The sequence below is a fragment of the Rhipicephalus microplus genome, chromosome 3 (assembly GCF_043290135.1).
Source record: "Rhipicephalus microplus isolate Deutch F79 chromosome 3, USDA_Rmic, whole genome shotgun sequence".
NCBI lineage: Eukaryota > Metazoa > Arthropoda > Arachnida > Ixodida > Ixodidae > Rhipicephalus > Rhipicephalus microplus.
In genome coordinates, this window is record NC_134702.1 from 142,370,004 (window position 1) to 142,514,182 (window position 144,179).

General features: G+C 44.7%; 3 protein-coding genes and 1 long non-coding RNA gene across 4 annotated transcripts; 3 read left to right on the forward strand and 1 right to left on the reverse strand.

The window, feature by feature from the left end:
• Nucleotides 1-32,446: 32,446 nt before the first annotated feature.
• LOC142803377 (uncharacterized) lies at nucleotides 32,447-60,880 on the reverse strand. The gene is made up of 4 exons (XM_075888495.1): nucleotides 60,809-60,880; nucleotides 55,581-55,785; nucleotides 33,992-34,149; nucleotides 32,447-32,822 (listed from the first exon to the last, which is right to left on the reverse strand). Exons 2-4 carry the CDS (start codon nucleotides 55,701-55,703, stop codon nucleotides 32,651-32,653), a joined length of 453 nt encoding a protein of 150 aa, XP_075744610.1. The 5' UTR covers nucleotides 55,704-55,785; nucleotides 60,809-60,880; the 3' UTR covers nucleotides 32,447-32,650.
• A 24,367-nt stretch (nucleotides 60,881-85,247) lies between these two features.
• LOC142803378 (uncharacterized) lies at nucleotides 85,248-115,451 on the forward strand. Its single transcript, XM_075888496.1, has 6 exons — nucleotides 85,248-85,368; nucleotides 89,677-89,777; nucleotides 91,973-92,035; nucleotides 92,118-92,192; nucleotides 114,513-114,566; nucleotides 115,254-115,451. Exons 1-6 carry the CDS (start codon nucleotides 85,272-85,274, stop codon nucleotides 115,335-115,337), a joined length of 474 nt encoding a protein of 157 aa, XP_075744611.1. The 5' UTR covers nucleotides 85,248-85,271; the 3' UTR covers nucleotides 115,338-115,451.
• Nucleotides 115,452-124,711: 9,260 nt separating this feature from the next.
• On the forward strand, nucleotides 124,712-134,040 carry LOC119186241 (chymotrypsinogen B-like). Its single transcript, XM_075890352.1, has 6 exons — nucleotides 124,712-124,941; nucleotides 127,226-127,421; nucleotides 128,451-128,571; nucleotides 131,009-131,147; nucleotides 131,750-131,892; nucleotides 133,488-134,040. The coding sequence occupies exons 1-6, from the start codon at nucleotides 124,830-124,832 to the stop codon at nucleotides 133,689-133,691; spliced, it is 915 nt and encodes a 304-aa protein (XP_075746467.1). The 5' UTR covers nucleotides 124,712-124,829; the 3' UTR covers nucleotides 133,692-134,040.
• Nucleotides 134,041-134,173: 133 nt separating this feature from the next.
• LOC142803958 (uncharacterized) lies at nucleotides 134,174-134,470 on the forward strand. Its single transcript, XR_012894390.1, has 2 exons — nucleotides 134,174-134,302; nucleotides 134,359-134,470. It is a non-coding gene; the product is annotated as an uncharacterized LOC142803958 (long non-coding RNA).
• The last annotated feature ends 9,709 nt before the right edge of the window (nucleotides 134,471-144,179 follow it).

Consider the following 144,179-nt stretch of genomic DNA (forward strand, 5'->3'; position numbering starts at 1 on the left):
CTCCACCGTTGCCTATCGAGCTTATCGAGGTGTCGCAATACATGTCGTTGTGCTTGGCGTGCTGTAGATAGGTCAGATGGTGACTCTCTGCCCGGCGACAGATTGCACGAAGGTATTAATATTGTGCGTCAAGTTGTGATCTTGGTAGCGGCACATTCACAAGTTTCGTATGCGTTGTTAAGGCTGATGCAATTAGGCTTTCTATTTCAGATATGTATTGAATGTTCCCGCACTGAGCATTAACAGAAGCTTGGAATCCTGGCCAGTCTACGCTTTTCACAGGCCGCGGAGTCGAACGATGGAATCCTTTTAGCTGTATATATTGCCGCGACAGGTTGGCCACGTCCAAGTAGCCCACCGCAATCATCATGGCAAGAGCACCAGCAAGACCCGGCTGGCATGCGCCACGCGTTGGTGTGCTCCAACAACGAGGAAGAGGAAGTTAGCTGAATCTGTGCCTCTCGGCTACTCGAACTCGACGACGATAGTCATTAAACTTGTGCCCACAAGTCTAATGACTATGGTCGTCGAGTTCGAGTAGCCGAGAGGCACAGATACAGCTAGCTTCCTCTTCCTCGTTGTTGGAGCACACCAACGCGTGGCGCATGCCAGCCGGGTCTTGCTGGTGCTCTTGCCATGATGATTGTGGCGGGCTACTTGGACGTGGCCAACCTGTCGCGGCAATATGTAGGGAGATGGTCACTTCCATGTGTTTCAACGTCTACGAACCAGCAGGTGGTAGGCAAGAGACTTCTGCTCAAAAACATACGTCTAGACCGCTGCTGTACAATGCGCCACGGAGGTAAGTAGGTGACCCATCATTAATGGACATCAGGCCCTGATTGAGCACAAAATCAACAATGTCACTACCGCGGGTGTTCATTGAGGCAGAACCCCACATGGGATGATGTGCATTAAAATCCCCAACTAATACATGTGGTCCAGGGCAAGCTTGGAGCACAGACAAGAGATGGGACCAGTCCACGTGGCTTCTAGGAGGAATGTATCCACTAATGATGGATATTGAACGTCGCGTGTGCTTTATAGATAGGCAAATAATGTCGTTAGAAGCATGAGGAGCCACGGCATGTCTCACGTACGTTAAATCTTGACGTACGCATATAATTACTTTGCTCGCATTTCGATCATCACGTGACTACAAAGTAACGTATCCGGAAATACGAAACGACGACATCATATTCGGCTCACATATTACAACCAAAGAAAATTTGTATTTAAACATCCGTTGCCGAAAGTCAGACAATCGGCTTCGCAAACCTCGTGCGTTCCACTGCATTATAGCAGAGGTGCGCACACGTTCATCGAAGAAATTTGCCATATTGTTTATGGAAGGGTCAGCAGTAGCGGTACGTTGAGGATCTGCACTGCTGTTTTCGCTCCTGGTGTGTGTAGCTCGTCGAGAATCGCACGAATACATTTTAGTAGATGCTTCAGCATAGTTTGGCTCTTCTCAGTGTCTTGCCAATCATTTTCCGGCCTCTTTGAAGTTGCCGCCCATGATGTGGTCTTTTTTACTGCTCCGGTCGGTAGCGAAGGCCAGTCAGTATCTGAAGCATTGGCGTGCAACGTGGGCGTTGGTCCACTTTCTGCATCCCTGGAACGTGGTGCGTACAACATGGGTGTAGCAGCCTGATAATGCACAGGTGTATGTTCATCTGTTGCTGATGGTGATGCATCACTCCTATGTTCACTATGCTTTCGCTGGTGCCTACGTTTTGGACGACGTCTGTGTCGGCGGATGGACGTTACTGCCTCTCTGTGTCGAGTTGTCTCTGACCATCTTCCGCAGGACGCGAATTTCTTCTTTGATATTCGGGCACTCTTTCGACGTTGCTTCATGTGCACCAGAGCAGTTTGGGCATTTCAATGGAACAGCAGTATCGCAGTTTTCCACCTTATGAGACCCGCCGCACCGCTGGCAAGTTGTTTCACTTTTGCACACTGCGCTGACGTGACCCAACTTGCAAAAGTTGTGACACTGCAAAGGCCGTGGCACGTAAGGGCGCACGGGATGTCTCACGTATCCAACCTTCACGCTAGGGGGCAGAGTCTCAGAGTCGAATACTACTTTGATGCAGCGAGACTCCCCGAAGCGGCGTATGGTCACGATTCTGACTGTCGACGTCACAAGATTCTGCAGGTCAGCGTCTGTGATGTCAGCGTCGACGTCATTTATCACGCCAGTCGTTGTTCCTTTCCCGTGAGCGAGAAACGCGTGAACTGAAATACTTCCGAGCTGCGTGACGGCCTTCAGTCTGCCAAGAATGGTTTTGTTTGTCACATCAACTGATAATATGTTTTTCCTACTATTTATGCGAATTTCATTCACTTGAGCAGGTGCTACTCGCTTGAAATATTTAGTCAATGACTGCCCGTTTAGTGAGTTCAGGTCGTCTGATGTAGACATGGGTACATACGAGATGGTGAAACATCGCTTGCCTTTGTCTAGCGCCGGTTGTGGCTCCGCCGTTGATGACGTCTTGCGAAGCTTCCTTTTCAACCGGCGGGTATGGAATGTCCTGAAGTCGGCTTCCGATTCCATCTCTTCCAGTGATGAGGTCTCGGTAGAATCATCACAAGGAGCAGATGCGCCAACGCGGTCACCCACATTCGGTCCATCTTTATGCAAACGGCTAGGGCCCGCTTTCTCGTTGGATGGATGGTCCCCCATCCCGGGGCGTGACGTCTTCCGTTCCGCTTGTTCAGAGAAAGTCAGGAATTCTGACAGTTTAAGAAAAAACGGTAGTTGTTCAAGGCAGAATTATGCCCGAACGCACTTCTTCCTCGTCGTCGGCACAGCAAGGCTCACAACAACCCGTATTGCATTAACAGACACAATTATTCATTGCTACGTGCTTGAAATAAATAGTCTAAATGAGCATTACATTGAAATCCCCCCAAATATGTTATGACTTTCTCTGTATTCTACAAAAATAGCCCTCAAGTACAACTGGAAATACGAGAGATGGCCCAGCGTTATATAACAAAAACAGCCTAATTTAGTTGAAGTCACACAGTAGCACTATGGAGCTATTCGCAAAGGTTACAATAGTTTTGCGTGCACTAATCGTATGGCGAAGTATTATAACTGAGCAGTGGAGCCAACTCAACTTTATGGCGTCAATACCAAATAAAAGCAACAATTAAACACTCGTTTTAAAGTTATACGTCGAGGCGCTGACGTAGAAAAGGACATTATTGAGCTGTTTAGTTTGACCCACCACTCTGGTGTAAGCGTTGATACTGGATTCCATAATTCAGATTTCAAACTGTTTTAACGTTTTGAGGATCGCTATTCAAATTTTTGTTTAAATATATCCATTAGTTACCACAGCACATATGCAGTTCGTTTGCGTTGTGATTAACAAAGCAATTCAGTGATTTTTCGACTTTGTGTTGACAGCTTGGAAAATTTTTTTAGAGATTGAAGAAGCGCTAACATGCCTAACAGATGATCGGCCTTTCATTTCTTTAAGCCCATAAGATAACTTATTAAGTTAGCTACATCATTGGAGGTAGCTTTAATAAAAACCTTACCCCAAACCGATACAAAGAGTACAAACCACACTTTCCAAATCTGCTGTGACTCCTCCTTCAAGACGTGTTTTTCATTTGTTCGCTTGTTTACGGAAGAAAACATTTCGACCACCAGGTGGAATGCAGCTTCGCTCTAAACATAAGCAGAGACGACGGCGCATAAGAGCAACGCTTCTGTGCGAAGCGATACAACTTTCAGCCAGGGAAGAAGGATATGCCCTTGGTGACAGCACAGGCGTGAACACTTGCATAGACGTCTGGCCTCTCCGGGAGAAAATCTCGCTATATTGGTCATTGCTAAGCACTTCGCTGAACCGACTTCCTGACAAACACAGAACAGCACTATGTCGAAGGAGTGCCTCACAACACCGGCTTCACGCATAATCTATGCGTCAAGTCAGAATGAAGCCATTTTGTTAGGTTCAGAAAATATTGAAACACTTCAACCCAGCAATGGAGGCACTTTGCGCAGTGCAGCCCTAGCGTTTTCGCCGGAGCTTCGTCTGGAGCTTCCAGCTATTGTGAAACACTACATGCGCACGTTCCTCGATTGTTAACAACGAAAATCACCACCGTTGAAACCAGCTGGACTATTACAACCAATTGAAGTGCCCACGGTACTTTTTGCCCAAATTGCAATAAATATCTTCTGACCCTCCGACTTCCCGTGCTGGCAACAAGTGGGTAATAGTCGCTACTGATTATCTTACGTGCTACGCGAAAACAAAGGGTTTGTCAAGTGGCACCGCCGTTGAAACCGCACGATTCTCCATAGAAAATATTGTCCTGAGGCACGGTGCTCCGACAATCATAATAACGGATCGAGGTGCCACTTTCACGGCCGCGCTCCTGAAAACGGCGCTTGAGCTCAGTGGAACAGCGCATCTGAAAACCACTTTCTATTTTCATTTATACATTTTTCGGACAGTAGAAAAAGCATTGCCCGTGGTCAGGACAAAAGGATGTGGTTAGCCCCCTGACATTGTCCTGCTCGCGCTGGGCGTAACAATAGCAATAAAAACAATATAAATTATTGCAATGCGCACACATAAACATATATACATACATAAAATATATACATACAAAGAAAAAAAGGAACAAAAGAAATCACTATTGTAACAATAGAAATCATTGCTGAGCACACATAGCATATAGACATACACAAAAATATATACATACAAATAAAAAGAGCAATAGAAATAACCATTGTAACAATAGTATTCATTGCTGAGCACACATAAACATATACATATATATATATATATATATATATATATATATATATATATATATATATATATATATATATATAGTCGAAAAAAGGAAGACGACAAACGTACGAAACGCAGTTTTTACTAACGTTTCGGCAGGTGGGCCTGCCTTCGTCGGAGTAAATGATGAGAGGCCGCGCAGGGCCTATTTGGGCGGCTGGCTCCAGTATCACGAGCATGCGTAATTTTTCGATTTTCATGCTAAGTTGCAGATCAAGAATACAAGTGAATCGATAGATGTGATTGTATGAAATACACGTGACATTTCACAATAGTCATATGGCATATCTTACATACATGGTAAATTGTGTGCATCGAAGCAGGTTTATAAGACAGCACTAAAAAATAAAAAATAAAATAAAATTGGATGAACAGAAACACGCGCTGCGCAGATTCATACAGGGTACCAAAGGACACATAATTCTTGCATGAGAACACAAATCTCTAAGGATAATCTATGAAATGAGCAAAATAAGAAGTGAATAAACAGAAAATTGAAAAGGCAAAGTTGATAAAAAATATATATAATAACTCAATACAAGAATTTTCAAAGGTATGCATGACATAGAAAGGAGACAATGTGTACGCAATAATACGAAAATAGCTGAACAAGCACGGCAGACATCCACCAGTCATTGTTAAGTGTATTAACGAACTAAGGCAACATGCTAGTAAGTGTTCCCGGGCTTTCGTTCATTCCGTTTGAGAGAGTTTGGAATTTATGAATAAGGAATGACTCTCTAATTTCGCGATCATGGTGTGTCTTGAAACCAGATTCAATTATTGTGGCTTGGATGTTACTGAAGGAATGACCTGTGTCGGTGACATGTCTTGAAATTGGTAAGTGAGGAAGGGCATGTACATGAGCTCTATGATTGTTGAATCGGTACCTAAAAGCAGTTTCAGTCTGACCGAGATACTGTAGATGACAAATTGAGCACTCCAGCAGATAAATGGCGTTCTGTGTGTCACAATCGAAATTGCCTCTGATATTTATTTTGAAATCAGTCGCTGTGCTGGTGACACAGGTTGTCGTAGTCATGTGAGCGCACACTTTGCAGCGAGGTTTTTTACAAGGATGGCAACCAACCAGTTGAGTGTTGTCATCACATTTGGTTTTAGACGAAGTTAACAAATCGCGTAGATTTTTGCCTCGTCTGTATACAACTCGTGGTGGTTGTGGAAAGGCTCTTGTAAGGCGTTCACTCTGCTGAAGGATGTTGTGGTGTTTTCGGAGAATACTTGTGACATTAGGCGCCGATGCATTGTGTGTTAAAACTAGGTTTACTTCTGAATGACTATTAAGATTTTTCTTGGTTTTGCAGAGCGCTGTGCGTTCTAATGCGTCGGCCCGCCTCACCGCATCATCGATTAACATAGCTGGATATTTCTGTTTAAGTAGAGCACTGCGTAGTTCTGTACAGTTGGCGTTAAAGTCGGACTGTTCGGAGCAAATTCGCTTAAAGCGTAACGCCTGGCTATATGGTATGCTCAATTTGCAATCCCTCTTGTGGCTACTTTCAAAATGTAAGTACCGGTGCCTGTCAGTGGGCTTGCGGTACAGTTTTGTGGTCAATTGCGTACCATGGATACATACTGTAACATCGAGGAAGTCAATGGTGCTTGGTGAGTATGAGTGTGAAAAGGATATGGAGGGATGAACATTGTTAAAAGCGGAAATAAAAGACAAAAGTGTCGCTTCTCCGTGTGGCCAAATTATGAAAATGTCGTCAATGAATCTCTTGTAGTAAAAGGGCTTCAACGAACGACTCGACAGGAAGTTGTTCTCGAGGATTCCCATGAAATTATTTGCGTAATTGGGCCCTATTTTTGTACCCATAGACGTACCGCTGACTTGGACATAATGCACTCCATTAAACTCAAAGTTATTGTATTGTAAAATCATTTGCAACAGTATAGCCAAAGTGGAGCTATCAATTGGCTTATCAAGAGTGGAGTGATCATAAGCCTCAGTCACGGCGCGTATCCCATCCAGGTGAGGTATGTTCGTGTAAAGAGATGCAACATCAAGAGTAACAAGAAGAGCGTTGATAGGTACAGTAAGGTTGTTGATGTCTGACAGAAAGTGGGTCGTATCACGTAAAAATGACTGGAACGTGGGAGGTATCTGGCTGATCAGGCTATCAACGTAACGCGATAAGCTTTCTGTTACGGTGCCTATGCCGGAAACAATTGGGCGACCAGGGTTATTTTGTTTATGAATTTTTGGTAACAGGTAGAATCTACCCGCGACTGGATCAAGAGGAATCAGGGAAGTTGCCTTATCACTTATTTTTTTATCCTTTATCAGTGCTTTGATTGTGCTACCTAACGTTTCTTTATATTGCGCAGTCGGATCAGCATCGAGTCGTTTGTAAAACGAACTGTTATTTAACTGGTTGTCAGCTTCAGCGATATATTTAATTGTGTCCATAACCACGACGGCGCCACCCTTGTCCGCAGGTTTGATTGTGATATCAATCCGTTCACATAGATCTGCCATAGCTTTCAGTTCTAGATTCGATAGGTTTTTCCGAAAAGAACGTCGCTTGTTATAAGCTTCAATGATATCTCGCGTGACCGCTTTAATAAATATGTCAAGGTGTTTGTCTCGTTGAGACGCAGGTGTCCAGCGTTTAAGCGACGGTAAAGTTGTTGGATCATCGGCCGGAGTCACTTGATCGAAGAAGTATTCATGCAATCTCATATTCCGTGCGAAGTTATCTAAATCTTTATACAACTGGAATTCATTGTAGCTGCCACTTGCAGGACAGAAACTTAAACCACGAGATAAAAGGCTTACTTGTTCTTTGGATAAAGTGGCGCTTGAAATATTGACAATGTTATCGGGAACAGGGGTGCGCGTGATTTCCCGGATTGGAAATCACGCGCATATATATATATATATGCGCGTGATTTCCATATCCATATTCCATATGCGCGTGATTTCCATTTCCATATATATATATATATATATATATATACATATAGTATGAGAGACTGTAGCTCACCCTACCGTGCTGAGAGTGCATTTATCCTAAGTGTTAAAGAGGGACCGAATTTTCATTTTGAATTTTTTTGAGTTGGTGCACGATCGTGCTAGTTCAACTGTTGCAGGATACGTATTACATAACTTCATAATTTGGAAGTCTATTGTTTGCATTCCATAGTTTGTGCGTGTTCTTTCCACAACTATGTGTGTTTTACGAAGGTCGTGGCCGGTGTGCGACGGCTAAATGAACCCCAGTCTCCCGATACTTCGCAATATATGTACATCGACAATTTTATTTTGTAAACAAGGGAGTATTGTGGAATTCTGTACTTTAACATGACAGCTGACGCATCTACATTATACCCCGAATTAAGTAGTCTAACTGCTTTCCTCTGTAAAGAAGAAATCTTTTCATTATCAGTCTTAATTCCTGTTCCCCACACTAACGAGCAGTAACTAAAATGAGAATGTGCTATAGAAAAATACAATTCCTTCTTTAAGTTAGTTGTTAAAAAGTTACGTAAACGGTTCAACATGCCTATAGACTTCGCTACCTTCATCCTTACATTGTTCACGTGTATTGACCAACTTAAATTTGATTGAAAAGAAACGCCTAGAAACGAATGATTGTGTACTAGATCTAGTTGCGAATCGCCGTAGTATAATTTCATAATGTAATCTACTTCTTTATTTTTAGGATAGAAAAGTAGAACTTTGTCTTTTTAACATTTATTTTTAGTTTATTAGAAGATACCCAGAGATTAAGCTCTTTCAACCAGTTGTTTGACATCGCCTCTAGCTCCTTCAAATCATTCCCAGAAAAGAAAACACTCGTATCGTCAGCATACATTAATACCTCCCCAGTAAAAGGGATATTAACAATATCATTCACATATGTTATAAATAGTAGAGGGCCCAGTACAGAGCCTTGGGGCACACCATATTTGATTACAGTTTCTTCAGATTGAGCATCCTGGAGACAAATGTACTGTAATCGATTGTGCAAATAACTACGGATAAGATTTTGTGCTTTACCTCTAAAGCCGTATGCTTCAAGTTTACGGAATAAAATTTCGTGTTTGATGGAGTCGAATGCTTCTTGAAAATCCAGATATATAGCGACTGTAAATAACCTGTTTTCAATATTTTGGATGATATTATCTTTTATTAGTACAAGTGCCTTTTCTGTAGACTTTCCCTTTTGAAATCCGAACTGTTGCTCTACAATAACATTTTTCGCTGACAAAAATTTATTAAATCGCGTGCATAAGACTTTCTCTGCAACTTTAGCAAATATTGATACTACAGATATTGGTCTATAATTACCCAACTCATTACACTTGCCGCCTTTATGAAGTAAAGTCACACGAGCAATTTTCAGCCTATCAGGATAGATACCAGATGATATCATTTCATTAAAAACGTGCGTTAATGGCTTTGCAATGTCATGTGCCACGGCCTTAACTGGTGAAGCTTTTATGCCGTCTTCTCCGGCAGCTGATTTGTTATATAGAGCACCTAGAATAGACACGATTTCATCTTCTGAAGTAGGACAAATAAATAAAGTGTCTTTCACAGCACAATGCACGTACGTCATATAACCGTTCTGGGTGCACAGTATGGAGGGGTTCAGCAGCTCCAACATTGATAAAATCATTGTTTAACAAGTTTGCTAAAGAATCCCCAGAATATCTCACGCCATCGACTTCTAATTCCGCTGGTACTCCTGATGAAGGGGTACTTGTCAATTCACGAAAGACCTTCCATGTTTTATGACTGTTTTGGGCGACGCTTTCAAACTTGCGTTCAAAAAAGGCAAGTTTGGCCTTCCTTAGGTCGACATTTAACCTATTTCTAAACTTCTTAAATTCCTGTATTATTTGAAGCTCGCGTGTTTTTAGAAAGTTAGCAAATAATTTTTCTTTTTGTTTAATACGGTAATAAAGGTCGCTCGTGATCCATGCCTTCCGGGCCTTTCTGTGCTTCACTATACTGTTGTTAAAGGAAAAGCAGTATTATAACTGTGCTGTAATTTTGACACAAATATTTCATATGATCTAGATGGATTTTGCTCGGAGTACACGTCTTCCTAGTTTGTGCTGACGACTAGAGACTGAAATAAAGTGATGCTGCGCTGATTTATGCGTCTCGTAGTGAACTTTACTGCACTGGAATAATTATGCGTTGGAAAAATTGCAAATATGAATAAAATGCCACTAATATCTGAACCCAGGACAACAGAGCAAGTTTCAGCCTTTGGTACATTTGTAAAGCATAAGTCAATGAGCGTATCACAATGTGAAGTAACCCTGGTGGCCTGGTGAATTAGGTTATCGCAGTTATTCGCAAGCATAACTTCGAGTAACTGAAATTTTGCTTGATTATCGGTAAACTGATTTACATTAAAATCGCTGACCAAAATGACGTTCGATGTATTAGCATCGGCATAATGTAGTAGCATCTCGACATAGTCAACAAAGTTTGAGAGTGCCGCCTGAGGCGGGCGGTAAACAACAGCTATAAGAAAGTTGCGGCACACAATAGCAACTGTTTCAAAATCATCGCACATGCAAGTAAACTCCCTCAGAGTGTAGAAGTGATTACGTTGGTGAACATAAAGGGACACGCCCCCACCACGCCTCCCGGAACGGTAAACAGAAACATGCTTATAATTGACAAAATTGTGCACTTTTGCGTCATCTGAGTACCAAGTTTCAGAGAAAGCTAAAAAATCAAAGCAACAATTTAACTGAGATAAATATGCCTCGGTTTCTACATGTTTATTTCTGAGGCTTCTTGCGTTCATGTGAAAAAGTGAAGCGTGTTTCTTACGGAAGCAATCCTCAACTTGTACTAAGCTATTGAAATGCTCAGAAGTTAAATGAGTAGCCATTGTTTACTAGAATCAAGGGAATTTCTAATCAGGGGGTGTTACGTAATTTTGGCCAGATCATCCTTGATTGAGATTGTGATTGCGCGCATGTCAGGCTGCTTGCGCACAAAGATTCTGCCCTCTGAAGTCCAGACGAACTGATAACCTTTTTCTCTTGCTTTTTGCTTCACCATCCAGAGCAGTTGTTTGTTGGCTGCAGTCAAGTTGTCAAAGAATTTCACTCCCGGAAGCTTGTTCATTAGTTGCTTTCGTTTCGCGAACCATTTTGCCCTTACTGCTTTCGGTGCAAATCTGAGGATAGCGACTGGAGGCTTGCCTTCTTTGGTCGGAAGGCGGTGCAGCCCGTCAATGTCATCCTCAGATAGTTCAGGGATCTCAAGACAGCGCGCTATTTTATTAACTTCTTCAAAGAGGTTTTCATTCTCATGCCGTGAATTTTGATATTCTGTCTTCTACTGTACTGCTCCAATTCGCTCACTTGTCGTTTCAACACCGTAATTTGCGTAACTTCCGGCGACTTCTCTACAGTTTCGACTCGGCGACGCAAATCAGAAATGTCCTTCTCTTGCCGAATGAGAGTATCCTTTAGTTCATCATAGGTATCAGACAAGTGCTGAACAGATGTTTCGATGTGCCGCACTGTATCCTGCAAGCCCATTAGTCTGTCTAATTTTGTCTCTAGTACAGAGATTTGCGACAGCTTCTTGCTGATTTCTGCCAGCTGTGCCTGCAATGGGCCAGACGCAGTTATTGTCTCACCCCGGCAGTCACCGCATTTTTGGGTTTTTCTAGTTGAGTCTTTCATTAACCGAAAAGATCGGTCACTGATTCTACTGCACTTTCCAACATGGAAAACCATGCTACATTCAGCACATTTCACAACTAGATCTTTTTCTTCAAACTGTACCTCGCAAGATGAGCATCTAGCGACCGCAGACATAGCAACGAAGCTTCCAGAAGGCAAAACCCATACAAGTACAATAGCTTGAGGGGCAGCACCAGCAGTGAGACAACGGAATTAATGCTATGGTATGGAGTAATAAAATTGTATCACAAACATGCAATGAATACAGGATGCACTTAGTCCAAGATGTGTTGATCCGTGTCACTGCTACCGCTGCCGCCCACAAAGTGACGGTAGCCGGCCTCTGGTTGACGCTTTTAAGGGCTGGCCACGACGCCAATCTGTACACGTGTCTGTACTTCCAGGCTTGACTTCGGTGACAGCTATCGGCGCTTGATGAAAAGATATCTTGGTTGTTCCTTCACTGCTGGATTCTGCAATGAATACAGGATGCGCTTAGTCCACGATGTGTTCATCCGTGTCACTGCTACCGCTGCCGCCCACAAAGTGACGGTAGCTGGCCTCTGGTTGACGCTTTTAAAGGCTGGTTACGACGCCAATCTGTACACGTGTCTGTACTTCCAGGCTTGACCGCGGTGACAGCTGTCGGCGCTCGATGAAAAGATATCTTGGTTGTTCCTTCACTGCTGGATTCTGCAATGAATACAGGATGCGCTTAGTCCACGATGTGTTCATCCGTGTCACTGCTACCGCTGCCGCCCACAAAGTGACGGTAGCTGGCCTCTGGTTGACGCTTTTAAGGGCTGGCCACGACGCCAATCTGTACACGTGTCTGTACTTCCAGGCTTGACCACGGTGACAGCTGTCGGCGCTCGATGAAAAGATATCTTGGTTGTTCCTTCACTGCTGGATTCTGCAATGAATACAGGATGCGCTTAGTCCACGATGTGTTCATCCGTGTCACTGCTACCGCTGCCGCCCACAAAGTGACGGTAGCTGGCCTCTGGTTGACGCTTTTTAGGGCTGGCCACGACGCCAATCTGTACACGTGTCTGTACTTCCAGGCTTGACTTCGGTGACAGCTGTCGGCGCTTGATGAAAAGATATCTTGGTTGTTCCTTCACTGCTGGATTCTGCAATGAATACAGGATGCGCTTAGTCCACGATGTGTTCATCCGTGTCACTGCTACCGCTGCCGCCCACAAAGTGACGGTAGCTGGCCTCTGGTTGACGCTTTTAAGGGCTGGCCACGACGCCAATCTGTACACGTGTCTGTACTTCCAGGCTTGACCGCGGTGACAGCTGTCGGCGCTCGATGAAAAGATATCTTGGTTGTTCCGTCACTGCTGGATTCTGCAATGAATACAGGATGCGCTTAGTCCACGATGTGTTCATCCGTGTCACTGCTACCGCTGCCGCCCACAAAGTGACGGTAGCTGGCCTCTGCTTGACGCTTTTAAGGGCTGGCCACGACGCCAATCTGTACACGTGTCTGTACTTCCAGGCTTGACTTCGGTGACAGCTGTCGGCGCTTGATGAAAAGATATCTTGGTTGTTCCATCACTGCTGGATTCTGCAATGAATACAGGATGCGCTTAGTCCACGATGTGTTCATCCGTGTCACTGCTACCGCTGCCGCCCACAAAGTGACGGTAGCTGGCCTCTGGTTGACGCTTTTAAGGGCTGGCCACGACGCCAATCTGTACATGTGTCTGTAGTTCCAGGCTTGACCGCGGTGACAGCTGTCGGCGCTTGATGAAAAGATATCTTGGTTGTTCCTTCACTGCTGGATTCTGCAATGAATACAGGATGCGCTTAGTCCACTATGTGTTCATCCGTGTCACTGCTACCGCTGCCGCCCACAAAGTGACGGTAGCTGGCCTCTGGTTGACGCTTTTAAGGGCTGGCCACGACGCCAATCTGTACACGTGTCTGTACTTCCAGGCTTGACCGCGGTGACAGCTGTCGGCGCTCGATGAAAAGATATCTTGGTTGTTCCTTCACTGCTGGATTCTGCAATGAATACAGGATGCGCTTAGTCCACGATGTGTTCATCCGTGTCACTGCTACCGCTGCCGCCCACAAAGTGACGGTAGCTGGCCTCTGGTTGACGCTTTTAAGGGCTGGCCACGACGCCAATCTGTACACGTGTCTGTACTTCCAGGCTTGACTTCGGTGACAGCTGTCGGCGCTTGATGAAAAGATATCTTGGTTGTTCCTTCACTGCTGGATTCTGCAATGAATACAGGATGCGCTTAGTCCACGATGTGTTCATCCGTGTCACTGCTACCGCTGCCACCCACAAAGTGACGGTAGCTGGCCTCTGGTTGACGCTTTTAAGGGCTGGCCACGACGCCAATCTGTACACGTGTCTGTACTTCCAGGCTTGACCGCGGTGACAGCTGTCGGCGCTTGATGAAAAGATATCTTGGTTGTTCCTTCACTGCTGGATTCTGCAATGAATACAGGATGCGCTTAGTCCACGATGTGTTCATCCGTGTCACTGCTACCGCTGCCGCCCACAAAGTGACGGTAGCTGGCCTCTGGTTGACGCTTTTAAGGGCTGGCCACGACGCCAATCTGTACACGTGTCTGTACTTCCAGGCTTGACCGCGGTGACAGCTGTCGGCGCTCGATGAAAAGATATCTTGGTTGTTCCTTCACTGCTGGATTCTGCAATGAATACAGGATGCGCTTAGTCCACGATGTGTTCATCCGTGTCACTGCTACCGCTGCCGCCCACAAAGTGACGGTAGCTGGCCTCTGGTTGACGCTTTTAAGGGCTGGCCACGACGCCAATCTGTACACGTGTCTGTACTTCCAGGCTTGACTTCGGTGACAGCTGTCGGCGCTTGATGAAAAGATATCTTGGTTGTTCCTTCACTGCTGGATTCTGCAATGAATACAGGATGCGCTTAGTCCACGATGTGTTCATCCGTGTCACTGCTACCGCTGCCGCCCACAAAGTGACGGTAGCTGGCCTCTGGTTGACGCTTTTAAGGGCTGGCCACGACGCCAATCTGTACACGTGTCTGTACTTCCAGGCTTGACTTCGGTGACAGCTGTCGGCGCTTGATGAAAAGATATCTTGGTTGTTCCTTCACTGCTGGATTCTGCAATGAATACAGGATGCGCTTAGTCCACGATGTGTTCATCCGTGTCACTGCTAACGCTGCCGCCCAGAAAGTGACAGTAGCTGGCCTCTGGTTGACGCTTTTGAGGGCTGGCCACGACGCCAATCTGTACACGTGTCTGTACTTCCAGGCTTGACCGCGGTGTCAGCTTTCGGCGCTTGATGAAAAGATATCTTGGTTGTTTCTTCACTGCTGGATTCTGCAATGAATACAGGATGCGCTTAGTCCACGATGTGTTGATTCGTGTCACTGCTACCGCTGCCGCCCACAAAGTCATCATCCACAAAGCAACGGCTTAACAGAACGCCTCAACAAGACGATTGCCGACATGTTGAGTATGTACGTTGACGTGGATCACAAGAACTGGGACGACATTCTACCGTACATCACGTTCGCCTATAATACGGCGCAGCAAAAAACTACTCCAAGAACGCCGTTCAGTCTCCTTCATGGCCGTGAAGCGACGACGATGCTTGACGCCATGTTACTGCATGACTGCAATGACATCGATTTAGACGTTGCATCTTTTACCGAATGAGCAGAAGAAGCGAGGCAGCTTGCACGCATCCGAATCAACCAGCAGCAACATTACGACGCCCAACGTTATAATCTGCAACACCGACATGTCGTCTATCGGCCCGGTAAAAAAGCCTGAGTATAGACTCCTATCCGCCGCCGGGGACTGTCTGAAAAATTGCTGAAAAGGTATTTTGGCCCTTACACAATTTTAAGACGCCTGAGTGACGTTAATTACGTGGTCCTTCCTGACAGCCCCTCGACAACTCGCCAGCAAAAACCAGAAATGGTGCACGTTGTGCTAATGAAGCCCTATTTTTCGGACTGATTTGCACCATACATCTACTGCACCGTCTTTTGTAGAAGAGCATCGGGACGCTGCTCTCTGGAGGGGGGCAATTGCCGCATTGAATATGCAGCACCAAGACGCAACGAAGAGCACGGGCAGCGAAAGAGAAAGACGAGGTTCTGATCCGATCAGTTTGCCAGTGCTCTGGTACAATTAAAGTGAGTTATCCGGTGTTCAATTGCTGCTGTTTCGTCATTGTGACAATATGAAGTTTCGTCTTCCTTTTTTTAAGGCTAGCCCTTTTTTAGAAGGCAGGCTACACAAATTTAGTTACGCCGTTGCAGTAATCCCGTTTTCTTTTCACGTTGTTATTATAATAAACATGGATTATCATGTACTGGAACATATTTTCATGTAAGTTTTACGAAAGCTGATTCAATTATTTAGATGGCACGCAGAACATTTTAGTCGAGTGGATTCAAACTGCGTATATTGAGCAGGGTATACTCGTAGAACCTTCTCTCATATGCACGTGTTTTCACAATACCGGCAGTATGCGCTTGATTTACTAGGTTCAAACGAATTAGAAATATCGGCTTTTATCTGTTATTATTAGCTAAGCTGTTCTGGTGCACCGTAAAATGTGAGGCTGTAAGGAACTGGTATGTGCTACAAAAATTGCACAAATCCCCCTACTCAGCACTGTAGCAAGGTCATGCATTTTTACCACAGACGCGTGGTCTTTTTCGCAACATCTGCGCTCTCTTTACACTTGTCTTACTTTATTAATTAACCATAACATGATGTTTTCACATTCGCCTTCATTCAGTTGACAAATTCCGAAATTTCAGATAAATGACTCAATTTATAGAGACCCGGAAAACACCACTCAGTGTTCCTTGGGGGTATGCAAAGATTGTCGATGGGTATCAGCAGCATATTCACAATGTGCTATTTACTTGGCAGCAACAAAAGCAAGTGTTTGCAGGAACGTGTACTTTTTTTTAAAATTGGCAAAAAAATTCTGTGTCACAATAAACATCCGTAGCCCATTTTGTAATCCGCCAAATGTTATGTTTCTCAGTATTATTCAAGTTACTGGGTATTGTCAAAATTCTGCGACTCTTCAGTGAACGTCCACTTTTAATTGCTTAGCGAAATGAATTAGCAGGAAATGTAGAATATATATATATATATATATATATATATATATATATATATATATATATATATATATATATATATATATACTAACGTATTTCCACGAATAAAATGCCCCGCCGCGGTGGTCTAGTGGCTAAGGTACTCGGCTGCTGACCCGCAGGGCGCGGGTTTGAATCCCAGCTGCGGCGGCTGCATTTCCGATGGAGGCGGAAATGTTGTAGGCCCGTGTGCTCAGATTTGGGTGCACGTAAAGAACCCCAGGTGGTCTAAATTTCCGGAGCCCTCCACTACGGCGTCTCTCATAATCATATAGTGGTTTTGGGACGTTAAACCCCACATATCAATCAATCAATCCACGAATAAAACACGTCTGCATAACGCACAATAGCAGATGGCAAAAAAATAACTTTTACAAAAGTGTTGCATTGCCGGGAGCTGATCCTACGACTTCTCGGTTCAGGACGATGGCTGGCGGGCGTCTAATTCATAACACCACTGCCAAAGCTATGAAGGAGGCTACAAAAACAAGCCTTCTATTTTTTTTTTAAAGCGATCTTGTTTGCAGGTTAACAAGCGCTCTGTCCTCTGAGTGTATTGCTTCCTGTGTCTGTTTTTTCGCTTCGCGCTACATAATTTCTTTCATTTGCAGGTTGGTGTCAACGCCTGGTAACGAAGCAGTAAAGTTTTGTGTGGCTTCCACGATTAGCTTAGCTAACGAGTCACTCCTACTGCCATTCCATCTGGTGCGTTTGTTATAAAAGTTTAGTTTAGTGAGCGTTTTAGGTACGAAGCCCTTGAAAACTGTTGATTGTGCGTCTTCGATGTATGTAGTTGTAGGTAGCGACTTCTAACTTAGTTCTTGAAATGCCCGCTAGATGGCGGTACTTGTATAAAAAAATATATAATAAAAATTCGGAATGACGGTACTTGGAGTGTTAACTACATGAACGGACGGGCGATTCGCACTTTATCAATAAAACTCTCTGAAGCTGCGCCCCACTCATCATCTTCACTCCGTGGATATGCTGAAAATTTTTTTACAAACCTCTAGAAAGCAGTCTTGAGGGATTTGAAGGCCTCGCTTATAACATTCATCCGAATTAAAAGACTCTTACCTGGTTGTCGTCCTGCGTTTCGCACTCCCTTATCAGATATCAGGTCTAGAGGGAACACAAGACGTGCGATGCATTTCTCTTCGCGTTTCGTGACGCATTACAGTGTGTACCAAGTACAAGTGTTTTGGTGTGCTTAATTCTGCCAACTCTGCGTAGGATTTAACATATATGTGGAACGGTCCATGTTAACAACTTCAACGACTGCAATGCAAATAATAAATTATCATCATGGGCGTTAGTCGTAGGAACGAAGATGCGTCACTTGGCTCCGACCTAGTGGGTGCCCATCACGATGTGCTATATCTGCCAAGCAACATCAGACATTGTACTGGCTCTCTTATATATCAATGCACAATAAACTACAAACTACTCTTTTGAAGGCAGACTTCACTTTCGTGTTGTGTCCATTCTTTTCACAGAGAGATCAGCCATGTTTTTTTACACGCCCAGTGGGAGTGCATACAGACAAAATGTTCGCGTGTTTTCGTTTTGAATTGTTACCGCGAATTACAGCGAAACGCGAGGCCATCTGCCGCCTTTTTTATGCGCTCGTATTCGGATCACTCTCGTGAAAGGGAGACGCCCTAGACAGCACCGTTCCAAGGGGCCGGATGGACACAGTTCGATGGTATAGACGATTTTCCACAGTTGGTTTGTTCAATCCAAACTAGTTGGAGCTACAGCACCATGGCCATCTCCCTACAAGGACCTTTGGCAGCACAGCTCAGCAAGTGTCTGTTTTGTTTGTTTTGTTTTGTTTTCCTGGGAGGTTGGCTCATACCCACTCAGGGGGATTGGCCAAGAAAGTGTAGTGCAGTTTTTCTGTGATCATTTTAACTATGTGTAAGGAATTGGAATTATAATAAGACTAATGTAAATATAAAAACAACATAAAAAGAGCAAACGAAAAAAAAATCAAGTTGAGCAATTTTGATATTTGAGGTGTTATGATTACCACTCAGCTGCGTTTACTTCACTCTGCCCTGGGGAGTAATAAATAATTTTTTTTGATTGAAGATCACAAAGGTATACGCTTGGTCGCCTGAATATAATCGCAAACGGCATTGAAAGCATCCCTGTGGCAATGTCCCAAAGCTGAGGCGCAAAGCTTAGCGCCGTTTCCGCCGTCAATCTAAGGCCTATTTTCCGAAATGGCATAACTAGTAACCTCTTTCTAAGTATCTCGTAGCGGCGACAATACAAAAAATAATGGTCTAGTGATTCCATTTCTCCGCAGAATGCGCAGAGGGGTGATGTTGTCTGACCAGCTCTGTGTAGATACAGGTTTAGGGGGGGGACACGACATCGAAATTTAGTAATTAAGACTTCGAGCTTTCTGGACTGACTCCAGTGGTGTTGCCATGGAAACATGAGGTGGTTATAGTCTGTCCATGTAGTTACTTTTTCTATCGTATCAGTGGAGATTGCTGATTTACGATATCTTATAGCCGTGATATATTCAACATCTGGCAGTATGGACAAAACTGGCCCATCAAGTGCGGCTCGTGCTAAGGTATCGGCCAATTCATTTAATCTTAATCCACAGTGTCCCGGAACCCATAGTAATTTCAGGAGCCTAACCTGCGGGGGTACTAATGTTTTGAATGTGCTTAGAATTCGAGAGTTTTCTGAAGCTGTCAGAGCTGCACAAACTGAAAGAGAATCCGTCATTATTACTGCGTTGTTTTGATTTAATGGAAGTTTTCGAAGAGCTAAAATAATCGCCAAGAGCTCCGCTTCAAAAACTGGAGTAAAATCAGGCAGTCTCACTGAAAAGGACCAATCAAGCAAATCAGAAGCAATGCTTACACCTGCCTTTCGATTATTTACGGAAGCATCTGTGGCTATTATATTTTTAGTTTCTGCATGCTCCAAGTAATCTAATAATATGTTATTTAAAAATTTGAGGGATTGTAGTTTGGCGTTTTGGGGGAATATATCATCATACTCAATAATAACATGACAATTCGAGTCATTAGTCTCAATTACATTTCTAATGTTCACATTTATACTTTGTAGATTTTTTTGTACAAACATTATCTGAGGTGTGTGAAACCGTGGCCATTGAGCAAGAAAGAAGGCGTCTGGGTTTGCGATAAAAGATATTGAGATCTTCTTGCCGGTAAGCTATAAAATTTAAAAAATGCTTGTACGGTCAAAATTCGAAATCGACAAAGTAGTGTAGGCAGGCGCGCTTCCTGGTACAGTACGTTGATAGCCACAAATCTAGGGAGTCCCAGACACATTCGCAGTGCTTCTCGCTCCAAGACAACTAGAGGTTTCGTTTTATAAGCAGGGCCACCCGAGAATAATATGCAGCCGAATTGCATGATGGGGCGCATGTACATCTTGTACAACGTTATCAAGGTGTGCCTCCGTAACCCACATTTCCGGTTACTTAGCTTGTGTAGTAAGCCTGAAGCCCGCTGTGCTTTGGTAGTTTTATACTCTATGTGAGGACTCCAGTTAAGTTTGTCATTATAAATGATTCCCAAATATTTTATAGAGTCTACTTGCTGGATGGGTTCCTGTTTATTTAGAATTGAAATTGAAATTGGTTCTGCAAGCGGAAACGCCATGAGCGCGCTTTTGTTGACATTTAACGATAACGAAATCGACTGCAACCAAATTTCTAACATGTTATTATATCTTTGTAATTTAAGTTGTAATGAGTAAATACCACAGTCAGCAGCAAAGAATGCGATGTCATCAGCATAAATGTAGACAGTATCTTCTTGATCTGTTGGAATTGTGCTCATTAAAGCAATAAATAATATTGGAGATAAGACTGCTCCTTGGGGAACTCCACGCGTTTGTTTAAATCTAGATGAGGAACATCCATCCTTGACGCAGTAGAATTCTCTTGATTTTAAGAATTCTGCCACCCACTCAATAAAATATTGTGGGAAGTTCAATCTCTCGAGCGTATTTAACAATATGAAATGCTCCACACTGTCATACGCCTTGGCTATGTCAAGCGTTACTAAAGCTTTCTTTTACGCGCGAGCTGTATTCGGCTCTCTAAATCAGCATGGGCACACCAAATTGAGAATTCACTACGTAAGCCGATTTGGTTCAGTTTTATTACTAAATTGTCTGCCATCCAGATACTTACTCGGCTATGTAGGACCCTCTCTACTAGTTTGACCATGTTAGATGTTAGAGAGATTGGTCTGATATTATCGACTGTTAATCCTCCACCCGGATTTTTTAGTATAGGAATCACCTTTGCTATCCTCCAATCCTGCGGCACCCATGAGTTTTTTAAGGAGTAGTTAATAACATTGGCGACGTCTCGAGGCGATAAATTGAACAAAATTTTAATCATGGGTACTGTGATTCCATCTGGGCCAGGAGATGCGCAGGGTAAATGTTTAATCACGTTGGATACTTCAGTCTGTGTCACTTCTTCAAAGTCAGACTTTGTCGTCGACTTGTGCCAGTTGTTTGGCACTACTGAAGTGAATCTGCTTTCCAGACCTTTACCGATTGCCTCTAAGGTAGTGGTCATTTCTTGACCACTACTTTCTTCTTGACCACTAATTTCTTCAGATTATCACAAGCTACATTAACTGGTGATGGCAAGATTTTCCGAGCTCTCATATATCGGAACAGTGCTTTCATGTGTTTAGGCTTCGACAGGTATTCATAATGTCTTCTGTCATAATCTTGTTTAGCTTGAGCTACCGTTTTTTTGAAGCCCGCAGCAATGAATTTATAATCGGCCCAGTTTTGTAAGGATTGATGTGTCCATCAATGTCGCGTCGTCTTCCTGGTGTCACCACAGCGCTTGCGCGCTTGAGAGCAAGAAAATGGTCATGCATTTAAGAAACGGCAAAAACGCACAGAACATCTCTACCGCATCTAAGATTAAGACCAAGTTTTCGACAAAAAGAATTATTTTCAATCAAGCAAATCACTCACTGCTTTCGCGGCAACTTCATAAGTGACGTCTATTGTTTTCTCTGGCTTTCCGGTGCGTGGGCACTTCAGGCAAGCGAACTGTTGGGCTGCCAGGTAAAAAAAGAACGCTCGTGCGCAGTGGATGCTGTAGACTTTTGCAAGAGTTAATTAAAAAGCGCCATATATTAGTTCACATGCACTGCTGTGGCTTCTAATATTTTTCCCACCACTGTACCTTTATCTATATTTCTGTTTCTATCTCTAAGTTTATGTTATAGAGTTACAGTTACTCGTGTGTAGACGTCAATACATATCAACTGACTAGAATCCCTCTCTGCACGCATGCATCCCAAGGGGATAACTTAGTTGATATTCCGACAGGCATGTCACCACTACAAAATTCACTGAGGCAAACGATTCTTACTAGTTCAACGGCCATACATTTACTATTTAAAGAAGGTACATATTGTGCACTATAGTTCACCGGTCCACATTATGGTCATTCTACGCATGCATGGCAATGGCTGATTCTACACACATGAGCGTCAATGGAGTTGCGGCACCAAAGTAAATTTATCAAAAAAAAATTCCGCCATATCCACGAAGTGAATGATAATGAGTGGGCGAAGCTTCGGAGGTAAACCTGGTAAACCATGAATCCTCTGTACATTTTGCCCACTCGATTTTATTACATCGCTCCCCCTAGCGTACGTCGCCACACTAAATCGAACGATTGCCTTCAACCAATGACACGCGCCATATGTGACATCATTCCTATTTTATAAGATCTCGCGTCTTTCATCAACTACAAGTACCGCTTTCTAGTTTATAACATCTTGCATCTTCTCATCATCCCCAATTACTGTGCGATGTCAGGGCACGCTATATACCTCAAGATAATCAAAAATTCTGGAGTCTTCCCTTATGGCGTGTCTGATCATAATACTGTGGTTTTGTAACGTAAAACTACGCGTAATAAATAAAAAAGTCACAGCATTGCCACAAAGGCTAAGCAATGAACGCGATAGAACAACTTGGATGGTCACGCACAGAATTCCAAGCAGATCGAAACGTGCCCAACGTTTCTCACGCACAAATGACACAGGAAACGTATACTCACAACTACACATGAATGCTTAATAAGCACCTCAGTTGTTACTTCGCTGTGTCGGAAAGCGTGCCCTTTTTTTGCAAACGGAGACTGTGCAACGATTACAGTGACCTTTTTTCGCCCCGTAACAACAACAGAATTCTTCCAGTGAAAACTCAACAAAAGCGAAGGCGTATGATCCTTCCCATCGGGAGATACGGGCATACGAAATGTCGTCCACTCCCCTCCTCTCCGCGTGCCAAAATACGCGTGAGAGATGAAAACCGCCGCGCGCTCGTTGCGCAATCTTGCCGATAATGCTGAAAATACGATAGTTCCTTCCAAGATGCCTGCCAAGAACGGTAAGTGCTAGATATTAGCAGGTTGTCGTTTTATCGGCGAAGGAGCTGCTGCTCGGTGGCTTAGTGCCTCGCATTCACAACTCAGAGGTCTCCTACGTTCGCTTCCGTGCGCCGGAGGCTCTTTCTTTTTTTTTCTTTTTGGCGTTTATATATATATATATATATATATATATATATATATATATATATATATATATATATATATATATATATATATATATATATATATATATATATATATATATATATATATATATATATATATATATATATATATATATACACATATATATATATATATATATATATATATATATATATATATATATATATATATATATATATGTGTATATATATATATATATATATATATATATATATATATATATATATATATATATATATATATATATATATATATATATACGGTGAGTGATGGCGACGCCGGCGGCAAAATCCAGCCGAGAGGGTCCATATAGTAGTTATCGCAATAAAAGTTATTAGAATTGTTCTGCAGAAATATTAGTGGTGTCCTGTCTAATCACAAGAATAAAGGCGCTCCTTATTTTTTTTTATTTACAGATACTGCAAGCCCTTCTCGGGCCCATGCAGGAGTTCCTGAAATTGCCAGAGTTTTTGAATATTTCTTCTCACTTCAGCCTTATTTAATTAAACGTTACTGCTTAATGAATGGTAATAATGCAGCACAAGACAATTACCTGTAACTTTGGGCAAGCAGAGTCAGCCGAGTCATTTTTGGAATACATCATAGGGAAGCCGACAGTGTCCTAGACTAGAGAATTCATATAGGGGGTGCTTCTAAACTTTTCAAAAAATATACTGGCCTCAATAGAAAACTCGAAGTATAATCATTATTAGCTGGAAGGCAGATTTTGAAGCACAACTACAAGCTGCCAGTTGCTTCCCATCTTTTCTGGAGAAAACTACACTAGAAATCAACACTAGAATTAACACTAGAAATAAACTAACACTAGAAATAAAGCAACTAATTGTCATCCCAGAAGCCCTTCTTCATGTCTTAACGTTTGGATTTTTCACACAAATTGGAGATATGGCTAATTCACACAAAACATTCATTTGAAAGTTATAATCGAGCTACTGATGAGGTAACAGTACAGGACTTCATCACAAGCAACATGATGACTGTTCCAAAGGTTTCTAGCCACTATAGTTAGGGTGTCGAACATAAGCGTAAAATAGAATGGATTGTTCTACTTCAGAGAAAATTAAATAGCCTCCAGTCCCTGTATACTTTTCATTTACAACTTCTAAATTGATGTGTAGAAGGCCAGATGAACGTTTCCCCGCGAAAATGCGAAGTAGTGAGTTGCAATAAATCTTATTACATGTAGTGGCGAAGAAACGTAGCCCATGAAGAATAGCTCTCACCTCGCTATATATATATATATATATATATATATATATATATATATATATATATATATATATATATATATATATATATATATATATATATATATATATATATATATATATATATATATACACCTGTTTAGAGAGCAATCTGCGCACTATTAACTATTTCAATGAAGTGCGAAGATTGTTATACAAAGACCTAGCTCTAGACTATTAGGTGCACTACTTTGCTTATTGTTCGACACAAGTTTGGGTTCCACTGCCACCAGTTCCCAGATTTGCTTAATTGGCATCATTATTTTGTAACGAATACGTTACACAGAATTTGCTCAAGCTATTGCACGCTCGGTTTAAACGTTGATCACAAACAGAACACTTCGCTTGTCGCACCAGCTTTACTGTGCATACCATGTTGACTAAGTCAGTCGTGCAATTTTGCAAGTGACAAGGCTGGAAGACATGTGCTTAGTAGACACAGTATGGGGCGCACTCATTGCAGTGTACTGCACAAACATGATAACTTAACTGTTCTTGCATCACCTAAGGGCACAAAAATATAAGCCAAACAGACATCCGTTAACATAACTTTTTCGCACGTTACTGATTCACACGTATCATACTTGTGATATTCCTGCAAATAATTACTTTGGTTCTTCTATTTCAAACACAGTTGTTGCAGTTTATTCTTCATAGAGTTATTGACTGTGAACTGACGAGCATTGATTGAAAGTTAAAAAATGCAAGGGTTGACCTTTCCGGCCAACATTTAAGGCATGCTTGCAGAAAATTTTCATAGATGGTTCGATCTATTTACCAGAATTATCTAACTGTAGAGATTGCCCCCTTCGCAAAGGTAAAGCAGAATAAGATGCAACGCAACTGCAACAACATTGAGCAGCGCGGTATTTAGAAAAATTTACCGATCCCCAGATCACATAGGGCCTTGCCGAGCACATGCTTCTCGCTGAAATGTGGAAATTCCATAAGCCCTTGGCGACACCACAACAGAAAATATGCGCAGCGTAACGCTCACAGCCACTTCTATTTTGCAAGAAAGCATGCCGAGACAGAACGCACTGCAGCGTCCACCGGTCGTCAGCAGGTGTCCGAGCCAGCGCTGATCGAACTTCCCGTTTAAGGACGTTCATTACCCTAGAGACAATGTGCCGTTTTTTTTTTTTTTTTGAAGTGCAACAACGTGATGGTCATTCCGCATGTTACGTTGGGCCTAGCCAAGAATATTTTCCAACGTTGTTTCTCGCTGATATGCGCCAATGTCTGAAGATGGTGTCTTCCAAGATTAATAATCATGGCAATATTTCGCATTAGTATACCAGCAAAGAAACACCAAGGCTGATGCGGCATTGCTGACTGTTACTGACTTAGTTTTCTGCGTATCGCACAAGATAATGTTTTAGGAAGCTTCGTCAAAGAGAGGGGTCGTAACATAAAACGCGCAACTTGAGCTAGCGCTTATAAAAATTGACCACGTCAGCCTAAATTTCACAAGCCTACACTAACGCGCCGCCATGTGTGCAAAAAAAAACGCTAGGCATGCGCGGAAGCGGCAGCACAGTCTCAGCGAAAGCTAGAATAGTGGCCTTTCACAGCCTTTTATAAACACTCATCGGGTAACTGCTGCAAGCACACTTGCTTGATACTCACTACTGCATTATTGTTAAAAATTTTAGGACAGTAGGCCGGCACTCGCTATGCTATTTTTCGTCCTTCTTCTGAGAAGCGTATACTATACGCTAAACACTTGCAAGAAATTTTGTGCCGATTGTTTATGCAGTTGCTGATGACGATGAGGAATTATACCTGAAGTGGGTATGCGCCACAGTTAACAGGAGAACAAGAGCAAGTTGTTTTAATGAGTTGGAGCATTGGACGACCCACTCGCTACGCTATTCGCTTTGTGCGATGACTGATTGTTGTTTCATTCTTTTAAAACGCTTTATAAGTCGTATTACCGCGATTGCTTTCCCGACATCTATCCTGCCGAAAACAAGTTAGCCAACAAGTCTCAATCACCGACGTGGCTCAGTGGTAGAATGCCGGGCTTGCACGCAGCAGACCCGGGTTCCAGCCCCACTGTCATTGGTACTAGGCTTTCCCGCGATGTGGTTACGGACACCGGCGATGGCGGCGGACAACTACGGCGCTGCGCTAGAGCCGAGTTGTGATCTCGTAACAGCTCTCACTGTAAAAAAAGGGGGGGGGGGGGGAGGTAACAAGGTGATGATGGCGGCGCGAAAAGCTCGCCGCCTGACTTTTGGGAATATCAGCCGAAAAGTATTGCACTCTGTGTAAAAGGCAACAGGTCTTAATGCTCTAATGCTGCAGTTAGCAACTGCACTGCACTATTTCTTTTGCATCGTGTGCTGACAATATATGTTGCAAGTGCTGCTTACTTGATTGAATACTTACTGCACACATTTAAAAGTACTTCAATGCGCATTTGTTCTGACAATATTTTCGAAGTGTCTACTTTTTACTCCCGTTAATTGAGTGCAGCTTTTGTGTCCGGCTACAGGGGTGTCCAGCCCCGAATAGAGCGGTCGCTCAAAAGGTGTGTGATGAGGTATCGTACACTTTTTCTATACATCATCATCATCATCAGCCTGGCTACGTCCACTGCAGGACAAAGGCCTCTCCCATGTTACGCAAGTTAACCCGGTCCTGTGCTTGCTGCTGCCAATTTATACCCGCAAACTTCTTAATTTCATCTGCACACCTAACCTTCTGTCTCCCCCTAAGCCGCTTTCCTTCTCTGAGAATCCAGTTAATTACTCTTAATGACCAGCGGTTATCCTGTCTACGCACTACATGCCCGGCCCATGTCCATTTCCTCTTCTTTATTTCAACTATGACATCCTTAACCCCCGTTTGTCCCCTAATCCACTCCGCTCTCTTCTTGTCTCTCAAGGTTAAACCTACCATTCTTCTTTCCATTGCTCGCTGCGTCGTCCTCAATTTAAGCTGAACCCTCTTTGTGAGTCTCCAGGTTTCTGCTCCGTAGCTAAGTACCGGCAAGATACAGCTGTTATATACCTTCCTCTTAAGGGATAATGGCAATCTATCTGTCATAATTTGAGAGTGCTTGTCGAATGTGCTCCACCCCATTCTTATTCTTCTAGTTACTTCAATCTCGTGGTTAGGCTCTGCAGATATTACCTGCCCTAAGTAGACATAATCTTTTACAACTTCAAGTGCACTATTACCTATCTCGAAGCGCTGTTCCTTTCTGAGGTTGTTTTACATTACTTTCGTTTTCTGCAGATTAATTTTAAGACCCACCTTTCTGCTCTCCCTGTGTAACTCCGTAATCATGAGTTGCAATTCGTCCCCTGAGTTACTCAGGAATGCAATGTCATCGGCGAAGCGCAGGTTACTAAGGTATTCTCCATTAACACTTATCCCTAACTGTTCCCATTCTAGGCTTCTGAAAACCTCCTGTAAGCACGCGGTAAATAGCATTGGGGAGATTGTGTCCCCCTGCCTTACACCCTTCTTGATTGGTATTTTGTTGCTTTCTTTATGAAGCACTATGGTAGCAGTTGATCCCCTGTAGATTTCTTCCAGAATGTTTATATATACTTCATCTACGCCCTGATTCCGCAGTGTCTGCATGAAGGCTGATATTTCTACTGAATCAAACGCCTTCTCGTAATCTATGAAGGCTATGTATATAGGTTGGTTATACTCTGAGCATTTCTCTATTACCTGATTAATAGTATGAATGTGGTCAATTGTTGAGTAGCCTGTTCGAAATCGTGCTTGTTCCTTTGGTCGATTGAATTCTAATGTTTTTTTTTTTACTCTGTTAGCAATTACCTTTGTAAATAGCTTGTACACTACAGAGAGCAAGCTGATCGGCCTGTAATTCTTCAAGTCCTTGTCATCTCCTTTCTTATGTATTAGGATGATGTTAGCGTTCTTCCAAGACTCTGGTACCCTTCCCGTAGGAGACACCTCGTAAACAGGGTGGCTAGTTTTTCTAACACAATCTGTCCTCCATCTTTGAGAAGATCTGATGTTACCTGATCCTCACCAGCAGCTTTGCCTCTTTGCATGCTCTCCAAAGCTTTTCTGACTTCTTCTATCATTACTGGTGGGGTGTCGTCTGGGTTACTGCTAGTTCTTATAGTATTAAGGTCGTGGTTGTCTCAGCTACTGTACAGATCTCTGTAAAACTCCTCCGCTATTTTAACTATCCTATCCATATTGGTAGTTATTTTGCCTTCTTTGTCCCTTAGTGCATACATCCTACTTTTGCCTATCCCAAGTTTCCTCTTCACTGCTTTGAAGCTGCCTACGTTTTTCAGAGCGTGTTCAATTCTCTCCATGTTATACCTTCTTACATCGCATACTTTACGTCTATTAATCAACTTCGAAAGCTCTGCCAGTTCTATTTCGTCTGTTGCACTTGACACTTTCATGGTTTGAAGCTTCATAATAAGGTTCTTCGTTTCCTGGGAAAGCTTGCCAGTCTACTGTCTAACTACCCTGCCTCCAACTTCCACTGCATACTGCGTAATGATACTCGTCAGATTATCATTCATTGTATCTACTCTAAGGTTGATTTCCTCACTAAGAGCCGAGTCCCTGTTCTGCAGCGACACTCTGAATTCCTGTACTTTCCCTCTCAGTGCTAGCTCATTGATTGGCTTCTTGCGTATTAGTTTCTGTCGTTCCTTCTTCAGGTCTAGGCGAATTCGAGACCGTACCATTCTCTAATTACTGCATCGTACCTTGCCAACCTCTTCCACATCCTGCATGATTCCTGGGTGTGCGGTCATTATAAAGTCTATTTCGTTCTTATTTTCGCCATTAGAGCTCCTCCATGTCCACTTGCGGTTTTCTCGTTTTCGGTAGAGGTATTCGAAATCCGCAAATTATTGCGTTCTGCGAATTCTACTATTAGCTCTCCTCTGGCATTTCTAGTGACGATCTCCTACTCCCTGGTCTCCAGCCTGCTTCTTCCCTACCTTTGCATTAAAGTCGCCCATCACTTTAGTATACTGTGTTTTTACCTTACTCATTGCCGATTTCACGTCTTCATAGAAACTTTCAACTGAAGCGTCATCATGGCTGGATGTAGGCGCGTAAGCCTGTACTACCTTCATCTTGTATCTTTTTTCAGTTTATTTACAATACCTACCACTTTTTCATTAATGCTATAGTTTTCCTCTATGTTGCCAGCTATGTTTCTGTGAATTTGGAACCCCACTCCCAGTTCTTTTCTGTCCGCCAAGCCCCGATAGCAAAAGACGTGCCCAATATGTAGCACCATATAGGCCTCATCTGGCCTCCTAACCTCACTGAGCCCTATTATATCCCATTTAACACCCTCTAGCTCTTCGAATAGTACAGCTATACCTCCCTCACTAGATAAGGTTCTAGCGTTAAACGTTGCCAAGTTCAGGTTCCAATGGCGGCCTGTAGTCCAGAGATTCTTAGCACCCTCTGCTGCATTGCAGATCTGACCGCCGCCGTAGTCAGTTGTTGCTGAGGACTGAGGGCCGTGAGTTATTTGGCGTATCCATGTGGGAGGTAGTGGCCAGATACTGCACCAGGGTGGCCAATCCTTCTCTGGTGAGGAAGTGCGTTCCCGGCGGTGGTTACCGGTGAGGCCGCACCTCAGGCCTCTTAAGGTAGTTCCATCAACAAGCGATTTTTTTTTCCCGGTTGGGAACTGCGCGGCACCGGGCACGTGGTCCGACTGTTCTTGTTTTCACAGATTCACACGGTTTTCCGCTCCTAAAATTTAAAATTTTTGTATGTAATAGCAGTGTGTAATAGCAGTAGCACAATGTGAAAGTGTATGATATTGTGATGTCCTTCATCTGCTGCCATTGTTCACAAAGGGGGCGGAGGATCCCTCAAGCCGTCATTACGGCTTTTCCCTCCGCCTCCTGTTACACTGTACTGTGACGAAGCAAATAAAGCAATCAGTATTTGTAGCGGTTGAACTTCTTGTATCTTCACGAACAAATAGACACCACTCTGACCCTTCTAGGACCGAAATTGCTAAAGTTATAGGTAGACATGTGCAGAGCTCACTTACCCGTGCTGCTGACGCAGCCGCTCTCGCTCCCGCAGTTGAAATAATCTGTGCTTATTGGCTAAGAGGTGGAGGAGCGATTCCGGTGGGCTTAATTCGCTGTGGAAGCTGTTTCGCCAAACCCAGCCCAAGCAGTGACAGCATTCCGGCAACACTGAGTGTGTCTTCTGAATAAGTCTCTTTTGACGCTGTCACAGAACGAGCGCTCAAAAAGGGCGCGCCGCCAAGTTCTCGCGACGAGACGCCGGAGTGACGCCGCGAGTTCAACGATAAAAAAAGAGAAGAAAACAAACATTCAAAGACTCCCTGGGCGCGCGACCCTCCCCTCTCAGAAGCGTAGGCTCGCCGACGAACCTCCTCACCCCACAACAGCGGCCTAGCAAGCACTCGAATGTTCTAGATGGAAAGGGGCGGGGTCATGCCGGGTTGAGTCATCCGTCGCGGACGGCATTTGAACCGTCTCGCCCCCTCCGCAGCCTTCGCTGCGTATCGCGCCGACGAAATGACGAGAACCATCTGGAATCTCGCGCGGAAGATATTTAATCGAGCAGCCGAGATGAGAGATCAGGAGAAGACGGAAGTTAGCACCAGAGCGCGTAGCGATTCCGCCGTGCAGTCGGCGAAGGTTTTGTCCGTAGAGACAAAGCAGGAGAAGATGATTTCCACCTGAGGGGTGACGACTCGAGCTACAGACAAGAGTGTGTGTTTACCGCTATCGAGCGAAGACGCGTGGCAACAGCTGCGTGTGTGAAGCCGACGTGTTTCCGGCGAAGAAGTTTGAAGCTTGGAGAGTGGCCTATTGAAGACGTGAGGTTTCCTGGAAGAGAAACTTCGGCGAGGTTTCCTGGAAGAGAAACTTCGGGGGCTGCGGAACGACAACAACGCGGGACTTTGAGTGAGTGATTCTCGGAAGAGTATCATCCAGACTTTTGTTCCAAGAACTTTAGACTGGATAGGTTTTCTATCTCTATAGTCTTTAGGTGTCTTGGTTGTTCAATGCATGCGACTGCATTGTAGTGCGTATCGTTGTCTGTGTCCGTTGTTTCGAGTGTGGCTGATTGTACTATGTAGTACGTTGTTTGGTGGGTGACATATTGTATTCAACTATTGTGGAGTGTGCATGCTTGTGTACTGTTTCTGATCTGCCATTATTGAGACTATAATTCTGTTTTGTTTATCAGCTCTCGGCTCTGACTTGTTCTTTGGGCCACAGACGGCGTCCGCTGGCGCGCCAAAAAGGACCACTTCTAAATTGTCCACGCTTTCGTAGTGCGGTTCGGGGGGCCGATACTTCGGCCCTTGGGATTAGCCCAGCGATCGCCTCCCTAATTAACGGGACCTGTGTGACAGACGCTCTCAGTTGAATTGGGCGCTTGCGGTTTTTTCTCCGGCTATCTCCGGATTTTAGCGACTCAATTGAGACCTGATTTGTCGTCCTGGGGTGTGTAAAAGCCGAGATATGACTCGTTGTCCTAAAAATGGCTTCGTCCCACACAAGATGGCGGCCCCCATATGGTCATAAGGTGGAAAAAATTGCTTGTGGGTTTGTTTTCACCGGTCAGAAACTGGTAAGGTTGAGCTCAGAGCCCGAAATCCTCCTTCTGCATGATTTAATATTATTACCAATATTTGTTGTGATCTTTTGCCTTTTCATTCAATCTTTGAGCACGAGGCGGCAGGTGCCAAAGTCCCCTGTCAACATGGCAGCCCCCATAGGGCGGATACACGTGTTACTCACAGTTGATTTTCGGTGAAGAAAAACCGTTTTTTCCCGCAGATTCAAGATGAGATGGTAGCGGCGAGGCTCCGGAACGTCCCAAGAAGAATCGAGGGTGGTTTTCCAGGTGCGTAGTAGCTTTTCTTGCGGAATTCCTGATTTGATGTATACATTTAAAGTTAAAAACTTATTTATTGTGTATATTAAGAGATTACAAAATCGTTCTATTAAACACCTCAGACAACAATCGTACAGATGAGCCTTGTAAATAATATAAACAATTATCACCAAATGTTGAACATCACATTGGGTCTGACAGTCCAAGTCAATGATGTAGCCCACATCTGCATAACAACGTTTGCCAGTGATTTCATCCCTAAATTGGGGCGTTGAACATCAGCTCCGGCATAAATGATTCGTACAGTCTGTAACATTTGTCGACTGTGTCTCCCGGAAGAATACGCAAGCCATCGGATCGAATGGAAACCCTCTTCCTCGTTTCTCCTTCATAAAGTGGCCACTCGTCTCCGTCCACCCTCGGTAAAGACCTGCAGAAAAATTGAAACTGTCACGATAGACTGTAAATTGATATCGTGATACAACCAACGAGTAAAAAACCATGGCAAGTTCTGCGGCATTTTAAGAAACTGCACTGTTGCCAGTTTATACGCTTTTCCAAGGAACACTCAGACAAAAAAATGCTGTTCAGGTGTTTTGAATAAATATACATTTCTGCATTTCAGTGTAAGAAAGCACTAAGGTCAACTTTTTTCTTTGAGTCTCGGACTGCTCTAGTTATAAAACTGCAGCTTTATCCACTGAATGGCGGCTCCACGCAACCTCCTAATCTGTTTAGAGTCATATCTGACGCAGCTGATACCACGCAAGAAAAAACGTCCCCTCGTCCTCATATAAATATCACAGCTTACTCAAGCAGTCTCAAAGCTACGAGCGGCAGTTGTCGCACGTTTGGAGTTCTGTTCCCTTCTGGTGCGTTACCCCGAAATTGCGCGCACCTTGTGATGGTGACTAGTGCGCCTTCTTAGAAGACTTACCTAGACCAGAAACTTGATTTCAGTGGCACATCTTGTGGAACATAGGCTAGAAAAAGCAATTCCTCATTTTGGTGTAAGATGATCATCGTCTACGACATAAAGGGACTTTCCCTGACACAATGATAATATTTGTGAGTAAACGTCTCAAAACTACGCCATGACTACGAAAGACGCCGTGTGCGGCTCCGGAAATTTTGATCATCTGGTGTTCTTTAGCGTGCACTAACATAGCACAGCGCACGGACCTCTAGCATTTATTGTTTTGATTGAAAACTATGTAGTCAAATTATTATGTGTACCTCCACTATGTAATTCCTTACGGCGATGTAGGTAAAATGTAAATAAAATAAAATTAATTTCATCTCCTAGAAAATGCGACAACTGTGACTGGGATCGAACCCGTGACCTTTCAGTCAGCTGTCAAACTCCGTAACCTCTGCACCAACACGGTGGAGTAGATCGTATAAACAAGTGCTTAATTGACCATTCGTGTCTACTGAGCATGTACCTACCTCCGGTATAACACTGGCTTCGGGGGCATAAAGTCACATCTCAATGGCTTTTTGAATGTGTGCGAATTCGGTATTGCTTGGTTATTTTTTACTAAGGGCTGAGAGACGACGCCGATCATTTCAAAAGGTAAGTAAACAGTTATTACATACCCGTTACGAATAAATGTTGAAAGCATTTGCATCATGCTGCTGCTTAGCGTCGTCTCTTCAAATGTTCCGATGCCATCTTGAATGAGCGTGCCAAACAGAAATTCGATGTCCTCTAAACGGGACGCTCCGCTTTGGCCGTGGAACTTGGTAAACGATGGCTGCAAAGTTATTCGTCACGAATATTCATCTGTATTAGTACACGAAAAACATTATTCGTACTGTTGAGTCATAGAAGGCAACATATAGGTTCATGGCAAAAAAAAACAAGAATTCACACACACTGTATCTGCTTGCACCATTAACGTTGGTTTCCGGCTCCCCTAAAGCACTGGTGGTTTGCTCCATACATTTAGCCAAAATATGAGAGAGACAAATCGCGTAAAGTTCTCTCAAGATGAGGGCAGAGTTCTTACTTGTGAGCACTCTGTAATGATGAATGTAGTGGGTCATGCAAATCTCGGTAAACACATTGTCAGTGCTAAGCACGAGACTCTCGGCCCGGACTGTCACTGATTTCGCTAGCTAGGCCTATGCTCCTACCTGGTCTCGGATAACAGTTTTGACTGTCTTCGTTCTTTATTATATTTGGTGGAGTTTGCGAGGTCTCCTTGCAATCCTGGAGTTGCGAAGCCGGACTCTACCTGCTGTCGTGACCACTGCACCTGCCACAAGCCCTCCTCCTAGGGCTTCCCAGGCCATCGTGTGCTCCGGCGCGGTCCATCAGCGGGATCCTCCCATATTCTACGGCACTGGTGATCATGACGTCGACGACTGGCTGGCTACTTGCGAATTCGTGAGTGTCTTGAACAAATTGGACGAAGCCACGAGACTGGCCACTGTCGGCATTTACCTCAGTGGTATTGCCCACCTATGGCTTCATAATTATGAGACCAACGTTCCCACCTGGACAGCATTCAAGGCAAAGTTCAGCGAAGTCTTTGGTCGTCCTTCTGTCCGCAAACTTCGTGCGGAGCAGCGCCTTCAGTCGAGATCTGAACTGCCTGGTGAGAACTTTACAAGTTACATAGAAGACGTCATTGACATGTGCAAACGCGTCGATGTGAACATGACAGAGGTGGACCGCATCAAGCATATTTTTAGGGTATTGACGAGGACGCTTTCCAAATGTTCATTTCAAAAAGCCCTGCTACTGTCGCCCAAGTTACCGAGCTCTGCCAAAGCTATGATGAGCTCCGCTGGCAACGTCTCGTCACCCGCCGTGCTGTCCCACATCAGGAATCGATGTCCGGCTTAACTCCCCTGCAAGACCCCCTCCTCCTCTCACAGATCAAAGATTTCTTGCGCGAAGAAGTTGCCCGCCAACTCTCGCTCATCTCTGGCCTACCGGAGCGCAGTGCACCGCTTAGCCCTACTCTACGAACTCGAGATCAAGTGTCTGAGGTCCTTCCTCCGCAGCTGGTGCTACCAGTCAATGCACCATTGACGTACGCCGAAGCAGCAGCACGACCACGACCACAGACGTTCCAAGCACCGCCACCAGTGCCTATGCTGCCCTGTCGCCACGACCTCCGCCGAGTCCCTGATCCATGGCGCACTGCCGACAACCGACCGATCTGCTTTTCGTGTGGTCTACCTGGGCACGTCACACGTCTGTGCCGCCGCCACCCACTCCACTCACGTGAAAACCTACGTCCATATGAGAACGATTACACATATACTCAATAGACCCCAGACCACAAATTGTACGCTTCTCGTCCTAGCCTCCGACCAGCTCCTGATCGCCGATCTCCTTCTCCACGACGACGCTCGCCCTCCCCGATGCGCCGACGCCCACCGACAATTGACGCGGAAAACTAAATGACGCAGTTCCCGAGGCAAGAACTGCGTCCTCATCGCAAAGCACAAGCCCTCTTCGTTCGCCGCCGAATCTAATTAACGCCGTTCTCGAAGGTGTACCCGTACTTGCCCTTATTGATACTGGTGCCAATATTTCTGTCATCGCCGAAAAAGTTTGCCGTTCAATTCGAAAAGTGACAACGCCTTACTTGGGTTCATGTCTTCATACTGCCACTGCACAGCCTGTGCAGCCTGTACCCGCGTGTACTGCCAGACTTGTAATTCAAGGAGTGCCCTACACAGTGCCGTTCGTAGTACTCCCGCGCTGTTCTCATGACATCATTTTAGGTTGGGATTTTCTCTCCCATCACCAAGCCATCATTAATTGCGCCCGTGCCGAAGTCGAATTTGTCCCCTTGGTGATGCGCTACCAGTGCACAATCGTCCTTCTGACGCGAAGTTCATCATTATTGACGACACCCAAATCCCTCTACGCGCTACTGTCTTCGCACCTGTGTCGTGTTCCACCGTCGTCGACGCTACCGCATTCTACACGCCTTCCGCTGCTTTCGTTCATCGCCACCTATCACCACTCCCAACCGCTCTCGTTACACTTCAAGGTGGTGCGACCACCGTGCCTGTGGAGAATCCGTTCCCATTCACGATTACGCGACTTCGAGGCGAATGTATTGGTTCGATAGAGTCATTCGAAACCATCGCAACACTTGACGTTCCTGATGAATCATCGGAAGTCGGCGCCCTCTCCTGTAGTTCGGTGAATGACCATTCCACTACCGACACTTTCAACCGTGTCTTCGACGAAGGCCTCAACCCACAACAGAGGTGTGAGCTTTTGAGCCTCCTTCACAAGTTTCGACCATCTTTTGACAGTCACAGCGCTACTTTAGGTCGAACTTCTACCGTATGCCACCAGATCGACACAGGTAATCACCCACCACTACGGCAGCGACCATACCGTGTTTCGCCTACTGAACGCCGTATCATCGATGAACAAGTAGGTGACATGCTAAAGCAAGGCGTCGTTCAACTGTCAAACAGTCCTTGGGCGTCGCCGGTTGTTTTAGTTAAAAAGAAGGATGGCAAGATACGCTTTTGCGTAGATTATCGTCGCCTAAACAAAATAACACGAAAGGATGTTTATCCTTTGCCTCGAATCGATGACGCCCTCGACTCTTTACAAGGCGCAGAGTTCTTCTCCTCCCTTGATCTACGCTCTGGGTACTGGCAAGTGCCCATGAATCCGGATTATAGGCCAAAAACTGCCTTTGTTACACCAGACGACTTATACGAATTTAACGTGATGCCATTCGGGCTATGCAATGCGCCGGCCACATTTGAGCGCATGATGGACACTATCCTACGAGGCCTCAAATGTAACACGTGTTTGTGCTACTTAGAGAATGTAGCGGTATTCTCGCCTGATTTTCCCACGCACCTTCGTCGCTTGGAACAGGTTCTACGCTGTCTCTCTGCAACAGGCCTCCAACTCAACTTGAAGAAGTGCCACTTTGGAGCGCACAAGCTGACCATTCTCGGACACGTCGTGTCGAAGGATGGCGTTCTTCCTGACCCCGCTAAGCTACGTGCTGTTCGCGAGTTCCCGAGGCCCGCGTCTCTCAAGCAGCTGCGTAGTTTCATTGGGCTTTGCTCATACTTCCGCCGCTTCGTCCGGAATTTCGCCTCGATCATGGCGCCTCTGACAGACCTACTTCAAGGAGACCTCAATCTATCTGCGTGGTCTCCAGCTTGCGACAGTGCCTTTGCGAAGCTCCGTGAACTGCTTACAACAACACCCATACTGCGTCATTTTGATTCAAGCGCTCCCACAGAAATCCACACAGATGCTAGTGGTGTCGGTCTTGGCGCTGTACTCGCCCAACGAAAGCCTGGTTACCAAGAATATGTTGTTGCGTACGCGAGTCGCGCTCTTACAAGAACAGAAGCAAATTATTCGGTAACTGAGAAAGAATGCCTAGCGATTATCTGGGCCATTACAAAATTTTGGCCTTATTTATACGGCCGCCCTTTCGATGTTGTTACCGACCACCACGCGCTGTGCTGGTTATCCTCCCTCAGAATCCTTCAGGACGCTTCGCACGATGCACTTTACAGTTAAAAGAGTACGACATCCGCGTCATTTATCGCTCAGGCCAGAAGCACGCCGATGCCAACGCTCTTTCGCGTTCGCCTGTTTCTACTGTTATTGCGAGTGTCTCCATCCAAGACAACTTCCTTCCACTATCAGGACCCATCAACACGGCTGCAGAGCAGCGCAAAGATTCGTGGATTGCTTCCCTGATGGATTACCTATCTGAAACACTCGCCCACACGCCATCTCGAGCGCTACACCAGCAAGCTTCTCACTTCGCCATCCGTGATGGAATACTTTATCGCCACAACTACCACCCTGACGGTCGCAAATGGCTACTCGTCATACCCAGGCATCTCCGCGCCACCATATGTGCTGCTTTCCATGCCAATCCGCAGTGTGCGCACGTCGGTTTGTTTAAAATCTACTCCAGGCTACGTTTTTGATTTTATTGGCGCGGCATGTACGCATTCGTTCAAAAGTACGTTCGATCTTGCACAGAGTGCCAACGCCGCAAGCATGATCCTAGCCGTCCTACTGCACCAATGCAGCCGTTACCGTGCCCTGCGCGACCATTTGGCCGGGTTGGAATAGACCTTTATGGTTCTCTGCCATATACATCAGCTGGGAATCGCTGGATTATTGTAGCGATCTACCATCTCATGAGATATGCAGAAACGGCCGCTCTACCAGCCGCGATGGCACGTGACGTTGCGTCTTTCCTGCTGCAACGTTTTGTTCTGCGTCACGGCGCTCCACGTGAACTTTTGAGCGACCGAGGCCGTGTCTTTCTCGCGAATGTTACTCGAGAACTTCTTGCAGAATGCCATGTGATTCACCGCTGTACTACCGCATATCGCCCACAAACAAATGGCTTGACCGAGCGTTTCAACCGTAATCTTGGCGACATGCTTTCTATGTATGTCGCCTCCGACCAATCCAACTGAGATCTGATCCTTCCTTACGTAACGTACGCTTACAACACGGCACCTCAAGCGACGACAGGCTTTTCTTCATTCTTTTTACTTTATGGTCGAGAACCATCATCTCCAATTGACACCATTCTCCCCTACCGAACTGACTCATCCGAAAGCCCACCAGTTTCCGAAGCCGCGCGGTATGCGGAAGAATGTCGGCAATCAGCTCGCACCCTTACAACACAAGAACAAGGGCTACAGAAATTTCGTCACGACGATGAACGGTTCAACTACCAATTTTCGCCGAACTCTCTTGTTTGGCTGTGGGTGCCCCGCAGTGCTGCTCCTGGTATTTCTACAAAGTTTGTCAGCAGGTACCATGGACCTTATCGCGTCATAGAACAAACTTCCGCTGTTAACTACCTCATCGAACCCCTCACGGCCACTGTAGACCTGCGTCGCCAAGGCCACGAAATCGTACATGTGGATCGCCTCAAACCATATCACGAACCACTTGTCCTCACGAAACCTTAGAACACTTACTTGGCACCATCTTCAGCGAGGGGGAAATATGTAATGATGAATGTAGTGGGTCATGCAATCTCGGCAAACACATTGTCAGTGCTAAGCACGAGACACTCGGCCCGCACTGTCGCTGATTTCGCTAGCTAGGCCTACGCTCCTACCTGGTCTCGGATAACAGTTTTGACTGTCTCCGTTCTTTATTATAACTCCCTTGATTGCCCTCTCTCAGAAAGGAATTATATTTTAAAAGAAACCATATCACTGCATATGTAACTCTCCACACGTTACAACGAAAGTGTTTGACGCCCGGATATGTTTCCGTTTTTATGTTTTTATATCACAGAATCCCCCTCCTGTCTCTTTCCCGCACATAGGTATCTTCGCGATCAAAATAAATTAGTTGGATTGCCATCGCTCTGTGCCATCTTTGTTTTTTTTCCTTACCCTGGAGCGCACCACAAGCATGAAAATGTATCAACTAGCCCCCATTATCTCCTTATTAACTTCCCGCCAAACAGTGTGCCATACCCGCAAACCTGTGCCACTGATATGCAGGTATGTGCCTCAGGTCATTGAATCTTAGTATCTACGCAGGAACGACGAGAGCACAAATACTCGATTTTAACGCGTGTGCGTTAAGAAAAACCTAACACCAGTGGCGCTGCCCCGACAAATGCGAAGAATAAATGTCGGGTCCAACAGAAATTGAAACTAAGCATTCTGCGTGGCTATCAAGCACTCTACCACGGATGCCCGCTGGGTTTCGGAACTACTTTTCAAATAGACCTTAATGTTCTTGAAACGTCAATTAAGGTTGGAGTGCTGGACAATCCAGTATTATAAACATTACATATTTACTCCTATGATACAGCCTTCACGTCGCGTTAACGTTGCTTGTAGTTAAGTGCCATGCGCTGAAATTGATTTATGTCGCAGTATCTAGAGCTACCACCCTCGCAAGCACCAACGCTTCTTATCAGCTTCTCGCTCCTGGTTTTCATAATACTAATGTTCCTGTTGGCATCGTTGCGCAAATGCAAACAACTGCTTATACAAACATCTGCAACTTTTCAGCATATGTATACACGCACAACTATTATACATGCATTAAGTATCATTCTAGGACGTGTAACTTCATAAAACAAATCACAACGCGGTCACGTTCCCTCCACATGCTTCGCATAACGTCGATTTCCATGGTACGCGCGACACAGCAATGTTTCATTGCGTCGCGAGAGCCCGGATAGCAAACTAAGTTGCAAGTTTGGATCGATCGAATACAGGCGCGCGTTGGAAAAACCTGGTGTATTCCATTGTGCAATAGTTATACGGCGAGAAAGTGACAGTAGTCGCCTTGCAGCGTCCGCTCTGAACAGTGGTATGGGCGTACGCAGGTCTTGATCATAAGCCGATCGAGAAGCTGGGTCGCATGAGATTGGGCGTTGCATTTACGAATGCGTATTCTTGTCTCCTTGAAATGGCGAGCAGTTCGGCATTCAACATTTGCGCCGGTGACGAGACGCTTGGGGACGTTTTATGCCATTGCCCAGCATACGATTCTCAATGACGTATTATGGAAGCCAAGCTACGTCAGCTGGATTCACGACCGCTTACAGAAAAGAATATCCTGGGACCTTGGCCGACGGTTTCGCATACGCGCAAAGCCACGAAAGCCCTGTAGTGCTTCATATGGACCACCGGACTTAACGAGTGCTTGTGAAAGGACAGCGTGAAACAGTGCTGTGTAGTCTCGAGTTCACTTTTCATCCATCTCTTTCTTATTCATCTTGTTTTCTCTTTCCTTTTTATTATTCCTCCTTTACTCCTCCCCAGGTGTAGGGTAGACAACCGAGCCAAGCTTGGTTAACCTTCCTGCCTTTCTTCTCTATTTCTCTCTCTCTCTCTCTCTCCCCATAGTACGTGGTATCAGCCAAATTTTTACAGCAGGTATTTGCCAATTATCATCAAGTTGTCCAACAGGATTGTGTAGAATCACCAGAAAACTCAGTCCAGCTTTTGTTTTTCGCGTTAATCAAGTTAAGTTTACATTAGTTTGAATTAGTCATCGTATGTAAAAAACAAAACCTAACTGGCCCTACCTAAGTTTAGATATCTTCTAATTAAACCAAGCCCAAGTAAGCTCAATAGAACTAATAGTAATTAGCACAGCTTGCTGTTGCCATGCTAAAGCAAATTGAGCTTAGATGAGCCCAGTTGAATCAAGGTTTAGCAGAATATTACTATGCGTAGCTAAGAGCGGTACCGGCAAATAAGAAGAACATGACACTCTAAATACGCCATACATACCGGAAGTCTATTTATGTCGAGTTACCAACGAAGCTAGAGAAGCGAGGCTCATGAGGGTACTAATTACCATTTACTAAGTTCAGCTTGATTAAAAGGCATTCTAAGAACACTCATTGGGAATAGTCCTAACTACCACGAAGCACCTTGCAATAGTTTAGTTCTATATATTATCATTACTCTAGTTAAGCCTAATTGAGATAATTAAAGCAGATTTAAGTACTTACAAATGCAAATAAGCATTTTTAGCATGGTATTTCTGCATTATTTTGAGCAAAATTAAATCTGCTGAATTCTAACACAGTTAGTTTCAGTTAATCAAAGCAACTCACTTTCAATATCTAGTGAAACTAAGTGAAGCTAAGGAAGCCAAGCTTACGAAGATAATCCAATGTACTGACGCAAGCCTAATTAAGCTCGATTAAGTGTAATCAGCAGTAGTTAAACATAACTGAGATTAACGTGGAAAGACACGGTCAGTCTAATTAATACTCCCAATAGCTGAAGAGAGCTCACTGGTTGACCTATTATACTACACTCACGACAAGTACGCTTTACATGCTAGGGTGCTTAAAGGCGCCCTGCAACACTTTTTTAGCATGGTCAGAAAGCGCTGCCTGTCGGTAGTGGAGGCTCCCAAGAACACGCGAGTCAAATGTTATAGCAAAGCACGCGGCCTAGAATTCGCAATGAGTTATCAAAGTCAGATAAAAAATTTTTTTCTGTTCCCTCGTGAAATCACGAAATATGCCCAAAAATCAAACCTATATGACCCATTTATCAGCCATTATTTGATTTGAACAAGGCACGCTCGGTTGTTGCAGAAATCGCCGCGAGAAGTCGTTGTTCATGCGTGCGCGCGCGATCGCACTGAAAGAGCCGCGTATTCAATGCAAAAGAAAAAGTGCTCAAGATCACGAGGTGAGCGTGACGTTTTTTGTTTGCCCCTCCCATTCCTCCCTGCTTAGCTTCCAGCGCTTTCGTCTGGACGACAGAAAAAAATGCGATTGCAGCGTATGACAAATCTTTGTACCTCTACTTGTACAGGACGGATTCTTATAATTTTTGCAGCATTGCATTTATGAGGCAATACGCTTTTCCAGTAAGTTATATCCAGGGTTACTCAAAAAAGTGTTTCAAGGCCCCTTTAAAGTTCAAACGCAATTTAAACGATTTCGTTTGAGTAAAACAGAGCAGTATACCTTATGGTCGAATCGGTACACGTACACGCGGTTCCCCCTGGCGCTGAGGTGGTTTGCGAAACTCAGCACAGGGCACTCAAAGAAGACATCACCCAGAAGCCGGTGAGTCCAGGAAAGGTTGACACCACGCTGACCTGGCCATGCTTCAGACGAGTAGTAATCTACGAGCTTGCTTGAATCGTTTACGCCGCATGAGGTGAGTAGCTCTTGTATAGCCACACGCATGGAAGCGTCAGAGCCGTCGCCATCACGAGCAAGAATTTCAGCCAGTGGAGAACCCTCGTTGAGCACGGTTCCCAGTACAACCTGAAGGTTCGGACGAGTATGTACAACCCTCTTGAAGTTTTGAAAGAGTATTTCGAACGCTTCGTTCACATTAAGGCATGAATATTTAGCGAAAGAATAATTTACTCTGCAAAATACGATGCCTAAATGCCCTTCATTCGTCGTGAAAGCTTTTAAGGTCAAAGAGGAGGGCTCAGTTTGTCGCTGAATCAGCAGCGTGAGAACAAAAAAGTGCGTAGATATACATGCACATTGATAAGCACGAGGTAATCACAATGTGTTTTCACACTACAGCGCTCCTTATAATCAAAACAAAGTTGTTGTGTTGAACTCTATGAAATATTTTACTAAGCTTCACCTAATTTATTACAGTAATGCACCTTTCTTTTTTTCATTTACTTCTCTACAAGTCATGACACCAGTAGGGTGACGCACGTCACATCAGCAATCAACTTTATCACTATCAGCTTCCTGGGTTCTAAGGAGCCTTAAGAGAGCCATGCACAGCCCCGCCGCAGTGGTCTAGTGGCTAAGGTACTCGGCTGCTGACCCGCAGGTCGCGGATTCGAATCTCGGCTGCGGTGGCTGCATTTCCAATGGAGGCGGAAATGTTGTAGGCCCACGGGCTCAGATTTGCGTGCACGCTAAAGAACCTTAGGTGGCTAAAATTTCCGGAGCCCTCCACTACGCCGTCTCTCATAATCATATAGTGGTTTTGGGACGATAAACCGCACTCATTCAGTCAGAGCCATGTACAAATGAAAAACGTGAAAAGAGTGGTTGTGAGCAAGCGCACAATATTTATCGGTCAGTGTACGTGTGCTCCTGTGGAAACTACCGAGGCCGACTTAAATAATATAGCATGAGTAGAAAGGCGTATCTGAATCGCTGGCTGTAAAGAAAGATGTCGAAGTGGGGCTTTACAAAAGCAGTGATTACGCTCCTGGGCCTCATGTGCCAAAGTTCGCCCAATTGAATTTATTTTGCGATTGTAATAAAATTGATGCAAATTGCGCCAAACTGCGCCGGAGTATTGGTTTTGGCGGTGCCTCTCACCTGAGAAGAGATCATTGGCGGTATCGACTCTACAAATAAACAAAGCGAGTCAGAAAAGAGTGCCGTTCAGAAGGACGTCAGTGACCAGCAGCGCCAGACAAGCTAGCCGAGTGAGTGTTGGCATTGCCGCTTACCAGAGACTCGTGTTCCTCACAATTCGTTTAATGCGCGATTTATGTAACCGATGACCACAGGATTGTATTTAGAATGAGGCCCTTACTTTTGAATGGCTGAGGCAAATGATGAGTACCCTGGAGAGAATATACTCAGAGAGCTTTATAACAAATTTAGATATTTATGTAGCTAATCCCGTGCAAATATAATGGTTCTTTCGACGCCTGACTGCAAGTTCAGCCCGCCTGTCGAATGTACATTGAGAATGACAAGTACTTGAAAAAGAGAATGGACTTGATAGTGAGAACTATCCGTATGCAAAGTTACTTGCTCTATCCTCTAAAATGACATTTTCGCTCGACTAAAGGGCTCCGAAAACAAAATATTCCTACTTCAGAATTACAACTTAGCAGGCACACATAGCATCCCTTTAATATTTTTTATAGAACGGCAGCTGCTAGCTCGGAAGCCTTGCCTGTCACACGTCACCATGAAATAGCAGGCGGAATTCCGCAATTAGAAGGCATGTGACCCCCACTGCTTTTCAAAGGTTGTACAAGTTACTCTGAAATCCACTGTCTTAAGTAGTTTGCTCCGGAGGACCCTCTTTAATGTCAGCGTAATCCACTTAGCAGACAGTAGTTTGCTAAGTGGATTTAGTCTTTCAGACCTCAAAAGTCTGAAAGTTGAAAAAATTAGTAATACTATCTTGGTTTTTTGTCGCATAACATGGGTATGAATATGAGAAACGGCGTAGCGGAGGGCTCCGCAAATATTGAACACTCGGTATTCTTTACCGTGAACTCACATCGCACAGTACACGCGCTCTACCGTTTCCCCTCCATCAAAATGCGAGCGCTGTGGCCGGGATCAAATCCGTGACCTTGGGATCAGCAGCCGAGCAGCCTAGACAATGTTTCAACCAGCCGGACGTAGAAAAAATGTTCGCAATGCGTATGCACAGCGAGGAGGCGTGGAGATTAGTGAAAATTTGTTATATGCTTTTAGTGATCAGTCCCGTAATGCAGAATCAGCCAAGATCGAAGCCAATTGCATTTTCTCTGTGTCATCATTACTACGTTCCAATATGACCATTCAGTTTTGTTATTTTGTTGCGATACTAAATATATGCCCACTCTCGGCTGTATGTTGCCACTGTTGTCAACGTCGGCATCGGTTTTGCCGTCACTCACCGTGTATATATACGTATTTTAATACAAATTAAAACGCTAAAAACAAAATTATTCAGAATGCTCCGACACGCGGCTTTGAACGTGGGGCCTCTTAATTATTGGTGCGAGTTGTTAACCACAGAGCCACGAAGGAGCACCTCCTTCAGCGTTCAAACGGCAAGCTATTTATATCTACCACTTACTGTTGTTGACGGGCATCTCGGGGGGGTGGGACTATCGTGTTTTCAGCTTTACCGGTAAGGTGGTGGATAGAGTGCGTCGCCACATTGTCACGACATGCCGGCGCATGCTCTCATTCTCACGGCAAGCTGAGTAAGTGGCGCCGAGGAGCGTGAACGTGAGAACGTCGGCTCCCGCTTTACTAAATGTTTTCGGTCGTTTTTTTTTTGCTCCAAAATCACTTGGCTTTGTGCTTATTCGAACAAGCAAGCTCTGCGGTTTCAGTGGAGACGTCGTTTTTGGCGGTGAGTGAACTCTTAGGCAACTTTTTGGACTTTAATGTTGCGACGCGGCGAGGGTCCCCACTGATCCTAACCATACCTCGGGTTGGCGAGGAGTACGGCCGTTAGACGAAGCCAAGGGCTCGTCCAGAAGCCGCAGCTACTGCATCATCCCCCGTACGTCCCAGCCGACACCCAGGCACTGGAAATGCCTTCCACCATAACCATGGAGGGAATGGAAGTGAGCGCGGAAGTCTTCGACGGACCAGGATAGGCCACCGCCATGGGACGCCTAGGACAGACGACGCCACCGAACGAGGAGCTGGCCGCTGGGACGGTCGAGCACCACAACCATCTGAAGCACCGCAGAAGCGTCAAAAAGAGTCAATCGGCGCTACATCGTGTGGTATCCGCTACCAGGCTACCCCGTCTACCCAAGGACCAGATCAGGGTAGCCATGCACAGCCCCGCCGCAGTGGTCTAGTGGCTAAGGTACTCGGCTGCTGACCCGCAGGTCGCGGATTCGAATGTCGGCTGCGGTGGCTGCATTTCCAATGGAGACGGAAATGTTGTAGGCCCACGGGCTCAGATTTGCGTGCACGCTAAAGAACCTTAGGTGGCTAAAATTTCCGGAGCCCTCCACTACGCCGTCTCTCATAATCATATAGTGGTTTTGGGACGATAAACCGCACTCATTCAGTCAGAGCCATGTACAAATGAAAAACGTGAAAAGAGTGGTTGTGAGCAAGCGCACAATATTTATCGGTCAGTGTACGTGTGCTCCTGTGGAAACTACCGAGGCCGACTTAAATAATATAGCATGAGTAGAAAGGCGTATCTGAATCGCTGGCTGTAAAGAAAGATGTCGAAGTGGGGCTTTACAAAAGCAGTGATTACGCTCCTGGGCCTCATGTGCCAAAGTTCGCCCAATTGAATTTATTTTGCGATTGTAATAAAATTGATGCAAATTGCGCCAAACTGCGCCGGAGTATTGGTTTTGGCGGTGCCTCTCACCTGAGAAGAGATCATTGGCGGTATCGACTCTACAAATAAACAAAGCGAGTCAGAAAAGAGTGCCGTCCAGAAGGACGTCAGTGACCAGCAGCGCCAGACAAGCGAGCCGAGCGAGTGTTGGCATTGCCGCTTACCAGAGACTCGTGTTCCTCACAATTCATTTAATGCGCGATTTATGTAACCGATGACCACAGGATTGTATTTAGAATGAGGCCCTTACTTTTGAATGGCTGAGGCAAATGATGAGTACCCTGGAGAGAATATACTCAGAGAGCTTTATAACAAGTTTAGATATTTATGTAGCTAATCCCGTGCAAATATAATGGTTCTTTCGACGCCTGACTGCAAGTTCAGCCCGCCTGTCGAATGTACATTGAGAATGACAAGTACTTGAAAAAGAGAATGGACTTGATAGTGAGAACTATCCGTATGCAAAGTTATTTGCTCTATCCTCTAAAATGACATTTTCGCTCGACTAAAGGGTTCCGAAAACAAAATATTCCTACTTCAGAATTACAACTTAGCAGGCACACATAGCATCCCTTTATTATTTTTTTATAGAACGGCAGCTGCTAGCTCGGAAGCCTTGCCTGTCCCACGTCGCCATGAAATAGCAGGCGGAATTCCGCAATTAGAAGGCATGTGACCCCCACTGCTTTTCAAAGGTTGTACAAGTTACTCTGAAATCCACTGTCTTAAGTAGTTTGCTCCGGAGGACCCTCTTTAATGTCAGCGTAATCCACTTAGCAGACAGTAGTTTGCTAAGTGGATTTCATCTTTCAGACCTCAAAAGTCTGAAAGGTGAAAAAATTAGTAATACTATCTTGGTTTTTTGTCGCATAACGTGGGTATGAATATGAGAAACGGCGTAGCGGAGGGCTCCGCAAATATTGAACACACGGTATTCTTTACCGTGAACTCACATCGCACAGTACACGCGCTCTACCGTTTCCCCTCCATCAAAATGCGAGCGCCGCGGCCGGGATCAAATCCGTGACCTTGGGATCAGCAGCCGAGCGGCCTAGACAATGTTTCAACCAGCCGGACGTAGAAAAAATGTTCGCAATGCGTTTGCACAGCGAGGAGGCGTGGAGATTAGTGAAAATTTGTTATATGCTTTTAGTGATCAGTCCCGTAATGCAGAATCAGCCAAGATCAAAGTCAATTGCATTTTCTCTGTGTCATCATTACTACGTTCCAATATGACCATTCAGTTTTGTTATTTTGTTGCGATACTAAATATATGCCCACTCTCGGCTGTATGTTGCCACTGTTGTCAACGTCGGCATCGGTTTTGCCATAACTCACCGTGTATATATACGTATTTTAATATATATTAAAACGCTAAAAACAAAATTATTCAGAATGCTCCGACACGCGGCTTTGAACGTGGGGCCTCTTAATTATTGGTGCGAGCTGTTAACCACAGAGCCACGAAGGAGCACCTCCTTCAACGTTCAAACGGCAAGCTATTTATATCTACCACTTACTGTTGTTGACGGGCATCTCGGGGGGGGGGGAGGGGACTATCGTGTTTTCAGCTTTACCGGCAAGGTGGTGGATAGAGTGCGTCGCCACATCGTCCCGACATGCCGGCGCATGCTCTCATTCTCACGGCAAGATGAGTAAGTGGCGCCGAGGAGCGTGAACGTGAGAACGTCGGCTCCCGCTTTTCTAAATGTTTTCGGTCGTTTCTTTTTTTGCTCCAAAATCACTTGGCTTTGTGCTTATTCGAACAAGCAAGCTCTGCGGTTTCAGTGGAGACGTCGTTTTTGGCGGTGAGTGAACTCTTAGGCAACTTTTTGGACTTTAATGTTGCGACGCGGCGAGGGTCCCCACTGATCCTAGCCACACCTCGGGTTGGCGAGGAGTACGGCCGTTAGACGAAGCCAAGGGCTCGTCCAGAAGCCGCAGCTACTGCATCATCCCCCGTACGTCCCAGCCGACACCCAGGCACTGGAAATGCCTTCCACCATAACCATGGAGGGAATGGAAGTGAGCGCGGAAGTCTTCGACGGACCAGGATAGGCCACCGCCATGGGACGCCTAGGACAGACGACTCCACCGAACGAGGAGCTGGCCGCTGGGACGGTCGAGCACCACAACCATCTGAAGCACCGCAGAAGCGTCAAAAAGAGTCAATCGGCGCTACATCGTGTGGTATCCGCTACCAGGCTACCCCGTCTACCCAAGGACCAGATCAGGGTAATCATGAGACCAAGAGGAGGATTGGAAGTAGCCGGAGTCGACCTCATTCTGCTGGCGAGAGCCTTCATCATGGCTGCCCAGATCACCGACGAACAAGCACGGGAGGACACGATCTGCCCCAACAATATGCAAAACATCATTTTTATTTCTACGCCGCACCAAAATAATGCTACATCATACGTGAACGTGCAGAAACTATACACACAAATCAAGGCTCGTTCGAAGTTGCCGCATACGAGGCCGCACCCGATAATACATGCAAGGGCGCGACCAAGAACGTTGACCTTTCCCTTGACGACACAACGCTCAAACGCCTGATTGTGCATGACTGAAATCCCACAGCCATAGAGGCAAGACGCATTAAAAAACTCCCAAACATTTCCCCGAGGGTGAACATGGTTAAGTGCGAATATACGGGGTGATGCTATGAGGGGTATTTATTAATTCGCACTATTATATTTATTATTCACACTATGGTGCTTTTATGGTGTAATGGTTCCTAGGAATCGCAATTTGATCACACGGGGGAGTTTACGTTAACTCACTGGCGAATGCCAACAGATTTTAACTTTACTTCCCCTCACGACCCGCTCTCGACGGGAGACTGAGAAAGAAGGCGGGTACGCGAGAGAGAGGGGTGCGCGCGCAGCTGCAGCGAGCGAGGAGAGCGGAGGAGCGAGCGAACGGGGAGGGGGTATAAGGCGCGTTACTGACACCGATATCAGCGTCGCGTCCGTGGCTTATTCGGTAGAGCGTCGCGCTGCGGCCCGCCAAGTCCTCTTTCTTTTAAAGATAGAGAGAAGACTGCGGACGCCGCCGACGGCGGTGGATGGTTTGGGGTCGCTTATAATGTGTATTCACGCCTAAAAGACCAAAGTGGTCGCAATCCTCTTTGACGGGTTGCGCGTTCCGAGCACAATGATGTGCGGAACTGCCATGGTTCTCTGCTCGCTCTACAAGTGACAAGTCAATGTTTGCAGGATGTGCGGAGGGGTCGGCCATCGTGCCGATGTTTGCCGGCACACAAACTCAACGAGCAATAAATGTCACAACTGTGGTGAAACGCTACAAGAAGACGGTGTGCATCACTGCGAGCCGAAATGTAAGCTTTGCGATGGCAATCACACCACCACAGATCGCGAATGCAAAAGACGCTTCCACAACCCTTACATATTGAGAAGAAGAAGAAGAAGAAGACGCAGAAAGCAAGAGTGGCAAGCACAACAACGTCAAGACGCACCAACATCTGTCATGTTCAAGGAACGTTGCCACAACCAGGTACCGGGACGGGAGAACGCCTCGAGCGTCCATCACTGTTCTTCTTCAAGGGGTAGATCCCAATCCAGAGGGCATTCCCGATCCAGAAGGCGTTTTCGATCCAGATGACGTTCTCATTCCGGGGGGCACCCTTTACCCTGTCGGGATCCAAAAACCACCTGTCATCTCGGGAGTGCTCCAGATCCCAATTGATAACGAGAACCGGAGCCACGCAGCAGCAGCAGCCGAACAATGGCTGCTGGATCAGCAGGGTTAAAGGTGCATCACGAAGCACAAGTAGCCAGACCAAAGGTAAGGCACAGCCAGAGTATGCTCCCGATTCTCGTATTCTAGCGCTTGAGCAAGAAAACAGGGCCCTCAAGAAGGAGCTTCAAGAGTTCCGGGCCTCTATAGCTAGATTACAGAGTGGCCACAAAATTAACCTGTCGAGCTCACCGGCACCACCGACAACACGCTTACGACAAACGATCCACAACACACACAAACGCAAAGCCGTAGACAACGACAGCGACACGACGGAGGAGATAGAGATGGTCTCGAGCGATAAAGAAGCCCCACTGACAAATCCCGAGTCCGCGATAACTAAACTCAACGACAAAATTGATATGTTGGCGAACACGCTTGCCAAGTTTATGGAAACCTTTTAGGCTTACACTGACAAAGTTGACCAGAGGTTCGTGAGCTTAGAGAAGATGCTAGCCAACCCACCCATGACTGCTGCTCCTCAGAACCTAAGAGCGGACAAACCAGTGGTTACGGCAAGCGTGCCGAGCATAGCTTCTCAAGCTAAAGACCGACCAGTCAAAGCACGCAATCTCGCGGAGGTAACAGCTTCTCGAGCTAAAGACTAACCAGTCAAAGCACGCAATCTCGCGGAGGTAACGAGCCGCGACGCACACAAGCTACCAAGCCAAAATAGCTGCTGACCATAACGAGATTAACATCTGGCAGTGGAACTGTAACCAGCTTCAGAAACGCAAAGCACCACAAACACAACTATTGCTAGCCTGTAAAAGAAGCCGCATATAATATTGCTACAGGAATGCGGAGGAAGCAAAACTGCTAAAAGCATTGGCATACAGGGGTACAGGGTAGCCAGGCCGACACTGCACCCCGAGCAGAAAAAGACGCGATGAGTGGCTACCTTCATCCTGAAGGACATAATGTTCGCCGAAAGGGACGCCTTGTATACAAAAAAAAGGCCTCGAAACGGTCCTGGTGAAAATCTTATCACAAAGGGTTGTTAAAAGAAGCATCTTTGTGCTCAATGTTTACAGTCCTCCATCAGATAAGAAAAGAGATTTCGACAGACTGCTTATCTCAGCGGTGAAAATGGTGGGTGACAGTCCACTCATAGTAGCGGGTCATTTTAACGCCAGAAGCACCGAGTGAGTATAATTAAAAGCGAAGGCAAAGGCACCACCAAGTTAGCAAAAAGTTCGAATGCGCTGGACCTGCAGCTTATAAACAGTTTTGTCCTCCCTTCAAGAAGAGGTCATTCGGTACAGTGGGACACAATGCCTGACTTAACCTTCGCCAAGAACGTCAGAGCTACCTGGGATAACCTCGCCGACGACGTTGGTAGCGACCACTGCATCCTAGAAATTACCGCTGAGAACGAGGCGAAAGCGCCAAGAAAATTCAAAATCAAAGACTGATACCAGTTCTGTAGAATAAGAAAGCAGAAGGGCAGTACAGAACTATCATATGAAGTCCTCTTAAATAAATTAAAAATGGCAACAAATGAGGTCACCAAAGAAGTTGACACTGATGAATTTATTCAGGCCATGGACTCTCACCTGGCCAGTTTGCTGCAGAAAAAGCGTGACTAGAACGAAGCCTGGCGTAAAAAAAAGCTCAACAGACACGCATAAAAATCGTGGACTTTTGCAGCGAAATCTATTCTCACGCCAAAACGCTCTGCGCCCAGCAGTGGAACAACACATGTAACGAAGCAGATGGCGAAATGCGGAGGGGAAGCAAAGGGGGGCAGCTCAAACACCCTATGGCGGAAAGCGACAAGCCCACCAAAGGCGGCACCCAGCTGCAAATTAAACGATTGGTGCACAAGCATGTCCAGGATTGTGGTGAATCCCAGCTCTCCTCAAAACGCTATGCCAAAAATATCTCCCACTGGAAAGCAAAGCACTAGCCTAAGAAAACAAAAATCCTTCATATCGAGGTCGACCGCAAGAAAAGCTAGACGAACCATTCAGCGAAGCTGAAATACCGTACGCTCCACAGCAACTCAATGGCAGATCGGCGCCAGGGCCAGATGGCATCGACAATAAACTGTTATGGAATTTAGACGATAAAGCAAATATAATTGTTATAAAAAGATAAATGAGGCATGGGAAACGGGTACCGTGCCAAAAGAATGTCGTAGTGCCAAGGTTTCGCTCATCCCGAAACCAGGAAACCGCTGAGCATCGAAAGCTTAAGGCCTACATCACTCACATCTTGCGTTGAAAAAGTAGTTGAGCATGCAATACTCAACCGTATCATGGACCACATTGAGAGCAATGGGCTATTTCGGCACATTATTGGCTTCCGCAGGACACTGTCCACAGAGGACGCCATGTTGATGTTAAGAAAATACACATGTTACGGGCTCCTCCACACGCCCAAAGCCATATGACCCCTGGACCTCGCCAAGGCCTTTTACGCCATAAAACATGAACACATACTGGGTAAAATATCACACATGAACTTAGGCGAGAAATTATACAACTACATTAAAGCCTTTCTGGCGAACCAAACCGCCACCATACGCATACGAGAACAATGTGGCGAACCCGAACGACTTGGAAATATCGGCACTCCACAAGAGTCACTGCTCTCGCCATTGATCTTTAATGTGGTGATACACAGGTTGTCGGAGAAGCTTGCTCAAATCCCATCCGTGCACCATGCCATATACACGGATGATGTTACCATATGGGTCCCATGGGGCCACTCATATGGTGCCTTGAAAGGAATCCTTCAACAAGCACTGACTACAACCCAAGAATTTCTTAAGCCAACTGGACTCGCACTCTCCCCACTAAATATACTCTAACGCCCTTTCACCCTCAACGAAATTCGGACGAAGATGAGCATCAAGTATTGCTCAAAGCTGAGAACAACCAAACGATACCGCAAGTATATACGGGCAATGTACTAGGGCTAACGTTAAGTGCCAAGTAGGGCCACAAAAAGGAAGCACTTAAGCGCCTTAAAAAAAGCACGAACAATTTTGCAAGAGGCATTGCCAGATTCGGCAACAAGAGAGCAGGCCTCCTAGGAGACAACATCGTGAATGCGTATCACGCCTTTCTCGCAAGTAACGTAGCATACGCGTTCCCGTTTCTGAAACTTACAAAGGCTGAAATCTGAAAGGTCGACTCCATGCTCCGCAAGGGACTGAAAACGGCACTCGGCTTGCCCAATAGCACGAGCAACGAGAAACTCGAGCAGCTCGGTCTGCATAACACAGCCGAAGAAATTTTTGAGGCTCAGAGAGTGGCACAGATCACACGCCCGTCGTTGACGCAGGCAGGCCATGTCACCCTACGAGACGCAGGCATTTGCCCCATTTCTCAACCAGAGAAAAGAACCCAACTCGGTAATGACGTGAGGAAACACATTACAGTTGAGCCAATCCCCCGCAACGTTCACCCAACGTCCAAAAAAAGGCGAAGGAAGGACAGAGCGAGGGCGCTCATAAACAAGGCAAAAAAAAACACAGCTGCACGCGCTATTCGTAGATGCCGCCCGCTACTACGGCAGAGAGGCATTTGCCATAGCGTTCGTTTATATAGACGGAAAACTCATAAACACGGCAACCGTCCAAATAAGCCATGTCCACGAAGCAGAGGAAATGGCGATCGCGCTAGCCTTGCAGAGCTGCCAAGCGTACTCCACAATATACACTGACTCTAAGACGGCGGCACGAACGTTCGCGGCTGGGCTAGTAGCTAGCAGCACTGGAAATTTCACCGTCAACGCAATAAGTAAGTACGAGAGCAAAGAAACCCTTATTAAAGAAGAGAAAGCTCAAATCTACGTCTCCTAGTTTCCAGCCCACATGGAACAGTCACCGGGACTCGACCACTGCAATCCGAACCAAGAGGTCAACCGCCTGGCGCGTGAGCTCACACGCCGCGCCGCGGATAGCAACCCTTCGACGAGTGAGCAGTACGAGAATCTCTGCAGCCAGGACAAAGCACTCACATACAAAAGGATCACTTCACATTACCGGGGACAAAGACGTGCCTTTCCAGCACCGCACCCAAAACTTAACAAAGCACAAGCTCTAACTCTAAGAAGATTGCAAAAACGTTCGTACATAAGAACGTCCACCTTACAAAGAGTCGACCCCGACCCACCACCCACATGCTCCTTTTGCCACCATCCCTGTTGCAATTGCGAACACATTCTTTGGCTGTGCCCTACCCACAGCGCAGCACAACTGAATACCCAACAGGCTTGGCAGGAAGTCCTCAAGAGCAACGAATACAAGCAGCAACTACAGGCGCTCCAGAGGGCCCGGGCTGCCAGCGCCATCCCGGGCGGAGCCTCCAGGTTGAATTAAGGGTCGGAGTGGCCCTTTCTCAGCCTCCTCAAGATATGTTTAAATAAAGTCAATCTCTCTCTCTCTCTCTCTGTCATTCCCACGTGTACTTAGCCCCACGGAGAGGGGGTAGGGTGGACAATCACACCTGCGCTTGTCTTGCGGTAGGGACAATCGTATATCTTGTCTAGCCTTGGGCTTTCACCGGAACGATTCTGTTGTAGTTACTGGGCACACAAATATCCCTGCATCGTTGCACTGGCTCCGTGAGTAACAAGGGCACGCTTTTCAGACTCATCGAAGCAACAACTCAGACGCCTATTCAAGTTCATCTGTACCTATGAGTACATTTCGTGCGTCATTTGTGCGTGCGAAACGTGGGGCACGTATTAATCTTCTTGGCATTCTGCGCATGCCTTTCCGATGTGTTGCTCTCGCGTTCGCCTTAGCGGTAGAGCTGTGACTTTTTTGCCACCACGTGATCTGTCTGTTTCAATCCAATTTGGTTGGTACCTGTAACTGCTACCACATTTTATCAGTTTGAAAGCCTGCGTCGGTTTTACTACAGTAAGTATAGGTATAAAATACACCCACCTGCTTCTCGATGATGTTGAAACGGCGGGCCATATGCCATGGAGCCTGCGGCAAGAATCGGGATTCGTAGTAGGGCCCCAAAGGAAAGAGTCGTCCGGCTTCCATCACGATTTCCAGCGGCATATTGGTGAAGCATTTGGAAGAGCTCTGGTTTTGTCCGCAGCCAATGGCATCGGCGAAGGCGGACGGGCTGGCAGAGTGGATTCTGCGTATTTTCATTATAAGTGGATTCCGAGCAATTGCGCACCTAAAGCGAAAGATTCCCAATACATAGCTCACTGTCGACATAAAAGCACAAAGCCCACAATGCAGAAAACGGGCCCACCGAGAAAGGTAGCGTCTGAGGCCGGCGTGTTCTTTGTAGGAATTTTCGTAGGAGTTTACGCGTGTTTGCTACTTTCTTTTGATGTGATCGGGCTGATGCTCGGTGCAAAATTCACCACATTGTTTAAAAACTTAGTGATTGCTTCCACTCATTCAGTTACTGTTGGAATGAAGGCGCGAATAGTCATGTTTATTCGAGAGATCACGGGTGCGCCTTCGATAAGGCTCGAGTGTTCGAAGACACGTGTATAAATGCCGGCACACTTCCCCGCATATCACATTTTTGACGGCCGATGCTCTGTTTTCTGCCATCTGTGTACAGCATGTATGGCTTGTTCGATGTTTCCTTTCTCGGGCTCATTTTCACCCACCGAGAAAACGTTTTTTGAATACACCAATAGCTGCCTTCGCCAGCATTACAAACACGTTGCAATACAAGCCTTTTAAATGTTACTTATTCGCTTGTTCTCAAATGATGTGACAAAAGTAAGGCAAAAGCTTTGGGTAGGAGGCGCTGTGGCAGTTCGATTGTGTTTCTTTACAGTTTAAACATCTGCCCATTATAAATTACAACTGGTTATAATTACAACCGTTGGTTATGAATTACAGTCGAAGGACATAACACTACAACTGAAAATTGTTGCTAGCCGACACCAAACTTCTCAGACAAAGATTCCATGTGCACCAGCAATGTTTGTTCGTTTACATGTGGCTTTTGTAAAACGCAAGTGCAAATGTATTCTTTTATGCCATTGTCCGATAAGCCCAGAAACAGAGCACCTTATCAAAAAATTGGCTGAGACTTAACTCGGCCAGGCCCGGTTATGCCAGCGAAAGCGTCTTTAATTGGTTCTGCTCACTTACCCTCCTAGCCGAATTACTGCTCGCCAGCCGAGCCATATGCCCCTCGAACATTCCGTATACTGCTAACACTCAGTACAGTCATTTCGTCAGTTTCTGAGGCTGTCATCTCTGTCGACCTGAGGGACGCCAGACCCCTAATGCACCAAAAGACTATCTTGCTTATGTGTTCCTCTCTTAAGACACGCTTCTTTCATGAAAAATCTCATACTCGCTTAAAACTTTCTTTATTACATTTGTTGAGTTCTCAGTGGTGTTGTGGATACAACCCGTAAACAGAAGAGAGAGCCCCATCGAGGGAGCCGCCAGCAAGAAGCGTAAGTGTGATGGACAAGAAGGTAGCACATCAGTATTTTCTACAGCTCATGTAGACGTCTGACTACGGAATGTTTTCGGTTAACATTAAAGCCAATCATTTACAAAACCTTAATCTATGACACCAGGATACCATACAAGTTTGTTCAGAAGTAGTGGTCTCACCTTTCTAGCCCGATATACTATTGCATAGGTCATTCTAGTGAATGTTAAATATTTCACATATTATGGTGACTTTTTTTCAAGTTTTTTTGTATGTATTGTTATAATGCACCTGTAGTCAAAGCGAATTTCATCCCTTTTTGGCAACCATCCGATACAGCCGTGGTACGTTAGCATATGTTAAAGCGTTTTTTTTATTCTCTTATATTTCTCTCTACCGTGCATAGACGTAATCTTTAGTGTAGTTAATGAAACAACATTAAATGGGCATAATTAATTCATTTTAGTAAACTTTCGTAAGCCCGTATACCCTTGTACCAATGCAAAACAGAAATGGTGGTGTGCTAGCTATAAGCTGCATACAAAAAAGCTATAAGCTGCATACAAAAAAACTAGATACCTTGATCTCATTGAGGCAGTACAACACCTATCCTTTGACAGCGCGAACTTGACCTTGTTGATGAGTCCTTAGAAAAACACAAAAGAAGTAACGATGGAAGACCCAGGAAGAGAAGCATTGTGTGTGACCTCTTCCTGTGTACCCATCCTTACTTGTGTTGTGTGTTTCACGATATATCTTTCGTACGTCGTAATGGTGTAGCGTTTACGTTGCTCGGCTGCTGACCCGAAGGTCAGCGGTTAGATTCTGGTAGTGGCGGTCTCGCTTCGATTGAGGCGAAATGTTGAAGTCTCATGTACTGTGTGATGCCAGCTCATGCTAAGCAACCCCCAATTATCAAATTTTCCTGAGTTCTCGACTACGGCTCCCTTCAAAATAAGAGAATGCTTTTGGCATACAATGCCCGATATATTTTTAAACATATATCATTTGGAAATGGGCAACTCATGAACACTACCATCATTTCGAAAAAACGTTTTATCGGGCACTGCAGTGCTATAGTTTCCTTTAACTAGTGCGCAGCGATAAGCTTTTTTTTCTTTAAGAACATACCGTTCCTTGTACTATAGATTTCATGTTGAATCTTTCGACAGAGTGCAAACGCACGGCCTTTTGAATGCAAATAATAAAATTGCTGTTTTCAGACGAACTTTCCTCCAACCTCTTTGCCGTAGGTATTGAAGCGTCGTCGGACTTATTCACAGACGTTATGTGGGGCAGCTTTGCAAATATTACCCATTGATCGCTTTGTACCAATCGATCACTTTTCATCTGATGTACTGAGGATGCACTCGAGGCTGACTCCCATGTTATAACTCCTTCAGCAGAAATGCGCGACTTTTTCAAAAAGAATACTATCCCAGTGTCCATTATTTCTAAAAAAGCAATTTTATATGTTTAGGATGGAGGCGTTTCAAATATTTATATTCAGCATATTGTCGTGATGTTTACAAATGCAGCCGTCAGCGTGTTAAAGGCGAAACTCCTTTACTTGGGCGAACTTGTGTCGTGCAAAAGAGAACTCAAATTACAGTAATACGCACTGTAGACTAATAGCGGTGAACAGAGCGTCAACTGTCGATGAATTGACAAGCAGTGCTGTACGACGCAACGGTTGTTATTCGCGTGCTGTCGAAGATTCCAGTGTGATCACTGGTGGTCTCGTACGTTATAGGCTATCCACGTGCCACGTGTGGTCTTTCCGGAATGATATTAGATAATACAGAAGCTTCTGAAGCATTGCCAAGCCGTATTCGCCGAGGGTTGTAACCAGTCTTTGCGGTTGCGATTCGAACACATCAAAATAACACGCATGGCAATGTTGACCCGGTGTACTAGAACCGCTGAATCAATTGGCTTCGGCTACAATAGAAGAAGAGGAGTGTTGGTGGTGACATTTATGCAGAGCTCTTGATGTGTGTTCCTTATGCACAGTCGTAGCATACCAAGCCAGGTGTTGAACTGCTCAGCCCAAGCACGCAGATACGATATTGTTTTAAAAACAATTTTAAAAATGCTGCAAATTTCTCATTTTGCCCCAACCTACGGGACGTGCGGGGGAAAACGAGACGTGAAAACAAATACATTCATTCAGTTTTCGCAGTAAAAAAAAGAACTTGAAATTGACTTAGTGAGCCTTCACACAGGATTAAGGAGCGCTGTCTTTGAACTCCACGCAATGAAATCAATAGATATAACGCGGTGTTATGTTCCTTCAAAAATACTTGCATATCAAGCACTACCACTCTTTCTTTCTGCTAATGTTGTCTTTTGTTGAACGCTTGCACCTCGTTTAACCATTATTGAATTATTCATGAATAATTCAACAATTAAACACTATAGTTATGTTTTGACGTATCTTCTTCAACTCTGTCTTTACCGTTTTCATGCGGAACTACTCTGGCGTTTCGTGGATTTTAACTTCATCTGCCCGGATTGGCGAGGCGATCAATTTCAAACTGTGCTAGATTCATATTTTATTATGCTTGTCTTTTCTTAATTACGAATTTGGAGAAAAGTTCTTAAAACTTCGTTCCGAGACGTATTCCTAAACTACTTGGCTTAGATATTTCGCCATTCTTTGTGCACCTTTTAAGAGCATCCTCAGGTACAAGAAGAAACCTCGATGCGGCGCGAATGAAGGGAGTGATGTTCTGAACGTCAATCAGTGCTTTTTCATGTCCTTTGCCCATAAGAAAGCTCTATATAGTATACTTTGTATATTCGAACTCTCCTAATCAAAGAAGTATAATATATTGAAAGTTATTGGTGCAATAATAAGACTCTTTCTAAGGCAACTGGATGCCTTTTTGTAGCGTTGTAACCCTCTCACATGCCAGAAATACGAAATATTCTGCTTTGTCTCCGTGCACCAACAAACTAACGTTTTGCTGCTATGTAGCTCGTAGTGTAAAGTAATAAAATAAATATTTACTTTCCTTTACTGACGCAAAAGTAGCTTAACGCGCAGATCCAGAAATTTGGCCGAGCACAGCTTCAACCCTTTTAGACGGGTCATTAACATACACTGACACCAGCCGCGTAATTTTTCCCTCGTGAACGCCGTGAGTGCTCATAAACTTTTACACATGAAAAGGTCGACAAGGACAAACACTTATGGCAGGAAAATAGAAACGAAAAAAAACGAAGAAAAATATTTTTGTATTAGGTGCTGAGACTGGCAAAGTCCAAATGCCGCGTTTTGCGCAGTGCCTCATCTTACCCCACCCTACCCTACACATAATAATCCCTAGTAATAATTGACTGGACTGCCATAGTATCTGTCTATGCATCTCAGTCACGTTCATCGAACGTTTTAGCTATAGTAATTTGTGTTCATACACTATTCAAAGGCTGGTTTGTACTTTTCTATCAGGTATAAGTAAATAATCTCGTCCAATTGTGTCCCACACTACTTGCCTATTATTTCGCGTACTTGTGCTAGGTTAGTCTATGCGTATACGCTGCACATTTACCAAAAAGCCCTAAAAGCTATCCAGCCCAGTTTACTTTACAAAAAGATGTAGTTGAAAAGTGGCAATTGATTCGTATTTGTATGGCCATGCTTGCCTCCGAAAAGGGGACTCGCTGTGAAGGAGCAACCTCTGCGTCCGCCAGCGCCAGAATGGGTTCATGCTGACAAGGTGTGCGCCAATGGACCACGCACCCGTAGCGGCACCCATCAGTACTGTGTTGTTCCAGTTTCCGCCAAATAGGTCTGCATGGTTTTCTACCCACTTTATCACCAGCTCCTGGTCATGCAACGCAAGGTTGCCAGGCATCTCATGCCCATCTGGAAGAACCAATGAAATATCAGTCAGTCAGTCAGTCAGTCAAGAACTTTAATATATGGTCCTGAGGAGTTTAAGCCACCAGGGTGCCCACGTGGGACATCCTAGCAGCCGCTACCGTAGGCGACGCCCGAGTCGGGGCGGGAACGTGGTGGCGTTCCGCCAGTTCTTGGGCCCTCTGGACTGCCTTAAGTTGGTTTCGGAGATTGGGGCTCCTGAGTGCCTCCTCCCAGTCGGACTCACTGGTGAGAGGTCCCTGAGGTAACGCGGGACATTGCCAGAGCATGTGCGCGAGTGAACAGTACACTTCTGTGCAATCTGGGCACTGTGAATTTATGTCTGAGTTATAATGGCTGAGTCGGCCCCGTGATGGGTACGATCTCGTTTGTAACATTCTAAAGGCTACTTCTTGCGCGCGTTCTAGTTTTGAATGGGGTAAAGGGTATCGGCTTCTGTTGTGTCGGTAGTGGGAGGTAATTTCATGGAAGGTGAGTAGTGGGTCATTAAACTGCACGTCTGGGCCCAGCTCTTCGGTGGCTGATTGATCGTCACGGCGGGTCAGTTCTCGTGCTCGATCATGAGCCATTTCGTTGAGGTTGGGTTGTTGTGGGTGAACGTCTTTGCCCATGTGGGCAGGGAACCAAGAGAGGTAGTGCGAGCCCGTATATTTCCGTGTTTGTAAAATGCGGGCTGCTTCTGCGGGCTACTTCCAATGAAATATCACGTTGCAATTATTCAACTTAGGGATATATTGCATAACAATGCCATTAATATAGGACTTTTACGCTCAGAACTTCTCAAACTCTACATAAAATTGCGTTCTTTTTAATGAGAAAATGATGCTACTAGCTCAAAAACCACTTGTCACAGCCATTGTATCATGCATTGTCTGATTTGAGCATGGCCTGCTTGGTCGTTTTCTTATGTCACCGCGAAAAGCGGCAACTCGTCCACGAGTGTTCGCGCAAAGTGTTTAAGGTCATGAGGTGCATGTGACGTGTTTTTTTCCCTATGCCAACTCTCAATCCTTAGGTTCGAGCACTTTCGTCTTTAAAAGAGAAGAGAGTACATAACTGCAACATACTACAATTATTTGTACCTTCGCTCGTACTGGACGGACTCTAAAAATTTTGGCAGTGTTCAATTCGTGAGACAACAGGTTGCTGTAGTGAGCCCGTTTCACGGCTACTTGAAAAAGTGTTTCAGGGCCCCTTTGAGGTCAGACCTGTTTTTGATGCCAATCACGTGGCTTTCAGTAGCACTGGCAGTAACTATAATTATCTTCTGTCGGAAGTATGTCACCTTTGTGGAAGAAGCCTAGCACGCCAATGCGGAAGTTCGGAGCAATGACGACCAGGTTTTGCGAGGCAGCAAGCAGGGAGCCGTCAAAGCGCATGTTGCTGCCCGTCTGGAAACCCTCGGCGAAGAGGAACAGCAGGACGGGCAGCTTTGCGCAACCACCTCCCGTGGTGGTTTCGGCGCACGGCGTCCACACGTTGAGGTGCAGGCACTCTTCGGCTCCTTCCCAGCCTTCGTTGATGGGCGAGAACCAACCCCTCTGCGGGCACGGAGGGCACTCTAGCGTGGCAGGCACCACAGATGAGTTTTCACTGTACGGCAGTGGAAGCCTGCGGCGTCAATTGAGGACGCGTGACAGTTGAGATTTGGAACGTCCATATCCCTGATTTTTGTCGGTTTTTACTGTTCGCGGAGGGAACCATGTCATATTTCCTGTCTATAATACTTTCTTCCCACCCGTGCTTCAGTAAATTCGTTCCAACATACCACTGTACTGACATTTAAAGCGTTTGGAGGAAAGGAGCAGGATACATGTTCGAAAGTGGAGAGTGCAAGTACGCGCGGAGACATGCAAGTGGCGTTGAACAATGGACACGTTACACATGTATTCAATACTCGAAATACTGACGTTAAGCACCCAGCAAACAAGAAACAGCATGTTTGACGACTTAGTCAACGAAGTAAGCACGAGAAAAGAGAATTCAGATAAATTGCATATTCGTTACCCAAAGATGACACACTCCAAATACTGACGAAAACATGAGCAGCGAAATATGTAGGCCGGAAAAATAGACACTCAGAAATTAATCAGAACGCAATCGCATCCCGCAGCATAAATTTTTACGCTTTGTTTTAGGTACATATAACAGGTATTCTCATGCACCATACTTTGTAGAGAACAAAGGAAGGGTTTATTAAAGGAAGCTGATCAACGCTTTCGTGAATAACATTCTGAGGCAGCATTAAATAGACTTTTATACTTCAGCTGTTTATTGCTGAAAGTGAGCGCAATAGTTGCGTCTACGATATGGTGAATTCTATTTAGTTATCTTTTCGCCTGCTTGTATCACATGTTGGAGCCTGTTGCGACTATGTTTTCAGTAATACATATTAAAGTATCATTTTGTGAACACAAATTATCTGTAAATAAACAATGTCGTAGCGATTAAACTTTCTTAGAGATCACGTATACAAGTGTCGTAAGAACAGCTGCATCATTCATGTTCAACTCTTTTTTTTTTCAAAAGAAGTCATTTACTTTATTAAAAAAAACTTTTTGTTCCTGGATAGCAGCTCAGAACAGCTACTGAGCTTTTTTTTTCTAAATTTGAGTTTTGTGAGTTCAGAATGTTAAACGTCTTCGTAAGAGCTCATTTACTTGTCTAACAAGGTAGTAACTGCATTTTACTCACAAAATGAAATAGTGTGCAATAGAATACGCAGAACGATCTTTTTTACACAAACTCACCTGAAGCGTAAGTTGTGCACGGGAGGCTGGGCGTAAGGAATGCCAAGGAATGTGTATATCCGGTAGTTCGCTACATAAGACCGGAATCCACGAACTGTGCTTCCACTTTTAGTGCGGACTTCCACGTGGTCCGCCTATGTTGCGTGAAGGAAAAAATTGAGAAGGCTTGTGCAGACACCTCGAACGAGCTAAGTGCAGTTCGTTTTAGGCGGTTTACAGTGAGAAAGTCGAAGACAGAAACAATAAGTTTCCTCTTAGGTTTATTATGAAAAAAAACTACCGCGAACAAAAAGTGTAATAATGAAATGGCCTACTTTTTCACAAAACGTGATGTGAAACCAGAAAGTTTGTGCCTAGAAAGCAAAAAATAAGGGGTACCTCTATGCATTCATAGTGAGTGGCCCGTTGGATAATTACCTTTATGTTCAAACAGGGTAAAAATTGCTGCACTAGTGAGGTTGGCCTTGCATTTGTCTTCTGGGAAACAAGCTATCCCACGCCATCAGGCCCCTACAACATTGTGAACAGTATTGTTGTCAATAAAAAATAATTATTTCCGGCCAGAACAGTGAACTCATTGAGGGACATCGTAGCGTTGAGCTTGCGTACAACTGTGCACTCTCACCGGAACAGTGTAGTTGTGGGCCTTTCATTACTTTTTTGGACCCGCAACACTTCATGCGCACCCATGCAGAATTCACGGTTGATTTCTCATTCCGGTACGCACAATAGGGACACATTATGCAACCACTTCGGTTGTAATTCTACTACTTTTGTTAATGAGCACTGCAGAAACAGGTAGCAGACAGATGGCTGGCATGACGCTTACATACTTGTTAGCTTGGCTGTCTTAAGTGTGCATGCCCTCAGGCTGCTAGTTTACTTAGCATTGTCAACGGACGCATGAAGTTAGTCATTTTTTTCAGTAGGGTAGATAAAGTGGCTTGACGACGTATATCATTGACCGATGAACCGGTTGAGTTAGTAGGTGGGTCTGCTCACAGTGTTTTTAGTCACGTTAGTATATCATCTCCTATCCAGATGTAGAAGCGACAAAGCGCTGTTTGAATATAGCCAATATGTGGCTATTTAACGACCGGCGCAACGAGAATAGCTTCCACTTCCATTCTGCTAGGGGAAAGAATCGCGTTTTGCACGAGTTTCATAGGACCAGTACACCTGTGCTAACTCGTTCACAAAAATAAATACAGTGCCTTCCCTCCGGAGTTACCGCTGTCTCGCCCTCAGTTGCCGTGACGTGGGCAATGTAACGCGTGTGACGTCACCTAAGCGGATGCTATGAATTAGAGCTCATCGGCATTCCCGTCGGCAAGCCCGTGGCCAAAAGACGTGCCCTATAGCCCCTCCTTCCCCCGTCCTCCGGAATTCCTATGGATGTAGGTGTTTACCGTGAATAAATAAAGAAAAAATTAGTTCTCCAACATGTGCCCCACTCCCGAAAAAAAATTGCTCGCTGCTTCTCGGCATGCGTTGTTTCACTTAGTTACCGAGATTGCCCACTCAAGAATGTCCATGTGTTCTGGGGCTTCCTTGAAACCCAGCGAACTTAATCTTATACCCAAATTGCTTTTATCACTACCCTTCAGCAGAGGGAAGCAACTCTGCTCATCTCCGACCTGTGAACACGCAAGCGGGTTACAGGGCGGGTGAAGGCAGCGGACAGGACCCAAAGTCACCTGGCCGTTTGACCTCTTGCACGCTCAGCATCTCCTCCACGGATGTGGTGCCCAATAAATGTTTCCCCTCATCCTCTCACGCTCAGACTAGAAAACGTTTACATGCATCGTATGACGCATTAGCTTGGTTTGGGTTTATGAAGTAATGAAAAAAGGTAACGTGTACTATGACAATATGCCCAACCATTCTTTAAGATGTTTAAAATGCTATGGCATTTTTACAGTATATCATCGCCAGCATTTTCAACGAACTTGTAAAGAGTTGCTCGTGCCATCAAAAGTGCTTTCCATGAACGAACTACCCCGTTTAGACTTTACACGATGGAGTAAGTACAGTAGTGTGCCGGAATAATAACGTTATCGACATAAATAAACGTAAAACATTGTACTTACACTGAAATGCAGCCAAATTTACTATGAAAACACTGTTAATCTCATGTAGGAGTCAATGCGCAATCATCTTTCGAATAGAAACCCGTTGTGATTCGTGCACCAGGTGACAGGAACTGGAAAACGTTACAATAATGGGATAGGCACCCCTCATAACGATGTCACAGCTTTGCGACTCCAGCGATTGTCACATTGTAAGAAATTATTGTTTCCAGTGTACCTGCAGCCACATTAGTAAGCCGACCACAGCACCTCCTGCAAAGACTAGAGCAGCGGTGACGACGAAGCTGTAGCAGAATGGAGGTGCCATAAGTGGCTTCGATCTGCAAATTACAAATTGCGAAACGGTTACAAAAGCTCATCATAACACTCATCCAACTGCACAATAAAACCAGCATCGTGCTGTACCACGTGTCTACCCAAGCGCCAAACGTTGGCGTTGTTTATGGTGTACATGGGAACTTACTACATCAAATGAAATCAAATGAAATCTTTATTTGTCACAAAAAATAATTGTAATTATTGATAGTAATAAAAACAACGCAAACATGCAATGAAAATGCCAGTAAAAATAGTAACAAAACAATCTTCAGTAATTGTGCTATGAAAACAACGAAACATACAATAAAAATGGCAGTAGAATCAGGAACGAAATGACGTTAATTAATGATATACAGCTATTAAAACAACTCCAATGTGCATCGGTAATAAATGTGAACATAACGCACACAGTAATAGCTGTAAATGTAAGCGAACGCTAATATAAAAATAAAAAAGATTTATAATTGCGAGATAAGATGTTTAGGTTCTTTTTTGAAAGCAGCTAATGACACTTCTTTAGTGCTTAGTGGTACTGAATTCCAAAATTGGATAGCTGCAATTATGGTATTATGTTTGTCATAGTGTGTACATGTGGTAATAAAAAGTCGTTTGAAGCAAACCTGGTAGGATTAGAGTTCAACAATTGAAATTTCTCTAAAACGTTGACTGTTATGGTACCGTTGAAACACTTAAATACAAGCCCCCAATTTCTATTTGAATAAATTACACACTGTTAGTACATTATGTTGCTGAAAAAGTGCGGATGCGCAGGTGATTGGTGAACTGAATGTTAGGGTGGCCCCGCCACGGTGGTCTAGTGGCTAAGGTACTCGGCTGCTGACCCGCAGGTCGCGGGTTCAAATCCCGGCTGTGGCGGCTGCATTTCCGATGGAGGCGGAAATGTTGTAGGCCCGTGTACTCAGATTTGGGTGCACGTTAAAGAACCCCAGGGGGTCAAAATTTCCGGAGCCCTCCACTACGGCGTCTCTCATAATCATATGGTGGTTTTGGGACGTTAAGCCCCACAAATCAATCATGAATGTTAGGGTGCAAATGGCTTGGTTTTGGAGACGTTGTAGTGAAAGAATATGAGATGCATAGGTATTCGCCCATGACGTGATACAGTACGTGATATTACTGTGGATGAAGGCATAGTACAGTTTAAGCAAAGTCTGCAAACTGAAGAATGGTGGTGCTTTAATTAATGTGCTGATACCATGAGCAATCCTCTGTCCTATAAGTGAAATGTGATGATGGTGCGACATAAATATGGTATGGGAATGCACTCGACAGCATCAACGTCACCATACTGCCCTTCAATTCCCAGCCAGGACGCACCCCGTTCCCGCTCCTCTATGCACCTTTTTCTTTTTTACACAGAGAAGGATTTTCTCTTTTCTGGGCTGTTGCACGAGAGTACAAAAGCCGACGTCACAGCTTCGGCAGTGCACTATTTGGGGGGTCACGCGCACCAACAACAGCCCAGAGAGGACTATGACGGCGCTGACCAACACTCGACTGAGAAGGTCAATACGGTAGAGAAAAGTTTGACGAAACTTGGAGGTCGCCTGTTTGCATTTGTTCTTGTCCAGAGAATAAAACGTGTGAAGTAAACAGCGAAAATGGTGGGAAGAGAAGGCGGTCTATGCGAAATCTCCCAAAAGAATAAAAAGGGCGGTTGATTGCGTAGGGTTGCATGCTAGAGACTTTACGGTAACGCAACCCACAGGTATACGCTTGTGATCAGCACCCTGGACTTAAAGACAAGTGTGGGCTGGTGCGTCGAGCTGAGAGACCGCACTAGATAACGCACAACTTCCTGGAACAAGAGGCTGGTACACTTCGGGTGAAGAAGGACTCCTGCATTGACAATAGCTGTCTACACATTTAGTGAACGCAATCAAAACACTATTCACAGAACTTCTGCTTGTAAATTTTGTTTATTTTGTGGGCGTATTCGAATCGAAAATTGAAGTAATAGACATGAAACATGATTCATTGAAAAGATGTGCATGGAAGACGTATGCACGCGAAATCGTTGCACTTTATTGATACAATCTTACCTTTTATCTGGCGCTTCATCGATGAGATTTTTGTTGTACAATATCAATTCTGTTCATACGTATGAGTCAACAATGCAGTGTAACATAGATCGGTGAGGTCGGCCCTTTCAAAGATGCACGTGATTGTGATTAGTGGATGATTCCACGAGAGATCGACACGGGTCCAAAAGTTGATATCTTAGATTTCATTGAGTATTTTATATTTCGTGCACCTCTCACCAGGTAGCCCGAAAGTCAACTTCGTTTTATGATTAACGGCATACCTTACGAGAAAAAAATACCAGACTTCATCAACACGGAGGCACCAATTTCGTCACCTGTCATTTTCAAAAATTGCAGATGCTATAAAAAGACAAAAATATTTGTTTCAAGGAACATATTTTTTACCTGAAATGCATGTCTAATGAAAACTAAATTCGTACAGTTTCAAGTTTGTAGGCCTTAACAAACTAGCTTTTAAAAATGTCTAATTTCGCAACAGTTTAAAATAAGTTACGTATTTTTCATTTTTTACCTCCGAAAGTAATGCAAGCAGCGTTTTCAAACTTGACACGTTTTAAGGATATAGAGTGTTCATTAGGTACATAAATCATTGCTGTCGTAGGGCAAATGTAAACTTTTATATATTGCCTCAAATTTCTCATATTGGCAAAAGTGTCCTCTACTGAAATTTGAATAATAACAAACCCTATCATCGGCTTTTCTTAAAATCTCGTAAATAGACAACCGAAGGCCATCATACAGTAATATAGAAAAACATGTTGCATTATTTTGTTTTTAGCGACAATATTCGTGGTACAAATCAGAGCTTTTCGAGAATGCGCTGATAAGTTGATTGATTTGTGGGGTTTAACGTCCCAAAACCACCATATGATTATGAGAGACGCCCATGCGCTGATAAGTTGAGAAATCTAGAAATTGGAACGGAAAAGTGGCAATGAGCTTCAAACGCGAGTAAACTTAAGCGCATTTAATGAAGAAAGGCTGTTTTAGCACTGTGACAAATACGTACCCATGAAGGCGCATTTATTCTCCTGATAACACAGCTCTAATGGAGGAAATCTTCGACACTGTAACTCAGTTGCAAAACATCTGTCTATATTTGCAGATAAACTCAAACATGAAAATGTTCCAACGCAAGTGTTGGGTCTCGCTAGAAAAAGCATATGCGCTTGAAATATCCTCACTGATATTTTGGTGGTGACTGCGTGAAACAAGAGATGCGCTCAAAATGGCCGCATCTTTTGCAGATCACATTTAGCAGTACGTGACGCTAATAAAACACGACCACGATCAGTGCCCTCAGAAATGCTTCGCCAAACATGCCAAGAACGTATGCCTCGAACACGTGGCAACGATTTCCACTGGCTCTTCTTAAACTGACGGAATGTTTCTAGCTCGTCTGCATTTGCACACAGCAGCTTTACATTCTTGAGCTTCGCGCTCGTTTGCGCCACCATTTGGGATGCTGACATAATCACAGCTGAGCTTGCCGCTATGTGGTTGTAGAGCATAGCCTGATGCTTTAGTAGGCCACCAACACCGTCACAAGTGTTCTTGCCATGTCCTGTGGCCGAAAAAATCCACTTTGTTGATATATTATCTTTCTCACATAACTCGAACAACTGGTACTTAGTTTTGAAGTGACTGCATGCAACATCAGAAACATAAGTAACTTGCGTGTCAGGCTTAAGTTGTTCCTTCATATAGTTGTGGATTATTTTTAGAGCAAAACAGGCATGTGCAGCATCATGCAATGTGTCATCACTGATGACGGCAAAACTTTGAATTGATTGCTTCCTTGTGGCGACACACGTGAATATAGACACCTGTATTTTGTGCCAGCGATACGACTGCACCTCATTCGGTAAAATGGCTGTCCAATATTCGGCGAAATCAAAGTGAAAAACGCAAGATTCTTTTTATTGGTACTCTTTCGCCTGGCGTATTGATGATTCTTGAATGTATCTTATGTAATCATGGGCAATCCGCTTCACGAACCATAGACTTAGCGCTCGCAGAAAAGCACTTGCCTGGGCTGTTTTTTTTTACTAGATCACCCTTTTCCTATACTGCATAGGCTACCTCAATATCTTCAGGAATTCCTAAACTTGTGGCTGTCAGAGCGTCCTCCTTAGCACAATAGTCACAATGGCCTAAAAAACAATCACTTGTAGGGGAGCTGCAAAGACATAGTTCTTTCAAGAAGTCCGCCGTGTAGGCACCATCGGTGACTTCTTGTAGGGCAGAAACACACTCCGTGGCATTAGCACAGTATATAAAAAGGCACACTTCTTGGTGTGGTGCAAGAAGAACCCACTTCGGCCTCAGTGAATAAAACTTCGAAACTCCAATAGACGTGTTTGGATTAGCTTCTCTAAAGAGACGGTAAGCCGCTCGCACCGAACGGGTCACAAACCTTTTCGAAACAAGCTCCTTTTTTCCGTCAATGATAACAGATACTACATCTTTTTTGTTGGGACTCTGCCGGGAGCAGCTGTACTCATCTTTGGAGTAGTAAGCCATAGCTGTTTGGACGTCCATTGGGTTCAGCCGTGTCCTTTTTACCGCATTTGGTGCTAACCATATCTCGTGTTTTGCGCGGCAGCGTCGGGATCTGTATATCATGTAAGCTGAATAGTTTGGTATACGCGCTTGGAGTTTTCGGCGCCCTATATCGCTCGGCGACAGTGTCAACAAACGCATGCGCTCTTGATACGAAGAACACGCTTCATAGGCTTGCTTCAAGTTCTTGAATCACTGGGCACACACACTGCATTTTAGATCTGATAGTTGAAATTGCAGGTTACTCACGTTACGGTGGCATTTCACGGTTACTGTGGAATTGCTGCTAAGTTGTCTTGGCTCTGCATGAACTTTTCTATATTGCGCATGCAGCTTCTCTTGTCGCATATGTGACAATGCTTCAGAAGTGTTTACGCACCGCTCTTGACTTCTGCATTTTTCTTCTTCCGGCAAAAACTCATCAGCTGTTTCAGCTGAGAAGCTATTAGACGAAGACAGCATATCTCTGAGGCGTCTGAAACAGTTCTGGCAGACGTGGTCGTTGTTATGTGCATGGCGAGCAGCTTTCAGCAACAGCTTCTGGAGGGCAATCAGGCCGATGTCTTCGACCTTGCGGAAGTTTCTTTGATAAGGTATTTTCTTTTTATGCAACATGAGGTAATCTGATCAAAAAACTCTATCCCGGCTGAAGTGGTCAGCCATCGCCACGCTCCTTGAGGCTAAAATTACTGGCAATGCAACTATGCGTGAAACCAGCAGCACAAAAAAGATCTATCTGTCGTCTGTTTCTATGTCTCTCACCTTTAATGAGAGCAGACGTAAAACAGCGTGCGCAAGTATCCGCAGTGCGAATGCAAAACTGAAGTATAGTACGTTAAAATGAATTTCACAATGTTTTTGTCCATAAAATTACGCGAGCCGTAATCTTTGTTCCTACTTTGAACCATGTGTTCTAAAGCATTGCCTCCAAGATGCGGCGCACCGCAATTCATCTGTAGAGCAGACGACGGATGACAACTTGCCCTAAAGCGTGTTCTTCAGTCTAATGCGGCAGTCTTCGTGCCCCAAATGATAAAAATTTATTATTAATTTTTTATAGACTCATTCAACATTCAATTCTCTTACCCAACGTGTTGCAAACACATGGCCGTCACAGCAGCCCCATCTGTGTCAGTAATGCAGAGACACCACATATTAGAAGTCTCAGTGCTCTACGTATAAAAGTGAATTCAGATACTGTAGAATATCGTGTGCAAAATAGTTACTCGTATCTGCTAAAACAGCCTTTCTTCATTAAATGTGCTCAAGTTTACTCGCGTTTGAAGCTCATTGCCACTTTTCCGTTCCAATTTCTAGATTTCTCAACTTATCAGCGCATTCTCGAAAAGCTCTGATTCTTACCACGAATATTTTCGCTAAAAACAAAATAATGCAATATAATTTTCTATATTACTGTATGATGGCCTTCGGTTGTCTATTTACAAGATTTTAAGAAAAATAGAAGATGGGGTTTTTTATTATTCAAATTTCAGTGGAGGACACTTTTGCCAATATGAGAAATTTGAGGCAATATATAAAAGTTTATATTTGCACTACGGCAGCAATAATTTATGTACCTAATGAACACACTATACCCTAAAACATGTCAAGTTTAAAAACGATGCTTGCATCACTTTCGGAGAGAGAAAAATGTGGAATATGTAACTTATTTTAAACTGTCGCAAAATTAGACATTCTTAAAAGCTATTTTCTTAAGGTCTACAAACTTGAAACCGTACGAATTCATTCTTCATTAGACATGGATTTCAGGAAAAAAAGTATTTTTCTTGAAACAAAAATACTTGTGTTTTTATAGCATCTGCAATTTTCGAAAATAACAGGTGACGAAATTGTTGCCTCCGTGTTGGTGAAGTTTGATATTTTTTTTCCTCGTAAGTTATGCCGTTAATCATAAAACGAAGTTGACTTTCGGGCTACCTGGTGAGAGGTGCACGAAATATAGAATAATCAATGAAATCTAAAATATCAACTTTTGGACCCATGTCGATCTCTCGTGGAATCGCCATAGTATAGTTTTTGACCTGTCTCAGTGGTGGACATTTCATGCCTATTACTATTCTCGAATCTGTTCAGAGTCATTCATTGTTTTATTACTTCAAGGCGTAATCTATCTGACTTGCACGAATGACGTTGGCCGAAGTGAATCAATTAAGAATGCATACGGCAGGTCAGTCATTAGTAAAGTGTTATCGTGATAAACTAAAACGCGAGCAGCCCGTAGACAGGATTTTACTTTTTCACTGAATCCTTCCAGATGAACCACTATTTTAGCGGTGTTTTTTAGAAGGGATCGCTATTTTGAAAGTAAAGTACTTGAGCATCAATTCAAATTTGTCGTTGGTGACTATTTTGCGTCATATTGGCTATTTTTCAAAGCGTTTGGTCACGAAAATTTCCATTTGACGCAATGGCTGCTTACTGGTCTCTTTAAAATTATCGTTTTACTTTTTTCAAAACGGTTTTAGCTATTCATCAATAGTAAGGACTCTGCTCATATGACCATTCTTGTTCTGTTTGACTACGAATTCGGCACTACTATATTCAATGACGTATAGCTACTTTAAGTGCATTTGGCTTGACTTCTTGCGCCTTTTCAATTCTAGCCAATGGTGACCGTGAATCAACCGTAACTAGATTTCACTTTGCTCGTGTAGATGGTCACTTTAAACTAAACTAAACTGAGAGAATTGTTTTTTACAAGGGTTCAAGTTAGAGAATTGTGTAATCTTCTTACTATTGGCGTTTCAAAAACATTATAACACTTACCGCTCTGATGTCGAGGTCGCATCTTTCAATGATGCTTGTTGTGGCTCATCATTCTCTTCAGGTTTAGCTGAAAAAAAGCATAATTTGAAACAGAGCATTCGTTTGGAATTTAAATTCAGAATTCAGAAGTTGCAGTAGCGTAAAAGCGCTCAAGTTTGCGAGCACGGAAACGGTGCTACAAATGATGCTAAATGGCTTGCAGCACCACTGCGGCGTTTCTTTGTTTGTTTGTTTTGCAAGGTGAACCAAATGGTTTTCACCTAATCACAAGTAACATCAATGCCACGTAATAAATTCTCCTTCACCCAAAATACCTACAGTTTTCGTGATCTACGAGTCTTTAAACGTCGCGAGGATGATGACTGTGGTCATTTCCACCTTCTCCGTGGTCAATGTTCTGGAACGATGAGGTGACTCTGGCCAAATAAAGAAAGTTTGAAATAGTCACGCTGCTAACGTACACTTCTTTCAAACCCATCCTGAGTTATTAATTGTGAATCAAGTTTTGTATGTTTTATTTGCAGTGGCTGTTGGTCATACTGTCTGACAGTCACTTTGTACGTTTCCATCGGTGCCGTGTTACATGAATGACATGTTGGCCCTGAAACCCGCTGTTCGTGTTGTAACTATACTATAAAAACTATCGCTAACTAGTGCTGTAACTGTACTACCACTGTAATGTTAACTACCCCAAAGCTGTAGTTTCTGGCTGGTTGACGCTCTACATTAATGCGTTGAGTGCTGTTAGCACCAAAATTGTGCCAACAGGCTCTGCTCCTCCTTACAGGCTGGGTCATGGCGACGGAAAAAGTGAGTTTAGATGGTCTTCCTGTGTAGATGTGCCATCCTGCGTACAGAGACTATATATATTCAAGGTTACGTATCAGCTACGTAATTGAGGCAGAAATGCGAACTTGTGTATTAGTTCTTATAAAAGCTTCTTTAAGTGGTTCGTCGCACGTGCATGGGGTATATAATCGTATATTCTACAGCAACAATCTCGTCATCATCAACACTGAATGTAAAATATGAATAAGATGCACCTGAGACCTGCTCTGGCATAAGAGCTGACCATATCAGCCTTTACATGAAAACAGCTGAGCCTATGAAAAGAACAGCATGACACTAAACAATGATATTCTCCACAAGGTAAAGCACAGTGATAAACCTTTTTTAATCGACAGGAATGTTTCCTGAAATTGATGCGACTCCCTCGGACCAACAGGAGTCTTCGCGTTGTTTCTAGATACTATATCCGTGTCCGCGTTGGCTCAAGCGAAATGTGTAAATAAATTTATTGTAAAAGTGCTGTCACATATGAACACCTTCAACTGTAGTCGGTCTGAAATAAGCGATATTTTTCTGTAATATCATTGTTAACGAAGTCGGGAGCGCATTCAGCGCGTAGGCAAGACACCCGCTGACAATTAGATGTAACTGACTGGATTGCAAGACAAATAAAGCGCGTAAGCATGAGGCAGAAAGGTAGGTGGGTAGGTGAAATTATAAAGTTTGCGGGAAGGAAGTCGCAGCAGCAAGCACATGACCGGGTTGGTATATAGGCGTAACATGAGCGATGCATTTGCCCTGAAATGGGCGTAATTAAGGCTGATGGTACCGGTTTTTGGAGGGTATTGAATCTATTGTTGGAAAACACATTTACCTTGGCGTTCAGAATTTCTGTCGTATCAGTGACAGCCTGTAATTTAAGGTAGTAGCCTATGAAACATGAGTACAAAGTGTGAATTTTTCGCCCTCAAGTGCAATTAAAATAATACTGCTGTGGTAATTAAAGCTGCATTAACCTCGGCAGCACATTGCACAACATTGCTTAAGTAAAGGCGACAAGTCATTTTAAGTGCTATTTCACAGTGAAGAAAAGCCTATCACAAGAAGAAAATTTTGTCCTTCTCATACCCAATCCATTAAGTAGCTACATGGCAACAAGTAATTTTTGTGTTTTTGCTACAAATGTTGTTTTAACTTTTCAGTTAAACTTTTCAGCTACACATAGAGAGAACAGGTTAAAAATGCCTTGCATCTCAATTCAAGAGTTTACCGAGAGATACAGAAGTTTTGTACCGCGATTTATAACTCGAGTAGTAGCTTACATGCAGTGTTGGATTACGTAGGACTCCTCATGGGATTAGTAAAAGTGCACTTCCAATAGATTCTCTTAGTAGTATTCCACATGTATAATTAAACATAGATGTGTTTTCTATTCGGCAAGACTTTTAAACGCCGATTCTCTACATCTTAGGTATTCGTAATTTATAAAATAACAAGGGCACGCGCGATACCTATAGCCATTTCGCGGACAGTCTCTTGTGAGAAAACATCAATATTTCGCAAATCTCCCTGTCATTATTTAGTGTACGATTCTCCAAGAATAGCCGAAAAATATTGCACGTTATTACGCTATTGCGTACCTTGTGTAAGCGAAGATACCGACTTCTGCTCTTCTGAGGAAGGCGAGAAACTTTCGGGAACTGCTGACGTTGCAATCGACTTATCTTGTGGTTGTACGAGTTCACTCCTCGGTTTCCCTTTTGATCGGTCTTTTTCGCGGCCCCTGCGCGGTCCTCTTTCCTGTTCTGCTTGCTGGTGATTCATACCGCGGATCTCTGATGCCCGTGGGGCAGAGGACACAGGACTAGCGATGCTTGAACCGTTGGTTGACGCAGAGGTGTCTGCATTTCTATCACTGAAGGGAGCCCTCCTGTCCAAATCGCTGCGGGATTCGCCAGGAAGTGAAGTGGGTGTGGTCGATTGCGACGATGAAGAAAGAACGTGAGTGCTCTTGGGTGTCGTAGCCACGGAAGGTGTCGGAACCCCGGGAGCACGCTCCTCGCTTCAGGTTCACGAGTAGTCATGAAATTAAGATACCTTGTTAAGTAAGCCCGTACAACACCCCCATCCCCAAGCATTCATTCATTGAGTTTGTCTTTCAAAAACTATACATATTCAGGCTATGGTTTCTGCTGCTCTATAGTCTTCAGCGAAACAGCATTTTCGAGATACATATCCTTCGCACTGAAAAGATGGCTAACGTTCAGCAGCGCTTTTGTAGATTACGTTTACGTGTTACGAAACTTGAGACAACTGTACAGCATCGTAGCTTTAGTAATGTAGCATGACTATTTGCACGAGAGGCAAGCAGCCTCTGTATGATAATTATTCTATGAAAATATTGTGTACATTCACTCAAGATGCATTGCTATTTAGATTTCAGCTGCCATGGTGCAGAATGCGTTGCAGTCTTCAGTTATCTTTTAATGCGTGCTACTTTGTTGCATCACGCAAACACAACGCACACAAGCTTTTTTTTCGCTTTCAGCGAAGACAACGCCCTGTACTAATATTGCTCAACGTTATCAACAGTCAGCCAAACCAGATATCGACTATGTTTCGAGCGCGCTGCTTGAAAGAATACATTTATTTAAAAAATACACCTCTTATTATGGATCCACTAGGCACTGCACCTTTTCATTGGAGCTGCAACTACCGTGGTTAAACAGTTTCACATTCTTTTATGTTACCACTTTCATCAACAGCCGATGAAATGTGTAAAACCGATTCTCAGACCGACGCTGGTAGTGCGGCGTTGAATCTTAAATCGCCAAGCCGATTCCAAGCCTATGGCTTGCACCACAAACTTTATCTTTCAGGGTCCTGACTGCGTGCTTGTGACACAATTTTGATTGATTGGTATGTGGGGTTTAACGTTTAAAAACTATAACTTGACAGAGCAATGGGTTCTTTTAGGCCCACGATCTCCTGTTAGGATAGTTTAGGATAAAAATATTTGGTGCAGGTGTGTGTCTGGATAGTAATTTTTTCTTCTTGCTTTTATTACTTTGATAGCATCGGGGAATGCTTCCTCCAAACTCTTTCATTCATCAATGCCGGTAGTCAGACCTTACCTCAGGCGCTTGCAACACCTCTCTTGTTGCAGCGAGAATGATGGTCATTACCAAGAAAATGAAATACGGCAGTTAGAGCCAAGATTTACATTTGGCAAAATTTAATGAGAAGTGAACTCGATTAGATATTTCTTGAATATCCGAAACGGTTGACCGCCTTCAATTTTATAATCGTAATAAAAGCAGTTCATAAAATTATTGGAAAATTCGCACGCAAATGCACGAGACCAGCGCACCTTCGAAGGCGTATTCGATAACACTCGCTCATTTTGCCCCTTCCTTACGCCAGGTTTACCTGTACTAAGCCGGCAGCTCCCCATGAATATGCAATTGATAGATACTTCGCTGAAAACTACAAAGAAGGAGCCTCTGGGCACGTCTTATACGCTACTACAATGTACACTCAGCCGATTGGAGGTGTACTCACTCGTTGCCATTCATTGGCGTCATAATACTTTGCTTGTTGCCTTTCGGCTCCTTGGTGGAGCCCGCTCGATGACCCTTGCGCTTCTTCGGCTTACGTGTCTTCGATGGGTCAATAGTACTCGGCGCACCGTCCTCAGCAGCGGGTACTTGAGGAGTAGTTATACCCGGGACAGAAGCCGCCATTGCTTCTCCTTCTTCTTCTTTATAACGACGAAAGCAGCAGGTAATAACCTTGTGGCCAATGCAAGATGAAATATTTCTCAGATCACCCGTGCAGGGGGAATAGACGATATCCGATGCACGAATTAGGACGGTTGATATATCTCTTGAATATCAACAGAACGATACGACATGGATGTAAATAATGACGTACATGACTTCCATGTGTTCATTCTCAAGTATGTACGTGTCATTTAGCTTCGTCGTATGTTCGCATCACGTGATACCCAATTTTGTACATGTAAAACTAGCGAAACGGTCGCGAGCGCATCATGAGCGTGGCATATAGTCATGTTGTTATATGACACGCATCTCATAATTATGATGTTTGCACCAGTCGTGTACCTTCATCGTCCATTAGAGTCCCGTAATAACAAATTTTGTATATGTGAAGCTAGTGAAATGGCCGCGAAAGCATCATGAGCATGGCATTTAGTAATGACCCACGATTCAATTGACGTGCGCGTCATGATCTCCACGTTAGGGTCGGTTACATGTGTTCGCCATGCAGTCATGTGATACCATAGCAGTTTTTCAACATGTCATGTGAATGAAACCACCGCAAGAGCAGCAAGGCCATGAATTGTAAATCCTGACATTTATGACATAAATTCCATGATAGTTACGATGTTATATTATGATGTTATGACTAGGTAATTCTGCTCGTTATACAGTCATGTTATGCTATGCCAAATTTGATATCGATACCATTAACGACATTACCAGGAGAGCTAAAAGTCGCAGGCGGCTACATAGATAGATAGATAGATAGATAGATAGATAGATAGATAGATAGATAGATAGATAGATAGATAGATAGATAGATAGATAGATAGATAGATAGATAGATAGATAGATAGATAGATAGATAGATAGATAGATAGATAGATAGATAGATAGATAGATAGATAGATAGATAGATAGATAGATAGATAGATAGATAGATAGATAGATAGATAGATAGATAGATAGATAGATAGATAGATAGATAGATAGATAGATAGATAGATAGATAGATAGATAGATAGATAGATAGATAGATAGATAGATAGATACGCTCAAAGTAGCCGAAGCTCGCTAAGCAATGTTTCGTCTTTTTTACCATTGGACGTTTCGATTTTTTGGACAAAATCCAATGGGGGTCGATGCAGATGACCGCTCGTTCAGAGGGCCAACTCAGCTATACAACTGGCTTGGTACCAAAGACTGCGTAGGGGGTGCATGCAGGCTTTGAGATGGCCTTGTCTCAGTAGACGATCAAGCGTTGGCTCTGAGGCTTGGGCAAAGCACAAGGGTTATATTATTGAGTGAAACTGTTTACTGGATCTCTTGTCTAGACGGCAGGAGTCAAGGCGGTGCCCTCACGGATCCTACTGAGCGCATCCTCCTCCCAGCAAGCCAAGCCATCGATATGATTAGATCTAGGCAGAGAGCTGAATGGCCGCGTATAGCGTCGCAGGGTTTCTTCGGCCAGTAGCGAACTGCCCTTTAAGAGCAAACGAAGTACAAAGAAAATGCCGCTCGCATCTCACGGGGAAACTTGAGTAGATGCATCACGGAGAGGGGGAGGGGAGGTTATCGCGTGAATGTTGCGTAATTTGACATGGTGTAGGAATATGTTATTGTTATTTTGTCTTTATTGTTCTTTATCATTCAATGAAGGAGAGGCGTTGCCATCAACGCCAAGCGAAAGCCAAGTAAAGACGCCCTTGAACAAATTTTTAATGTGCGATCCAGTGCCTACATTTACGGGGTGGCCAGTTTACGGCTGTGCTGCATGAGCAGTAGTTTCTTTTTTTTTTTGCTAGCAGACGCTGCCTGCGTCAGCCTTGCGAGTCGAGAGAGGGGGGGGGGCGACATTTTTGTGGTTGTCTTCCTGAGCTGGCACAAGACGCGAGCATGCGCATCTCTGCACGAGACTCGAGCATGTGGTACGAGATCATGTACAGTAACCCCTAGTTCACACTGGCTGTGTTCCTATTCTTAGACAGCACGTAGACAGTCTACGCAGAGTGCTTAGAAGACAGCATCGAGCCCATGCTGTTCGAGAATTGGAACACGTCTGGACGGCGTTTACGCGATGATGCGCCACTTCGCGTCGAAAAGAGAAAGCCAAAATAAACAAACGTAACAGTTGTACTTTCGGCCTTATTTCGGGTTGGATTCTAAAAAAATTAAACGTTACTCTCATTGAGCGCCTGGAGAAGCGTCTGCTTGTTTGCAGACGACCACTCCGGCGAAATCCAATCTATCTGAGTGATTCGCTGAGCCGCCATTTTGTTTAGACATCAAAGTAGCCTGCATTGTATTTGTATACGATGCGGTCTTCTCGAAGCTGTTGATTTTGCCGGCTACGTGAGAATTGGAATGGGACTTAAGATGGCCGCTGTCTATTTAGCTGTCTATTTAGCCGTCTACGTTGAGTATTGGAACACACCCACTGAACCATCCACTTTCAGCAGCGAACGAAATTCTTCTGTCGCGAAAACGCAGCGTCGTTCGCAGTTGGCGCGCACCGCACCACCGGATTTGCCGAATAGCCATAGCACGCCATCTGCCGAGTGAACAATGAGCTACGGGGCGAGCACGGGATGGATGCAATGTTCCCCGGATATTGTCGGCTTCAGTACACCTGTGAAGGGTTCGATCTTTTTTTGTTGCTGTTGTTGTTGGCGCGTTTTAATGCTCGTTGCATCTTTGACAAGAAAGCCAACTGCATCACAAGGTGCTCGAGATTCAACGAGCAAAGCAACATAGGCGCCGGAACTGGTACTTACCAGTCAACCCGAGTTTGTTTCCTATTTTATTGTTCAAGTCATCCTCGAGCAAGCAGTCCTTGGGCTTGGGGTGGCGTTTGGCCCTTTCGGCGGATCTCGCTGCCACGAATCGAATTCAACGCGCTTTCGGCGGCCGGAATGCTCAGTGGGAACGAGCCATAAGGGTGTGTACGGCACCACCGCCTACGCAGAAGCGTGACATCGTGCGACTAAGAAATGCTCTACATTTAAAAGTGGTTATCGAACATCTTCGGGACGACGAGCAGCGTCTACGTTCAATCAGACTGCTGCACGCTGATAGGTCCATAATGCCCGACAGGGTGGATGCGTGATCAGATAGCTTAGTGCACGTCTAAAGCTATGTCGTGCAAGCTAACGACTTTTCACACTTATTGAATAGCATGTGTGTTGTCCCCACCTATAAGAAATCCGTTCAGCGAAACGGAATCTGCCTTGGTATCATAATTAATACGCCATTCCGTATAGCTGTGACTACCACGATTTTTGATAGATTATAACCTCTGAAATAATGGTGTCTGTTTGCTTCTCATCAGGCAGCGTGGGGCATACGAGGCTGCTCTGCAAAACGCACTTGTAGATTGCTGAATCTCCTTACTCCTCTAGTGAGCCTTCACTGGTTGGGGTGGTGGGCTCATGTGCCATTTCAAGGTTTATTTGATACCCACAGCGCCATAAGGCATTACAGGCGGGGGGGGGGGGGGAATACAACATGATTACAAGACAAAACACAAGCTCAATTTGCGGCAAGTACAGTACAGCCTATCCAGATAGTAGGAAGTACACTGAATACACAACGTAACGAAGAATGACAAAAATGTACGAAAAATGCCAGCGGGTAACATACAGAAAAACAAATACAATATACAAGGTAGGAGTGTTGCAGGCAAGTCAGCTAAACAAGTCAGCTTTCATCTTGCAGCTATTGGCCTTACGCTGCAAGCGAGAACATAAAATTTGCAAGTGTTCCGAAGACCTTCTCGGGGTTTATGGTGAGGTAATACCGTGGCGATTATATTTATCACAGCACCAAAATTTTGTATTAGTCAACAATCGAGAATTATTATTTTGCACGACCACGAACTCAGTCTGGTTCTGCCAAAACGTAAACGTATTAGACATTTGTATTCTTGAAAATAGCACTACTGCGTCAGCAAGAAGAGGTTTTTTTTCCCCAGTTGGCATGGTGCTAATACTGTCCTGTATCTGGGTGGCAGTGTGACAAGAAAGAAAATACCTAATAGACTACATCCAACAATCCTGTATCCTGCAGATAATTATCGGCTCTTGTCAATCTTTTTAGACCTTGTCGCATTACTTTTGCTGCTCACGGGTGTATCTGTTTTCGCATTTAAACTACATCTCAACCAAGGTAATCTTCAATCATTAGTATAGGGTGCCATCATGTGTCGCCAATCCTGCAGCTTAATCGGTTTTTTGTAAGACGTCTTCGTCTATTTGTAGAAACGGAACATGACTCTCAGCTGTTCGCAAGGGTGATGATTCCACATAGAATACGCTGTAGTTATCGATAGCAGGAAGAATGAGCACCGTCGTACATGTGTTTGACTATTGACATAAGCGTAGTTTGTCGAAGATCATTGTCAATACGTAAGCATCGCTGTCAAAAATAAAACAGGTGCCAGTAGTGGTATATATTTATTGTGCATTCGACATTCTGTTTCAGGAAAGGCCATATATCAGATAATTCATTCAAAAATATGTGAGGAAATATCTAAAATCTTGTAAAGAAGTAGGCGTCTTCGACCGCACCTAACGCTCTTTCATTATAGAATCTACTTAGCTTAAGACAATAAGGGTTGCACTACCAGACAATACAAGTAAATCCTATTGCAAACTACGCTTATCAGTCACCGTCACCATCAACATCATTTTCATATATACCTTTCTCCCAACTATCAATTTTACCACTGCTTGGTACCCGCTGATCGCATCCAATGCCTATAAATTTCATGTACCGTCACATCATTCACTGTTTCAACTTACGTTATTCATTCAAGTTACAATGTCTGGCATTCAAGGTCTTGAAGTCGAAGACCACGTGAGGACATTTGGCTTCCAGCTACGAAAGTGAAAGGTGGAACACACAAGAAGAGCCACCACACAATACACACTGTGCACAACATCTTGCGCTAGTGTTCTTGAATATTTTCTGCGGTTCATGATAATAGGATCATTTGGCATTGTTCATACAAAAATAAAAAAAACTGTTGCTGCTTCAGCTCTTTTTTACCAAGCGTGAAAGAAGAGCGCAGCTGTTTTTGTTGTCATTATTTGCCTGTGGCGCACACCCACTGTAGGGGATTGGATGGTTTCATAAAATTGAAGGGTTTTATAAAATGGCATGAAGATTTAGAATACTTGAGGATATATATTAGGAGGATTACAGATTACATAAAAAATTGGGGTGCTCTATTGATTGTATGTTAGAAATTGAAAAAGTCGAAGCTATCTGCCTTTTTTTTCTAAATGAAAAATAAAGCAACCCTCCTAATTTTTATGCGTATACAATGGCGTAGACATCTAAGTGGCCGTCATTGTTTTTTTATATTTCTTTAGCTTTCTCTCTGTTTCTTGTATCTGATGATACATTTTATTCTATTACTTTCTATTTCTCTCTTTCTCACTGCGTAAATTTTTTATCTTTTTCGTTCTTTATAATTCTTTCTCTTTCTCCCCTTTCTTTCATGCTATTTTTTCTCTACTTCGACTTATCGCATCTTTTTTCTTTCTATAGTTTTTCTCTGTGTCGCTTTTTCTATTTATCTCTATTTTTTCCGCCCAAGTTTTTGGTCTTTTTATATTTTTATGTTGCATTCTTTTGTTTTTCTCCACTTTATATTCCTCTTTCTTTCCATCTTTTATTTTTTTTTCTCTTTCTCTTTAGCCTGTTCAAATCCAAATAGAGTGGGTATGTGCCACAAGGGATGCTAGATGCGAGATGGCTGTACTTGGAGTGTTCACCAGAAGGACGCACAGATGGACGCATGGACGGACGACCAGACAGACTAGCAGACGTACATACGGATGGATGCACGTGCGGACGGAGAGACGGATGGTTGTACGCATGGACGGACGGACGCACAGACAGATGGCCAGGCAGACTAGCAGACGTGCAGAAGGATGGACGCACGCGCGGACGGACGGATGGACAGATGGACGTACGGACGGACGGATGAACGGGTGGACGCACGGACAAATGGATGGACGCACGGATGGACGCATGGATGGTCGCGTGTACGGGCAGAAGCAAGAACGAACGGACAGATCGGCTGAAGGCCACTTCGCCCCACACATCAGCATTCACTCCGTGGGTCTGCTGTAATTTTTTTTACGACGGAGCAAAAAATAATGATTGCTTCAACTGCTTTGCCATGAAACATATGGCTCACACTACTTAGGTATTATATAGAACGTAACGTGTTGAGAAGGATCTAATATATAATGTGACTGTTTTAACACTGACCTATTTAACTGGACTGCAGTTTTCTTACACAGCTATGGGTTTAATGCAGTTTGTGGCAGAGCACTCAGGAATAATTTGAGATTTAATGAACTCCCGTTTTTTTATGTGCAAAGTCGGAGATAAACAATAAATATAAACTATCGAGAACAGCTAAATTTCACACAAAGAAGGATTTATTTTGCCTATCTAACGTTGCTACAAAAGTTTATAATACCTTTCCCAATGGTAGGTGTTGTCAGGACCACCCAAGGCGTTAAACCGTGCTCCGAATCCGGTACTTTCAAGTCGTTCTTGTAGTGAATTTTGTAGATGCCGCGGTTTTCGTTATAACCTAATTATTTTATTTTTTCTGACGTTGCATATGAAAATACGGGACCAGTCATCAAATTTTCCTCCTTCCTTAATTTTGTTCCGCATGCCCCACGACTGTTAAATAATTTGTAAAAAAAACATACAGTTCAATTCAGTTAGTTTGCTGTAAAAAAGCAACAACTTGTACTTGCCGCACTACCTCTCTGCAAAGAAAAAAAACAACTTTTTTTTCATCTCAAAAAACGTTTTCTGGTTAGAAAAAGATCGATACAAGCAGTGGTCAATCCTGACCCACGCTCAGATTCGTTGCGTTAATGTGTGGCCTAGCAACAATCTCGAAAAACAGATTAGAGATACATCTTCCCTGGCCTGCGATGCCATGCAATATTAAATAGTGAGGACTTACTCAGCTTGTTTCCAAGGCAGAAAAGCATGATTTGTCATATCGAAGACATATATAGGAAGAACGACTGAGCACACAGACCGTTCGGCGTGTCACTCATTCGGAATGATGGGTAAGCGGAAAGCGACTCTTTACAAATTTAAAAGGAGGGCAACCTGAAGCAGTGGAACAGTTTTCATTAAAGATGTGGATATTTCAACAGTTCCTGTGCGCCTGCCTCTTAAGTTTCACATTTGCAGCTCTTAATGTTCAAAAAATGCGTTGGTGTGGAAACGGCCTGAGTGAGTACGCGGTTCATTTTTTTTCAACAGGAAGCAACGGAACCACGGTGGTATAGCAATATGAAAATGTCATTGTTACGTTTAGGAATATTATGAACAACATATTATCGGCGTGATGAACCTCAAAACGGTATTTATAAAAACAAACATATTCCACAATTAATCCGAAGGTAAATAATAAAATGTCTAGTAATAACCTTTTTAGTTGTTATAGCAAATGAGGTAATTTGCTTATTCATTCAGCGTCTGCCGAGCTGTAAAATGCGGTAACTGCGTTGGATTCCCATTTCTTATTGCTCCTACTTGAGCCTTCTGCTTACCTAAATATTCGAAATTAAATCTTAATTTAATATTTTATTTCAGCTACGTTGAAGGCACATTCCACATAAACATTTTTTTACCTGTTACACGTGTATATCACCCATAAAGATGCGTGAGCCTTTTTCAATATAAAAACAAAGCAGCCACGAGGTAAAACTTGACCGTCGCCATTTACAAAAGTGTTTCTGTGCTGTACCTCAACGGAGTACATATGTGATACTCTGTTGCTTACAAACTGACACAGACCAAGCGCGTTTTGCAACAAGGAGCGATGTTTCAGTGTGCTCGCTGACCGCCAGATATTGGTTCTTCACAGGGAATATTTCACATTTAATATTTTATTTATTTATTTACATTTCACCTACATCACCGTGAGGCGTTACGTAGGGGAGGTACACATAATTTGTCTACATAGTTTTAAATCGAAACAATAGATTCGACAAATAAAACAGGACTCAAAATATTTTAAGAGAAGAAAAAAAACACTCGAATATTGGTGAGCGAAAACAACGTCACAGTCATGCATTTCTCACACGCTTCGAAACAGCAAACCATTCTTAGTAGCAGTGATATTGTAGGCGTTGTTACAAGGAAGAAAAAAAGGATTCATTATCAGTTTCATTGACGTGATCATCCGGTAGACGGTTCCATTCCTGTATTGTTTTTACGAAAAAAGAACTACCGAAAGAGTGGGTTTCGTAACGGTATTCTGATATTTTTCGTGAATGGTCTTGACGATTAAAGACGTACGTTGGTGTGAACAGATAATCAAGAGGGTTAATGGCATTTCCATTATATTATATAAAATGAAGAAATTTAAGCCTAACTTTCTGCCTCCTTACCATCAGTGTCTCCCATTTCAATGCTCGTTTCATTTCTGTGATGCTTTCAAAGGAAATATAGTTGTTGCTAACAAATCTGGCTGCTTGGTTTTGAACTTTTTCTAATGCGTCAAATAAGTATTGCTGATGGGGATCCCAGATTACGCAAGCTTACTCTAAAATAGGTCTTACATACATGATATAAAGGATTTGTTTTATGGTCTGTGAAGCTTGCCTAATATTTCTACGTATGAAGTATAGCATCCGGCCTGCCTTGGTCAGAGTTATGTCAATGTGTTTATTCCACTTGAAATTGTCGGAAAAATAGACGCCCAGATACCTATAATAGGATTCATTGCTAATTATTGAATTATTTATTTTGTATGTTGTGTCTAGTTTACTAATCCGGTTGGTGAATGATACACAGCAACATTTACGGATGTTTAGAATCATTTTTCATTTTTGGCACCACGTTGATATTCGGTACAGATCATGCTGCAAAATTTCAGCATCCTTGTGAGATTTAATCACTCTAAATACTACACAATCAGCTGCGAATAACTTAATGGGAGGCGTAATATGATCGACTATGCTATTAATATAAATCAGGAAAACAAAGGTCCTAATGCGCTCCCCTCTGGTACACCGGACGTAACGGTTACCCCAGATGGTTTTTATCCGTTAAGCACTACGTTCTACTGTCGATCGTTTAGATAGTTCTTTACCCAATTGATAACATTAAGGTTTATGTTTGCAGAGAGCATTGCAAACTCTAACAGATTGTGTGGGACGGTATTGAAGGCTTTTCGGAAGTCAAGGAACAGTGCATCTACTTGAGCGCCACTGTCTATAGATTGAGCGATGTAATGCTCAAATTTGACTAGTTGAGTTATGCATGAGCGTCTATTTCTGAAACCATGCTGAGATTGAGTGAGGAAGTTGATTTACTCTAGGTGTTTAAATGTTTCACTGTATATGACGTGCTCAAATCACTTACAGCAATTGCTGTTAGCGAGATGGGCCTGTAGTTTTCGACAAGCTTTTTATCACCTGATTTATGAACCGGGATAACGTTTGCAACTTTCCAGTCATGTGGGATAACCCCAGTATTTAATGTAATTTCATATATAACGCATAAATACTTAGCAATAACGCTGTGAGATTTTTTAGGAACAAATGGTGATAAACCATCTGGTCCAACTGCTTTAGTTGTATCTATCTGCCGTAACACGCAATCAACACCAGTAATGTCCACCTCACGTCTTTCATGGAAGGCCACGTGACTGAAAGCGCCCCCACATCGCCAGGTGTGCTTTGAGTAAAAACTGATTAGAAATAGTTGTTAAAAGCTTCAGCTTTTTCTTCATCGGTGCACAAAGTATCACCCTCCACGGTCAGAGCAGGAATACTTATATCGTCTTTTCTAGATTGTTTAACATAATTCCAGAACTCTTTCGGGTTTTGCTTTAACCTATCACTTAATTGGGCAAAAAAGTATTCTTCCCTGTTTTTATTGCCGATTTCAGTGTCAGGTTTGCATGCCTAAGCTCTTGTTCATTAGACGTGGTACTCTTATCGCAAAATTTTCTGTACGAACTTCGTGCTTTCCTAATTAACCTGCGAATCTCTTTATTAAACCAAGGCTTTTGTTTCCTTCTCTTCTTTAGTATTGTGTTTGGTACATGAGCTTCAACTGCGTGAAGTAGCGTATCACGAAAATAAGACCACAGAGCTAAAGAGCAACGACTTTCTGCCAAAAGCAAGAATGTTGGGTAATACGACTCTAATTCTGCAGAAACAGAATCATAGTCACCATGTTCATACAGGAAATTTTGTCGGGGTATTGCCTGTGCTACTTGGCAGTATTATATCTTTAAATCTGCCACAATGGCCTTATGGTCACTTATACCAGGAATCACCGACACAGTGGAAACAATATTTGGGTCCTTATATAATATTAAATCCAGAATGACATCATGTCTCTTTGGAACATTCACATATTGACAAAAACCAAACACTCTCAAGAATTCGCCGAACAAAGTATACACTGACGACCTGTTTTGTGTACCACTGGTTAGCCAGTCAAAATCTGGTAGATTGAAATCTCCACTCAGGAGTACACTGTCTGGAATTAACTGTACCATTTCAAAAAGCAGTGTCATAGGAGTATCACCACTGTCTGGTGGTCGATAAAAACAGCCCAACACGACAGTATTTCCCTTCGGTAAAAAAACACGACACCAAACTGCCTCGGCAGAATTGTGGAAAGAAACTTCCTCGCTAGCCCACTCGTTCGCTACAAGAATAAATACGGCCCCACTATGGCGATTTCTATCTTTCCTATAAGCAGTGAAGCCATGTGGGAAGACCTCAGCATCAGGTATCGCGCTGTCCAGCCAAGATATTATGTATCTAATAACTTCAGTGAGCACGTATATGTGTTTCGTTTTCCTCTTTTTGTTGTTATTGTTGTTTTTGTTGTCGTCGTCGTCGTCATCGTCGTCGTCGTCGTCGTCGTCGTCGTTGTTGTCGTTGTTGTTGTTGTTGTTGTCGTTGTTGTTGTTGTTGTTGTTGTTGTTGTTGTTGTTGTTGTTGTTGTTGTTGTTGTTGTTGTTGTTGTTGTTGTTGTTGTTGTTGTTGTTGTTGTTGTTGTTGTTGTTGTTGTTGTTGTTGTTGTTGTTGTTGTTGTTGACAGGAATAACATTACGTTCGTCTGTTTTAGGCGGATGTCTATGAGAGCCCACGCTGAGACGTAGACTTCCTAACAGTCATGTGCAACAATTGACGTTTAATGCGACATTTATCGACAGAAAATTTGCGCAACTAAAGCCAGCGGTTGCATTATTATTACGAAAAAAAGGTGCTAGAGCGATTTTGCCAATTGCCCATAAAAACACTGCAGCAAATTGGTACCACCGAATATGCGTCAATAAGACGCCCACATCGAAGACGTTGATCTTTAAGTTTCAGTCTTAACACTCATTCCAGAATGCGTCATTGCTAACATGCGCTTCAATGTACTGGACATGCAATGTGTTCGTGCGGTTGTGATGTGTGAACCACAATAGGCTAAAAACGATGAATCAAGATGCACTTAAATGTGCTAAGTAATCTTGAAGTTGAAAAATTGTTACTAAATCATGTTCTTTTTTTATTTCGCTCACAGATCCATTAAATATGGCCAAGGCAACAAGGGCGGCCACAGATATGTTTCTGGCATGCAAGAAGGACATTATTAGACTGAACGTCAAACCAGCAATAATAAATGTACGTAGTACCAGTTTCTTTCCCTCACAGTTCAAAGTTATACAGCCATTAAATGTACAAGCGGTACAAAGTCGCTGCATTTGCGACTGTGTAAGGTGACTCGTTTTGAAAAAGCTCAAATTGAATGCTAGGATTATCTAAATCAATCATATTCTTCAACGTTAATCCTTTTTCTTATTTTTATTTTTTCTTTCTGTGAATTAGGATAATGCTTAATTTCTAAAAGTACATATTACTAAAAAACTCAAGATTATCAACGAATTCATTTATACATCAAGGCACCACCCAGCCGTTCATGGCCCATCATGTATTGTGGGGCGCCAGTTCCATAAGGGTCCACCAACCAAACAACGCTAGCAGCATGCCACGCAGACGGCCTCCGTTCCAATCTCAGTCGGACTCAAACTTCTTTATTACTTGTTTTCATTTATTTGACTTACATTATTCTCGAATTTTCTATAAGGAACAAGTTTTTCTCTCACATATAAAGGCTCCGGCACTTACATCAACAGCTAAATTTCGGGATAGTATTGTGTTTAACGCTATCGCGTCAACATGAAAAAAGGAACACTTATTGCAACGAATGGCTATCAGTAGGGCAACGCGCAAGGAAGTTGTGCGCTGATTCACTGAAAAAAAAAAAAGAAAGCTACAGTTAGTGCGAGATATGGCTGAAGGCGACGGCGGCGAACTGTGGCCACCGAGTACTTATAACGAACGGAATGAAGAAAGAGAAGCACACAACTTCTAGTGAGAAAAAAAGTTGGCCCCACATCTGCATGTTTCACTGCAAGTGTAACCGAAATACCATAGTCTTGCATGTGGAGAGAGTGAACAAAACATTTGTTTGATGTTCTGCGAGAGAAAATTGGTAGATTCCATTCTGGAAGCGCTGCGATAGAGTCTCGATCCGCGCAGTGAAGGCAAACGAGCGCATCGAGGCTTGTTAGACACGAGCACCAGCTGGTAGTTGTCTTTGAAAACGAAAGAAGGTGTCCGCGCCCGCGGAGAAAGATGCGCGCCTGTCTCGGAGGCGATAAGTAGTAGAACGCAAAGCGACGGGCAAGTGACACCACCATGTCGTCTTAGCAAAGCGTTGGAAACACTTGCCTTTTGAGCATCGCTTTGCACTGTCAGCGCAGCGTGATAAACGCTATGGTCCTCGTGCTTGCCTTCTATAGTATAAAGGCACACATACAAAACATCAACGTGTTGTTACGCATGGTGCCTCAGATATGCGCAATAAATGCTTTTTATTTGACAATCCCACGAGTATGAACGCAGACACTTGAGCAATATTGGTGGGCGCTGCTGATGGGGTTGGCCATTTAAGGAATGGCTTGGTGTCGTTTGAGGTATCGTTACTGCGGACAAACAGGCAAATGTACAGACAAACAGACGGACCAGAACTTTGCGGCGAAGGTTGCCAAGAAAGAGTTTTTAAACAATGCGCCCCGTATCTGCATCTAAACTGTTCTGCATGTAAATCTCGCATGTAAATCTGCATGTAAATCTCGTGGTGGGCAGAATCGTGCGCCTTGGCTGACCTCGGGCTTTACCCGGAACAATTCTGTTGTAGTTACCGGATGCACAAAGGTCGCTGAAATCATTGCAGTCGCCGTTTGCGAAAATCACGCGCTTTTCAGACACAGCGAAGTAACAACTGAGACACTTATTTGCATGCATCTGTACATGTGAGTACGTTTCGTCCTTAATCTTTGCGTGAGAAACGAGAGGTAAGTTTTCATCTGCTTTCCATTCTGCGCGTGACTTTCCAATTAAATTCTAGTGCGTTCATTGCTCCGCCTTTGTGGCAAAACTGTGACTTTCTAGAATATTCCTCTTTCTCTCTCTCTCTTTCTTTGGCTATGATTACTGTATGAGCTATGAGACTACCATCTTACGTGTATTGTAAGAGCTGTCACTAGTCCCTTTTTAACAATATATCTTTTCAGAAACCTTCCTCTTCCGACATAGTGAAAGTAGTTGAGAATTATGTTTGGACTGATGGCGACAGATTTAGTTATTTTTTTCGCAGAGCTTTGGGGAAATACTGGCGTTTACTTTCACACAGTAATTAAGAAATACTATACGCTTTGCGAGAGCCTTGTATGGGAAACAACCCGTAATTTTGTCTCCGAAGATGGTACGTTGCGGAGGTACAAACATGAATAACAAGAGAACTTTCTTTACAGAAAGTTGACAAGCTGTGCGCATCTTGGCGGGTGTGCTACATCGTTGCCGAAGACAGAAGCAATGTTCGTAAATAATATATCATGCGCTTTTCAATGAAGTCGTTCTTGGTAATAAAGTTGTGCTTTTTTTTCCGTTCGAATTCAGACATCGAGGACTTTTGAGGACGCAGTGGTCGACTGTATGCACAAAATGGCCCGTACTTGGATTACGATCGACCCGGTAAGTCCATTCATCTCAATCACATGAAGCACTTCAATACATGTAGTTATTGCATTTGCGCTGAAACAAATTGACCTAGGACGATCGTACATGAGTTCTCGGTACGTCTCATCGAATTTAATTGCTTCTACAGATGATTTGCTTTCCGAATGCTTAAACTCAAAACGTCTAAATTTGAACTTGAAGTTTTTTGTGCCTGCACTTGCACAAAGCCGAAAATCGATTACCTCTCTGCTACACACTTCATGTAACACCACATACATTGTAGGACCATATATTGACGCGTTTGGTTGTGCGAGTCTTGTGAATGTTGGTGTAGTGCGCAGCGTAACCAAGCAAGCTGGAAAGTGAAAGATTGAAAAAAGTGGACACTTATCGCAACTGACACTTGTCGCTGATGGTTACCATAAAAACTACCTGCGCAATGTGTTCTACTATATATATATATATATATATATATATATATATATATATATATATATATATATATATATATATATATATATATATATATATATATATATATATATATATATATATATATATATATATATATATATACGGTAGAAAAAGAGGTCGACAAACGTGCGAAAACACAACTTTTACTAACGTTTCTACAGGTGGGCCTGCCTTCGTCGGCTGGCCTCAGGCTTTACCTGGAACAATTCTGTTGTATATCAATGGTGTTGTTGTGTATCAATGGTGGCAATATATATATATATATATATATATATATATATATATATATATATATATATATATATATATATATATATATATATATATATGTGTGTGTGTGTGTGTGTGTGTGTGTGTGTGTGTGTGTGTGTGTGTGTGTGTGTGTGTGTGTGCGTGTGTGTGTGTGTGTGTGACGCAGAAGCGCGATGGCTGTACGATGAACTATTTATTTGTCTTCGTCTTCCTCCTTCTCTACCATTCCACCACGCCGTTCTCGTGTGGTTCGTCACACGCTTCCCCCGTCCCCCGAGAGAGACGTAGGTGCAGGGGCGGATGATATCGTCGAAGTCTCCCGACATGAACGATGTCGGGAGACTGGCGACCGAGTGGAGCCACGCTGCGGACGATCTCGTAGTTAACTGCCGAAATCTTGCGTATGATCGTATAGGGTCCTTCCATGATTACGCTGAGTTTGCCGCGGTTCGGTTGCCAGGGTGTTTCATATAGAACAAAGTCTCCCACTTGAAGCTCTAATGGAAGGAACTTCTTGTCATATATGATCTTGTTTTTCTCGTGATATGCTACTGAATTGCGGACTGCGTTTGTACGAGATTCCTGCAGATTTTCGGTAACGCCTGGAAGAAGATAGGGATACGATGGTGCACCATGCAGAAGAAAGCAGGGTGGGTAGCCTGTGACTTCGTGAGGCGTTCTATTGTACTCATCGACAACATCCGAGAGGAGACGCGGCCACGGTTTTCGGGGTTCATCGTTGATCTTGCATCGGAGGCGAGTAACGATCGTCTGATTAGTGCGCTCGTTTAGGCCATTACACTGCGGGCGTTGTGAGCTTGTTAAAAGCTGATGAATACTGTTGTGCTTGAGGAACTGCTTAAATTTGCCGGCAGTGAATCCTATGCCGCGGTCGGAAAGGAACTTCCGCGGCTTTCCAGCCGCGAAGATACTCTTCAGGCAAGAGATGTACGCGTCGCAAGTCTCATTCTTGTGTGCGAAAGCCCAGACATAACGGGTGGCATGATCAACGGCTAAGTGAATGAATCTTTTGGATGAGCCGTAGTTGCCAAAACCTCCGATAGTGTCCATGGCCAGAAGATCGAACGGTTGTTCCGCTGGTGGCAAACACTCCAAGGAACCAAATCGTTTGTTCTTCGGTTTCTTGCAGCACTGGCAGGTATCGCAGTGGCGTATGTACTCGCTCACGTCGGTGATGATGTCGGGCCAATAGTACTGTGGAGAGAGAAGCCGCAGCGTCTTCTTTACCCCGACATGACCGAAAGCGTCATGAGCTTTTTGGAGAAGAGAAGACCGGAGGGCAAAAGGCACATAGACTTTTCGTATTCCCCTGCGTGTCACTATACTCAGTCCGTTCTCAATGGTACGCTTTCCGGGTGGTTTGTTGTTGTCGTGCTCTCGCAGTTGCTCAGCAGATAGGAGTTGAATTACCGGGCTTCGAGATAGTGCATCAGCTTCAATGTTGTCAATGCCCTTTTGGTGTTTGATGTTCACGTCGTACATGGAGAGTTTCAAAGACCACCGGAAAAGTCGGCCTCGGGGATTCTTGATGCTTTTAAGCCATTGCAACGCTGCGTGATCTGTGATCACAGTGAAAGGTTTCCCGTGTAGATAGTAGTGCCATTTATCGATGGCGTCAATAATTGCCAAACATTCAAGTTCTGTGATGGCGTAATTAATTTCGTGTTTTAGTAACTTCCGTGAAAGGTATGCGATTGGGTGCTCTCTACCTTCATCATCAGCCTGCTTCAAGACGGCGCCGATACCTCTGTTGGATGCATCGCAGTATAGCACACAAGGCTTAGTGGCATCGTAGATGTTAAGGATTGGCTCTTCTGTCACGCATTTCTTGAGCTGAGTGAAAGCCAGTTCACACTCCACATCCCAGTTCCATGTGGCGTCTTTGCTGAGGAGGCGCGTCAGTGGGTGAGCGATTTGACTGAAGTGGTCGATGTATCGCCGGTAAACATTGACAGTGCCGAGAAAACGCTGCAACTCTTTAGGGCGTGATGGTGTCGGAAACCGTAGGATTGCGTCCACGTTGCTTTGCTTTGGAGTGACGCTGCCATGCGAAACCTTGTGTCCCAGGTACTCAATGGAGGTTCGAGCGAATTGACATTTCTTTAATTTCAGCTTGACGCCTTCGCTTTTGAAAGCTTTCAAAACGTTCTCCAGATGCCTCAGATGGTCTGGAAACGTGTCAGAGTAGACAACAATGTCATCGAAGTAATTCGTGACGTTCTGCAAACGGTGTTTTGCCAATACGAATTTGACAGCCCGTTCGAAGGTGGCCGGAGCATTCCGAAGGCCAAAAGGCATGACGAGCCACTCGTAGTGACCGGTACGTGTGACAAACGCCGTTTTCGGAATGTCATGAGGGTGAATCTTCACGTGCCAGTAACCTGACGTTATGTCTAATGTCGAGAAGTACGTAGATTTCCCCAGAGAATCAAGAACGTTATCGATGCGAGGGATGGGCTGATAATCAGGCACCGTCAATTCGTTCAGCTTGCGGTAGTCGATGCAGAAGCGCGTGCGTCCTTCCCCTTTTTTCTCTGCCAGAAGTGCTGGCGCAGCGTATGGGGAGGTAGATAGTCGTAGACATCTTGCTTGAGAAGCTCATTGATCTGTCTGTCCATTTCAACGCTGTCAGTTTCTGAGCATCGATAGGGAGCTCTACGAATGGGAACATTGTTGTTGAGATGAATGCAATGCATTTCGCCGTTGATGCACCCAATGTCTGTCTGTGACTTGGAAAAAATGTCATCGTACTTGTGGATAAGCTGCTTCAATGCCAACTGTTGAGTTTTATTTAGATGTAGTACATCACAAACTTCAACACCTTGCAAAGACGCGCCCTTGTTAACCGTGGTTTGGTTCTGTGTACGAGAATGGAGGATGTCTTTCCTTTGGCGGAGAGTCATAGTGTCAAGGTCCAGCGACAATTAAAGAGGCAAGCACTATCCAAGCCAAGAAGTAAGTTGCTCTTCATGTCTTGTAGAACATGAGCCTGAATTTCTCTTGTCACTTTTCCTATCTGTACCTTTAGATTAACGCGACGTAAAGTTTTGGTAGATGATGTGACTTGTTGAACTGAGATGTATGAATTCCTCATTATTTGCAGGTGAAGTGCCTTCAGCACTGCTTTGTTGATACAGGTAGTCGTAGCTCCTGTATCAAGTGTAGCGCTGACAGGGTACCCGTTAATAAGGGAATCAAACTGAATTACATGAACTCTGGGTCGCCCTCCTCGTTTCCCTGGTTGGTGGAGAGGGCGGAAATGCTTGCGCGTCGTGGGTATTCATTATGCATCTGTCGGGGTAAGCCATCCATCGCGCAGTGTTTGCACTCACGCACGGGTGTTCGTACCGGGAAATTACGTGGACGCTGACTAGTTCTGTCACTTTTTACGTTAATCTGTGTATTCCGAGCTGGTGGAAAGCGATGTAACTTCATTCTCTGCATGGTTGACTCTACACGGAGTGCAGCTGTAAGCCATGCCTCTGGTGTAGACGAGGTAAGCCAAGCAAGCGCCATCTCCATATGCGCAGGAAGGCCTTCGATGAGCCCTGATATAAGGTGCGTATAGGTCGGCGAGGCGTCCGAGAGACATTTTGTCATTATAGTATTCCTTCAAGCTCTGGCCTGTTCACAACCGGCAATGAATGAATTGGCGAAAAGGATCCGCGACGCCGCTCGTAAAGCGTCCCTTCATGCGTTCACATAAGCTCTCCCAAGACGCGTCTGTGTCGAAAACCTCGGTAAGAAACCATCGGAAAGCCTCACCTGCAAGGTAATCGGAGAAGTAGCAGAGCTTGTCTCGCTCCGTCCATTCTGCGGCTGCAGTCCTCACCTCAAAGAGTCGGAGCCACTTGTCAAAGGGGACGTCCGTAGATGCTCCCGAGTACTTCGGGATGTTGATGACTTTCTTAGATGTGGCCATGATGAAGGGCACGGTAGATCGTGTCGACTAGTGTGACGCAGAAGTCGTGATGGCTGTACGATCAACCATTTATTTGTCTTCGTCTTCCTCCTTCTCTACCATTCCTCCACACCGTTCTCGTGTGGTTCGTCACACGCTGAAGCCCCTGAAGAGCTTCGTGTCGTTTCTGCGGCACCACAGACTTGCGAAAATCTGCAGTTAAAACCTGGTAATGCCACGTCACCTGTGGTATCCCCATACAGTGCTTACAGCTCCAAGAACCGAAAAAATGCAGAAGTAATACATACACCAAACTTCGCACGCAGCTGTCTGCCCGAAGCGTCCATACTGGAACACCTTACCGAAGTCTTTGAAGAGCATAATGATGGCACATTACCAACTATGCCCGATAAGCAAGACACCAGCTCCTCATGCATCAGCTGTCTACAGGACGCGTCCAACCTCGAAGGAAATGAATGCCCGATTCCAGAAGGGGCGCCACTACAGTCATCTCCTGAGCAGCACCAGCAAAGCAAACAAAACGAAGTTCACCAACTCCAAAAACAACGAGAGAGACTGCAACGAGGGCATCGGCAAACGCCAAATTCAATGGAAGCACGTTCACCAGCTGAAGAACATCGAAAAATAAGATCTCCAAACCAACAAGACGTCAGAAACTTTCGGACAAAGAAAAGTCGCCAGAAACGCTTCCAGCGCCTGCTATTGCGCCGACTGCAACACCACAGAAAGCGCCGAGAAAGACGCGGAAGCACTGCTTGCAAACCGCAAGCACTCAGGCACTCCATCACAGTCTGTCGAGAAACACGCAAGCAAGAAACATCAGAATTGCACCATTCACGGCGAAAAATACAAACCCGACGACATCCGAGCTGCCAATGCAACAAGGCGTTCCAACCTTGGTCAGCCCGAACAAGAGTTCTAGCAGTACTGTCAGTATCCACGTGTATCCCATTCTGTCCGGAACGCAACAGTCAGCCTCGCCCAATAGAGTTCTTATAGAGTTCACCGGACTGCTCCCTCGCTTGAAGATTTAAAGAGACTGTGGAACTCTGTCGGGACGTGATACTGTGAATTCGGACAATGTCTGTTTATTGGCTTCTTTAATTTTTCGTGGGTTATAAATGGTTCCATCTTTCGGGGGGAGGGGGAATCGTGTGACGTATGAAGTGATGGTAGATAGAAGCTGAGAAGGAAGAAGTCAGAACGGAATAAACATGGCGTATGAGCCAGGCCACGTCTCCCATTCATAGTAGCGTCACACGATGAATGGGAGACGTCGCCTTTGTGCCCGCACTTGCACAAAGCCGAAAATCGATTAGCTCTCTGCTACACACTTCATGTAACACCCCATACATTGTAGGACTATATATTGACGCGTTTGGTTGTGCGAGTCTTGTGAATGTTGGTGTAGTGCACAACGTAACCAAGCAAGCTGGAAAGTGAAAGATGGAAAAAAGTGGACACTTATCGCAACTGACACTTGTCGCTGATGGTTACCATAAAAACTACCTGCGCAATGTGTTCCACTATATATAAATATATATATATATATATATCTGCTTCTACATATATATCTCTGCTTATACAAACCATCCATCCTATCATATGTCACATGCTTCCCCCTCCCCTCAAGAGAAGGCATGAGTTACAACTTACAAACAAGAAAAAGTAAACAAGACGTGGCTTGGAAGTCACCAATGTCAAAATAAACAGGTAGTTTCACAAATTTTAAAATGCACGTGCTGTCTTCTTCGTCGCTAAGGCTTGAGGGGAGAGTGGGGCAGTCCAGTGATATCAATAAGAGATCTGGCGGGCGAGGCTGATGGTTGCGTCCTGGATAACACAAGAATGCTTTGGACGTGGAGATAGCGTAAATCGCAGCCGGCATTCTTGTGAAGAACAAACCAGGTTCGAACACCATGCAGAATCGACAGTTCGGATATCGTAGGCATCCAATTCTTCGTCGTGGCACAGGCCGTGCAGGCAGCTTGCGTGCGCGTTGATCGAGGTTGATTGGGCGCTGCCAGTGTTTCTGCCGAGTACAAGGGGTGCATTTGTGGCTTTTGGAGTTTTAGGGGCGAAGCTCCTTAGGGCGTGGGCTGTGCGTCCCCTGTAGCCTGTATGTAGCCACCTCTAGTTTAGTTCTTGCAGTGTTTACTAGATGGCGGTACCGTCCCTGTATGTAGCCACCTCTAGTTTAGTTCTTGTAGTGTTCACTAGATGGCGGTACCGTCTCCTGTATGTAGCCACCTCTCGTTTAGTTCTTGTAGTGTTTACTAGATGGTGGTACTTGTAGCTGATGATGAAAAGATGCAAGATGTTATAAACTAGAAAGCGGTACTTGTAGTTGATGAAAGACGCGAGATCTTATAAAATAGGAATGATGTCACATATGGCGCGTGTCATTGGTTGAAGGCAATCGTTCGATTTAGTGCGGAGAATATGCAGCCATCAAACTCTTTGACTCTGGAATCGTCCTCATGACCATGTGCCTCGCACCCAACCTGTCGACGGGGAACATCAAGACATTCATATACACTGCGTTACGAAATTATGAGAACAAGTACAAGAATGGACCATTTGTACTACTTGGAGACTTTAACGTGGCTATCATAGACAATAGTTGGCTTATCCAACATATGGTTTCTAGATATGCACTCAGACGTATATCGTTTGACCATATGAAACCTACCACGATCCGAGGAACATGCATAGACCTAGTATTTGCAAATTGCCCACTGCAACCCATACAGGAACCGCTCTCCCTTCATTTCACAGACCATAAAGCCGTCATAATGAAGGGACATCGCAAGCCATCCATCGTCTAAGAACAAATAAAAGTTGATTTGTGTATATACACACACAGCGTTTCTCACGTCTTTACATGATGATCGACTGGGCAAATTACACGGAAGATTCACAGTTTACCCATGAATCCCTCCGGAGCTTCGCCCATTCATCATCATTCACCCCGTGAATATGCCGTAATTTTTTTGCTATGGCGATGTCACAGATGTTTTGATGGAAGGCACATTCTTGATCTTTGGTGGACAATGTATCCACCACGATGGGCCTTTTTGTAATGTTCTTTGAGATTACGAGTGCACTCGATGACGTTTTCTTTCGTCGTTGACAATGTTGAAGTATACGCTGACGTTGTAGTTTCTTGGTTTCGTCTACTTGCTTGTGGTGTGACATTTATCGTGGTGCGCCAGGATTCTTGGTGAGTTCTCCGCAGGCTTCTACGACGCCAACCAATGCAACTGTTTCCGGCGCAAAACAATGTGCCAGGTTTCGTGCACTTGAATCTTCTATATTTATAAACCGCTAATTGTTGGTCGTTGCCTGAAGGGTACTTATGTCATCAGAAGTCGCACCAATGCTTTTGTTTTCAGTGTTGGCAGTGAGGTCGTGCACTAAATTGACGTCACTTCGATCTTGGGGTTGATGAACACTAGACGCTTCTGCAAAAGACTTTTCTTCACAAGATGCTGATTGTGAATGCTTCTGTCTTTGTGGAACTGCTGAGCTGAATACCAAGTCAGTTTGAAAAGTACGCATGTGGCACGAAGTATTGAACGCATCTGAGTCATCAATATAAAATTCAATTCTTTTATGCAGTGGAGCATTAAGCATTGGCGATATTTGCGCGGATGAGGAACCAGGTGAAAGTTTGGGAAAACGACAGCGGGGTCTTTCCATGAGCATGTGGCTAACTTCACCTGACGGGAATTGTAAATTCATGCTCTGTTCTCGAATTCGTGAAGGCTGCTCATGACTGCGATGACTGAGTTTGAATGCACTGAGAGTGCGTGTGTTAATCGAATCTTCATTATAGTCTTGAAACCAGATGATCATTCCTTCTTTTAGATGCGGAAGCATCTTATACTCGCGCCTTGTAGTGCGCCGTCCGCACCGCTTCTCGAACATTCGACAGCTGACGCGCGCGCATGCGCCGTCGCGCCGTCGCCCACTCTTCCACCATCTGTGCATCCCTTCCTCCTCTACACACCGCGTTCGACATCTACAATTCTCCTGATTCTCCAGTGGACGCGCATGTGGCGTCGCGCTTCGAGAACATTCAACAGCTGACAGTGCATGCGCCGTCGTGCTGTATATATACTCAAGGTCGGCGCTCGCTCGCTCAGTTGCCGCTCGTCGGTTGGTTTGTACGGCGCGTCGGCGTCCAAGGTCGCGGTGAAATGAATTCCAACGAATCCACAAACACAATGATCGACGTCCCTTCGACCAGCGCTGCCCTTTCGCATACGTGTGTACGTGTTCACTCATTTAACACCCCCTCCTACAACCACGTTAACCAATTTAGCCATCGACCCAAGTAAGTCGCAATTTAACACCCCATTTCACAACCACGTTAACCAATTTATCCATCGACCCAAGTAAGTCGCACTTTAACACCCCGTTAACCAATTATATGCTCCGCATCCTCCTCAGTGTTCCCCCGAGGGAAGCTGCGGGCAATTTTTTATCTTTTGCCAAGACTCGCCGTTCTCGAATATGTGGGTGAGGTAAAATTTAAATGCCTCATCGGTGACGTAGTCGCTGAAGTTCGTAACCATTTCCCGTTCCGACCAAGATGCAGCGGTAGCGTGGAGCTCGAACACGTCGGACCAGTCCTGTACAGGTCCATCTTCCGCTGCTTCGGTGTACTAGGGGATGGGAAGGTCAGTCTATGATTCTGGCATGATGCTTGTCGCTGTGTGCGGCCAGTAGATGATTCCGTAGTCGATGTGTGGTCAGGGCGTCTTGTTGAGAACTCTGTCGACGATGAAACACAGATGAAGTGGCTGGGAGGTCTTCATCCTGTCGACTCGTGTGATGCTATGATGAATGGGAGACGTGGCCTGGCTCATACCCCATGTTTATTCTATTCTCACTTCTTCCTTCTCTGCTTCTACAAACCATCTATTCCTTCATATATAAATATATATATATTGTGGGCATTTAGTATACGCATCCTCTTCACCGGTACATTATCATCATTATCATGTGTGGCTCATGCATCCCCATCGTTGTCGCGTAGCATCATCATCTTGGTCCGATCATTTCAGCTGTCGGCTGCCGGTTCTTCGGGCCTAATAAAGGTCTTCCAAACCAAGACTCCATACGTGGTGGAGCGTGCTGTTGGATCCCCCGCCATCCTCTCGACCACTCTACCCCCTGGAGCTACGTTCAGGTCGCCGCTTGGGCCAGGTGTCCGGAAATATGTCGCACCAAGAAGAGGTCGGTGCTGCAGCCGTTCCCACTCCGCCACCGCGTGCCGCGCCTTTTCACGTCATTAACAGCCTCCAGCGTGAGCCCCATCCCTTCGCAGGTATGCGCGGGGAAGATGTGGAGGAATGGCTGGACGGTTTCGAACGGGTCGGCGCTGCTAACCGGTGGGATAACACCTACAAACTCGCTTACGTGTCATTCTACCTCACGGGTGTCGCGAAGACGTGGTTCCTCAACCACTTCATGGACATCCCCGACTGGTCAGCCTTCAAAGATCAGCTTCGCCATGTCTTTGGCACACCGGCTGTCCGTTCAGCTCTCGCAAGGAAAGCTCTTGCGACTCGGAAACAGCACATCGGGGAGTCGTATACATCCTACATCGAGGATGTCCTTTCACTTTGCCGCCGGGTTGACACCCCAATGACAGAGTCAGACAAGGTACGCCAGCTTCTTAAGGGCATTGGACCCGTCGCATTCAATGCCCTTGCAATCCAGAATCCGGCTACCGTTGCTGACGTTGCGACAACCTGTCAGCGCCTCGAAGAACTTGAGTCGATGCGCCTACAACCGGACAGTGACGCGGCCCGTATTACGACTGATCCAAACCTACGAGAAACGATAAGGGTGATAATACGCGAAGAATTAGAATCAATGGGATTCACACTACCATCAGTATCTACCATTCAGCCTTCTTCAACGTCATTGCGGGATGTCATCAGGGAAGAGCTCACGTCCGTGACCCACATGGCCAACCTGCAGCCCATTGTCTCTCGTACTCTACCATCGTTCCCGCACACCGCCGCCGCACCACCAGGCACCGTCAGCTCGACGTCCCCGCCACGAACGTACGCGTCGGTTGCTGCCGCACCTCCCACAAGCTTTCCCACGAACTTTTCATCACCACCGCGTGAGCCGTCACCTGTCCCTCTGACTTCTCTCTCTCCTGGTGCAGTTAGCGCAAGCTACTACCCTCCTCATCGATCGACTCGGCCTACGTGCTATTATTGCGGCTATCGTGGTCACATTGCACGCTTTTGCCGCAAGCGCCAGCAAGACGAGCGCCGAGGGTATGACATACGCGAACGGGACTATACCGCAGGAGCCTTGTACCAGGGTCGCCGTTATTCGTCACCGCCGCGTCGGTCTCCATCTCCGCCAGCATCGGGTGAACTGCGCAGTAGTCACCGATCAACCCGACGCCGTTCACCGTCGCCTTACCGTCGCTCTTCTTCTCCTCTTCAGCCCGCTTCCCTTACTTCTGATCGGCGTCCGGAAAACTAAGCGATGCAGTTTTTGGAGGACAAACTGCATTCCAACACAAGACTCCAATTCCTCCAGCGCGCCCCTACAATATGATTGCGGTCACAGTTGAGGGAGTGGACGTTGATGCTTTGGTGGACACTGGGGCTGCGTTTTCTGTTATTCGTGCTGATTTGTGTGCCCGTCTTCGAAAAGTCACGACGCCTTATGATGGACCGACACTGGTTACAGCCCAGGGAACAATGATTCGCCCTTCCGCTCTCTGTACTGCCCGTGTACTAATCGACGAAATTCTTCATCATATAGAATTTGCTGTGCTATCCCCGTGCTCCCATGAACTCATTTTAGGCTGGGACTTTCTTTCCTCTGCTTCTGCGGCTATTTGCTGTGCACAACGTGTCGTCCATCTTACTGACACGGACCACTTGCTCAACGACGAAACCTACAGGCCACTTCGACTCATCGCTGCAGTAGACATCGAGTTACCACCAAACGAACATCAATTAGTGACAGTTTTGTCCAACGACGTCGACTCTGGTGACATTTTGGTCACTCCGTCACCGTATTGCCTTAATAAAGGCATAGCTCTGGCATCAGGTGTGGCTCGCTTCAACGCGACAACTCTTCGCGAGAGCGAGTCGTTGCATACGCCAGCCGCGTCCTCTCCGCAGCCGAGAGGAACTACACGATCACCGAGCAGGAGTGCCTCGCCATCGTTTGGTCAGTACAGAAATTTCGTCCATACCTGCATGGCCGCCATTTCACCATTGTGACCGACCACCATGCTTTATGTTGGCTTTCGACACTCAAGAACTTGTCGGGACGCCTCGGACGCTGGATTCTACGCCTCCAAGAATATGATTTTGAGATCGTGTACAAGTGTGGCAGGAAGCATAATGACGCCGATGCTCTTTCTCGCTGCCCACTACCAGCGACTCCACTCGGGGTTTCAGCCGTCAATTTGCACAACACGCCCTCGGAGTCCACGTCTACAGCGGTTTCCTCTCTCGCCTCTATGGAGCAGCTGCCTTCGGACGACCCGCACGATTTTCCTTCTCGACAGTTGGCTGACCCATACTGTCGACGTATTATAGACTACCTCACTGGCAGTTCCCGTCCACTTAATGCAAGGCTCCGTCGCCAGCTCTCGCAATTTAAGCTGGACAACTCGGTGCTGTACCGCAAAATTTACCATCCTGACGGTCAGCGCTGGGTTCCCGTTCTACCCCGATCGCTTCGGTCCGAAGTCCTCAGGGCACTTCATGACCATCCGATTGCTGGTCACCTTGGTTACCATAAAACCTACGATCGCCTTCGAAGTCGGTTTTATTGGTCAGGCATTACCACTAGCGTAGCTCGGTACGTCGGGTCCTGCACTACCTGCCAATGTAGAAAACTACCAACATCTGCTCCCGCCGGTAAACTACAGCCTCTTCCGTGCCCAGCCACACCATTCGAAGTTGTAGGCGTCGATCTTTATGGCCCCCTCCCTGTCAGTGCTGCTGGAAACCGGTGGATAGTAACAGCCATTGACCATTTGACGCGCTACGCCGAGACGGCATCCGTTACTACAGGCTCAGCTTCTGAGATTGCCGATTTCATCCTCCGAGCCATTATACTGCGTCATGGTGCTCCACGTGTGTTGCTCAGTGACCGTGGAAGGGCCTTCCTTTCACAACTAGTGAACGAACTTCTTCAGGCCTCCGGCACAACTCACAAGACTGCCTCTAGTTATCATCCCCAGACTAACGGCCTCACTGAGCGATTCCACCGCACTCTTGCTGACATGATCGCCGCCTATATTCAACCAGACCACAAAAACTGGGACGTTGTTCTCCCATTCGTCACTTTCGCCTACAATACGGCCATTCAGCGAACAACCGGCTACTCGCCATTTTACCTAGTTTATGGACGCTCCCCTACTACTTTCCTGGACGTCTCCTTCCTTACCTGCCAAGTGAATTCATCTCCATCCTCTTCAGAGGAATACGTTTCACGACTCGCACAGTGCCGCCAACGAGCTCGTATAAACACTGAAGCCCGCCAGGAAGACAGAAAGCTAGTTTAAGATGAATCGCATCGTGATGTATTCTTCCAACCTGGAGACGAAGTGCTCCTTTTGACGCCTGTTCGCACACCTGGTTTGTGCGACAAATTTCAGCCTCGGTTTATTGGACCGTACACAGTCCTTGAAGAGACTTCACCAGTGAATTATCGCGTGACGCCACTTGTAGCCCCAGCAGATCGCCGTTATCGAACTACAGAGGTCATCCATGTCTCCCGCATGAAGCCCTTCATGCGACGTTCTTTGTCCCCTTGACTTGCCGCGGCCAGGCTGGCCGCTTTCACGTGGGGGGAATTGATGTGGGCATTTAGTATACGCATCCTCTTCACCGGTACATTATCATCATTATCATGTGTGGCTCATGCCTCCCCATCGTTGTCGCGTAGCATCATCATCTTGGTCCGATCATCTCAGCTGTCGGCTGCCGGTTCTTCGGGCCTAATAAAGGTCTTCCAAACCAAGACTCCATAATATATATATATATATATATATATATATATATATATATATATATATATATATATATATATATATATATATATATATATATATATATATATATATATATATATATATATATATTGTTGAGACGTTTATTGGCGGACGGTTGTCGACGATGCTTGACAGTGACAGTCAATGCGGGTACCGACTCTCTGCACGAGCTGCTCTTCTTCTTGCTAAAAAGGGCAACCCACTAGAAGGCGCTGGAGAGGACGACCCACTGTTCGAAGGCTTCACCACAACTACCCCGGCTACGAAGAGGGAGGCGCCTGGCGACCTAGCAGCTGGTTACTATGAGCGGGTCGTGGTAGGCTTTGAGGCGCTCCACGTTGACAATGTCGCGCCCTCGACGGCGCATGTCCGAAGATGGTTCGATGGGTTCGATCAAGTAATTTACAGGGGAAGTGCGTTCAACGACACGGTAGGGGTTTTCGTATTTGGGCAATAGTTTTGAAGATAGGCCAGTTGAAGTGGTAGGGATCGAGAGCCAGACGAGCGCTCCAGGGAGGAACATGGGCGCAGTGGTGCTGGTGTCAGCGCGAATGCCTTTTTGCCGCTCTTGATCATGCGCTGTAAAGGTCCTTGCGAGCTCTCGACACTCTTCAGCAAGCTTGGCTGTAGCAGAAATAGGCGCCCACTCTGACGGATCTGGCTTGTACGGAAGTATAGTGTCGATGGTGTGCGACGGGTGCCTTCCATATAATAAAAAGAAAGGTGAAAAGCCAGTAGTGCTCTGAGGGGCGGTGTTATATGCGTAGGTGACGAAGGGTAGAATGGAATCCCAATTTGTGTGATCGGCGGCGACGTACTTGGAGAGCATGTCGCCGAGCGTACGGTTGAAGCGTTCAGTAAGGCCATTCGTCTGCGGCTGGTAAGCAGCAGTTTTGCGGTGAACAACGTTGCACTCTTTGAGAATGGCTTCGACGACTTCAGACAGGAAGACGCGGCCTCGATCACTGAGCAGTCCCTGAGGTGGACCGTGTCGCAGCATGAATCGTTGGAGCAGGAAGGAGGCCACATCGCTCGCTGTAGCCGCGGGGAAAGCGGCAGTTTCGGCGTATCGTGTGAGGTGGTCCACAGCAACAATAGCCCAGCGGTTACCGGCCGACGTTAGTGGAAGTGGCCCATACAAATCAATGCCAATGCACCCAAATGGCCTGGCAGGGCAAGGTAGAGGTTGCAGACCTACCGGCGACAGGTGCGTTGAAGTTTTGCGGCGCTGACATTCTATGCAGGAGCGAACGAATTTCTGCACATACGGTACATGCCGCGCCAAAAGTACCGTTGGCGAATGCGCTGGTAAGTCTTCGATACGCCGGAGTGCGCACATTGCGGATCAGTATGAAAGAATTCGCATATGTCAGAGCGCAGACTGCGGGGTATGACTAGTAGCCACTGGCGGCCGTCACCGCTGTAATTGCGTCGGTGGAGAAGGTCGTCGCGAACGGCGAAATGGTGGGCTTGACGACGCAACGCGCGAGTGGATGGAGTGGATGGATCAGTCAGCAAGTCTATCAGTGAGGCAATCCATTGATCCTTGCTCTGTTCAGTAGCAACGGCATGAATGCTAATGGAAGAAACGGCAAGGTGAGACGCTGAGTCGTGGGCATTGTCGTCAGGCAAGGGAGAGCGCGACAGGGCGTCGGCGTCAGCATGTTGCCTTCCGTTGCGGTACAGCACGCGGATGTCGTAGTCTTGCAGGCGAAGTGCCCACCGGGCGAGACGGCCTGAGGGATCTTTCAATGAGGACAACCAGCATAGTGCGTGATGGTCGGTGACTACATCAAATGGGCGACCATATAAATAAGGTCGGAACTTGGTAAGGGCCCACACGATTGCCAGACATTCTTTCTCAGTGACGGTGTAATTAGTCTCGGCTTTTGTAAGCGTACGGCTTGCATACGCCACGACATATTCCGGGAACCCTGGTTTGCGCTGCGCAAGGACAGCGCCGAGACCGACACCACTGGCGTCCGTGTGTACCTCTGTAGGGGCAGTAGGGTCGTAGTGGCGGAGTATGGGAGGCGACGTCAATAAACGACGAAGCGTTGTGAATGCGTCGTCACACTGTGATGACCACGAATGGAGAGGCCCGTTACTACCGAGGAGTTTTGTCAGCGGCGATGCGATAGACGCGAAGTTTCGGATGAAGCGCCGAAAGTCGGAACACAGTCCTAAGAAACTGCGCAGTTCCTTGATGGATGTCGGCTTGGGGAACTCGGTCACGGCCCGAAGCTTGGCTGGATCGGGGAGAATTCCGTCCTTGGACACGACGTAGCCGAGTATTGTCAACTGCCGAGCTGCAAATCGGCACTTCTTCAGGTTCAGTTGCAGACTGGCGTCACTCAGACGCGTTAAAACATGCCGCAGGCGTTGAAGATGCGTTGAGAAGTCCGGAGCGAAAACGACGACGTCATCGAGGTAGCACAGGCACGTGTGCCATTTCAGGTCACGCAGGACGGTATCCATCATGCGCTCAAAGGTGGCAGGCGCATTGCACAGCCCAAACGGCATGACGTTGAATTCGTACAAGCCGTCGGGAGTGACGAAAGCGGTCTTCGGTCGAGCGTCTTCAGCCATAGGTACTTGCCAGTACCCGCAGCGCAAATCTAGAGATGAAAAAAATTCGGCTCCTTGCAGGCTGTCAATCGCGTCATCCACACGCGGTAGTGGGTACACGTCCTTACGAGTGATCTTGTTGAGACGTCGGTAGTCCACACAGAACCGCACAGAACCGTCCTTCTTCGCGACGAGAACGACAGGAGATGCCCAGGGGCTGTTAGAGGGTCGAATAACATCGCGGCGTAGCATGTCGTCCACTTGCTCGTTGATTACACGGCGTTCTGTGGGAGATACGCGATATGGACGTTGCCGTAGTGGTGGTTGTGCGCCTGTGTCAATGCGATGCGTAACAGTCGATGTGCGGCCGAGAGAAGGTTGAGAGACATCGAAAGAAGAGCGGAATTCTTCCAACAGGGCCAGAAGCTGGGAGCGCTGGACCGGCGTAAGGTTGTCGGCAATGGAAGGACTAAATACATCAGCGGATGATGAAACAGATGTAGAAACAGCACTAAGCGTATTGGAACTTCGGCAGTGCGTGTCATCAGGTTGATCCATGACTTGAGCGTCTTCGATGGTTTCCGCGCTGCCGAGACATTCCCCTCGCACCAACGTAACACTGTACGGGGATGAGTTCAGAACAAAAATAGTGGTGCTGCCGCGAGTTACTTGCACGGTCGCGAAAGGAACCAGCAAACCTTTTCTGGTGAAAACACGATGAAATGGTGAGAGGAGTGCAGCGGTGTCTGAAAGACTGGCACAGTACACCGACACCGCCGCGGACGAGTTTGCAGGCACTTGCGTGTCGTCCCTGACGAGTAATTTGCTTGCAGTAGATGGACTGTCGGCCGGCGTCAAAGAAGAGAATGGTGTTAGCTCTATTTCTGCTAGTGCGCAATGAATGACGGCGTCGTGGCGGGAGAGAAAATCCCATCCTAGGATGACGTCGTGAGAGCATGAAGGAATTATGATGAATTCAACGGCATACATCACGTCCTGAATCATGAGGCGGGCTGTACACATCGCTGTAGGGTGAATGCTTTGGGCGCTGGCTGTACGGAGGGAGAGCCCGGAAAGTGGCGTGGTCACTTTGCGCAGTATTCGGCTAAGCTTTGCGTCCATCACGGATACGGCGGCTCCAGTATCTACAAGGGCAGATGCACGAACACCATCCACAAGCACGTCTATCACGTTCGAAGGTCTTTCCTGAGGGCTTCCGCAGTTCGACAGCGTCGCAGCCCTTGCCTCGTGGACTGCGACGACTAGTTTTCCTGGTCACCCTCTAGTGGACGTGGCCGCATCGGCGACAGTGAGCGACGTCGCGGAGAATGTGAGCGGCGGGTAGATGGAGCGGGGCGGGACGACGGTGACGTAGGTGGCGGTTGGTCATAGAAGCAGCTCGATTGGCTGGGAAAATTGGAGGCGACTTGCGGTCGCTGCACACGATTGCAGTAGCGTGCTACGTGCCCGACGCAACCACAAGCAAAGCAGATGGGGCGATTGTCCGCAGTGCGCCATCGGTTCGTGGGTCCCATCCATGTCGAAGAACGCGATGGGCGAGCCGGCTGCTGATATAACTGCATAGTGGGCGGCACACGGGGCACGTGGATGACGTCGGTATATGTAGGCGGCACAGTTTCTCCGAAGGCCTGGGGTCTGGCGATGGTTTCGGTGTAACCAAGAGGGCCAGTCACAGGAATCGGTGGGGGTGGCCTGGCGACAACTTGGGCGTAACTGAGTGGTGTAGATACTGGAGGCGGCTGGTGATATTCTGGAACGACCTCCGCGATTTCCTGCTGAATGGCTCGGCGGAGGGGAGGCAGAAGTGTGCTTGACGACTGTTCAGCACGGTGCGGGGAAGCAAAGGCCAGTAAAGAGACCTGGCGGGCAACTTCTTCACGCACGAATGTCTTGATTTCAGCAAGCAGGGCGGTGTGGTCCGGAAGTGTTGACAAGGCCGAGAGATCAGCGTCACGTGAGGGTGGTCGACGGGTCATCGAGCGCTGCCGTCGCAGCTCCTCGTAACTTTGGCAAAGTGTAATGATCTCTGCTACAGTGCGAGGGTTCTTGGCCAGGAGCATGGTGAAGGCATCGTCGGCGACGCCTTTTAGAACATGGGTAATTCTGTCGGCCTCTGACATGCTCGCGTCCACTTTTTTGCACAAGTCAAGGATGTCCTCTATGTAGCTTGTGAAGGACTCACTGGTCTGCTGTGCTCGTTCACGTAACCGCTGTTCGGCTTGGAGCTTACGAACGGCAGGACGGCCGAACACGTCGACGACGGCGGTTTTAAAAGCGGACCAAGTGGGGAAATCGGATGCGTGGTTGTTGTACCACATGCCGGCCACACCCGCGAGGTAGAAAACCAGGTTGCCGAGTTTACCTGCCTCGTCCCAATGATTGGGGACGCTGACGCGTTCGTACATAGCAAGCCAGTCCTCGACGTCGGTGCCATCTGCGCCGGTGAAGACAGGAAGGTCCCGGATGCGGGGAACACCGGAACATGTCGTCGGCGCAGGAGGAAGCGTTTGCTGTGCGGCGTCTTGGTGCATGGTAGAAGGCACGGTGCGGGATCGTAGCTCCAGGGGCATCAAATGCTAACCGAAGGTGTTAGAAGGGCACAGCACTCTCCACCAAATTGTTGAGACGTTTATTGGCGGACGGTTGTCGACGATGCTTGACAGTGACAGTCAATGCGGGTACCGACTCTCTGCACGAGCTGCTCTTCTTCTTGCTAAAAAGGGCAACCCACTAGAAGGCGCTGGAGAGGACGACCCACTGTTCGAAGGCTTCACCACAATATATATATATATTTGTAAATGTGAAGTTCTAAATCAGGGCGGCGTACCACAAGCCTACTTATTTCAGCAAAGAAAGTTTCATTATGAAATAGGCGACCGGAAGGAAACTTGCTGAGTTACGATTTGCACGATTGGTGCTTGAGAAGATCAATTCAAGGCAGTTTAAAACACAAGTTCGAGCAGGTTCCAATATATGTAGGTTTTCAACCGCTTGCCCAAAGGAATGAAAGAGCCGCCGATACAAACTCAAATAAGGTGGTTTATTAGTAGAAGTACGGAGACATTTCTCGCGCACGTGCACAGCCCAACAGTCCCCAACCTCTGGCCGTGCCAATAGATGGATTTATATGAATATATATTCACTGCCGTCCGTTCTCGTTGGAGTTTTATTAGTGAAACAACATACTACTACTTAACACCCTCCATCTTGGCGGGCAATCTCTCGCCATTGTCGATGAGATCGTGATGAATTGCCGGAATTACGACAGTGAGACCACTTACCCACAAGCTGTAGCGGCACTCACTTTCAGTGGTCGCATGTGCTGTAGTCTCTGACGTCGTGCAGGCCTTCTTCCTCCGTCGCGTAATGACCCTCTCTACAACATGAAGCATGTCCTCCATCGCGGTCGCGGTGTCAGGTCTTTTCGTGGGTGACGCCTCGGCGCCGGCACCCACAGCCTATTTTGGCGTATCCGCACTCCTACTCCTCGCTGTAACAACTTGGTTGTTTTCCTCACCGCCCGCGTCCAAGTCGTCGTTAAAGTCAGCATGCATGACCAAGGCCTCTTCAGGCTCGTCGCTAGCGTCTCCATCCTCTGTTGCGCACAAATCGTTCACGGTGTTCTCGTTCTCGTCGTCTCTGGCCACGTTTTCGTTAAAATCGGACACGCCCTGGTTCATTTTATGTTCATCGCATTCGGAAACTCCCTTCTTCACGACATCCCCCGTCTCGACCTTGGACTTGCCTTGGTCCCGTGTTCCCAGCTACCGCGATCTCCAGCTCTGGTCCACCAACGTAGACTGTGAAATGGGTGTGTTCCCTCGCCGCGCAGTAGGCATACAGAGACCAGACCGGTGCGCTCGATTATTACCAAGAGTCGAAGCAGGACGACGTCCATCCTCTTCGGTAGCGAGGGCAATGTCTATTGGGTGCCAGATGCAGTAAGTCGGGCCACCGGCACGAAGGAATGATGGAGACGTCGATGCGAATGTAAAACAAATTCACGGTATATCTACGCAATGAATGGTGATGAGTGGGGCGAAGGGTCTGTCTGTCCGTCCATCCATTCGTCCGTCCGTCCGTCCGTCCGTCCGTCCGTCCGTCCGTCTGTCTGTCTGTCTGTCTGTCTGTCTGTCTGTCTGTCTGTCTGTCTGTCTGTCTGTCTGTCTGTCTGTCTGTCAACTATACGGAACTGCTAATAATACGGAAACTACTATAGCCGTCTTGTAATAATATTTCAAAGTACATATACACAAACGTCATTTAATGAGCGATTCATAATCTAGAGCTGGCTACATACTACTGCTACTACTACTACTACTACTATTGCTACTACTACTACTACTGCAGAGGAGGGAAGGACCCTTAGGAGTTTCGCCTCTAAATGTGGGTTATCATGAAACATTGCTAATAACGGCAAAACTAAAGTTAATTTTATTTTTAAATCATGAATTGCTGTGATATAGGTCAACGCGAATCCCTCACTATGGCGTCTCTTATTATTACATCGCCGTTTTGAAATTCTCCGGCCAAAAACCTAAAATATTTACATGCCTCGCGTGTATAGTACGCGATATTTATTATTGAAGGTGGCAATGAAAAGAACGTTTCACTTTTACATAAAATGTTATTTGTCGGCAGATGCGGAACTTTCCCATACCATACGACGACACAACGAAAGAGTTCGCAGAGACCCACGCAGACTAATTGGTCTTTATTCCATAAGAAAGCATATGCACACGTTCCCCTATAAACATTCTGAAGGAATAAAAGCTATTTGTTAGTTTGCATTGGCCACGCGAACTCTTGGCGGTATTTTCATGTAGTGTGCGCTAAATTTATACTATGCATCCTTACGAAGAAACCCGCTTTTCTGTTTTATTGTTGTAAGTCTATTGATGACAAGTTCTATTCAAACTATCACGTGTTATTCTCGAGCGGAAACCATACTGATCACAGCGGAAGGTGCAGTGAAGAAGCATAAGGCAAGTACAATATGCAATGTCAAGCTGAACAAGGTGTGGACGGATTCAAGGATGTCAAGAAAGTGCTCTAAGAATGAGCATCTAGGCCATTTAGGTGCCTTCAAGGTTCTTCACAACAAAGCATGAAATGATCCCCTAAATTCATTCTGACTACAATTACGAAAAGGCGAAAGCCGTGCTCTTTGCAGTCGACCTATTCATCCTGTTCCTAAAGCGCTCTGTCCCTTACATTGCGAGACCTTGCCTCCGGGATAAAACGCATCGCAAGCTTTTGGGCATCTCACATTGTTTAATATTGCCTCCGTGATTGGCCCACCTTTCACCGAGCGATGATTTCATTGGATGAATTCGTCACATGACTCCTTGATATGCGATGTCATGATGATTTTTCGGGATCATTCACTTCTGTTGACGCCGACAGCACCAATGCCGCCTTCGGTCACTTTCCTTGTTAAGGCTTGTAACTTATTAAACTAAAATATCGAATAGCACAGTAGAAGACAGCCTAGGAGCTTCGGGGCGAGAATGAAACTATGACTTGGGGGATGGCTAAAACCACTGCCTATGGTTATAGTATATACCTGCCGGATAAGATCGTACAGATTACCCAAACTGACTGGAGCTCTCGCACCGATTCGGTCATTGTGGGGACGTGTATTATATAGGTGCAATGCCTTCCTGTGTGCATCACTCTGGTTTTTATATGATATAAGTGGAGGTGAAAATCGACGTTTAAGTTCCCCTGAATAGTCAAGTGGATGCGGGGAACAATTTGTGATTATGACTGCGAACACATGTCAATAAGTAACGCGATATTTTTCTTCTTTTTTTCGTTTTGTTGGTTTTTTATGCTTCTTTACTTATTTTAATATTTGTGTATGCAGATACCAGGGTAACGTAATATTTCATTTTATGCACTGTATTGGAGTACATTACTTAGATCCTAAGCAAATCGACTATACCCATTCTACAAAATAAAATGATCATTCATATATATCAGCCGTATTTCAATGAGACAGTGTTTCTGTTTTTCTGCGCAGGAGGCTCCAAGGAGATATAACATTGACATAGATGCAGTTACACATGTGTACAAAGTGAGTGCTACGCCCGCTGTTACGAATCTGAGCCTGTCACAAATCTGTTTTATTCCTGACAAGAAAATGTTTACACATGGCGAATCCCTAAAAAGGTACATCATGCTGCGAAGTACATGATGCATCTTGACCAGACAGCGTCAACAGAGAACAACTGCATACTGAACTCGCACTTGAGAATGCGATGCCTCGTGCATTGCTCCAAAATGTGTCTTCCATGCAACTTCTAAAATAAACTCTGCTCTGTCCTGCGGTCCTGGCCGACAGGTATTGATGGTCAAGGTGACGTGATTGATTGGTATGTTTCACAACACTTAAGGCAAAAGCTCTAGGAAGCGACTGTCGATGAAATAGTTATGGTGCCATTGTCTGTTATCGAAAAAATGTGCACGTATGAAAATTAACAATCGGGTGCGAGCAAGAATTGTACCCAGGAAATCTAGCGTAAGTTTAAGCGTTCTCGACGTGTTTTTCACTCGCTTAAAAATATTTATTGATAGAGTACTTGCAGCAGCTCTAATGGGTGCTATATTTTCTGCCCTCGCAGCATTAGGCGCCGCTGCTTCAGCTGAATTGCATTTTATTGTAATAAGCATGCCTCTGTGGTTTACAGTCTTACGATTTAACGCAATACAAACTTTAGGTGAAAACCATGTATCTTTTAAGAAACTCTGATTCTATTTACAGACGTGTGCCCGGCGCTTCGTGCCGAAGGACGTCAACCAAATGCTCGAAGGAGTAAAGTGGCTGAAGAATTTTATCTCTGGCTGATCATATATCGATCCTATAAGCACTTCTTTGGTGCTTGTCGAAAAAACAACTTGATTCCCATGGCGCGATTTCTTGAGTTGTTCAAATTGAAATAAAACTTTTGCATAAACACGGCTTGGATATACGCTTTTCGCGTTTGCTGGGGCATCCTTACTTTTACGTTATTGTTGAAATTTTATTTATTCATTTATATATTTGCTTATTTCCTTGCCCGACTTTATTAGTGGTGGTAGACATGTTTAGGCTAATAAAGCGAATAAATACACCACGAGTTACAGACACTAGATTCGTTAACATTTTCTTGAGAGTAGACAGAGGAGAAGCCTTCGCTAAAAAGAGCTCATTGCAAAAGATATATTCTCCCCATAGTGACCTGTCGGGATATTCAAGCAATAATGAAACCGCTTTACTTAGCCGGTGAAATGGAAACCGAAATGCCGAATAACTCAATTTACGTACTATTGCGGTACGTCCAGAATGAGCCAGCGTCCTTTTAATCAACCACAGAATATTTTGCTTCATGGGTGCGTGGACTGCACAGCCGCTGCAAACGTGCATCTGTAGCGCATTGCAGTAGCACTCTCGGTCACTTCATTGTTTGTTTCGCAAGTGAAATCAAACTCCATCATTCCACACAAATGACCGGGGCCGCTTGTCTTTGTATATCTGGAAGCGCGTTAGGCACCTCACACGGAGGACATCGATTTTCTCTATGACCCAATTACTTGTGCGGTTTAGTTAACAAATTACGATGCTTTAGTTTCAGAAGTAGCAGTGCAATAAACGTCTCTTGACATTTGAAGATGTCTACCGCCTCAGAAAAAAGTCACTGCTTTGCCGCAAATGCGAAACACTGAACGCGACAGCAACAAATTGTAAGCTCACGCGCAGAATTAGCGGCAGATCAAAACTTGTCTCACATTCCTCACGCACAATCGAAGCACGAAACGTATTCACAGGTACAGATAAACACGAACAAGCGTCTCCGTTGTTACTTCGCTGTGTCTAAAAAGTGCGATCTTTTACCAAACTTAGAGCGTGCAACAATTGCAGTAACCTTTGTGCACCTAGCAACTAAAACATAATCGTTCCAGTAAAGGCCGAACGCTAACCAAGACGTCCAATCTTCCCTATCGCGAGGTAAAGGGGCGCGGGAAGCGTCGACCCCCTGCTCTTTGTGGGGCTAAGTGCACGTGGTGGATTCCAGGTGTTCTGCACTGGTCAACATCTCTGCCATTTCTTTCTCTCCTGTTTCTTTCCGTTAATTTGGAAGATATGACACCGTGCATTTTAAAAAGAGCCCGTGTATACGTATATGTAGTATTGTTAATCCTCTGAGGAAACCATGCATACGAAACACAAGAATTATGAAGCTATGTTGACATCCGCTGGCTGTAAGAAGCAATACAATATGAAAAACAACTTCCCCTAATGAAACGACCCTTCAGATATATAGTGGCACAACCTTGCCCTTGTCAAAAACATGAATTCATGATGTTCATGCGAAAGAACGTGACACAACTACAGCTATTCTTTCTAATGACGATTCATAATTGGACTTCGCCAACCTGGCATCGCAGGTCAACCTACAAAACAAAAGCAATCTCAAGGACGGGAAGTTAAAAATGACCGCTCCTAAAGCTGTCCGTTCACAGAATGCAAGCGACGTTTCAAATTGTCGTGAGAACATCTGTCGCGACTCACAATAATGAGCTTGTATATCGTTCGCTGGAAACAAAATGCATCCTTTCATCTCCAGTCAGCGAATATGGCCTCTGCGAGGCCTTTTCGAGGTTCATCGCGTCGAAATAAAACGACCCGAACACACCATTGTGCGCACCACACGCACGACGTTTCGTGACAGAGTGTCGTCTGTCACTTTCGTAAGAGGGAGGACGGTTGACGTCGCTTTTCGGTGACGGAGTTCTATAGGGCTTGAAATTAAGTCAGAACTGCTCGCAGCGGTCACACACGTGTCCGTGCTTTCAAAGGAACCGACAACTGTTTTTCAAAGGGCCTGGGTTTCGTAAAAGGGTAGCAGCTCAGAAACGACAAAGGCTGAAAAATAAAAAATAAGGCAGCTTCGCAGTAGAGATGCCATGTCTGAAGCAAGTGTGGAGCTAGAAAACCTTCTATGAGGTGGTGGTGGTGTTGGTGGTGATGATAATGATGATGATGATGATGATGATCACAACATAGGAATGGGCCAAGAACCAGGCGGCAGGATGCTCAAAGTAATGAAGTGTGAAACAAAAATCCGTTTCAAAAGTTAGTTTAGAAACAAAACATCAAATAAAAAATGCTTTCTGAGCAAGCAGTCATACAAACTCGGTTTCCTGACAGCAATAACGACGAATTAAAACTAGGAATCTGAATAAGTAAGGGTAGACTAACACGGTAATCTCTTTGTTGCTTTAATGTAATCAAAGTAGTCCATACATCCCTGTGGCAGTAACCTAATGAAGTACTGTCAAGTGGCAAAATGACTGCAAGATTTACTACTATTCATAACTTTTGAAATGGGGCTTCTAGGAAACCCATGCTCTGATACGAATAGCGATGACAGAATAAGAAAAATTGAGTAGTTTCCATTTGTTTGCAAAAGATGGACAACGGGGGCGCCTTAAATCCTGCTGCGTTTAGGTAATAATTCAATTGTGGAACTAAACAGTACAATCTGGTGTAACTAACTTCCACTAGCGAGGTACACACCACTGTTTAATTTGCAATGCCTTAGGCGCTCTAAATCACATTGTAAACAAGTATTCCTCAACCTTAACGCTGACGCGCATAAGCCGTGACAGGTAAAGCTGAAGTGAGGGGTAATCTCAGGGATACAGCAGCTAAAGAGTCCACTATTTCATTCAAACGTAATCCACAGAAGTATGATGTACCCTTCTCTTCGGTTTATTTTTCTCTTCCTCCTTACTCTTCTTTCCCCTCTTTTCAAGTTCTTCTGCTTTTATTTTTGTGTCGTTATTTCTAAGTAACACTACTTTACTTCATGCTTTCTTCCTTGACTTTTTTTCACGTTCTGTCTCTCGATGTCCTTTCCTCTTTTTTGTGTTTGTTTCTATACTTAGTTTCTCCTGCTTTACGCCAATCGACGGCCGCATAAAACATAAATACAATATACCGGACCTATAGAGTGCACCGCATTTGATATTATCACCAAGGTGCTCAGAGAACAAAAAAAATGGACACTTATTGTCCGAGCGCCTCCTCAATATGCTATATATGATTACGCTATGCGTGGCTTTATATGCGTCACGCCAGGCGAGCAGAGCATACGAAAGCATCCGACAGGCTGGGCTCCTAAAGCTGTACGCAATTATTAGTGGAACATCGCAAACGAAGACAAAAATGAAACTGCACCGTGTTGGTTTTTTTTTTTAATGAGAGGGTCTCTATCTGCAGCGGTTAATCCCAAAAGCGCCTTGGAAAGTGCGCGATGAAACCGACGGGTATATCACAGAACTCAGTGCGACTTTCGTTAAACTTGTGGGGTTTAGCCTACTGCAGAAAACTTTGCTAATAAGAAGCTGCTCTAAACAAAAATGCATTGTTTAGCGCACATTTTTTAGAATGATGTAGTCAAGTTATTTCACCAAAAGCGACGTGTCAAGCACAGTGTATATGACATTTCTCGGGCTGCCGAAGTGGTGTCACCAAGTTCGTTTAGAAAAGCACAGCCTTCTGGACTCGCCTTCGTTGACCGGAGGACACCGTCCCTGATACGCCCGTTTTTACAGCACCTAGTAAACATCGACGCTCACCTACGTCATCGATTGTCCCTACCACCCGTATTTTATCGATAAAGAAGAGAAGCCTACTCCACCTTATGGAAAACAAGCTTTCACAGATGTCAACATGCGATGGCAATGCTGATCACGATCATACTGACTCGAACAAGGCACTACGTCACGCGAATGTGTGACCTTTTTTCTTCACAACACAAAGAAAAATTTGCCTACGCACTTCCAAATAAAAGATATGCTGGAGCCAAAAATATTCCCAACTTTCAATAAACGCACAATAAATGTGCGTTTATAGGAGGCATTGTAAGTGATTGGTTAATCTATAGTATACGGTGCCGATGGTTAATGAATTCACCGTGTTTAGAGCATAACGTCAATTTTTTCACAGAATCAAATTATATATCCTACTTTATCAAGCAACACTGTCAATATCGGAGAAATTCGTTCTGTGTCCTTGTTTATCAATAGTTGTATTTTGAACGTCCGTGCGGCTTTAAGCTAAAAATTGACAATGTCGCTTTTCACATCGCTTTACATTTTCGCCGTCCTTACGAAACATCGTCGTTGCTAGCTTCGGCTAAGAGAATATGTAGTGCACTGAAAGCCACTGCCACTAGGATTCTAAATGCAGTTAGTAGGGCAATGTGCTATGTTCAGTGCAGCGTCAGCCGCAGCACCCTACATACTGCAAGACAGCTCTAGAAAATTAATGCGACAATTTGCACCTCAAACAGGTATACGGAAAGCGTTGACGTCTGCGAATAGGTTTCTGCGAATGAACGTACAATAATCAATGCAGCAGCATGAGGTAAAAGACTAGACCTACGTGTCTCGTATAGAAATTGCTTTGAAGTGGTCGGTGTTGCGTAGATATTAAATGTATTTCCAGGCAAACAACCTCCGCGGAATGAAAAAAAAAACGAAATGCGCAGCACCACAATAATGTATTCGCCACGGAGCAGGTGGTAGTAGGAAATGAAGAGTCAAACCTGGGCGTTTCAATTACTTTAGTGTGACGCCTGATTTATTTTCACGCATACAGTTTCCACTGAACGTCTAGTAACTCCTATAGCCGCTAAGTGTCCAGCGTAGCAAACCTACAGTGAAAGAAATTGCTATGAAATCGGTGTTGGTACAGTGTCCTTCACAACTCTGGTCAATAAAATCACTCTTTGGGACACGAATTTAAGTAAGAAGCATAGAGAACGATCACTTCTTCATTTTCTGACACCTATACATTCTGATGTGAGTGTCATTCATGAAATGTGCAAAAACGAACTTGTTATTGGACGATGACCTACAATATAACGTTACGAAAACTCTGATTATGGAGTTCCTTCATCATTGTTTTATGCAACAAATTAGTGCGTCATCGTGAAAAGCTCTTGAAAACTCAGTTGAATTAAGCATAATCCCGCCATAACAAAAAAATATACAAAGAGCACAGTAGCATTCCTGAACACGTCACTCCGAAGAGTCAAATATTTCACAATATTTACATAACAAATCACGGTAATAGAAAACTTGTGTAAGCTTCTGTACCTCACCTAGCTTATAGACATCTACGAGTGCGTCGATCTGTGAAGTTGCTGGTCGAAATAATTAAGTATGAACAGCTTTGACAGAGAGAATCACTTGGTGTTGTATTTTGTATTCGTACAAATCGCAGACTCCGGAAAAGGGGGTACATTCTTTTAGAATGAAGTCAAATATACCACCTGTTTGGAAAGCCAAAACAAATGCAGTAGTTGTCGCTAACAACGTGTTTGCTAAAGCAAGGGTCACATTTCATTAACGTCGGTGACCGCTAACTATTTTGAAAAAATCATAAATACTTCACGAATCCTTCTAAACCATTATCTCAAGGTTTAAAGCATAACATTAGAAACCATGTGGGGTAGAGTAACGAAGTTTCTTGGGTTGTTACAAAAATAGACAGCTTTAGAATAGGCTTCACAGGTCCTTGCATCAGCATTTGGTTCCACGACGCAGACGTCATACGCTAACCAAACGCACGTCGTATTTTTAATATAGTGCACCCATAAAGCAATGCAAATGCTACGAACGCTATTATGATACTCTCTAGTGACACCGTTTTCCCGCGTAATGGTTGAAGCGATAGCATTGTGGAACGATAAAGACGAGTATGGCGTGAGTTCTCAAGATTATAGCGGTTTAGACGATGACATCCAAGCATACTGTGCAGTCTTTTTCGCAATTATTTCTTCAGTGATGATGTAGCCTGCGCAGTCAATGCTACCGATTCCCGATTTGTACAAAATCCCAAGATATGGCAAAAAGCAATTCGTAAGATATTCGTCTTCTAGTGCCAATTAGTGCCGAGAGCCAAGAAAGCAGAGCGCTTTGCATTGTCTTCTTTCAATTATGATTTAAAGTTGCATTCAATAATCGCTGGTCTTCAAAACGAAGTCCCATGCAAAGGTGTTTCCGGATGCCAAGTGATATAATTAAAAGCTTTTTTTTTTGTTTTGCCTAATGCAAGTGCCTAATTAAATCTAAGAAGCTGGAAGCAAACCTGTTTTCACACCGAATGGTCTTAAGGCAACGGTGAGGACGGCCCCAAATATTTTGATGATCTGGTTAGATCGAGTTAGCAAAAAAGTAGCTATAAGCTAGCCAGGCATGCAAGATGTTCCTTCTACACTGCCACCGGCACCTAAACTTAGTCATATTTGCGCACAGCTAAACTTGGCAATTTCATATACCATAATGAACTTAGAGCTTGCATCTCTTTCCTTATTCCCCACCTTTTCATTGTCAGTCTACTGGTACAGTAAATGGCATCATTTCTCGTTCGGTGATAGTGAATAAATCATTTATTATATCCACCACGGCAGTGTGCTTTCTAACACGAACTCTGTAGTTGCTACTTTGTCATTTTCTCTGTACCATATATCAGCGCAATTCTATGAAAAATCCCCCAAGCCAATAAAAGACGCTACGATCGTACCCAAAGGAGTGAATAAAAATTCTCACAAAGAACCTCTAAAGTCTCTGATATATAACCAGCGAGTTTTAATGCAGCATTCTTTTTTATTAAAAAAAGCACATACATATCGGACCGTAATTACTGTGACTCGCCGCGCGCGCCGTATGCAAGATCACCCCCCCCCCCCAGGTTAGAATTTTTTTTTGGTAAAACTAAAAGTTGATACCGTACTCGTCACTAACGTGCGTCGTCACAGTACAGTCACAAGAGGGAGTACCAGACCAGCTCAACGTCCCGCTCCTGCATCGCTCTTTCTCTGTCAGAACGTGTCATCTCGCTTTTAGGACGCAGCACTGACGATATCGCGAGTGCCATAAATATCCTTGAAGCGGCCAGTTCTGTTGGAATTTCCCATTGACCACGCTGTAAGACGTGTTTCAATCGCATGTTGCTGCAATCATGCAAGCTGGCCTAATGTAATCGAAATTAGCGATACGCACCTCTTACGGGGTGAAGTACGTGACGTTTTAAAAGCTAATGGAATTTAAAAACAACTCCAAGAGGCAAGGTTCGTGCATATGATATCTTACCAATAGGGATACCGAAATAGTGTCGCACACTTCCCCGAAGACACAGCAAATATTTTCGTTGCCACATCGCACCACCGCGTGGCAGCAGCCAATCACAGCGCGAGCAAATGAGGGGCGTCATGCCGATAGTGGCGCCATCTCGCTGTCAGCTCCCATCATCCGTGGTCCAAGCCAGTTCAAGCTAGTCGATGGAGCAGTGCGAGCGTGGATTTGCGGACATCGCCGACTGCGTCGGCGTCACAAACATTGAGTACATTTTTCTGGTGACGGAATATTCCTACGGAATAAATAAAGTGACATTTGAAGTGTGCCACTTCTATATTAGTTATAATTGTGACCAAACAGTATAAAACACCTACCGAGAGAAACCTTCTATACTACTTGGCGATCGCAACGTAGATGTTACGGGCTTGAAGAGCTAGCTCTATCGTCGGCCCTTGTTCTAGTTTATGTTTCCTTATGTCCCTCAGTTGATATTAAATGGGACAAAACTCGGGTCACGCACGGTTACACACACATACTATACCAGGAACTTCCCTCACTCGCCAGAATTTCTTACGTGGATATGCGTGAACATTTTATAGTGTTTACACTTCCACTCTTAAATGAAAAATCCTGTGATGCTGGTAGAAACCACAGGGGCTAGTAAGGCTGCATATCACCTTTTTTGTATAATATTTTGAGTACCCTTTTAGGGCGTTTCATTTTGAACAATGACTACAATCGTATATTTCAGCTACTACACTGTTATTTACGCCATGAACAGCATTAATCTGACGTAATAATCTTTTTTCCAGAAAAAGATGATACGAAATAAAGAACCAGACGTACCGTACAAAACAGGCTTCAGGGCATCAGGACACGCAACTTTTCATCAGGAACTGCCAATATTGCCTTGCGCTTTAGAATATTTGCACAGGTGAAGGAATCACAGGAACTGTGCATCATAAGCCCTTCTAAGGCTAATAATCTGGAGCCTCGATTTTCCACTTATTCGCAATGATCAACTATTCCAGAAAGGAGAATGTTTGCTTAGATAAAGCAACAATCCAAAGGTGATGAATAAAAACCGTGTTAGTAGCTATCGTGGCAGCGACACATCTCTGTCTCCTTCATCGGCAGGACTAGGTGTTATGCGTGAATGTATTAAAAAAAGGAATAAATAGTCGTGCGTGTGAGATTTATACGTGCCAAGTTTACGGCTTCTATTGCACTATGCTGTCGTTGTGACACTCAAGAGGTGTCTGTCGCAGGCATTAACGAGGTGGGATTTCCATTTATTGGTAATGCAGACATGCCACTTTTAATTGTACATTCCATTCCTTGATTACTAAACCGGACAAACTGAGCGTGTCGATACGCACCAATTCATACTGAGAGACCCCTCGAGAGTGGCACTTTTAATTGCCCAGCTCAGAGAAACATAAACGTCAATTTCAACGCTGCTGCGTAAAGTAGATCCGCTTCTGAGCAGGCTATCGAACCGGACACGCGGCCACTTTACCACCGGTCGTTCCTGGCTTTTTTACAAGCGCGATAATCAAACCTGGCAAGTTGAGTTAATTAACTTTCAAAGTGCGTTGCGCGTGTTACTACGTCACTGGTGAGCCCCACGTGGCGTCAGGCCGGTACACGGTCCGCGTTACGCATCAGGACACGTATTGCTTCAGAGCGAGTCTCTACAATAAAAATAAATAGAGGGTCCTGGAAAGGCGGGTGCATCACTAAGGGTGTTTCCGGAAGGCGAATTGCCGCTCGGCCGTAAACAAATGTATCCAGTGTCTGGCGTTCTCTTCTAAAGACCGTCCTTTTCTTGCGGACAGACGGCTCAAGTGGCGCGACAACCTTTTCGGCGCCACTCTGTTCACCGAACACGTACACTTTCGAGCTGCCAAAGAGACATAAAACGAGAATTAAAAAGAGCCCAATGCATTAGGAATGCAGGCAGTCACGCTAGCACTAGGGGGAACCGCTGACGTGTGGCGAAGAGCGATGTAAGGAGAGAGACATTAAAACCGGGAATGTTACGCGGGGACACGTGAACCCGGGGAAAGAGTTTCTTTCTTTGAAGCCACTGCAGAGACCCTATCTCCAAGGGCGTTCCCTGCCTGACGGTCGAGTGGTGAAACACGGCCGCGGGCGAGGAGGGAGGGAAGCCACCAGATGGCATACATAGGCCGCCGAACTCCGCGTCATGAAACGACCGATTGAACGCGTCGGTAGCGCACGAACCATCACTGAAAACATGGAAGTCAGCGTTTGCCTCGTCGCCGTCATGATCACCTTACCCCTGGTGGCCGGCAATGGTGAGCTGATGCCTCTATCTTGTCGCGTATTGAGAAACACGTCTCTAAAGTATGTAAACTGTCTCAGTTTATTTCCGATGCCTCCAAATCGCGCGACACAAGATTAAGAGCATTCATACCGTAATCATTTGCCAGTAGGCATTCGCTTCTGTTTGAAATAGAGCTGGTAAAATACGCTTGTACTTAAGATCACAGAGTCTCACCTTTGGATGCACTTTCAGGTATTGTATTTCGTTGATAATTTTAGCGGTTGCGGCAGCGGCGTAGTGTATTTGTTGGAAGCATTGCAATTAGCAAGGTCTCAAATAGTTTCGCCGTTATCTTAGCAATGCTAGCAAATTAGATATTACAGGAAGACTCTACAACTCGTACAAAAAATGTGGCAAAGAATACTCGTCTAGCCTCTTGGTGAATAATTGCACTAAAGGCATGCTGAATACGTTGAATTCTTTCAGAAAAGCAAGTGCCCAAAAGTACTATGCGGATGCCACTGTATAGAACCTTGCTATTCATTGTCGAATTGTCTTCTAATTGTCTTCACGTCAATATTGAATTCAATATACTGGTTAAAGCGACTGAGATTAAAAATGTTTGTTACTCGTGGTGCAGCGCGTGGGGCAGGAGCTCGGCAAATTTTTTTTCGTCGTCCATTCGAAAACAAACTGGGCATTCGACGACCGCAGCAGTACACATCGATAACACCTTTAAATAGTTAACGGTGCACATTTTGCGTATGCTGCTGCGTCATGTCCTTTAATAGGTCTATGTTCTATGGCTTTAATGTTCCCTGTTTGCCTGCCTCGGCGTTCTCATATAAATGCGCAATTGCTTTGTACAATGCCCCGTACCCGCTTTGTACGTGCGCTCATTCCCTTCCATTTCTTTTAATTATATGCTTACTTTTGAAACAGCCTACGCACGAAATCCAAGCCATTGCTTCTAATAAGTGGGACTAATGATTGGCATTTTTAATACCATTTCAAGTATGACAAAGCGTTTCAGAAACAGCATTTTCTCTTACTTTCTTCGCAAGATTTATTCGTAGAAAAATTGTGTAATTTTGTTTCAAAGCCATACCTAATGTAAGTTTCTCTGGAGTCTTTAGGGTAAATAAATGAATTAAATCAATTGAAGTGAAATTGACGAGTCTTCCATGGAGCCTTTGCTGAGATATACAATATATTTTTGCGGTATTTTTTTAAACAGGTCTGGAAATCGTTAATCTGTGTCTAATATTGAAATGCAGCGAGAGATGCACAGCGGCTGTTGCAGGCTATGCATACAATATTTTGCAAGCCCTCCAAGTTCGTTTCGCGGAAGGCGCAGTATTTAGACGACTCACACGTTTGAAGTAGGAGTATAACCGACATTGAAGTTAAGACTATGGTCCACGCGAGCGCTATGTTTCTTCTTTGAATTTCAATCACACCATTCAAAGAAGGTGCGTAGAGAATTTCCAGTGCCTGAAGAGTTTTCACTCGGATTATCTGGCGACGATGGTTTACAAATAGAATCACAAGTGTTCCTGTTGAATAAAATCGGTTTCCCTTAACACAGACTAATTCATGAATAGCACGTATACGCAGAGGTCAAAGGGCGTCATGTCATTCCCGCGAAGAATTTCGCCCTTGGGCATAACTATCACAGATGGCAGGATGATAGTTCCTCATTCTCTGGGCAACCTTTTGAGTAATGAACTGAGTGCATTAAGTGTGTAAGCGGCATCACTGATGAAAAGTAGGGCCACTTCTTCAAGGTATTGATTAAATTAAATTCGGATCAAGGAAACTTTCCACGTGCTGCCGACGTTTTGATCCGTGTGCTTGATGTGCTGGCAACTGAATGTATTAGCGCAACTCCTCGAATAAAATTGATTCGCGGAATTGCGGACATGTCACAGAAGTTGACCGTCTGTTCTTACGTCACCAACTTGGCGAAGTGCACGTAAGTGTAGGTGACAGAAGTTGTACTAGCACTATTATGCGTACGCACATACGGCCATGCCACACCACCTGTATTGCTACTGTTCTCCATTATGTTGCTAGTAATACCACGAAAAAAAACTAACGTCTGTAACAGTACCACAAGAACCGAATGTGGAATTCCACGTTTTACTAGCGGTATGTTAGACAATATTTTAAAAAATAGCACTCGTCAAAGATTGCTTGTGTGTGAAGGCGTACCATTTCGAATTACCTACTTTCTGTGTACGTACCAATCCTTTCTCGTAATAACGAGATTCGCCAGATGGACTGCAAGTTTATAAATATATACTTTAATCTAGAGTACCGGCTGTGTGGCACGGCACCGACTAGAGAAGACCATTACGCGGATGGTGCCACGTCGTCTTCGAAAGTGTCACCAGTGCACTGGCCCTGGAACGCTGCCATCCACACAATCGCCAAGTTCCGGCCCGAGCAGTACTGCGCAGGAGCGCTCATCAGCGATCAGCACGTGCTCACCGCAGCCCACTGCATTGAGTAAGCTGCATCTGTGATTCCTGAAAAACCTATATATCATCTTCATGAAAAGAATCTGAAATAAGGTTCTTCAGTATACGCTCAGGTGAAAAGCAGAGATTCTTTCAATGAACACTTGTAGGGCTTGCTCTAATAGCATATCCGGTACTCTCATATTTTTGTAGGCGAAAAGCAAACAAAAATACATTTGCGCAAAAACAATGTATGAGACAGCACAGTGTGCGAATCAAATAGCGACAGAAATGAAGAAAATTGCTAACAAAATATGTTCAGAATAGTTCAGCATCAAGGTACAGCTACTTTAATATCAAGGCGTCACTCGGGTTTTCTTGTTCATGTTATCAAGTTTGTGCAGTAGGATTGCACTCTATACAATAGGCTTATTTATAAGGTGGCCTAAATATCGATCGAATTGGCAGTTCGCGTGTCCCGAAACGTTCCATTGTACGTGCGCTCATGTGTGAAATAGAATGTTAGGCTCTATTAGTTTTATGTGTCATGCTCCATTATGTAAGTGGCCTCTTAGGTCTGAATATCTGCTAGTACTACCGCGAAAGAATACAATGATATTTTGCATTAATCTTACATCTCAGGCCACGGAATAAAAACTGAATCTGTCAGCTTCATTTGAGGTAAGGCGTATGTTTAACCCGAATATTCCCCCATTCGTTTACTTGTGATGTACTGCCTGCCCTTGTGAAAGGCGCCGCAAATTTCGTCTATCATGTGTTCTTTCACGTGCAACCACATAGCGCAGTGCACGGGTGCCTAGCCTGGAAATAAGCTCGACCGCCATGGTCAGGATGAAGTCCATGATCAGCGGCAGCAGCGAAGCACCGTAGCCAGTGTATCGGCGCGGAGGACTGTTCCCAAATTCAACAGTAGTAATAAAATGCAGAGATATATTCGAATCCTTTTTTTTTTTCACTGATGAACCCATGTCTATAGCATCAATATTTTCTTCACTCGCGCATGACTATCGCTATATTGACACTGTAGCTAAGCAAATAACTTTCGCACCTCTTTCAGCAAACGGACAAGCGATGGCATACGAGTCCACCTGGGATCATGGCGACGCAGCACACTCGACAAGGGCGAAGTCGCAATGTCCGTCAAGGAAATGTGCATTCACCAGAACTATTCTGGCAGCGTAAGTTAACGCTTGTGATTCGTTGTTGTGACGAACCTTTTCTTCTTGGTACTGCACGCAAGCTTTCTTCGTTAACCAGTAAAAAGTAGGGATATATATATATATATATATATATATATATGAGATATAACAGACAGTAATAACAGGGGAAGTTATTATTAGAACCAATGGAATGTAAATAAGAAGAAAGAAAAGTGGATGAAAAAATCTGTCACTGTCAATCCTACTTCTAAATTCACATATAAACCCAAAAAGGTGGATGGAGGAAAGACCGCTGTGGTAGCTCAGTGGTTAGAGCATCGAACGCGTTATTCGAAGGTCGTAGGTTCGATTTCTGCTCACGGCTGGTTATTTTTTCATCCACTTTTCTTTCTTCTTACTTACATTCCATTGGTTCTAATAATAACTTCCCCTGTACATTCCTTGGCATTACTGTCTGTTATATCTCATTAATATTGTGTTAAAACACGGAAAAACGAGCCCTTAAGTATACACTTTTTTCCCTTATTTCATTGAACGAGGGTCTCGTACTGGCAGACTTGGTGTGTTTAGGTTGTATAAAGAGGGACAATTAATCAGCTGCCCGCTCATAATAAGTTCACGTGCTACGTGACGCCAAACATGCGCATAAGAGTGTTTTCACACTCATTGTTTGGCTTATAGATGGCGCTGACTGTCACTCCTACTTCTAAATTCACATATAAACCCAAAAAAGTGGATGGAGGGAAGGCTGCTGTGGTAGCTCAGTGGTTAGAGCATCGAACGCGTTATTCGAAGGTCGTAGGTTCGATTCCTGCTCACGTCTGGTTATTTTTTCATCCACTTTTCTTTCTTCTTATTTACATTCCATTGGTTCTAATAATAACTTCCCCTGTACATTCCTTGGCATTACTGTCTGTTATATCTCATTAATATTGTGTTAAAACACAGAAAAACGAGCCCTTAGGTATACACTTTTTTTCCGTTATATATATATATATATATATATATATATATATATATATATATATATATATATATATATATATATATATATATATATATATATATATATATGTAGGTTGTTGTTGCTATATATGCAATAGGTCCTTGTCTGATTGCTGAAGCACAGCAGTGCTTAGTAAACTCATTGCTCTAACAATAGTAACAATAACTGTGTGGGGTTAACGTCCCAAACGCTACACTTTCTTTTGAGGGATGCAGTAGTGGAGTCCTCCGGAATTTTTCGAACCACCTGGAGTTCCTTAATGTCCACCTAATTCTACTTACACGTACCAGAAGCATTATCACCTCCATAGAAAACGAGGCCGCGTCATCCGAGCTTTGATCTCCATTCTGCAATAAAGAGAAGCACCTTTGACTATTTATAACCAACAAGTAAGAAATGGCCCCTGCACGAGGTGTGTTATTCCTTCTTTATTGGTTACAAATAGCCATAAAAGCCTAATATACAACATTCTCATGACATAATAAGATATCCACTGCTACCTGGTAGCAAAGGATACTGAAAAACCTTCTTGTGGGCGTGCTTCTTGTTCGTTTATTTTTTTAAATTAGTGCCCTAAGCACTTTTTTTGTTTGGTGTTCGCTTTTGCGCTCAAATTAACATAGGTCATGAAGTGGAGCCCACATTTTGGATTAAAACATTGTGTGAATTACTGGCTCATTGAGTAAGGTTTTTAGGGGAGCCGTTATTTTATTCAGTGCTGCGAGCATCGCGACTCGCCTTCTTTTGTTTAGCATGTGTGCCCACGCCTAACGCTCTTTCAGAAAAATGAAAATGTTTCTTCTTATTTTTTTATTTCACCTTCGTGTGGTACGTATACTACACAAACAACGTACAAAACTGGAATATAATTTTGTGAAAATAGTTCTTTCTATACCGCAGTATTCAGGCTGGCAGGATATCATCCAGAAAGTGGCCAGTTTTACATACTTGTATGCGAAATACTTCAACTGTGTATGCTAAGTTTTTATATTTGCAGAACAGGCTCATGTTCTGTAGTGTACTCTTCACTTACTTGAAACTTAGCAGTAATCAAAATATGTGCCACCAAGTAGAGCTTTTGAGCACATGATGCCTGGCATATCTACATGCTCATCATAATTTTTTTGGTGAGCAGTACCTGCGTTAGTCTACCTCTGCCTACACATTGTGTACACTGTAATTTGGTAAGTTTTTGCCATCACCGTTATGTTCAAGTACCTTCAAACTTATTATAGCCAAAGTTTCACCTTAGAATAGAAACAAATAGTCATAAAAGCTTCATTCTCTGTTATATAATTACATAATAAGGATCGACACAATATTCGACATCGCCTAATGGCGAGAGATATAAAAAAACGTGTTATCGGTTTTTTTTTCTAGTTCAGTTGTCAAAGCAGCTCTACTTCAACAATGTTCATATTGCAACGTACTTTTGTTGTTTATTTGCAGGCCAACGATATTGCCATCATAACTCTTGCACAGCCGGTGAATTTCACAACTGCCATTTCACCAGTCTGTCTCCCTTACCGAAAGGAAACTTTCCCAACAGACTCCGAGGCATACACGGCGGGATGGACAGCTAGACCGCGTATGTAACCTGCTTTGCTTGTTTGGTACTATGGTTAAGACACGGTGACTAGGGCATTCAACAAAACACTAAGTGTTAGTTTGGCGCACATTTATTGCAGTTGTATTAAGGTTCATGCGTGCAATGCTGTTTGGCAATCCTTGTGGAAGCTTCAATTTCTTTGAACAATGTCTCTTAGTTTAAGGAACCCTATATAGTTGTTATTTTCACAAATCCTAGTTTATAGTTTTGCGCTGTCACCAATGAGAGGCAATATCTCAGTCATGGTGGTAAATTGGTTTTGAGCTCACCATAAGCCTGCCTTTCGTAATATCATTCTTACATGTTATCGCTTGCACACCTTCATCGTCTGTATACAACATTATCACCTGCACTACTTTATATTCGGGGTAGCTGTTCGAGCTCGGCTAAAACAGAGTAGTTCACGAGGTTGGGCGGGCAACGCAATATACAGCTTCGATACTGCAGCCGCCCAAATGGCATACGTGAATGCCGCTAAAGCTCTCACATACGATATTAGATATACTATCTCCGTACTCTTCCGCGAGGGTTATAAGTGTACCAAATATAACTGCTCCTCCTCTCTCTTCATGTGCACATAGGAAAGGGATACCGTCGCATGAGGAGATCCCTCAAGGAGCTGAAGCTGACTCTTCTGAGCAAGAACTCCTGCTTGAAGCACTTTGATATCGTTCTTGCCGACGACGTGCTGTGTGCGCCACATGATGGTGGCTCACTTTGCGAGGTAAGCTGTTTGAATACTTGTGTTTTTTTTATTACACGGTACAGCTGGTGCGTTTTGTGTTCATTCGGGCATTCAAATGCCAGTATGTTCATGCTCTAATTGCTTATATCCAAGCAATAGCATTTTCGTGTATCTGACGTGAGACACGCAGACAGGAGGATGCAGAGCGAAATTAAATATAACTGAGTGAGTGACAGAGGAACATAGCAATGTAGCAAATGGAACGAGGCTTCACAACTTTGTTTGAACTAATGTTTTACATTAAATAAAAGCAAATGAGACAACCCAGAAAAACACGTTTGTGAGGTATGCACATCTGAACGCGTAAATGACTTATGAAAAACTTGAATTGTACTCGCTCTATTCGTGCCAACTTTATGCCTGACCGACCATTCCGAGCTGTTTTACGCAAAACTGGTGGCATACAAAAGCTACAAGTGATCGTTTTTCCTTGAACAATAGGAGTATGGAACTCGCTGCCACACGAGCTTTTAACAAAGATCCGTCTCATTCGTTTTGAAACATTTGCTAACTAAGCTTCTCATTTCCACTGCAAGCACGTAGTTTCAATTTTACTGACAGCGACTTCTCCGATTGAAACATAGTTTCCTAGCTGCATTATATGTAGCAGCTCTGATAAAACTGATGACATAGTGATCGATATGTGCCGATTTCTCCTCTTGCTTCTATTGCACAATCGCACTGAATATCAAGTTCGACACGCAGGATCTACTCAAAATGACGCAAAAAATTGCTAAGTGGCATGTTCAGACAAAAAATCTGAATTAAACTTTCTCAATTAGCGGTACCACCCGACTCATGCAATTAACAGTTGTAGGTGTTTTTATTGCGGCTTGACGTCACTCTAACTACAGCCAGCCTGTGGCGACTTATATTGAGCGCGACTGCCCATTTTATTGTGTATCTGCCATATTTAGAATTGTTGCGGGTGGCGGCTGCCGTCTAGCTTTTACAAATATTCTTGCACGACCCTTCCGTAGCCTTCTGTCAACAGTATTGGTAAATTAACAAATGAATATATAAATACAATGTTTCAGTATGATCGCGTCCTGCATAGCGTTGTCTCTTCATGGCGTGTAGCACTCATACGTATAGTTCGCATTTGTCCCTCACTTACATCACTTAATACGCACCAATGACTGAATGCGGCAACCCGTGGTTCTCTTTGGCTCAGAGGTCGCAGGTTTAAGCTGCTCAGGTCCACGCAACTACCATCTCAAAATATGCCAGAGCTACTAAGATTGTTTTATGTCGAAGAACGCTAAATTATGAAATATGTTTTGTCATTCGCGTCGTATGCAACATCAAGGAATTCCGAATTCTTGGTTGCTTTCGTAATCTTCATATGAATTGTTCTATGATCAAATGATTGCTTTGTACTTGACTAACTATACCTGAGCTTTATCACATCGACTAAAGCGTATCGTAGTGTCATAAACTTGGTAACGTGTCACAAATTATTTAATAATTTTCTCATTTTTATTCAAAGTAACAATCACCAGTTTATGGAACTCAATGTTGAACTATTTTACCACAGTACCATTTAAATAGAAATTTTTTCGTCTTTTTTACAGGGAGACAGTGGAGCACCTATTATGCAAAACATCGGGGGACACTGGTTCTTGCAGGGGGTTCTTTCAGGTGGTCCGCCTACCTGTGGAGACTCGACGCTGCCTATGGTCTTCACCCGAGTTGCTAGCTTCATGGAAAATTTCATCAATCCTTACTTCAAAGCCAAATCTCGAGATGCAAAGAAAAAGTTTTGCACCCTTAAGTGAAGGACCGAGGGCGTCCGTGGTAGCCGGAGGGCATGGAAACGCTACTCACAAGGACGGGAGAAGTGCCCGAATCAGTGCCATTTCACACTCCATTAATTAAGCCATCATTATTTATGCCGCGAAATTCATGCGCACCTTTTATTGCTCAACTTCATAACTCTCGTCACTTTTGTGAACCGTGAAAATGATTCACACTCTAGTCGAAAAACGCTTTGTTCTTTATTTATGCTCTATTGATTCAATTTCAAAATATTTATGCCTGCTCTTTTGTACATACAATACAAAGCACTTTGCTCTTGAGTTGATTCTAAGAGGACACGGATGTGAACTCGTTAATTGTTATTTTAAAGTAGGGCCATGCGCAAGAAATGAGAAAAATAAATGCTTAAAGCCCAATCTTTGCGTAGAGTTTAGCACAGCTTCTCATCACTGTACGCAAGATTATTTCTCAGACGATATTTCTCAGACGATAGTGCTCTTCAGCAATGACAGAGAATGCGCAAGTAGTGCTTTCATATGTGAATAAAGAAGATAAAATGTTGTGCACAGCCGCAACTGTCGGCTTTTCGTATTGATTTCGTATAATTTATGAGAATTTCTTTAACGCATAGGCAAATAAGGCCCGTATTGATTTCGTATAATTTATGAGAATTTCTTTAACGCATAGGCAAATAAGGCCGTCGTAGATCACAAACAAAGTTGCATCATTGTTCACCACGTCCTTTAGTAAATATTTGTAGCAGCTTAGCGACGTCAATAAAACAACAAAAGAAGTGGTATATTCAGTGGAAACTAATAGCACATGAGTGCGTGATGCGAGCTTCAATACATGAAAAGCATTGGTATTCTTTCATTCAGAGTTGCGACAAAGCACGCATAAGATCTGACAGGTAACGGCAGGCCTGATAAGGTGTCGCAATATTTAGAAATGAATCATGACGTGTTCAACAATGTTGAAGACAATTGAGGTTATGTATGTGCAGAATGAAAGTGTACATTCGACATAAAGTGTAAATAAACGAAGTAGCAGTGCAAACTATTGTTGATAATAATGCTTCTGGGCAGGTAGCTGGTGTCTTTGGTTCAAGGCTTCTCTTATGCGGCTCGCTTAGCTTTGTCCACCAAAGCCAGCTAGGGCTCCCAATCTTTTCTAGCAAACGAGGCTTCTCACTGCCTTGTTCGAGATGTTGAGCTCAACAACATTTCGACATCAAACACAAAGGTTATGTTCAATCGTGCTCCACGAAAACTGCGACGCATGTACTCGAGAACCTGCTCCTGCAAGCTGTAGTTTAGGCACAAAGTTTTTTTTGCGCATCGTATATTTTATTTTCTTGACTTCAAAACAGCAAAGAAGCTAATAACTACTTAGGAAACATGGGGAAAAAGCTGAGCGCATCATTCATACATTTCTTTACCTAGACTTTGAATCTATTCTACTGCAACATAAACACGGATGCCCAATTTAATCAGTTTTTTAGAACGAACAAACAGAGATTACAATGCCGTTTGATTTTTACTGAAGCTCGTTGGATCCTTTATCTATCCACGTTGTGCCATGTCATGCCGTGCATCCATGTTATGCCTTATGCATCCACGTTAGCATGTGACAACGCCACGTAACGCTATGCTGAGTGATCTCATAAATATATAACGTCGTGAGTCACTTACATGTAAGCGACGTTACGTTGAGTGACGTTACTTCATGACATTATGTTAAGTACGTCACATTATGTCGCCACTGTGATGTCACCTTAATTCACGTCACAGTGATGCCATGATGTCGTCACAAAGTTTGATTATCTGTGACATCACCTGGGGATGTCAGCACATTACAATGCCTGTTACATCACTCGTGTTGGCTCCGCCGGCGTGGGACACCAGTGCCCCGCCACGGTTGTCTAGTGGCTAAGCTGCTCGGCTGCTGCCCCGCAGGTCGCGGGATCAAATCCCGGGTGTGGCAACTGGACTTCGGTTTTATTTATTTATTTATTTGGTTTACATACACAGATACACAAGGGCACAGCGGAAAGAGGGAGAGAACAAGCTGGCAACTGCTACCTGGAGGGGCACAACGCCTGCTCACTCTTTCGGGAGGACGGAAAAACATAGTAAACAGATTGGAGGGGAGAAAGAGGGAAGAATAAGAGGAAGGAAAAAGTTTACGAAAACTAATAAAAATAATAAAAAACGTCTATAAACGGGTGGCAAGGTCCATTTGGCTCATTAAAGGAGAGCTTGGTGGGCCTGGTCGCGTCGGGAAGCACAACCACTCAGAAGTAGGTAGTCGTCTAGGGTCGCGCACTTGAGTCCTAGGAATGTATAGTCGTTAATCAAAAAAGATCGCTGCGTAGTAAATGTAGCACAGTGCACCACGAGAAGCGCAAGTGTTTCGCAGGAGCCACAAGCTGCGCACAACGCACTGTCCACATACCCTTGACGGTGTAATCGTTCACGCACCGGCACAGAGCCCACTTTTAGTTTGTACAACAGCGCTCGGAAACGACCAGGCAAGCTACGGCCACAAACACGGGGAGGGAACAATTCATTCGCTACACGCTGGTCTGGGTGCTACTTTAGGACGTGTCGGCGTATAAGCAGACGAGCATTGTCTATGGTACGTAGAATTCCAGGACAATCACAGCCATCATGGTTGCATGACGAACAAAGTGATCCACTTCTTCTTTGCCCGCAATGCTCACGTGCTAAGGTACCCAATGTGCAGCTAGGCATCCCCGACGTGACAGAATATTGTCGATGGATTCCGTGATGCTGCTTCCAGGACAGCCGGTCTCCTTGCTGGTGAATATGCTAAGAAATCCCGAGAGTCGGTGAGGATGACAACCTTCGATGCTGGCAACCCTTCTTGTACGTACTTGAGGGCGACATCAATCGCTGGTAGCTTGGCCGTCACCGATGATGAGAAGTGCAGTATTTTAAACAACCACGCGATATCGGTTGAAGGGCCGAAGAAAGCTGCAGAAGCGCTCAGGCTATCGCTGCGTACAGAAGTGTCTGTAAGTACTTTTGCATAGCATTCGAAGTTTTCAAATAGGTGTGAATGGGCTAATTGGTATAGTTCCGAAACAGGTTGGTCATACTTTTTGCGTATTCCTGGAATCGTCAGATGGGTAGGGAAGGCACATGGGCTGTGCTCTGTCGATAGCAACTTCAAAGGCGACATAATATGTCTGTGCACAAAAAAATCAGTGAATTCTTTATTGAATTTTTGCGTGGTAGTGGCCTATTGAATAGACTATAGCACCCCAGCTTACTTTTAGGAGCGAAGCTCCTTAAGGCGTGGGCTGTGCGTCCCCTGTATGTAGCCACCTCTCGTTCAGTTCTAAGTATTACGCTAGCCACCACCCGATCTAAAGGGTACAGCCATATCCATCCGTCCATCCGTCCGTCCATCCATCCATCCATCCATCCATCCGTCCGTCCGTCCGTCCGTCCGTCCATCCATCCGTCCATCCATCCATTCGTCCATCCATCCATCCGTCCGTCCATCCATCCATCCGTCCGTCCATCCATCCATCCGTCCATCCGTCCATCCGTCCATCCATCCATCCGTCCATCCGTCCATCCATCCATCTGTCCATCCGTCCGTCCGTCCGTCCGTCCGTCCGTCCAAAAGATGCAATATGTTATAAACTAGACGGCGGTACGTGTAGTTGATTATAAAAGATACGAGGTGTTATAAAATAGGAATGATGCCACATATGGCGCGTGTCATCGTTCGATATAGTGCGGCGACGTACGCTAGGGGTAGCGTTGCAATAAAATCGAGTGGGCAAAATGTACGGAGGATTCATGGTTTACCAGGTTTACCTCCGGAGCTTCGCCCACTCATCATCATTCACTTCGTTGATATGGCGGCATTTTTTTCTTTTCTCTTTCACACGTTTATTTCGCTTTCCGCTTTATTTTCCATCTTTACTCCTCATTCTTCTTTCCCTTCTGCAAGGTAGCAAACTGGATGCTTCAACTTCTAATTAACCTCCCTGCCTTTCCTTCCTTTTCTTCTCGCTCTCTCGCTTAGCAACTCAATGGTTTTCCCAGATTTGCCAGTAATGTCATTGAACAAGGCCGCCATTTTACCCATCTGAAAAAGTGGGTGCTGTAACAACCTGTTAAGGAGTGTCTTGCCACCTGGGGCTTGGTTCATATGCTCAATGTGATATAGCACTCTCTGGTCAGCTTACAGCCTCAGCGGCAACTGGTGTGCTTCAGTCAGTAGTGGAAAAAATGTGGTTCACGAGGTAAACCAAACAGTACTTGGGGGACAACACGATAATCCCGTTCCAGCTAAAACATTAAACCAGGTGGTACATTCAAGACTGGCAAGGAATACATCACATAACAGAGTACAGCTGATTGGGAAACCTGTAGTGCTATCTTCTGATCAATGCCATCACCCATAGCAGTCAAGGCGGCTACATACATAAACAGAGACAATGATTTTCGCCTCGCAGTTTTAACAGCAGGATGCCAAGACAGGTGATCATCGACGATTACACCCAGGTAGCAATGTTGGTGTGCCCACTGTATCGGTGTGCCTCCAATGTAAAGCCGGCTAAGGCTTCTGCAAGTGCGTTGCCCTGGATGATACGCGATCGCAGCTGACTTCGCAGGGGAAACCTGCAGGACAACTTCCACCAAGTATTCTGAAATTGCATTCAGAGTTCGCTGCAATACACCACGAAGATGTGAACCATGGTGTGACGGACCACTGACCCAGAGTGCGATGTCATCAGAATAAATTGTAATGCCTATAGGAAAGTCACATTTTTACGGTAATCAGCCTGGAAGTCCAGCAAGTACGCTGTTAATAAGAGGCGGTGACAAGACGCTGCCTTTCGAGACGCCACATTCAACAACTCGAGGTTCAATCTGTACTTCTGTAATGCGCACGGTAATTCTGCGCTCACATAGAAAATCACGGAGAAAGTGTAACAGATGACTTGAAATTTCTCCATCCATGAGTGCATAAACAAATCCCCTTATGTTGTACCGAGTCGAACGCTTGCTGTATGTCAAGAATGTCTGTTTGCTCGAGCAGATTCAAGCAATAATACAAGATCTGCTATGCTATCGAGGGCTGAATGGTAGTGACAAAATCCACTCATGATATCATGGAATAAAGCGCGCTCCGGTAATCTCGCGTTCAGACGAAACAGCACCATACGTTCCATCGGCTTCATAACATTAGAAGTCAATAATATTGGCCGTTATGATTTCAGGTGTTGTGTCTGGTGACCAGGCCTTCAAATTGGCTTCACCACAGACGATTTTCATTCAGCAGGAATTATACTGGTTTGCCACACTTTGTTGTATTCGTCTGGGATATATTGATGAAAGACCTCATCAATGTTTCGCAAGGCTTGGTATGTAACACCATCTTCGCCTGGGGCAGTGCGACAATAACAGAGGCTGAGCGCATGACGCAGCTCGGCCAGGGTAAATTCTGCCTCACGCATCTCGCATGGAGGTCCATATAAAATTGTTACGGAACAATGACTGGCGTTGTCTCTTGACATAAGGCAGTTGAAAATATTGGCAAAATCTTCCGCAAGATTTTTTGTGGACCGTCCAGTCATGATGCACAACGCAGTAGTTGGGTTCTTGCAGACCTCAGGTGCTCGGAGAGCCTTCAATATGCGCCATACACTCCCAAAAGCACTCGCCATATGCAACGAGCTGCATGATGCGGCCCAACTTCTTCGACAAAGTTTTTTTGTGTGCCGCCTAATGGCCACATGTAAGTGGTTATGAAGCGTCCAATCAGAGCTTATTTTGGAACGTTGTGCCCTCCTGTAAGCACGCGGCGACAAGCACGTTGTGTCAAGAGTTTTAGGTCAGGGATTGCCTTATCTATGTTTCGCAGTCGTCGTACTGTAGCTTGCTGTAGACATTCACTAACTAGTTTGAATGAGTGATCGTGTGATGGCACCCCTGCTATCAGCTCAAGGAACTTGCCCCAATTCGTCACTGAGTAGGCAGCACTTTGGCTGCTAGGAGGATTCTCTGAAACCAGCCAAATGGGCAGATCATCTGAACCCCATAGGTCAGCTTCGCTTGACCAAGTAGGACGCACGTCTCTCGTTGATATGGCAAAATCAATTGTGGATTGTTCCTTTCCTCTGCCGACAAATGTGGAGGAGCCATCATTAAGGGTCTGCATATCGTGTTTAACAATGAGCTCAATGATTTCCACTCCACAATTGTCTTGTGGGCAACAGCACCAACGAGGATGACAGGCATTATTAAAATCTCCACACAACAGAAATGACGGGCCACACTTAGATAGCAGGCACTCCATCAATGTGATGTATGCTTGCCACAGTCACTAATAAGCATATTTTGCTGGAGTGCCACAAGCACTTCAGCAAAATTTATGCTTGCCACAGTCGTAGTTGTGTTCGTGAGATTAATAGCAACTACTACACATTCAAAGTCGGCGTCGCACAGGTCACTTCCAACAATCACTGTGAAATGAACAGCAGATCGTATGTACCATGACGCTTTTGAAGCATTTCGTGGATGCGTGATATCAGTACATTGAAAATATCGACAAGCCATCGCCGTGCATCGGGTATTGCTGTGAACGCCTACGTAACCCGGAAGCCTGAGTTCGTCATTTCTCACATTGGTTTCTTGGAGAGCTATAACACCCGGCGGATTCTTCATTGCAAGGAGCCTCAGAACAAGATTAGGATGGCGCGGTTGTCGAGACCTGGCGTTCCATTGCAGCACATGGGGCCGGGCTTGCGACGGGTGTTCCATGTTGCATTTAGTGAAGACTGTCGAGAACTGGAAAGAGAGCCTCCAAGAGCTGTTGCACGCCTAATGCTGCTGGTTTTTGACGACCGGCTATGCGAGATTTGACAACGTTAACAAGCATAATTAAACGTTGGGCATCATCGTAGGCTGGAGTCGTTTCTGGCACCCTGTTTACAGTATTTTCTACTGCAGACATGGCCTTGGCGGAAGCTGGTTCCGAAACTTTATAAGGCGTGACCTTTGAGGAGATTGTGTCCGATGGCTTTGATGGAAGCACCAGCCACGATGCTGCCGAAATGCTGAAATTGCGCCTACCTCAGTCGCTTTGATTCGCTCTGACTGTACTATTCGTCGGACGTACCGGTGCATCTTCAGTTGTGCCGTTGCCAACTACTTGACGGGCGCTATGACTAGGCGTCTTTTCTCGTGATGTTTCATGCCTGTATCTATATTACACTTCTGCCACGCAATATACACCTTACACTCATGTACCGCTTTTCAAAGGCAGTTTCCACAACATGGCTTGGGAGAACATCACACATATTCTTATAAAATAATTAACGGAAAACAGTCAATAAATGTTTATTGAAAAGTGTGTCTTGCCCTTTAACCACTCTCAATATTGTGGTGGCACATGGGGGAAAGTGCTGAAACGCGTTAAGACCATGCCTATGCCTCTGAGTTTACAACTTTCTTCTTTGAGCTTCATGCTAGTGTCTTGCCCCTTAAGACGAGGTTGTCCCAGAAAGGGATGCTCGTTCCGTGGGATGATAACTGCTTTTTATGTCGTAAAGGAGAAACTGTTGAGCATGTCTTTCAGGAGTGCAGGAATGAACAATAAAAAAAGACCTCTCGTTCGATTCCCAGTACATACGGTAATTATTTATTGTAAATTATTATCGCTTTTCCTGTGACATTACAGTGGCGTTGGCTCTGAACATTGTCTGGAGGTCCTCAGTGACTATACGTCATGCTGATATTGATGCTGAACGAGCCATAGACCACTTTCATGAGTCAATGACTTCGTTTCTTGAACTGAAAAAAAACGAGCAAATGAATTCACATGACTGCATACCTCACGTGAAACACCATTGCATATGAAGCAATTGTAGACAGCGTGTACTTTCATGTCACTGTTGAAAACTGGAGGCCAGACACAAATAAAGGAAAATTTCGGAGATCTCACGTACCTTGCAAAGTGATGTTATGTGCGGATATAAAGCGAGCGTGTTTAAATTTCTTATTGAGCTAGATGTCATGAAGTGGCACAAAATATATGCACAAATCCACGCACACACATACGCTAACGAGCCGCATACATTTTATAATATTTGCGTAACGATGCCAACAGCAACAGTAACTAATCGGAAATGTTACAGTCATGAAGCATTACTTCACCTTCGCGAAAACACTATGAGAGCACAGTAGTAGAGAAGGCACATTTGTAAAGCCAACAGAATATGCGACCGCGGCGCAATGCATAATGTACCCGGCATCTCTCGTCATTGATAGGGAGGTCATACGTCTGACTTTCGCAGACGAAACTTTTTTTCTTGTTCTGACGTATATTTTTTCGACGTCATTTCTGTGACATACATTCCTCACAAGAGCCTCGGGGAACAAGGGTGTAAACTGCTTTCACGTGAAAAAATGGTGTCCTATGAATTCTATCTTTTGCACACTTGCCAACCTAAAGCCTTCTTGAGAAACTCCTGGCTCGAGCTTTTTCCCCGGCAATGTTTAAGAAAAAGGGGGGACTATAAAACTGCCAATCAGCCATACAAAGGATCCTTACACATCAGTTGCTCAAGAATGAGTACTGTTTTACAGCTAAAGCATTTATGAGATCACGTATGCATCGCACTTTTGTAGCTAGTCTAATAATTGTGAGGCCGGCAATAATTATAATAGACACAACGCTGCATCGATAAACCGGTTTTGTTCTGGTTTTCTTGTATCTTCTTCTCGACACACGGTGTCAGGAGTAGAAGCCCAGCGACCCCCAGCTGAAACACCACCGTGGAAGCGTTGCAGCTGCACTCAGTTCCCGCGATGGCTGCAGAGGGCAAAAAAAATCTACCACAGCGAGTTTCGTCATTTGCGTGTTTAGTGGAACTACTTACTCCTCTTTTAGCGGTCGGATAACTTAGTGTGCATTTTCCCTGTTAGGGGCGCTCAACGCGGTTGAAATTTTCATTTCAGGATGTAAAAAAACGTTAAAAAATTAGTTAATACAACGTTTTTTATAAAAAAATGAAGAAAATATTTTTTGTTTTACCTTTATTAATAGTACACGCGGGTTGATTGTTTTAGTTCAAGTATTCAGATTAGCCTGAAGCTCGAAAAACAGCAACCAATTGGCATCGATTGCGTTTCTGTCGGTTAATTTATTCAAATTGTCCGCGGTTAGCCATGGTATTTTTTGTCAATCAGCATTGCAAAGCTCCGTTCGAATTCAGCTTTGATATATCAATGCAAGCTTGTGTTTCAGACTATACGGGCCGCTACGGCGAAGCGAACGTGTCTAAAGGCTGCAAACCATGTCAACTGCTGTGCTTCACCGACGTCCGGCTGCGCACCCCCAAATCGCTCGGAGACTACCCACGAAGACGGAATAATCTTGCACAATGTGGGCGTGTTCGCCGGTGAGTGAAAATGCGCTGCTTCGCTTCTGATCATATCCCTTTTCTTTTGCATGCGCTACAGTTTTTGTCATGGGGCTTTTCGACTTGTACAGCTAACGAGATACACACCTTGTGAATGTTTGAGATTGTTTACTTCGTTGTCACATTTGCTGAAAATGTCTTTACTGCTAAAATTTGTAGCACAGATCACAGCATAGCTTCTGCCTGTTTCTGCTGAAAATGAGTCTGCTGCAATATATGCTCATAAATTCAATACATAGAGAACCAAGTGAACTTTTAGTACATATACGCATGTTCATTTTTCGTAAGTTTGCAGTGAAGCATATTACATTCGCATGAACCATCCAGTTAGGGAATTACCTGGCTTTGTCCTCTGAAGAACGTCTCTAAAACAAATTCATTATATTGACATCCTTAAGAAAAATTCACAAAACCAGCAATGTTATGTCGACACTACCTTTCTTATAAGCAGTGTTCCCATATACTCTTTTTTTAGTCATACATCACCAATCCGTTCACGCTTCTACCATAGTAACCAGGACCTTTTTTTTTTCTTACAACCCAAACGCAGCATCCAAGGAACTGCTCATATGAGTGAACGCTTGCATGCCTCATCACTCTGAACCTACCTCAAGTCAGCGGAGAATCTGTCATCACTGAAAGCAAGCTCATGGGCCAAAATCCTCGCAAAGTATGGTTGAAGACACTTTATTTATTGAACATAATTTGTTCAACTATTTATGTCTTACCCTGCTCATGAATCAGTTTTTTTCGTCTCAGAAAACTAGACTAAGGAGAGACCATTGATTTCTAAGCTACCCCCATCCAGTCGTAAGAAGCTCTACAGTTGCCATAGTGACAACCCCATGCGCCACCAATATGACAGGTGGTCAAATGGAAGCCTTATACTGAAAAGCAGTGGTAGTGTATGGTATGTTCAAGCTTTACAAAATCGGGTGCACACATTGTTGTTTCTTGCTTTATAAGTTACTCAGTTTACAGGAAATTTTCAGGCTTCAAAATTCTTAGACAGTTCATGTCATGCGGTGCACATACTGTA

Coding starts and splice junctions, on each gene's coding strand:
- LOC142803378 (XM_075888496.1), top strand. CDS start 85,272: ATGTGGATATTTCAACAGTTCCTGTGCGCCTGCCTCTTAAGTTTCACA. Junction 92,193..114,512: donor CTTGGATTACGATCGACCCG/GTAAGTCCATTC, acceptor TTTTCTGCGCAG/GAGGCTCCAAGGAGATATAA. Junction 114,567..115,253: donor CAGTTACACATGTGTACAAA/GTGAGTGCTACG, acceptor TTCTATTTACAG/ACGTGTGCCCGGCGCTTCGT.
- LOC142803377 (XM_075888495.1), bottom strand. CDS start 55,703: ATGCCGCTGGAAATCGTGATGGAAGCCGGACGACTCTTTCCTTTGGGG. Junction 34,150..55,580: donor TCAACATCATCGAGAAGCAG/GTGGGTGTATTT, acceptor ATAACTTTGCAG/CCATCGTTTACCAAGTTCCA. Junction 32,823..33,991: donor TCAACATTTATTCGTAACGG/GTATGTAATAAC, acceptor ATTTTTCTGCAG/GTCTTTACCGAGGGTGGACG.
- LOC119186241 (XM_075890352.1), top strand. CDS start 124,830: ATGAAACGACCGATTGAACGCGTCGGTAGCGCACGAACCATCACTGAA. Junction 124,942..127,225: donor ACCCCTGGTGGCCGGCAATG/GTGAGCTGATGC, acceptor ACTTTAATCTAG/AGTACCGGCTGTGTGGCACG. Junction 131,893..133,487: donor ATGGTGGCTCACTTTGCGAG/GTAAGCTGTTTG, acceptor TCTTTTTTACAG/GGAGACAGTGGAGCACCTAT.